Source organism: Panthera onca, chromosome B3 (genome assembly GCF_046562875.1).
Source record: "Panthera onca isolate mPanOnc1 chromosome B3, mPanOnc1 haplotype 2, whole genome shotgun sequence".
NCBI lineage: Eukaryota > Metazoa > Chordata > Mammalia > Carnivora > Felidae > Panthera > Panthera onca.
This window is the reverse complement of record NC_138344.1, coordinates 134,030,977-134,175,155: the sequence shown is the minus strand read 5'-3', so window position 1 is coordinate 134,175,155 and position 144,179 is coordinate 134,030,977. Positions and strand designations below refer to the sequence as shown.

General features: G+C 40.2%; 1 protein-coding gene and 1 pseudogene across 2 annotated transcripts; one reads left to right on the top strand and one right to left on the bottom strand.

Annotated features, from left to right (window-relative positions):
* The first annotated feature begins 24,435 nt into the window (after positions 1-24,435).
* Positions 24,436-131,771, top strand: CATSPERB (catsper channel auxiliary subunit beta). Of its 2 annotated transcripts, XM_078447901.2 has the most exons (27): positions 24,436-24,607; positions 28,276-28,354; positions 31,387-31,475; positions 33,919-34,059; positions 38,418-38,478; positions 49,571-49,666; positions 54,245-54,394; positions 59,321-59,416; positions 59,554-59,672; positions 61,339-61,371; positions 65,612-65,678; positions 65,949-65,995; positions 66,624-66,776; positions 68,317-68,469; positions 75,709-75,853; positions 88,348-88,502; positions 90,905-91,059; positions 102,393-102,583; positions 104,550-104,888; positions 109,973-110,112; positions 112,668-112,865; positions 113,692-113,802; positions 117,585-117,695; positions 119,054-119,189; positions 120,711-120,811; positions 121,495-121,569; positions 131,363-131,771. In XM_078447901.2, exons 2-27 carry the CDS (start codon positions 28,276-28,278, stop codon positions 131,564-131,566), a joined length of 3,345 nt encoding a protein of 1,114 aa, XP_078304027.2. In that variant the 5' UTR covers positions 24,436-24,607; the 3' UTR covers positions 131,567-131,771. The 2 variants fall into 2 exon arrangements, with proteins under 2 accessions (XP_078304027.2, XP_078304028.2); XM_078447902.2 differs by lacking the exon at positions 112,668-112,865.
* On the bottom strand, positions 46,459-47,470 carry LOC144616488 (pyruvate dehydrogenase (acetyl-transferring) kinase isozyme 3, mitochondrial pseudogene; annotated as a pseudogene).
* Positions 131,772-144,179: the final 12,408 nt, after the last annotated feature.

The following is a 144,179-nucleotide window of genomic DNA, read 5'->3' as shown; positions in this document are numbered from 1 at the left end:
GTTTCAGCTTGCTGCTAAATTATAATCCCCTTTGATGGCGCCTCCCAGACACAGGTCCTCTGAAGTGCAGCTTTACGAATTCCCCTCACATTTTGGTAATATTTAAACGTATGTCCAAAGTCTCTAGGATTGTAATTTCTGTTTTATTAGTAGCGTTTGAAGTATTTGACACGGTTGATTACTCCCCACTTACAAAAACACTTTTCTTCATTTTTGAGAAACTTTTTTTTTTCCCCCATGTATTCCTGCATTAGTGGGAGTAGCTGTAAGCACTTTATGAGATAGGAAGGAAAATATGGCTCTGTCATCCACAGGGTAAGGAAATTCGACGGGGTTTGTATTGTGCTTGTTTGAGAGCCTTCCTAGCGCAAGGAGGGGAAGAGAAATTGATCAATGCAGAATTCCTCTCTGGCTTGTCAACAAACATCTCCAGTCGTCATCGTCCTCGTGGGAAGCTGCATCCCAAGAATATGGCATTTTGAGATTTGGATGACTGGAGCTCACATCATACAGCTCCAATAATGATCTGTTTCCCAAAGATAACAGGGAAAACGTTATGAAACACCTGACTTGTCTTTGTGTGCTTCTCACAGTCCAGCAAGATTTCCATTTTTATTACCAGGTCATTTGAAAGTGCTCAAAGTGTACTTTTGATACCATTTGTCATCTCAGTTTACTTATCTGGAAGTGACAGTGTTCTGCTGTTTTTCCTTCCTCTGCCTGAGGAAGAAAATGATGAGAAACAGGTTTGTCACTCCAAGTATGGTGTAGAGCTGTTTTGAAAGAAATTAGTCTTATATTGGTATCATGTTTTCAAGATTGACTGAAATTCCTTTACTGTTACAGTAATTCTCTGCAAGTTTCAGAAGTAGAGTTTCCTTATTATGAGAACATTAATTCATAATATAAAACTCTAAATTTTATATTTGAAAAATATAAATTAGTGGGTTGCCCGGGTGGCTCAGTCGGTTAAGCATCTGACTTTGAAAGCTCAGGTCGTGATCTCACAGTTTATGAGTTTGAGCCCCACGTCAGGCTCTGTGCTGACAGCTCAGAGCCTGGAGCCTGCTTTGGATTCTGTGTCTCCTCTCTCTGCCCATCCCCTGCTCATGCTGTGTGTGTGTGTGTGTCTCTCTCTCTCTCAAAAATAAATAAACTTTAAAATATATAAAAAATTGGTTTATATGTTCATAAATTTTAAAGAAAGACTCCTTCAGTCAATGCTGCCTTTCCCGCTTCTGTGGGGTGGTGGTACTGAAAGTTATCTGCGAGCGATTTATCTTCTGCATTATTAACCCACATGGCAGGTTGTCACCATCCACTTGGCATATTACCACGGTGTTTGCTAGAGAAGTTACAGGTTCTTACAGCTACAGCTGCTGAGGAGTGTGCTAACTCTAAGGTTAACCTTTATGCTTGCTGTCTTTAGGATATGGCCACAATGACAGGAACCATCAATAATGTTTTTGGAGGGGAGGAGAGTTACTATAGTGTACTTACAAAACACAGCTGAAAGTTTACGTTTATGGAAAGGACTGTTACCTGCTAAGATTCCAAAGAATTTTGTCATGGAGGTGGGGTAAAAATGAGGAAACAGTTACTTAGCTCCCAAGCATGGAGAAAAAACATCGCTTGTCACCAAGCTTATTGGTTTTAAGTGTAATCGTTCCATTTGAAGAGGTTCATGTCCATAAGAAAAGAAAATGTTAAATTATACACACATGAGAAATAGTTTATCTTATATAGATAAGTGACTTTCAAATTAACCAAAGTATACTGAGCGTCTATCATATGTGGGATCCAGAGAAGTCTGTATCTCTATTTTTTTTTCAGTTTTACAATTAAAGCTATTTGCCAGTCATTTAAAATATTTAATTTTTAACTTATTCAGCATGTGTTTATATGCTGCCTCCCATACATGTCTAGGGGAATGAGGTGGGAAGGCTCAGCTGTGTTTTGTGTAACAGAAGGATCATTAATGGTTGGAGAGCTTCCAAATTGAATCTGACTCAAGTTAAATAGCAACAGTTAATAATAACCAAGAGAGATTAGTTACATGCCAGAAGTCTCTTGAAATAGGCTGTCCTGGGAAAAAGAGAAGTAATTTGATAATATGTAAATCCCATCTTCTTTGGGAATGCTTATTTCTCATTTTCTCAGGACACAGTATAAGAGACAGACTCTGATCACATCTCAGTTCCTGGTATCGTTAGCTCAGATCTTGGGCTGTATATGTGGGTGCCTCATCTACAGTCTTGCCCCTTGGGGCCGTGCTCATGGTGCTTTCCATTGCCTTCCTCTTTCTTCTCCACCTCACTACCCAATTCTAGGTGTTGTGAGAGTCTCAGAACCACTTTTTCTAGGAAACCTTCTGTATTAGGGTTCTCTGGAGAAACAGAATCAATGGGGTATATCTATATCTATATGTATGTATATGTATACACACATATATCCCATATGTATAATTCCTTATTATATATAAGGAATATATAAGGAGTATATTACTCTATATTGTATGTATAATATATAATACGGAATTAGCTCACAGGTCTGCAGTGTAGGCTGGCAGGCTCAAGACCCGGGAGAGCAGATGGTGCAGTTTTGGTCCAAAGACCAGTGGGCAGAGATCCAGGAGAGCCAGTGCTACAGATGAAGTCCAAAGGCAGTATGCTGGAGAATTCTCTCTTGCTCTGGGAGGCTGATCTTTTCATTCTATTCAGGCCTTCGGTTGATTGGATGAAACGCACCCACATTACAGAGGGCAATCCTCTTTACCAAAATGCACCAATTTAAATGTTAACCTCAAGGAAAACACCTTCCATGTTGACCCATAAAATCCGCCGTTACACCTTGCCTCTTCTCAGGCTAGCCCCAGTTTGGGCGGGGGCCCTGGATGCCTGAATTAATGTTGTCAGTGCTGTGCTTGTGCTTTTGAAGAAACCCTTAGCAATAGCTTATTTTATAAAGTTAAGAAATTGTAGCGTTTATGGTTTGAAGTTATACTGAATGTTCTAGATGTGATCTCACTGGCTCATAGCACTTGCCACAAGATTATTCTCTTCTGTGGTCTGGCTGCTATACTTCTGTTAATGTGACCCAAGGTTTTATTCATTTTACCCCATTTTATCACTGTTTGAATTTGTGATTAAACCACTAGTTCTCTTTCTCTATATGAACTGTTGTTAGGCCAGTTTGCTTCCTCTCCTTCCTGTCCTGTTTTTCAGTACTTGATGGCATTTAACATTAAGTATACATTTCACATTATAATTCCTATTTTAAAATATTATTATTTAGCCCATCTGGTTGATTTTAGAACCATGGAACCATAGAGGCAAAATGAACATTTTTGTAGCAAAAAACTGGGATCCAAAGTCAATGTTGCATAGATTTTTTTAGCTAATTAGTGCCAAAGCTAAATCAAGGATACATATTTACTGGCGTCTAGTCTAGTGATTCAACAGACATCAAGTACCTGTTATATCTCCAGGTAATGTGTTAAATTTTGGTTAATGTGCTATATTTTGGTTAAAATAATTTTAGAATATATAACAACTTTATAACATAAGTCACTGTCCATTTTAGTTATAGAGAAGGAAATAATGAGGGATCAGTTTTTATTCAAGCCTATGTCTTTGTATAATTCAAAATTCAATCGTTTTGTTATATCTTTGCCTTAGTTGTTAAAATTCTTTTCTTTTTCTTGTTTTCTTTTTATTTATTTATTTTGAGAGAGAGAGAAAGAGAGAGAGAGAACGAGCAGGGGAGGGGCAGAGAGAGGGAGAGACAGAATCCCAAGCAGGCTCCGCACTGTCAGTGAGGAGCCCGATGCGGGGCTTGAACTCATGAACCATGAGATCATGATCTGAGCTGAGATCAAGACTCAGGCACTTAACTGATTGACCCAGGTGCCCCTGTTGTTAAAATTCTTAAAGCATCCAAGGTAGACCTGTTGCTCTACTGTCTGTTACAAGGAGCTGTTTACTTTAATAAGCATGCTTTAGGTATCATTTACTTAACAATAATTTAATCAAATAGAGATCTACCTAGTTGAATTACATTACTTCCCTTCTCTGTCCTTTATTTTTAAAAAACTTTAAGTAGACTGCATGCCCAGCTTGAGGCTTGAATACATGACCCTGAGATCAAGAGCTACATACTCTACTGACTGAGCCAGCCAAGGACACCCCGCCCCCCACCCTGTCTCTTCTTTTTCAATAATGAAATGAGGCTATTTGGATATGATTGGACAGGAGACATACCTTACCATGACGTTGTGCTTTGCCTTTTTGTTTCCACATCAAATAAGGGTTGACATCTCAAACTGTGAAGAAGTCAAGAGAAACTTGTTTTCAGGTTTATTACTGTTTCTTAAATACTACAAGTGGCAGCAAAATAGCCTTCATTTGAATCAGTACCCTCAGTCGCCCCACACTTTGAAGAATAAGTGCATTTTACTTAAACGTATTGGAGAATTTGAAGTTGAATCTCAATAAGTGTTACTTCCTTTCTCTTTGGTTGTACACAGTGTCCCCAAGAGATGAAAGGCATAACATGGATTTCTTAAAAATGCCATTTAGGTTTTTTTTTTTTTAAATGTTTATTCATTTTTGAGAGACAGAGTGCGAGTGGGGGAGGGGCAGAGAGAGAGGGAGACACAGAATCGGAAGCAGGCTGCACGCTCTGAGCTGTCAGCACAGGGCCTGACACGGGGCTCAAACTCATGAACCATGAGATCATGACCTGAGCCAAAGTCAGACACTTAACCAACTGAGCCACCCGGGCGCCCCTAGGTTTTTTTAATTTTGCATTTAGTAACTGTAAGCAGTGTGAACACAGCTTAAAATGTTTGCTTTTCTTCTGACTAAAACATGGGCAGTTGTATTATTGAGAGCAAATGCTCAGCTTTGAGATCTTAGATCTGAAAAGTCAAAACTGTATTTCTGTTAAACATGTTTTGGTTTAATGATTGACAGCAGGTAGTTGAAGTGCCATGTGGTGTGAGTTGTGGTAGTTAGTATCCAGGTCCTTCTCCTAATAAGAGGATTTACCAAAGAACCAGAGAGAGGACAATATGCCTCTCTTTGCCCAGTTCCTGCTGAGTCAGACTTGGATGAAGTATGGGGTACAGGCCGTCCATCTCTGGAGCCAGATGAAAACTTTGGGCCTTCATTCCAATTGTCACCCTACCTTTCAACTGGTAGCCACTAGTCTTTGATTAAAAAAAAATTTGTTAAGCCCCTTAGAAGGTTTTCTGATGCACATTCCAATCTATCATTATCAAAGATGAGAGGGAATTCATTATGTCAGACCTACCTCAAAAACTATAAGTTTGGTTTTAAATCACTTTCAAAGAAATCAATAATCCAGGAATGAATGTTTTCATTTTAGCCTACCTATTATGGTTACCAGAACAGGGCGCCTATCTGATAATGAAACTGAGAAACTTTTTCATTCCTGGAATTTCCTGTTGGGAGTGTAGAGTTTTCTAAGCAATATGTACCACTGGCTAGTTACACAATATGTTGGATTTTACTGCCAGCTCTTTGTTTAAAAAGGGCGTGAGAGGTTTGGCCCAACAGGAATGTGAAGTCAAAGTTAACTATGACGTCATCTTACTGCTTGTCACTTGAATGAACCGGATTCATAAGTAAATACATATATATTAAAATTTTTTTATCAGCTCTGATGAATCAGTTATAAAATAATTAGCTTTCCCTAGTACTTCCCTGCATATGATTTGGGGAAACTTTTTCTTTTTCACTCCAGGAACATGTTGAGAGGGGGAAAAAAACGTGGCCCCAAAGTCGCATCCACAGGTTAATGGACATGTAAGGGAGGTTTCTTTGGTGATTGTAGCAGAGAGGAATGTGCACTCATAGAGTATTTACATCCCCAGACGTGGCTGGAAGTTGATTCTTCATGGTCCTGTCCAACTTGCTGAGCTTCAGGCCCCTATTCTCCTGTCTCTATGTGCACAGGTGCTTTGTCTGCCACAAAACATTTCAAGTTCTGTTTAGAATAAGAATCTTACACAGAAAAGTGTCTACAGTCTGTGCTGCTTTTAGAGGTGTATTTAGAGACCATGCTATAGAGTCTCCTTCAATAACACATCGCCTCATTTAATAATTGTAACCGTCAGGAATTCCTTAGGTTAATACCTAACTTATCTCTATAAGACAGGGTTTCTCAACCCCGGCACTACTGATATTTTGGACTGGAGAATTCTTCTTCTTTTTTTTTTTTTTTAAGTTTATTTATTTATTTTGAGAGAGAGAGAGCAGAGAGAGAGAGGGGGAGAGAGAAAATACCAAGCAGGCTCCACATCGTCAGCACAGAGCCTGATGCGGGTCTGGAGCCCTATGTGGGTCTCGATCCCATGAACTATGAAATCATGACCTCTGAGTCATGCCCTCTGAGTCTGTTGCTCTACTGACTGAACCACCCAGGTGCCCCTGAGCTGGAGAGTTCTATGTTGGGGGTAGGTGGGACTTGGGGGGCTGACCCATACATTGTAGGATGTTTAGGAGTGCCTCTGGTCTCCATTCCCTAGATATGCCCCTGCCCCAGTTAGGACAACTGGACATGTCTCCAAACATTACCAAGTGTTCCCCGGGGGGGGGGGGGGGGGGGCGGGCGGGGAGGGGGAGAATTTCCCCTGGTTAAGAGCCACTGTCCCGAGGCAAAATAGAATGTTAGAGAAAAGATCTTAGCAATTATCCAGCTCTTATTTTCTCATTTTCCATATGGCTATGATTTACTTAAGATCTCATGACTCCTTAGTCCCAGAGATGACTGGGGTTTCCTGACTTTGCAGTATCTTTTCCTACCATACCCTCCTTCCTTGGTTTGGGTTTAAGATATTCTGACGCCCTGCTTATGGGCTTGTCCAACCACATGGCTTCTGTTAGGGCATAACCACCATTTAGTAACCTGTTCCATACAGTGTGCACAAAATCTGTAGTTACCCTTAAGTATCCTCTTGTACACATTGTTTTAGTTTTTTTCCTCTCAAGCAGCAACCCTGAAACGTGGATTTACAAGTGGTTTATTAGCAAGCGTTCTCAGGAAAACTTGGTAGAGCAGTGGGGAAGGGGACAGGGAACAGAAGGAAAGCAAATGAGGATACAATAGCAGACAGACTTCCAAGGAGGTAGTTTCAGCTCAGTCTGACAGAGCTCTGAAGAGAGTGGATATAGATCTTATCTCAGAATTTTCCAGATCAGGCACAAAAGACCTGGAGTATCTACACTTCCCTCCCCATCAGTCATTGTTTAAGGTGGAGTTTCTTAATCTGGACACCGTTGCCATTTTGGGGCTAGTTCTTTGTTCTTTGTTGCGGGAGTCTGTCCTGTGCACTCTGGGTGTTCAGCGGCTTCCCTGGCTCCTGCCTGCTCGATGCCAGTGATCTCCCAAGCCCTCCCCCGCCAGTAATCACAACCAAAAATGCCTCTAGACATTTTCACCCCGGAGGTCAAAATCCCCCCCAGTTGAGAACCACCGGTTTAACGGTTGCCCCTGGGGAGGTCTGAGTTCCCAGGAACTTCACGTGATCAGACAAAGACACAGGTGGAGGCTGTGGGGTGGGGGGTGGGGGGGAGCACAGCAGGAGCCAGCGTGCCGGAGAGGTTAGTGAGTCCCAGTGGGTGTGCGTACAGCACTGACATCTCCAGTTACACGTATATGAACTCCGTAAATTTCTCCTCCGCTGCAGGAGCAGTAGGAAGGATCTGATACGAAGGCCCCGTTTTCCTTTAAGGGCACATACTGGAGTGACTCCGACAGGTGTGAGTGGCCTCGCAGCAGGTGCCGGGTCAGCAGTACTAGGATCACCCTGCCATGGCCAGCACACACCCGAGCTGCTCCTCCACCTGGGCTCATCTTAATCTCTGTGGAGTTGCTTTGATCAGAAATATGATCTGAGAAAGAGTGCGATAACTTGGAACCATTCCTGCAAGGTTAGGGTTTCTGGCTTTTGTTTGCTGCACCATCACACAAAATCACCATGTTTTGGCTGTAATCTTGGACCTATTTTCTTATTTCCCTTCCTCCTGGTCATCTATTCATTTCTTCAGCAAGTGTTTCTTGAGTGCCTAATACATGCCCAGTACTTTGCTAGGAATACAAGAGGAGACAAAAGACATATGGTCCCTGCTTTCAGTCTGGTAGAGGGGAAAGATAGGAAATAAGTTGTGGTTCCAAGAGCAGGCTTGTCTGAAGATGGCCATGAGGCCTCACTCTTGGTTTTCTAGCCAATGAGAACTGGGGGCTCCTCTTCTCCCGGTAGGAGGGCTGTGCACAATTCTTACGGAGCTGGTGGCTTTGTCTTCCCCGTGGAAGTGATTGCAACTTTGCAGGGAAGCTGGCTGCCATAGTCCGACTGCCTGGCACCAGGTGGTTTGCTCATTCCTCTAATGTGAAGGCTCTATAAACAGGGGCTCATTGTCTTCCTATGAGAAGCAAAGCACAGTAGTATGGCGGTTCCTGTAGGAAGAGGGTAAGATACTCATATCTTCTAAACACTGAGAAAGTTAATCCTGTGAAGACCTAGGGGAAGAACCTTCTAGGCAGAATATGGAAAATTTTTGAGGTGGAGAAGAGCTTGATATGTTTGAGGAATTCGAAGAAGGCCAATTTGGGTGCACAGAGCATGGTGATTGAGGGAGGGAAGGAAGGAAGAGGCATGAAACAAAGGTGGAGTTCAAAATACAGGTGGAATCCGGTCATAATAAACGGCCTCATTGGCCATGGTTAGGAAATCAAGTGGAAAGTGGAAAGGGGTGGAGAGAGAACTGAGATCAACTTTGGAGGCACAATCAGCTGGACTAGTTGGCCAACAGGATGGAAAGGAGAGAGGGAGAGTCCAGGATGATTCCTGAACATTTGACCCATGCTGCTAGAGGTGCTAAGACCAGGGTGGGGGGAAAATGCTGGGAGGAGCAGGTTTGTAGGACAGGATGCAAACTGCCATTTTTGTTATGTCATGTTTAAAATGTGAACCATCTGTGTAGAGATCGAAGTGGGCAGCTGAATACATACCAGTTAGAAGTTCAGAGACAAGGTATAGGCTAGAAATGTAAATTTGGGGGTCATCAGCATACATGTGATATTCCCGACCAGGTTTGCCAAAGGAATGAGTGCAGACAGAGAGGAGTACCAGGGACTAGTACTGAGGTTCTCCAGTATGGAGAGGACACAGAGATGAGGAGGAACCAGGAAAAGATACTCAGATGACGGGCTATCTCCAGTGCCTTTGGTTAACGTAAAAAACATTACAACTGGGCGTTGGAAGGAGAAAAGGAACACCACGAACCATTCTTTCTGTTCAGTCTTGGAACCACAAGGAAAGTTCTAGATCATGAACACCTCCTTGGGTGATAGAATTGTACATGTTATCCAGTTATATAGGGTCATCCAAATGATGCAGAAAATGATTCTGTTTTTCAACATTTTCATAGAAATGAAAATACAACGTTTGAGAATTCTCAGAAACCTTCCCCATGCCTTCAGGATGAGTTTTGCACTTCTCCTATGTACCCATCACACATATCCTTATCACCACATTGATATGCAGGATGGTAAGATGGGAAGAACCATCATGAGTTCACATGCTGTTCCTTCTGCCCTCCGCACCCACCCTGTAAGTGTACGACTCTGAATACCAAAGGCCCTTCTCAGCTTTTAGTTTGGGTGTCATCTTAAGAGGTATTCCCTCAAGGGAACATGACCCCTATGCCCTATTCTCTATTATAGCCTATAACTACTCATGATCTCTTATTAATGTATTCAATCCTTTGCTAATTTTTGTCTGTCTCCTCCACTGGGTTATAAATTCCATGAATGCAAAGACATGGCAGGCAGTATGCTATCCCAGTCTGCACATACGTAATAAATATTTTTTGAATGAATGAGTAGCGATTATGAAAATTTTTTGAAAATTAACAATAAGCAGTGATGTAAAGAGTTCCTTTTCCTTTCTCTTGCTACACAAATGTCTGTATCTTACCATTCGTAATTTTTTTTCACTATTACTTTTTGGTATCTAGGTATGTAACAATGCCTGCCCCCACACCCAACTTTTCTCCATTTCTGTTAATTTCTTGAGCTTTACACTATGTCTGCCTACTCTTCTGAGTACCGCTATGTGTGCTTTTCACCACCTGTAGGTCTGTGCTTACTCTTCACCTTTTAAAATAATCTTGCCCTTTAATAACCATATTCTTCCAGCCTCCTTCTTGCCTGACCTCAGCTTGCTGCTTTGTTTGTACTTCTGGTGCTTACGTCCAACCTGTCCACCTTATTCCGTATCACTGGCTCCATATCGGCTTCCGGTTTACAGGTACATTTCTGGGCCTATGCTCTTGTTGGGAGCCCCCAGGCATCGCACTGATTTGAAGACCTTAGGGAGGGGGACTTGAGAGCTGGGCCCCGCAGTGACTGGTGATGGGATAATCAGCTGTTACTTGGCTGGTATGCCTGTGCTCTTCCACAGATAATTTACCCCTGCTTTTCTTGGAGGCATAAGACTTTGGCACAAACAGAAGGATTTGCCCTGGAACTTCTCCACTCTATGGATGTCTGCCTAAGGTTTTTCATTTTCAGAGGGCTTCAGCTGTGATTTTTCCAATAAGATCTCTTGCTTGAATTATGTTTCTGCCTCAGTACAATCTTAGTTATTTAAAAAATCTTAAATAAAACAATCTGCCTTAGTTATGGTCTTATCCTGTTGGTTTTTACTTTTTACCATAATGGTCTGATACTATTTTTAAAGTTTCTGCCTGTAGTAGACATTGTCAAATACGTGGTGTTGCCCAGAACCCTCTGTTCCTGTGTTTGGGGTGTCCTTACGTAGGAGTCTTGGTGTGAAATGGAACCCAAATCCCACATAGTTGGTATCTCAGCCTTCACCTTGGGCCCATGCATATGACCTAGGTGTGATCAGTCAGGCACATGGACTTTGAAACCGGAGCCTGTGTGGATAAGAAGCAGGGCAGTGGTGAATCTCAGCAACATCCAGTTTTAGAGGAAGTACCTTGTGTCCAGTTCCAGTGAAGGTTGTGTGGTAAACAGTAGGTGGTCAGTGGTTTGGGCTGTAGCTACAGCCATGTGCTCATGGATTCTTCTATGGCATGATATTTGTCTGTGATCTTGGCTCCTGTGAGCCTTTCCAGCAATTATGCAGGGCCAACAATGTCCTTTCAATTGACTCCTATTTAGAAATCAGCCATAGTTACATCTAAGAATTCTACCTATTTTCTTTACTGATTTCTCTTTATATCATTCCTTCTTGTACCTCTGATCATCTTTCTGGGGTCCTTTTCTTTCTTGAAGTGCATACTTTAAATTTTTTTAATGTTTATTTTTGAGAGACAGAGAACAGAGCTTGAGCAGGGGAAGGGCAGACAGAGAGGGAGACACAGAATCTGAAGCAGTCCAGGCTCTGAGCTGTCAGCACAGAGCCCGACACAGAGCTCAAAGTCACGAACCACAAGATCATGACATGAGCCAAAGTTGGATGCTCAACGGACTGAGCCACCTAGGTGCCCCATGAAGTGCATACTTTAAAAGTTCCCTTAGTGTGGAGTTCCTGATGGTACAATTGACTTGAGCAATACAGGAATTGGGGGCACTGATCCACTGTGCAGTTGGAAGTTTGTGTATAACTTTTACCTCCCCCACAACTTAACTACTAATAGCCTACTGCTGGAACGGATGCCTAACTGATAATATAAACAGTTGAATAACATACATTTTGTATGTTTGTATGTATTCTATACCATATTCTTAGTAAGTTAGAGAAAAGAAATGTTACCAAGAAAATTATAAGAGAAAAAACATTTATAATATTGTACTGTATAAAAAGAATCCCCATAGGGGCGCCTGGGTTACTCAGTCAGTTAAGCGTCTGACTTCAGCTCAGGTCATGATCTCGTGGTTCTTGAGTTCAAACCCCACATCGGGCTCTGTGCTGACAGCTCAGAGCCTGGAGCCTGCTTCACATTCTGTGTTTCCCTTTCTCTCTGCCCCTTCCCCACTTGTGCGCGTGCTCTCTCTCTGTCTCAAAAATAAGTATTAAAAAAAAAAAGAAAGAATCCCTGTATAGGTGGACCTGTGCAATTTAAACCCATATTGTTCAATGTCAACCGTTAAGTGCTGTTTTTATCTACAAATGACTATTTTGCTCTCATCCTTGAAAGATAGTTTTTCTGGGTATTTTTCTCAACACTTTGAAGGTATTTTTCTGTGGGGGGCCGGGCCCCGGTGCCAGGCTGAGACCGGGTCGAGCAATGTTCCCTGTTGACTTAGCCAACCCGGTGGTTCCCCCTCCCATTCCCCCACTCTCAAGGGCATACAAAAGCCTTGTCAAGGCTGAGAAAGTTAATTCCTGAAGCCTGTGGTCTGCAGGTGTTGACAGTAATGCTACCTCCCTTTTTCTACCCCGAGTCAGATAGAAACAAACACGGGAATTGTGTTTTGCTAGCAATCTTATCAACAAGGTCTTGTTGTGACCCGTCTAGAAAATGCACAAGAAACACAGAACTAAATGTTTTGGTTGGCAGCGATTATGTGAAACCTGTTTATTCTTAGAATGGCCCGACCCATAAGAGTCTGGATATAAAAGGTTGTGTACAGCAACAATAAAGCCGTCACTTGGGCCATCAGCCCAGGGGACCCTCCTGTTCCCAAACTTTCTCTTCTCTTTTTTTTCTTGCATTCCCCTACCCTCAGGACCCTGACCTCGGTGTTTGTCGTGCCGGTCGCGACATTTTTCCATGGCCTCCTGGCCTTAATTATCACTAAAAAAAGTCAGTTGTCTTTCTAATGGTTTCTTTGTAGGTGGTCTCTTTTTTCACCTCCTTTTGCATTCTTCTTTTTAAGAACTGAAGATCAAACTGAGAAGGTCTAGAAATTACTAGAAATCTATTTCCCAGAAAATTTCCTAATAGTCATCCTGTTTTAGTCTGAATATCAACTCTAAGAGCCAAAAAATCCTTCCCCATCTATAAAATTGGTTCAGTTTTTCTTTCACTGTGATTCTGTCGCTTCTTCTCCCTCATACCTTCTTTGAATTCCATTTTTTAGGGTTTATTGTAACCCTCAGAAGTTTTACACTACCACCACTGTCCCACATAGCTGCTGACTCTCCATCAAGCCCTTCCCCTCTCTTAGAGTCTAGATTTAAAATCAGTAAGCAAAAATTATGGAAACAGTCCAAGTGTCCATCATCTGATGAGCGGGTAAAGAAGATGTGGTATATATACACAATGGAATATTACTCAGCTATAAAAAGAGAATGAAATCTTGCCATTTTTAGTGATACAGATGGAGCTAGAGAGTATAATGCTAAGTGAAGTAACTCCATCAGAGAAAGACAAATACCATATGATTTCACTCCTACGTGAAATTTAAGAAACAAAAAACAGATGACCAAAGGAAAAACAAATAGAGAAAGAGACAAAAGTTCAGATCTCTTCACTATAGAGAACAAACTTCTGGTTACCAGAATGGAGGTGAGTTAGGGGGATGGGTTAAATAGGAGATGGGGATTAAGGAGGGCACTTGTGATGAGCATGGGACGTTGTATGGAAGTGTTGAATTACTATTTGTACACCTGAAACTAATGTTACACTTTATGTTAACTGACTGGAATTTAAATAAGAAATTAAAAAATAATAAAATAGAATCAGTAGGTGAGGATGTAATGAACTGAGGTAAACCGAGCCCATCCAAGTTGAATGATGTTACCAGATCAGCAACTGTAGAATCAAACAAGCATAAGTTGTTGAAGGCTAACCAAAGCATCGTGCTCGATAAAGAAGCACTCCCATTCAATCAGGAATGACATAAGGATGAATTCATCATAACTATCTTTGTTCTCAAGGTATTGGCCATTGCAATTAGGCTGAAGTAGAAATAAATGGTAAAAAACAAACATTTTGGTTTTTTTAATGTTCATTTATTTTGAGAGAGAGAGAGAGAGAGAGAGAGAGAGAGAGAGAATCCCAAGCAAACTCCACACTGTCAGCACAGAGCCTAAAGTGAGGCTTGAACTTACAAACTGTGAGATCATGACCTGAGCCAAAAGCAAGAGTTGGATGCTTAACTGACTGAGCCACCCAGGCTCCCCACAAGAAACATTTTAAAAGGAAAGAGATTAAACCAATATTTGCAGACCCTGGGATTCAACTGAAAGGCTAAATGGTGGGATGATTCAGTAAGGTCACCAAGACAAAAAGCATATAAATAGAAATTTATATATTCAAACAACAACCAGTTAGAAGTAACGATGGAAGAAATGATCCCACTGCATAGATTTGAAAAAGATAAAAAGAAAGGTATAGACTTAGCATGAAACATGAAGAATCTTTCTGAAAAAAATTGTAAGACACCATGGCAAGAACAACAGCAAAAAAAAGACATTTAGGTAGGACAATTTAATGTCTTCATAGTATTCTCCTTCAGTCAGTCCGACTGACATCAACAGGATATTTTGGTTTTTGTTTTTTGTTTGGACTAACTGATTCCAGAAATCACATGGACAAAGAAGTAACAATTACCAGGAAAATTTTGAAAGGAGAAAATTAATGAAAGGGTACTAACTATACTAAAAATAACATATTCTACAGTACTAATAAACTACTGGCACATGAATGAATCAGTAATTCAAAGGAACAGACTAGAAGACCCAGAAACAGACCTGAAGATACGCAGCAATTAAATGAAAGTCTCATTTCAAAACAGTGGAGAAGAAAGGATTATTCAGTAAATTGTGTTGGGACAACTGAGTAGCCATCTGAAAAGAAAAAAAAAAAAGTTGGATCTCTACTGCAGAGATTATACCAAAATGATTTCCAGATGAATCAAAGAAGTCACATTAAAAAAAATGAAACCATGAATTACCAGAAGATAAACAAGAAAATCCACTTATTTAACTACAGAAAGAAAGGAAGGAAGGAAGGAAGGAAGGAAGGAAGGAAGGAAGAGAAAGAAAGAAAGAAAGAAAGAAAGAAAGAAAGAAAGAAAAAGAAAGAAAGAAAGGAAAGAAAAAAGGGAAATCGCATAACCATAAAAAGAAGTCTAATGAGAAAGGACACAAGGTGGGGCTATTTTGTAATTTACCTCATCGACAAAGGGCTAATTCCCTTAACATATAAAATCATTAAGAAAAAAAATCAACAGTCCAGAAAAAAATGGGTAAAACCTAGGACAGTTAAGAAAAAAAAGGCAGAATTTAATATGAGAAGTGCGAATGCAGTGACAATACGATATTTTCCGCAGCATGACGGCGCTTGGTTGGTGAGGAGGTGGAGACACCGTGTTCGTGCTGGGCTGGAGCCTGTTTCCACAACAGCTGTGATGGGCAGTTGGGAGACAGCAAAGTTCTAGGAGCACTTTTCCTTTAACTCAGCAATTTCACTCTCAGAAATTTATCTCAGAGCTATATTCACATATGTGTGAAATGACATATGGACAGGAATATTCTTTTGTAAGTTTTTAAATTTATTTTGAGAGAGAGAGAGAGTATAAGCAGGGGAGGGACAGGGAGAGACGGAGAGAGAGAATCCCAAGCAGGCTCTGAGTCATCAGCACAGAGCCCAACACGGGGCTAGAACTCACAAATTGCAAGATCATAACCTGAATTGAAACCAAGAGTCAAACCCTTAACTGACTGAGCCACCCAGGCGCTCCAGGAATATTCTTTGTAACTGAAAAAAGATTGGAAATGAGCGACATGTCTATCAACGGTGGCTGTTTATATAAAGTATGGGACACGCGCGCAATAGAGTAAGAGGCAGTCACTAGGAAAAAATGGGACAGCTACAAGGAAAGAGCTCCAAGATTTAATATATATATTAAAAAGTAACACAGATAACAATGACCACAGGAATAAGAATCCAGGGAATCTGACTTTAGGGTTCCTAGTCTTTACTAATATATATTGTCCCCAGTGGGGAGGAGAATGTTTACTCTTTTTTTAAAAATTTCTTTTAATGTTTATTTATTTTTGAGAGAGACAGAGCTCGAGAGGGGAAGGGCCAGAGAGAGAGGGAGACACAGAATCCTAAGCAGGCTGCACAGAGCCCGATGTGGGGCTCGAACTCACAAACTGTGAGATCATGACCTGAGCTGAAGTCGGACGCTTAACTGACTGAGCCACCCAGGTGCCCCGAGAATGTTCACTCTTTAAAAGCTGCCCAAATGTTCACTTTCTTTTATTTGAAGACACACAAACATGTGGTAACAAAGTAGTACTGAAACACTGATGACAAAAAGGACAATCTCAGGCTCAGTCAGTTCTTGTCTTAGCCCTCCTTTCCAGGGGCATCATCTTTAACAGTGTGTGTGTCCTTCCGATGATTACCCCACACAGCCTTATAAAATATGCTAATCCTTCTATTTCTTGATTTGCCAAAGTATGCTTTGTCAGTGAGTTCAGTTTAAATGGTGGAACCAATAAATAGCATTTACTACGACTGTATCATAGTCCAACCAGAGAAGCAGAATGAGTAGGAGATTATATCTAGCTATCCAGCTATCCAGGTATCAATCTAGCTATCTACATATCTATGTGTAAATAGACATACATACCTATGTGTCCATACACACACACTAGTTTGTTTGCTGTTTTATGAAAGATAAGAGTAATGTGCCTATAATATCGGCAAGCTGTCTTCTGATCATACTTTATACTCCCTTCCTTCCTTCCTTCCTTCCTTCCTTCCTTCCTTCCTTCCTTCCTTCCTTCCTTCCTTTCCAGCAGGAGTCCTCTGTCATCCTTTTCCAGTCTAGACTGTGCACCTCCACGCTTGCTGCCCGCTCATCATCCCAGGACCTACCTTTCACTATTCTTCTGGATTACTCCAATTCTTTCTGGATCCCATGTCTTTTGTTTTGCTCGAGTACGTCTGCAAGCAACTTCTAAGAATGACACATGGGATATACATTTCTAAGTCCTCACTGTATCTGTTAGATACTGCATTAGAAATAGACTCGCCACATAATCAAAAAGGAATTTATTTGAAGGATAATTGGGTGCTCACAGACTCCAGGAGACTCAGCCTTAGAAAAAGATAAAGGTCAGGCAGGTCCAGGGAAGGTCACAGCAAAAAGTTCTCATCTATATTGCTTGCAACCTACCTCAAGAATGGACTCCCATTGTCAGTCTTGTTCTGCTCTGATTCCCAGTCCAGGAAAGGAGCACTTGTTTTTTCTGGTGCGTGGGTCACATGCTTGCCACTTGGCTATGAAAAGGTGAATCTTGATCAGTGGTGCCATTGGACTACACGGAGAGGTTGAGTCCCCAAAAGTGAAAAAACAAAAACTGTTATTAACAAAGAGTGGTGGAATAGATGTTGAACGAAATGTGTTCATTAAACTCTGCTTGAGTAAAATGTCTTTTTTAAAGTTTATTTATTTATTTAGTTTGATAGAGAGAGAGAGAGAGAGAGTGAGCAGGGGAGAGGCAAAGAAAGAGGGAGACAGAGAATGCCAAGCAGGGTCCATGCTGTCAGCATAGAGCCCAATGGCAGGGCTCGAACTCACAAACTGTGAGATCATGACCTGAGCTGAAACCAAGAGTCAGACTCTTGACCAACTGAACCACCCAGGCTCCCCAAGTAAAAACGTCTTGAAATGTCTTTATTCTGTTCTCATGCTTTCTTATGTGATGGGTTATAGAATTCTAGGTTGAAAAATCATTTATTTTTTCTGTAGGACCTTGAAGGCATTGTTCTGTTTCTTCTATCATCCAGTACTGTTGATAGGACTTATGTCAGCGTGATTCTTATCCTTTTAGTGGGAATTTCTCTCAAGGTTTTTAAATAAAAACTCCAATGGCTGACAAAAATCCAACTGCCTCTGGAGATGCTTTCTTGGGGCCATCTTGTTAAACCACCCAATTGTCAGGCGACTCTAAGGAAGCATAAACAGTTATTGGTGTCAAAGGATGCTGTGATCTTTGGATTTGAATTTCAACCAACCCTTCACATCTCTCTAAAAGGGCCCAGTAATAGAACAGAAGTCGATGAGAGACCAGCATGCACTCAGAGTCCAGATTCTTATCTAATGCAGATTAAGTTCAAGTATGCCAGATTCTTCCTCCACCTTCAGTCTCCATGATGCGCTCACCAGGGATTGCCCCAACTGGATGGCAGGCGGCTGGCTGAGGACCACCTGAGTCTCCAGCCAGAGGCAGGTGTGAGCTAGGCTGGAGGGGAGCCAAGGGTGGGACGGGCTGGGGCAGGGAGGAGGAAGCAGGGGCTGCTCTCCAGAAGTTTATAAGCGTCTTTATCCTTGTTCTGAAATTTCATCAACTGGGATCAGATATGAGCCTGATTTCATTTCTCACGTTGACATTTCAGTCTGTATACTTGTGTCTTTGTTTTGCTTCGAGAAGGTGTTGAATTTTCTTTGCCCATTGTCTATATTAATACTTTTTCTCCAATGATTTTACCATTTAAAAAAATTCCTCTTGTTCTCTTGATAGTTTTCATCCCTCTTCTCTATGACCCTGATGATAGTTGTGATCAAAACTGTTTTCCCCTGGACACCTTGAGACTTACCTTTATTTCTGAGATTATTTTGTCTTTTTCTTCCATTTCCTGAGTTTGGTCAACTCTGACTTCACATCTTCCTGGTTTTTTCTCTGTTTCTATTCTTGGTTATTTCAAACTTATTATTCAAGGTAATTTTTGTTTTAATGTGCAGATTCTTATTTTAACACTTTAATTCAGATTAGAGGGTTCTGTTAAAGTTTCCTCTCCTTTGTACTTCTTGTTTGTTGCTTTGGGCAGGGAGAATCTTTTCTTTTTTTAATTTTTTTAACATTCATTTATTTTTGAGAGACAGAGAGAGACAGAGCATGAGTCAGGGAGGGGCAGAGAGAGGGAGACACAGAATCTGAAGCAGGCTCCAGGCTCTGAGCTGTCAGCACAGAGCCCAACGCGGGGCTTGAACTCACAAACTGCGAAATGGTGACCTGAGCTGCAGTCGAATGCTTAGCCGACTGAGCCCCGCAGGCGTCCCTGAGAATATTTTCATCTGCTGAAATGTTTCACTTCTCATGATCTGTCTTCTAATAGCTTTGTCTGATGTTCCCGCCACTTTGTGTTCATTTTCAAACATATTTTATCTGGACAAGCCTCAAGGAGGGGGCGGAAGTTGACTGTCTAGCTAGGTTTCTGAATTCAAAAGCACCTTCTGTTGCTTTAGTGAAGTTCGTTTGCGAAGTAGATGCAAACTTTTTGAGGTAGAGTCAGTGTGTTTTCCAATTTTGTGGTTCTCGTCTATCTCTGTAAGACCTTCAATTTCTACGGCTTTCTTTTTTCTCTTCACCATCTAACATCTGTGAGATTCCTCCACCTTCCACGGCATCTTACCTCTTCTTCAGAATGCTGCTCTCCTAAAGCTGCATGAGAACTTTCAAGCCAGTGCTCTAACCTGCCAGTTCTCAAAGCTGGTCTTTGTATGTCCTCTCTTAGGTGGGGGATTCCATAAGAGAGATTCTCTGTCTTCCACCTCTGCAAACTCTTGCTGTTCTCTCTTCTTTTCTTTACAGTCTCTCCCTGACCTATATGTGACATAGACTCTGGAGTCGGTTCTTCTGGTTCTAGAAATTGCTTTCTCTACTTATATGCAAATTGAAAGTGTTATTAATCTCTGTTTCCTAGTTGCTCTAGGATTGTTTTATTGATTCCTCTTATTTGTGTGACTTTTAGGGAGAATATATGGGGAAATTCAACTGTAAGTAGCCACCATTTACCTTCCATAATGTTTTGTACCTATCAGTTTGTTCATTTGTTTGTTTTGTACAGGTTTTATTTTTACGTAATCTCTACACCTAACATGGGGCTTGAATTTCCAACCCCAAGATCCAGAGTCACATGGTCTACTGACTGAGCCAGCCAGGTGCCCCTTCATTTATTTTTAAGAAGTCTCCCCTAGCCCCCAGATTATGGTTTAAACATACCATTTCTCAGTAAAAGGAATCACAATTCCGTACAGAAATGACTGATTGCCTGCCTGGGACAGGAAATGTATAAGGTGAGCCTGGAATATCTTGTCCTATAAGGAAGGAAAGAAGGAAGGAAGCTATCAGAGATCACTAGAGTCATTTCAAGAAGACCAGAGGCAACTTTCAGACAACACCTGCCCAAAATTGCACACTTTCAGCAACAATGAGGATAATAACTAATGGATAGAAACACTCAAATATTTGAATAGAAACCTATTGGGGTGCCTGGGTGGCTCAGTCAGTTGAGTGTCCGACTTTGGCTCACTCAGGTCATGATCTCACAGTTAGTGGGTTTGAGCCCCATGTCAGGCTCTGTGCTGACAGCTCAGAGCCTGGAGCCTGCTTCGGATTCTGTGTCTCCCTCTTTCTCTGCCCCTCCCCTGCTTGTACTCTGTGTGTCGCTTTCTCTCTCAAAAAATAAACATTAAAAATTTTTTTAAATCTAAAAAATAAATAGAAACCTATGAGTTCATAACGATACTAAAAAACAAACCTTATTGGTTGCTTCTATGAGGATTCTAGAGAATCAAGTCACTATTTTCAAACTGGTAAGTGAAAGAACGAAGCATTTATTTTGCCTTTACTTAGGAACTATACTCTGAGTAACCAGATAACTGTTGAAGAAAAGTTGATCTTTATAAACGTATTCCAACAAATAAATGAAGAATAAATGATAAAATATCACCATATTGCAGCCTCTAATGAATTTAACAGGTGTAGGAAAGAAATGACAGCTGCTATGTCATGAAAAGAGAGACAACCAGACTTTATGTGCCTCCTGTTGAAAGTATCTAAAAACACCTATGAAGTGTTTCTGCCAAAAAAATTAAACCTGATTCTGACCAAGCCTCTAAATCAACTTAACAATTTACAGGACAAATGAGATAGACTTAATGGTAGAAAAAGATACCATGGTGATGCCATCAGCAAAATCCAGACTGTGAGAGACACATTAGCAGTAGCGAGTTCTTCATCTAATAAGTTGCAAGGAGAAAGAGAAAAAAATGATAGGGGAGAGGTAGGGAAGTTACCTGTAGATTAAAAAACTTCAAGGATAATGGCTAAAATGAACAACTCAGGAAACAACAGATGTTGGTGAGGATGCAGAGAAAGGGGAATCCTCTTACACTGTTGGTGGGAATGCAATCTGGTGCAGCCAGTCTGGAAAACAGTATGGATGTTCCTCCAAAAGTTAAAAATACAACTATCCTATGATCCAGCAATTGCACTACTAAGTGTTTATCCAAAGCATACAAAAATACTGATTTGAAGGGACACATTCCCTGATGTTTATAAGCAACATTATCAACAATAGCCAAATTATGGAAAGAGCCCAAATGTTCATGGACTGATGAATAGATAAAGAAGATAGATATAGATATATACACACACACATGATGGAATATTGCTCAGCCATAAAAAATAATGAAATCTTGCCATTTGCAGTGACGTCAATGGACTAGACAGTATTATGCTAAGTGAAATAAGTCAGAGAAAGACAAATACCATACGATTTCACTCAATGTGGATTTTAAGAAACAAAACAGATGAATATGGTGGGGGGGAGGTGGAAAGAGAGAGGCAAACCAGAAAACAGACTCTTAACTCTACAGAACAAACCGAGGGTTGCTGGTGGAAGGCAGGTGGGTGGGCAGATGGGTTAAATGGGTGATGGGTACTAAGGTGGGCACTTGAGATGAGCATTGAGTATTGTCTGGAAACGATGAATCATAAATTCTCCTGTAGCTAATATTGCGCTGTATGTTAACCAACTGGAATTCAAATAAGAACTTGAAAACGGAAAAAAAACCTTCAAAGCTATATCAATTAATTGCAAAGTATGAACCTCATTGGATTTTTATTCATACAAAGTATAACCCATTTTAAGCACGAGACAGCTGGGAAATAGGTACTATCACTGGATAGACATTCCAGGACTCATCCTTAGCTTTAGGCATGAAATGGTATCATGGCTTTAATTAAAAAGTAATTTTCCCTAAGGAATATATACTGAACTATATATGGATGTTTAAGATATCTTCAGGATAATCCTGGAGAAGAAAAATGAATGGGTAGGTGTATCGATGAAACAGGACTAAAGCTAGGTGATGGATGCAAAGAGGCTAATAATACCATTCTTCCTGCTTTTTCTAATGTTTGAAATATCCCATAATAAAACATTTTTTAAAACTGGGAGAGAACCGTTAATCTGGGGTGATCAAAATGCCCTTGTTATTTTATTCTTTGAACTTTCTGAGTCTTTAGAAGTTTTCTTATATAGAAAGTATGAGCAAAGTATGTCTCTGATTGGAATGGACTTTGAAACCATGAAGCAATGGAAATGACCAGAAAGGAAAATACAGATAAATTCGATTGCATCACATTTGAATTACTGTCCATCGAAGCTCATCATAAACAAAATTGTGACAAATTGGGTTTAATATTCACAGTAAATATTGCAAGGGACTGTTTTACCATTTCACAAGCAAAACACTAAAATTCCAGTAGGACATGGTCAAGAAGTCTTCTAATTTATAGAAGAAAAAATGGCTAATAAGCATATTGTAAATTTTCAGCTGCACCAATACTAAAACAAGAAAAACGGTGAGATACTTTTTTTGGCTTATTATAGACTGTATCTCATTCTCAGTGCTGCATTTTCTGGAAAGCAATTTGCCAACATGTATCAGGAGTCTTCAACATATTCATAGCCTAAGAAAACCTTTCAAATGTTGGGACAGATTTTTGTTTAAGACTGTTTATTACCACATTATTCATAACAGGAAAACACTGAAAGCAGCTGAATGTCTTACGTTTAAATAATTTGCATGTAGTTACTTTAAATATGTAATTGTGAAAACTGCTGAAAAAACACTTGAATTATGCGAGAAAATAATCAGAATAACAATGACTGAAAGCTATATACAGAAGGATCCTACATGAAATGTATAAATGTGTAGGGAAAAGACTGACTAAATTTGTCAGAATGTTAGCAGTGGTTCTATCTGACCATTGGTTTATAGGTAAATTTCCCTATCCCTGATTATATTTTTCAAGTTTTGCATTATGAGCACTTTTATAGTCAGAAAAAAATCCCCTCGCCCCCCCCCCCAAAAAAAAAGTCAAAGTCATTCATCTGTCTTTCAATTAGCCCCTTCCCTGGTTCTCAACCCTCCTAACTGGATATCCAGTTCCTGACTTGTGTTCCAGGGGGAAGAACATCTCTCATTGCACTGTTAACAGAGAAATGATCTGCCATGGGAGTTCTTTGTTCCTCATTTGCATCAAAGTTAATTCATCAGTAACTCTGACTGAAGCAGATCCTTGTCTTCTAGGGGAAGGAAAACACTACTCAAATTGGGAGGAAGCATCACATGGGGGCAAATGAAGAAGGGAAACAAAGGTGTTGCTGGGGGAAAAGAGGGCCATGTCACCTGCTGCTTCATAATTTTCTTGAGAGCCCTCAGTGTGCGCCTTCAACACTGCTCAGGCATTCCTATTTTGATGCAGTGTGGGCAAGCAGCAACCACAGTGTTGCCACAGAGACTGAAAATACAAAACCCTCGTCACCTTCCGTAGTCAGAAACCAGCAGCAAAAAGGAGTCCCAGGTTTCTGATAACTAACTTCTTGTTACAGAAGAAACGTTTTGTTGAGTTCTCCTCGTTATTTCAGATTGAGGAGTAACTTTCTTCTTTAGGTCAGTGGGAAAGGTAAGAGAAAGGTGTTTCTTACACAGGCTCTTCCAGGAATAGATTAAACTAGCGGGTTCTACCTGGCCATGGAAAAGGATGTCTGAAGGAGAGCATGAGTGTAAAACAGGTTTTATTATCCTTATTAAAAAAATGGCTAGTCCTGGTGACCATTCATGACTTGTCAGGATACTTAGTAAATCAGAGAGGTTCAGTCTGGGCTCAGTAGCCAAAGGCACCCTAAGTGGATATAATCAGCAAGACCAAGGCCATTCACAGAACCATGAGTCTGGAGAACAGCTTGGTATCTCACTTGGTTTTGCTGATTCCCAGGCATACACAGCTCATTCCCATCTTTGTGCTTTGTGTATTTATTTATCTTGTTTACCCCATCAACAAGGTTGTCTCTCCTCTTCTAAAAGTCCCGATATTTCTTTAAGACATAATTATGAAGCTCTCTTTGACAGATTTTCTTCTCTTAAACCTCACTGTATGTAGTTAGCATTTCCTTTTAGCATTCATGCTTTTGCCCAGGCACTCAGTAGTCCCACGATGATTTGCGGACTTTGAGAATGGTCATTTGTAGGTTTCTGAACCTTCCTGGATGGAACATGGTAGGTTTGGTGAAACTCCCCCTCTTAAAATTTTTAAAGAAGATCACCTTTGGTTCTCTGAAAGAGGCAGTTAATTGGAAATTCTAACTGCCTAGCCTTTAGATTTTCCAAGCCCACTTCTGTACTTGGTAGCAGCTGATTGGCTGTTACTAAAGTTAAGTGGACCATTAAACCAGTAAACTGAAAATTTGGACCCGAGTCTTCTTTCTGAGCCTGAATGGAAGAAAGCTTGGGAAAACACAACAAAGAAAGGGGCAAGTGATCAGGCATCTACTCTTAGGAAGCAGTCACGGTAAGAAATAGTAAAATGAGAGCCCTACTATTGTTCACACTGATAACGTCATCACTCTTCTATAACGGAGTGACTTAAAAGGAATCAGATGGTGGGAAATGCAACTTCATTCTTTAGGACAATTCCCAGCGTTTATTTGGTGCCGGAGAACAGAAAATACCCAGCTTTGTGACTCACATGTGACCATTAGATAAAGCTCATAATAGTTAGACGGGATTGAAAACTGGAGGTAATTTAACGGCTGAAAGAGTGAGTCAGGAGTGGGATGAAGACAAAGAAATTGCTTCCGGACGTCAAGACACGGATTCAGAGCTGGTGTTTATCCATGGTGTAGCCTGGGTAAAGCAGCTGCTGAAAGCCTGAAGTGCATCATTCATTCAGTTCTCACAACAACCCTGCGAAGTGGCTGTTATACCTGGTTTACTGAATTGAAGGAGTGAAGTAGCTTTCCAAAGATCAGACATCCCAAACGGGCAGAGCCGATCTGAAGTCAACGTCAGTGCTTTTTCTGTAGCCGTAAGATGGTGGTCGAGAGGAGGTAGGACTACATTGAAGAAAGTTGTAATGCTGAAGAAGGAGGAAAGGAGACTAATGAACGTATGGAACAGAATCTCGGTGGGCACATGTAGCAGTTTCAGTAAGAGGTCAGATCTAATCATGTACTTAATAGCTTTCTGTTTTTAAATTCTCGTTTTGTGGCGTCTCTGTGTGCTGACTAAATCTTTTGAATCAGGAGGTCTTGGTTCTATGCCCAACATGTTACTAGCTAGTAATGGGCTTTAGACATGTAACTTCGTGTCTCATATATTAACTCTAAAATACATTCCATCTCTAAGTGTAAAAAAGAATAAATATGGGCTGAATTACTAGCACAAGGGAACATGCAGCCACTAGCAAAGTCACAGAGGGCCCAGAGGTCCTTCCTCAGCTGTCTCTCTCTTCAGTTATGCTCTCTTGGCTTTCCTTTCCTTAATGAAAGCACTTAAAAGCCTTTCAAAGTAGGTTTTTAGTTCTTTGGTCAAAGATAGATACAACCAAATCCACTCAAATGAAATTAGAGAACTTTTTATATTTATTTGAGAGAACTGAACTGGGACAAGTCTGAGGATAACGTAATAACAGCATCTGTCTGGAGCCCCGGGGCATAATAGATTTCAGTCAGTTTTTTAAGGAGGAGAAGAACTAATGGGTTCTGGTACTGGTGTTATGTCATTTAATGTGAATATTGAGCAAAATAATACAAGATTTTCCTGGCAAAGGCACTATTTTCTTTTTCTTTTCTTTTTTTTTTTTTTTTGTTTATTTTTTTTGAGAGAGCAAGAGAGAGAGAGAGAGAGAGCGGGAGGGGCAGAGGGAGAGGGAGAGGGAGAATCCCAAGCAATCTCCATGCTGTCAGTGTAGAGGCTGACACGGGGCTCAAACCCACGAACTGTGAGATCATGATCTGAGCCGAAACCAAGAGTGAGCCGCTGAAATGATGGAGCCGCCCAGGTGACCCTAAGGCACTATTTTCAAAGTGACTGTGATGACTTCTCCATTTAATGTTAAATTCATTCCTACACCACAAATGTAATGGCACATAGCACCATGCTGATACAGTTTCACCATGCTGAATAACTTTTCAGGGTTGTGTGAATTAGGCAACTGACTGTCCTAGATGCACTACATGATTAAAAAAAAATAATGTTCATAAGGAGTCAATATGTAGTTTAAGAGACAATCGGTGTGTGTCTTATATAAATGGTACATCTGTGGTTTTTAATCTGTGCTGCACTTCAAAACTGTGATCTACTGTTTTTGAATGCAACCTTGAGCTCCACCTCTGCAGGGTTTCTTCTGTGATTAAATTGATTACGGGGCGCCTGGGTGGTTCAGTTGGTTAAGTGTCTGACTTTGGCTCAGGTCATGATCTCACAGTCCGTGAGTTCGAGCTCCACATCGGGCTCTATGGTGACAGCTCAGAGCCTGGAGCTTGCTTCGGATTCTGTGTCTCCCTCTCTCTCTCTCTGCCCCTCCCCTGCTTGCTCTGTCTGTCTCAAAAATAAATGAATATTTAAAATTTTTAAAAAAGATTACAATTGTAAGCAAATTCAGAGCAACTGACTATCTGAAAAGATTTTCTTTGGCTGGAGGTGAGCTGCACTAAAACTTAACAACAAAATGTTTCTGGACAAAAAGAGTGAGAGAAGAGAAACAGAAGGACACTAATTCATCTGTTTTGTGTCAGTTTGTGAAAACAAGTTGTTTTCTCAGATGACCAAAAAAAAAAAAAAAAAAACCACTTAAAAAAACCCACAGTTCTCCCCAACCATGTGATAAAGATGATGAATTTAAAAATCCGATGAATGTTTGAATGTTAAATTGTTGATTAAATGTATTGAATCAAGCAAACCAATTTTAAGGGAGGAAAAACATCAGTGAAATTTAATTTACTCAGCAGATGTCAGGAGCCACACAGGATCTGGATTATGCTTTACCTGCGTCTGGCAAGTCAATCTGTTACTGTTTCTTGGATGCTGGCAAAAGACACAAGACTCCTAGGTCAGAGACAAAGGACTTCATCACTAACAGCAAAAGCAGTAGCCAGAGTGTCAGCATGATGTTCACTCCCAGTCTCCATGCCCCCCAAATCCCATGGAGTAGATATCCATCATGGAAGCTTCATTAGCATACTAAGGCTACAGTAACAAAATGCCACAGACTAGTTGGCTTAAACAATAGAAGTGACTCACACTTCTGAAGGCTTAATGTCTAAGTTCAAGGTGTTAGCTGGGCTGGTTCCTTCTGAGGGCCAAGAAGGAAGGATCTGTTCCAGGCTTCTCTCCTTGGTCATCTTTTCCCTGGGTCTTCACATCATCTTCCCTTTGTGCATATCTGTGTCCAAATTGCCTCTTCTTATAAGGACACTAGTCACACTGGATCAGGGCCCACCCTAATGATTTCACTTTAACTTAATCACTCTTGTATAAAGACCCTATCTCCAGCCACAACTGCATTCTGAAGCGCTGGGGGTTAGGGCTTCAACATATAAGTTTTTAGGGGACACATTTCAGCCCGTCAACAGATGCTTGCTTACACACATAGCGGGGTGTATTACAGGAGGAGAACACCGAGCCTGGGAGATTCACCATGGAAACAAGCCTGCTCTTGCCCAAGGGGGATGTTACCTTGTTCCTCAAGGATTCTTGCCACAAACACGACTCTGAGAAAAGGCCTGGGTAAAGAGGGGCCAGGGCTTTGCGGTGTTGGCACACGGGGGCGGGGGGACATACAGGGATGCTCAGGGCTCGTGTGCATTCTCTCTCTCAAGAGCAGTGCAGTCAAAATATCAGATAAGGTACAGCTCTGCCTTCTCAGAGTCTTTATCAAGTCAGGCTCTGTTTTATACAGCTGTAGAATTGATCACACCTCTCCAACAGTTATCTACATTGAAGAAAAACCAGAGCCCCAGCTCTTTAGTTTGTGGTAATTATAAATATCTTTAATACCAATAAGGAAGTAAATGTAGAGCTTAGTCAACTGTTAACATTGTTTTGTCACATAAAGGGAAATATTTTTAACTTAAAAGGAATAGATGATTTCTTTACTATGTAGTTGTTTATAGAAAAAGGAACTAAAAAGTACGTTCAGAGCAACTGAATAGAAATAATTCTCATTTCTTTCGATAGATGGAATTGCCACTTTTATATATTATAATTTTACTTTTGACCATATTTGACCTTTCATCAGGAATAATATATAATAAAGGTAAGTTTCAGACTGTCTTACTCTCTATTTTCTCGTAGGAGTTTTCCTTTCCATCCCTTCCTCGTTAACAGTTAAAATAGTTTCTTGGTACTTCTCTTTACCTTACCTCTCAGTTTTTTTCAGGTATTATTTGTTGTACTCTTGTCTAGCGATTTCTAATAATGTTGTGAATCTATTGTTATTAAGTTGTGTACATAGAGACCTTTATTATAGTGTTTCATCATTTATAAGTCATAGAATATTAAAGTTTGAGGAGCACTTTATTTTATTTTTTTAATTAAAAAAATTTTTTTTAACGTTTATTTATTTTTGAGACAGAGAGAGACAGAGCATGAACGGGGGAGGGGCAGAGAGAGAGGGAGACACAGAATCGGAAGCAGGCTCCAGGCTCTGAGCCATCAGCCCAGAGCCCAACGCGGGGCTCGAACTCACGGACGGCAAGATTGTGACCTGAGCTGAAGTCGGACCCTTAACCGACTGACCTACCCAGGCACCCCTATTTTTTTAATTAAAAACATTTTTTTAAGTTTATTTATTTATTCTGAGAGAGAGAGAGAGAGAGAGAGAGAGAGAGAGAGAGAACGAGCAGGGGAGGGACAGAGAGAAAGAGAGAATCCCAAGCAGGCTCTGCACTAACAGTGTGTAGCCTGATGCAGGGCTTGAACTCATGAAGCGGTGAGATGACCTGAGCCAAGATAAGAGTCGGACGCTTAACCAACTGAGCTATCCAGGCGCCCCTAAGGAGCATTTTATATTTGAAAAATTGTTCATTATTTAAATAGATTTTTTTCATTCTTCCTACATGAATGGTTACCTGTGGTATGAATTATAAACTGCATCATAAAGCGAACAGATTGAGACTGAAGATTATTTTCTGAAACTAATACATGGATTAAATCACTCAATAGGACTTTTATGGTGGAAATGCTTTGTAAAAGGAATGAAACAATCCACCTCCACTTGTGCAGATTGTTTAGATTCTCTAACATTTTGGACTGGATCTGCTAGAACGTAGTAGATGCTTGATTCAAAAAAAAAAAAAAAAAAATTGTTGACCAAACAATGAAGAGGGGGATTCAGTCTGTCTTCTGTTCACAGGTTTGTTGCAGAATTGCTTGAGTTCTAGGATGACCCAGTACCAGTTCCTAGGTTCTTCTGAAGAATATGTAACACACATATGGGTATACTCTAAGACTGGAGAGTCACAGGCCAACTTATAAGATTTCAGAGAAGGGAGAGTTGACTTCCATCTGAGTCGGGGGTGGTCAGGGAAGGCTTTGAACAAAAGAGAGAAATCAATCCAGGCCCCCAAAATGAGTAATCTCTATCTATGCATGCATGGGGAAGAGTATTTTACAAAGACAACATCAGGGTAAGTGATGGTAAAGTCATGGAGGTAGGTAATCATATAATGTGAGGGGAGAAGTGTGTAGTTTCGTTTGGCTAGAATGAAGGGTTAGAAAAAGTAAAATACTTTGGAAAGGTAGGAAACCGGCTCATGTCAACGAGATACTGGAATGCCAAGCTGGGATTTGGGGCTTTAGTCTAAATTCCTTGTGATGGAGATTGTCAGAATGGATAAAAACACATGATCCAACTCTGCTGTCTACAAGAGATTCACTTTATTATTATTTTTTTCAATATATGAAATTTATTGTCAAATTGGTTTCCATACAACACCCAGTGCTCATCCCAACAGGTGCCCTCCTCGATACCCATCACCCACCCTCCCCTCCCCCCCACCCCCCATCAACCCTCAATTTGTTCTCAGTTTTTAAGAGTCTCTTATGCTTTGGCTCTCTCCCACTCTAACCTCTTTTTTTTTTTCCTTCCCCTCCTCCATGGGTTTCTGTTAAGTTTCTCAGGATCCACATAAGAGTGAAAACATACGGTATCTATCTTTCAAAGAGATTCACTTTAGATCAAGATAAAGAGAAGGGATCTTCCTCCCACCCCTGCCCTTTTGGGGGAGGAGTCACCTATCTGTGGCTCTCTATTAAAATACAAATTCTGCCTTCTGTCCCTTTTCTGTACTCCCCAAAGACTTGAAGAGTCAAGAACTATTTAATATTTACATGGCAGATTTTCCAGCTTTGTTTTATTGTTGATCTTTACTTTTGTACCATTGTGGCTGGAAAATATACTTGGTATGATTTCAGTCTTACTAGATTTGTAGTATGTGTGATGTCTCTTTTAGTGTGATTTAACCAGGGGATTCTTCTGTGTGTACTTGGGGATAATGTGTATTCTATTTTTCTTGGATTGAATGTTATATATAATACTGTGTTATATATATATATATATATATATATATATATATATATATATATATATAATACTGTGTTATATATATATATTATATATATATATAATACTGTGTTATATATATATATATATATATAATACTGTGTTATATATATATAACATATATATAACATATGTGCATGTGTATATATATATTATATATTCTGAAGAGTGCTTCAAGTTATATATATATGCATGTGTGTGTGTGTACATATATGTTTTTTTTTGTTTTTTTTTTTAAATTTTTTTTCAACGTTTTTTATTTATTTTTGGGACAGAGAGAGACAGAGCATGAACGGGGGAGGGTCAGAGAGAGAGGGAGACACAGAATCAGAAGCAGGCTCCAGGCTCTGAGCCATCAGCCCAGAGCCCGACGCGGGGCTCGAACTCACGGACCGCGAGATCGCGACCTGGCTGAAGTCGGACGCTTAACCGACTGCGCCACCCAGGCGCCCCATATATGTTTTTTTATGTATTCTGAAGAATGCTTCAAGTAAAAAGTGTTCTTGTTGATTTTGCATCTGGATAATGAAATTTGTTGAAAATTTTAAAAATTAAAAAAAAAAAAAAAAAAACCAACCCTGGTTTTTGGCCACTTCTGAATTTAAAATATACAACTATAATTCTTACCCCCTTAAAATTATTTTGTCAGTTTAAAAAATATGATTCTTTTCATGGAAATCCTTCTATCAGCGACCTAAAGTATGTGTATTCTTGTTGTTATTTAGGTGATATAGAGAAACACTTTGCTTGTGCCAGTGAAGGGATCCCCCCAAAGAATGAAATAATCAAGCTGTACCTTTCTTCCAATGACTTGGTAAGATCCATTAATAATATGTGACAACCTCTCACATTCTTTTTATCTCCACGTGTAAAACCACTAACTGTACTTTTTCAAATACCTTCTACTATGTTCAGACTTGGGGAGGTAAAATTCTACGTAAATAATAATCTTTTCTATTCCATTCCATTTGTATCAAGTGAAATATTGCATTTAGCCATTGAACATCCTGGGTTGATTTTCTTTTTCTTTTTTTTAAGATACCTTCTCCTTCCCTTTTTATTTTATTTTTTTAAGTTTATTTTGAGAGAGGGAGAGAGAGAGAGAGAGAGAGAGAAAACATGAGCAGGGGAGGGGCAGAGAGAGAGAGAGAGAGAGAGAGAGAGAGAGAGACATTCTCAAGCAGACTCTGCACCATTGGCACAGAGCCCAACTCGGGACTTGAACTCATGAACTGTTAGATCACAAGCTGACCCAAAATCAAAAGCTGGATGCTTAGCTGACTGAATGGCTCCCTCCTTCCCTTTTTAAAAGGTGGGCTGTAATGATTTTTATTTTTTATAGATCTGATTTGTTCTTTTGAAGTTTGACAGATACAGCCTGTTAGAGAAATTTACTTCACATGACCTAGAGAAAGAATCTTTCTCTTTTAGAACAAGTACCACATTGCAGATGTCATTTGGGGTAAGGGATCACTTGATTTCTTCATTTCATATAATGGCATTTAAACACACACACACATCAAAATAAGATAGCCATGCAGCAAATGCTAACAAAAACCTAAGTTAAGAAAAAATGTACAGATTGTTTGAAAGTCTATGATAAATATAACACCCCACAAGGACAAATACATTTTTCCCAAAGTCTTTTTTGACTTAGTTCCCAGTTCTTTCCTGATATGCCAGACATATATTTAAGTCTTTTATTCACAACTGTTGCGAAGGGCATGCCCCTTGAGTCAAAAATGCCTTTCCTCTTTGTGATTACTTATGGGGCAAAAAATGGATGTTAGAGGAAGAAAAACCTTCAGAGCTGGGGTCAAATCTTGGAGTTATACACAGACATACATGGTCTGTCATGCCCTGGAGCAGGTTACCTAACCCCTCTAATCCCTAGTTTTGTCCTCTTAAAAAGGAACTTAATTATCACCTACTTTTTAGAGAGTTGTCATATAGTAGTTCTAGAATATATTAGTAGAAGTAAAACCTAACATTTATAAAATGTTTGTATGTGTCAGGCATTTTTCAAAGCGTGTTATGTTCATTACGACCTTTAATCTTCTGTAAGATGAGTACTGAAGATAAGTAGAGGAGTACTGGACCTACCCTCTTAGGTTCTGTACCTGGGGCCTGTAAAATAAATGGACAAAAGACAGATTAACAGGAGAAAAACCCAGACTTTACTGACACATGCAGTATGTATAGCCACAGGAGAACTCAGTGGTGAGTAATTCAAAAGGGTGGTTAGAATTTGGGGCTTATATGCCATCTTAACAAAGGGCAATAACTTGTAAATCAGTGACAAGACAGGGAAAAGGTGTTTGTCTTCATCTGTCTTCCAATCTCCATTAGAACCTAAGTTCCTTGAGAGCAGGGCTTTTTGTCTGTTTTGAGCAGTTCTGCTTCCCCAGCCCCTACAACACTGCCTGATCTGTGGTAAGAGCTCAGAAAACGTTTTTGGGATGAATATGTTTCCCTATTTTGTAGATAGGGAAACTGAAACTCAGGCAACTTGCCCAAAGTGGTCTTAACTATTAGGAGAACTAAATGAGGTGAAGTTGTTAGCATCTATCTTGTGTTGGTTTTCATTTGTGATTGCTGCATTTTCTTTTTTTTTTTTTTATGTTATTTTACTTATTTTTGAGAGAGAGAGAGCAGGGGAGGGGCAGAGAGAAAGGGGGACAATAGGATCCGAAGTGGGCTCCATGCTGACAGCAGAGAGCCTGATGCGGGGCTCGAACTCACAAACTGTGAGATCATGGCCTGAGCTGAAGTCAGATGCTTAACTGACTGAGCCACCCAGTGCCCCAGTTGCTGCATTTTCATACACCTTCTCAAAACTGAGAAACAGCAATAAAAATACACTAAAATGAGTTTTCCTTTATACATTTGCTCCTTGTAAAATTTAAGCACAAAATAATGATTTTAATAAAACAGGGATTTCTACATGTGATGGGCATGTGGCTTTGATTCTATATTTATTAAATGTAATAACTTTATGTCCATTCTTTTTACAGAAAAGATTACCATATGGTTGAGGTTTCAACCTATTATGACACTAGTATGATAGGTTACTAAGTTCTAGAAGTGTGCTTTTTCAAAATAGATTTTTTTTTCCTGGTTAGAGACGAAAATTACTACAGATAGATGTCTTTAGCAGCATAGACGATTCATAGATTACCTCTCCTTTTTAAATTAATGTAAGAGATGCTTCTCGCCATCAAATTGTCATTACTTTCCACCCCTTCTCTTTCCTACAGAAAATCCAGTGTTTTTTACTATCTGAAAGTGGGCATACTTCGCAGGAATTTCTAGGTGTGTTCACATCAGGAGGACTCGCTCCCAGCTTGGAAATTATAAATAGTACATATACAGGCATCTTCCACTTTAACTTAACTTTGGTAATGACACTTTATTTTATTCTTTATATTATTAATGAGAAGCATACTCTCTCTTGTAGGATGTGTTTTTTTAAATAGCTAGCCCATAAGATCACATTTATATATGTTTTAAACCTAACAGTACAGTGTTACATGTTTTGCTTTAAACAATTTTTAAGAAATTAAAGAAAAAATACATTTTTTTTTTTACTATTTACCTATGTATTAATGATTTCCACCACTCTTCATTTTTTTTGCAGAGATATAAGTTTGGGCTATTTTTTCAGCCCAAAGAATTATTAACATTTCTTTTCTTTAATGTTTTATTTTATTTTATTAATTTTTTCAGAGAAAATGGTTTATTCCTTGTCTCATTCAAAATATTCATGCCAGCACTTTCCTTTGGGTAGCAAATAAATTTGTAAATTCTGGACATCCCTTCCCACATCATTACAAATATATTTGAAGTGTTTATTTATTTTTTTAATTTTTTAAAATTTAAATCCAAGTTAGTTAACATATAGTGTAATGATGATTTCAGGAATAGAATTTAGTGATTTATCACTTACATATAACATCCAGTTCTCCTCCCAACAAGTGCCCTTCTTTTTTTTTTATTAAATTTTTTTTAATGTTTATTTTATTTTTTTTTTTTTTGAGAGAGAAAGAGTACGAGCAGGGGACGGGCAGAGAGAGAGGGAGACACAGAATCCGAAGCAGGTTTCAGGCCCTGAGCTGTCAGGACAGAGCCTGAGGTGGGGCTCAAACTCACGAACTGCGAGATCATGACCTGAGCTGAAGTCGGATGCTCAACTGACTGAGCCACCCAGGCACCCCATAAAAAGTGCCCTCCCTAATTCCCATCACCCATTTAGCCCCTCCCTGCACCCAACACCCCACCAGCAACCCTCAGTTTGTTCTCTGTAATTAAAAGTCTCTTATGGTTTGTCTCCCTCTCTGTTTTTATCTTATTTTTGCTTCCCTTCTTCTATATTCATCTATTTTGTTTCTTAAATTCCACATATGAGTGAAATCATATGATAGCTGTCTTTCTCTGACTGATTTATTTTGCCTAGCATAACACATTCTAGTTGCATCCATATTATTGCAAATGGCAAGATTTCATTCTTTTTTTATTGCTAACTAATATTCCATCGGGTCTGTATACAACATCTTCTTTACCCATTCATCAGTCATGGGCATTTGGGCTCTTTCCATAATTTGGCTATTGTCAATTGTGCTGCTATAAACATTGGGGTGCACGTGCCCCTTTGAATCAGCATTTTGTTGCCTTTGGATAAATACCTAGTAGTGCAATTGCTGGGTCGTAGGGTAGTGGCTGCACCAGTTTGCATTCCCACCAGCCGTGCAAAAGGGTTCTCCTTCTCTGCATCCTTGCCAATATCTGTTGTTTCCTGAGTTGTTAATTTTAGCCACTCTGACCGGCATGAGGTGGTATCTCATTGTGGTTTTGATTTGTGTTTCCCTGATGATGAGTGATGTGTGTGTCAGCCATCTGGATGTCTTCTTTGCAAAAGTATCTATTCATGTCTTCTGCTTGTCTCTTCACTAGATTATTTGCTTTTGGGGGAGTTGAGGTATCATTTCTTACAGTACAGGTCTATGGGCAGTGAATTCTCTGGGAGTTTCATCCCCTTGAAAATGTCTTCATTCCCCCTCATTTTTTCGGGGATAACAACTTTATTAAGATATAATTGCATACCATACAATTCACCTATTTAAAGTGCACAGTTACATGGTGTGTAGTATGTTCAGAGAGTGTGCAAAAATCACTACTGTCTAATTTTATAACATCTTCATCACCACAGAAGGACAGCCCATCCCTGTGAACTCCCCAGCACATCCTCTGCTCTTCAGATGCAGGTAACCACTAAACTACACCCATCTGTTGTAGATTTGCTTCTTCTGAACATCTCATGTAAACGAAATCATACAACACTTAGTTCTTTGTGACTGGCTTCTGTCATTTAGTGTAACGTCTCCAAGCTTCATCCATGTGGTAGGATGTGTCCTACTTCATTTCTTTCTTAACTTAAATTCAAGTTAGTTAACAAACAGTGTAGTCTTGGCTTCAGGGTAGAACCTAGTGGTTCATCTCTTACATATGACACCCAGTGCTCATCCAGAAAAGTGTCTTCCTTAATGCCCATCACCCATTTGACCCACCCCCTCACCCACCTCCCCTCCAGCAACCCTCAGTTTGTTCTCTGTATTTAAGAGTCTCTTATGGTTGTCCTCCCTCTCTGTTTTTATCTTATTTTTCCTTCCCTTTCCCTATGTTCCACTGTTGAGTTTCTCAAATTCCACATAGGAGTGACATCATATGATAGTTATCTTTTTCTGACTGACTTATTTCGCTTAGCATAATACCCTCTAGTTCCATCCACGTTGTTGCAAATGGCAAGATCTCATTCTTTTTCATCGCCCAGTAGTATTCCGTTGTGTGTGTGTGTGTATGTATGTATGTATATATATATGTATATATGTATATGTATATGTATGTGTATGTGTATGTGTATATATGTATATGTATGTATATATATGTATATATGTGTGTGTGTATATATATATATATATATATATATATATATATATATATACCACATCTTCTTTATTTGTCCCCTATATGTAATGTGTCATTTTTCTCTGGATGCTTTTAAGATTTTCTCTTTGTATTGACTCTGATTGGGTTTCTATGGGCTTCTTGGATTATAAATTTACCAAATTTGTGAAGTCTTCAGCTACTATTTCTCTGAAAAAATATGTTCTGCTCCTTTGTCTGTTTTCTTCATGAGATTCTAATTATGTGCATTATCTCACGGATATCTAAGGCTCTGTTCATTTTTCTCTAATCATTTCCCCCCTTTTTCAGAATGGATAATTTTAACTGCTGTATCTCTAAGTTTACTGATTCTTTCTTTTATCATCTCCAATCTGCTCATCTACTAAATATTTTATTTCAGTTATTATACTTTGCAGCCTCATTATTTTCATCTGGTCTTATTGTTATATTTTTCACTCATGTGCTAGGATTCCCTATCCATTCTCTCACTAGGACATTTTCTTTAAGCCTATGTACATTAAAAAAATTTTATGTTAGAGAGACAGCACTGGCAGGGGAGAGAGGCAGAGAGAGAGAAAAAGAGAAAGAGAGAGAGAGAGAATCTTAAGCAGGCTTTATGCTCAGTGCGTAGCATGACATGAGACTCGATCCCACACCCGGGGTCATGACCTGAGGCAAAATCAAGAATTGGATGCTTAACTGACTTAGCCACTCAGGCACTTCTAGCCTATGTACATATTAGTAATAGCTGCTTTGAAGTCTTCATCTACTCTCTTGACTCACTCTGGGTCAGTTTGTCATCTAACTTTTTTTTTTTTTTTACCAGTTAGATGTTTCTGTTTCTTTTCATGTCTTGTTATTTTGGTTGAAACTGGACATTTAAGATAATAAGCTGTAGCAGCTCTGGATTCTGTTATGTTCTTATGAGAATTTTCTGGGCTCTTTTGTTGTTGTTGTAGTGTAAAAGGTTCTTTCTTGTCTGGACACAAACTGTAAACTGTCTTAGCTATGGTTTTAGCAGCTGCTATCTTTGCTCAGGTTTTAAGCTTCCATGGCTGACTTTTTAAAAATGTTATTTAATGTTTATTTATTTTTGAGAGAGAGAGAGGAACACAGTGTGAGCTAGGGAGGGGCAGAGAGAGAGGGAGACACAGAATCTGAAGCAGGCTCCAGGCTCTGAGCTGCCAGCACAGAGCCCCGACATGGGGCTCGAACCCATGAACCGTGAGATCATGACCTGGGCCGAAGTTGGATGCTTAACTGACTAAGCCACCCAGATTCCCCAGGGCTGATTATTTTAACCAGGACTTCATGAGTCTCCTCTGCACTTGTCTTGCCCCAGGGCGCAAGAAGAGTTTATATTTAACTCTTAGCTCACCACTCTTGCAGTTCCCTTGTTCATGGGATTTTCCTTTTCAATTTCCCAGTTCTCTTTTAACACCAAGTTCTGTCCTCTGACACATCAAGCCAGTAATGCCCCAGTTTTGTGCTACCTGAGCGTGGTTGCATGGTATTCCACTTTATGGCTATACTATTTTACATCCCTATTAAGATTTTAGTTATTTCCAATCTATACTATTACAAGTAATGCCAAAAAATATCCTTGGATATATTTTATTTCACACATATGTGAGTATAATGTAGGAGAATTCCTAACAGTGAAATTGCTGGGTAAAAGGTATATGCATTAGATGCTCTTGTTTAATTTCATTTTTAAAGATAAGGTTGAATATGCTAAATAAGTGTGGCCACGAACATTGTAAAACACTGTGTTCTGATGTCTTCTTTATTCAAGTTCAGTGATCGACTTTACTGGTTGATTGAAATTCCCAGAGAAAACATTACGAAAAATACAGGTAAGAGTGATCTGAATTAATTCTTTTACTCATGGGTCTAGATTGCCAAATTTAGCAAATAAAAAATTATTTATTGTATTAAAAATTATTTGCTATTCCATATGATGTCTCATGTAGTATTTCAGACATACTTACTAAAAATTATTGTACTTTATCTAAAATTAAAATTTAACCTGGGTTCCTGTATTTTATCTGGCAATTCTATTATAGATAGATTGGTTTGACACACATAACATTTATATTGTTCTTCATTTAAATAAATTCATTTTCTAGAACTCAAAAACTATAGCATCAAGAAATTCATGTGCCAATAGGTTACCTTAAAATAGACTGCAATATGTAATGAATTATTCACTATGGAGTCTTCTATTAAATGTTACATGGCAGCATAAATAGCTTTATATCCTACTGCAAATACTCAGATGGAAAAGGAGGAAAGTAAAATATCAGGAGTTATAAGTATTGAGCTGGTGGACTGAGCTAGTAGATCTTGAGGCATGAGATACATTTAATGAGATAGATTAAAAATGATGGAGGGTAAATTGTTTTAATATGGTAGGGGAAAGAAGCAGAAACCAACTTGGCTTCACTGAAGGAAAAATAAAACATTTGCTTTTGTCATGGAACCAAATAAAAATGCAACCAGGTTACAGGAAGGAATTAGTACTAATAAATGGACAGTCATCAAGACCCCATAGACTGCTTTCCTCCTATTTCTCTTTTCTATATTTTCTGTAAATCTACATTTGTTTCTCTCTCTCTCTCTCTCTCTCTCTCTCTCTCTCTCCCTCTGCAGACTATCTTCCTAAACATGCCTCATTGCTAGTCAATTTTTTAAGTATATATTTCTTAGGGACCAACCCAATTCCAAATTCCCAGAGGGGTATCTTTAATCAACAAGTGTTGTTCCAGCATCCACCTGTGTATCAATCAAATAGTCATGAGGGACCAGGACAATGGGAATCCTATAGGCCAACCCCTTTAGGTACAGGAGTAATTAAAGGACATATGAAATTGTGTGTCCTTCGGAGTAAAAGTGAGGGTTCATCAGATAAATGATAGAAAAGATTCCAAATAGGAAAGTGTCAAAGCAAAAGTCTGTAAAAGAAGTCCCAGTGCTGTAATACCTGATATGGTTCATATCGACATTTTTATCCTTTATTCATCTCAATTTTTTCCAAACTAATCTATTGAAAGCTTGGTGGGTTTTTTTTTTGTTTTTCAAGGAATTCATCCAGAAAATCATTCTTTCTTTCTTTCTTTCTTTCTTTCTTTCTTTCTTTCTTTCTTTCTTTCTTTCTTTCTTTCTCTAACTTCACTCTCATCAGTATAAGGATGGATCATTCTAGCTCCTTGGCATAATATTGATATTACTTTGAGACCTGAAAAAGTGAAGATCACTCATTATTTTTGCTTCTTCTATTTACAAACTTTAGTTTCAGAAATGCAGTGATTCTAGGGTGACCCAGAGAGGAACAAAGGCGAGCTGAGAGCTTGAGTATTTTATGGAAGGACACCAAATGAGCTCTGCCACAACTCCCAGGACCGAGTAAAAGAAATATATTTGAGTGCATAATTTAATAGGAGAGGATGGTCTAATTAGTAATATGCTAGAAATTGGGAAAAAAAGTATTCAGGAGAAAGGAGATCATACTTTCTCATTCATTAATCTCTTCCTTAATCGTATCTTATTTCCTGTCCTGCCATGAATTGGAGTATTACGTAAACATAACATCTTGGGAAGGGTAGTTGAGGTCACATCAACCACCAAGGTAGCAAAAACAGTCATCATAGTAATGGTGGAGCTGGCAGGTAACATTGATTGAATCCTTGTATTTCATCACTACTGTAAACACTCTACTTATATTAACTCATTTATCCCTATATGGTAGGTCCCGTTATGATGTCCATTTTCAAATGATTTAACTGAGGCCCATGGAGCCGTAGGGAGATGTAGTGATAGCTAGAGAGTGCTGGAGGCAGCCTGAAGTTTGAACAGCGTATAACTATTGAAAGTCAAAAGAGTTGCTCTTTGATTTACACTTCATAATTTGTCCATCTTTTCCCTTTGAAAATGAGGTATAATTTACATTCAGTAATACGTACCCTCTTTAGCGTCTAGGTCTAGAAGTCCACACAAATGTATACAGTTGTGTAATCACTACAATCAAGATGCAGAACTGATCCATGACCCAATAAAATTACCCCACCTGTAGTGACCTCTCCCTGTTGCCCAAACCCCAGCAACCACAGATCTGTTTACCCTTCCTATCATTTTGCCTATTCTAGAGTCGTAAAAATGGAATCACGGAATATGTAGCCTTTTGAATCTGGCTTCCTTCACTCAGCGTAATTCATTTGGGATTCATCTGTGTTGCAATTTCTTCCATTTCCTTACTGGATAGGATTCCATTGTATGGATGTACCATAGTTAATTTTATTGAAGGGCATTTGTATTTTTCCAGTTTGGGGCAATTTTGGGAAGAGCTACTACAAGCATTCTCATACAAGTTCTCTTATGAACATAAACTTTTATTACACTTAGCTAATATCGACTAGTAGGATCACTGTGTTACGTGGCAAATGTAAGTTGAACTTTATAAGAAATTGTCAAACTGTTTTCCAAAGTAGCTGTATCATTTTACATTCTCACCAGCAGGTTATCTGACTCCATATGTAAGAGCGTGTGTGTGTGTGTATAATTTTATCCATTCTAATAGGTGTGTAGTGGCATTTAATAATAGTTTTAATTTGCATTTCCCTAATAATAATGACATTGAACATTTTTTGTGCTTATATTGCTATTTGAATTACCTATGCAGATCTTTTGCAAGTTTGTTATATATTTTGGATACAAATCCCTTACCAGATATATGACTTACAAATACTTTTTCCCAGGCTGTAGCTTATATTTTTCATCTCTTAAGAATATCTCTTAGGTCACCTGGGTGGCTCAGTTGGTTGAACATCCAACTTGATTTTGTCTTAGGTTGTGATCCTAGGATCATGGGATACAGCCCCACATCAGGCTCCCCACTGAGTATAGAGCCTGTTTGAGATTCTCTCTCTCTCTCTCTCTCTCTCTCTCTCTCTCTCTCTCTCTGCCCTTCTCTCCCCCACTCATGCTCACTCACTCTCTCGCTCAAAAAATATATATATATATATACACATACATATATATCTTTAAGATATATTATGTATATATACATATCTTTAAGATATATTAAATATCAGAGTTTTTAATTTTGGTAAAGTCTAATTTATCAGTTTTTTATTTTATGGATTGCACTTTTGGCATCACAGCTAAGTCAAATTCACAAAGATGTTCTCCTATGTTTACTTCTAGAGGCTTATGGTTCCAGGTTTTGTACTGAGGTCTATAACTCAATTTGAGCTAATTTTTGTATGTTATATGGACTGAGGTTAATGGTGGGGGAATATGGATATCCAGTTATTCTGGCACCACTGTTGTAAAAACTCTTTGTCTCCATTGTATTACTATTTCTGGGTTCCCTGTCTTTTCACAAATACCAATTGTCTCGATTACTTCCGCTTTATAAATAATAAGCTTATAACAAGTAATATTAATCCTTCAACTTTGATCTTCTTTTTCAAAATTGTTTTGGTTAGTATACTTCTTTTATCTTTATAAATTTTAGAGTAAACTTATTTAGTTCTATTTGAAAACTCCTGTGGTTTTAAAATTTTGGATAGCATTAAATCTATAGAGAGAATTGACATCTTACCAGTGGACACTGTATACGCTGTATCCATGAACACTGTATACCTCTCCATTTATTTATATCCTCTTTGAACTACTTCATCAGGGCTTTGTGGTTTTCAGCATAGAGATCTTACACATTAAAAAAATTATAACTAAATATTTCATGGCTTTGGTATAAGTGGTTATTTTTATTTTATTTTATTATTTTTTAAATATGAAATTTATTGTCAAATTGGTTTCCATACAACACCCAGTGCTCATCCCAACAGGTGCCCTCCTCAATGCCCATCACCCTAAGGGGTTATTTTTAATATTTGAATTTCCAACTGTTGACTGCTGCTATGTAGAAATATGATTGATTTTGTAGACTGACCAAGTGCCTTGCAATCTTGTTAAAGTCACTTATTGGATCAAGTAGCCTTTTGTATATTCTTTGATTTTTCTATGTGGAAAAAGAGATATAATTTTATTTCTTCCTTTCTAATATGTATTCATTTTATTTCTTTTTCTTTCCTTATTGTAAAGGCAGGACCTCCAGGACCATGTTGAATAAGAATGGTAAAAGGACATCTAGGCATTGTTTCCAACTTTAGGAGGGAAACATTCAATATCTCAACATTATGTATTATGTTAGGTATTTTGTAGATACCCTTTATCATGTTAAGGAAGTTCTCTTCTTAATTTGCTGCATTTTTGTGGTGAATTGGTGTTGCATTTTGTTAATGCTCTTCTGCATCTGTTGAGAAAATAAGGATTTTCTTGTTTAGTATGTTGATATGATAGATTTCCTTGATTCATTTTTGAATTTTGCACTAGCCTTGTAATCCTAGGATAAACAACTCTTGGTCATGATGTATTATCCTTTTTCTATATTGTTGGACTCATTTGGCTAGTAGGTTCTTGTGGTTATCAGTCTAGAGTTTTATTTTCTCCTAATGTCTTCATCTCCATTTGGTAGCCAATAAAGCTATCACTATAAAATGAATTGCTTTGTTGTTGTGGATGCTGCTGATGAACGCCAGGGTGGTGCTCAACTTTAAGTGAAAAAGGTCAGACAATGCAAGGCTTTGGGGAAGAGTCCAGGTAGCCCAGCACAGCTGGTAACATTCAGGAGTTTTTATGGAGCCTCAGATGCTTTAGAGTCTTTATCACCCTGGGGAATGTCTTCATGAGGCCCTGCAGGATCAAGCTTTTTGGCTCTTGAGCCCCAGATATGGAACTAGAAACACACCCGCCCAGATGCTGTGTCTCCATCCCTCCATTCCTGATGACTTCAAGAATGTTTTTGACTGGGAAACCACTGACCTTCCCAGAAAGCCCAAGCTCATGGTGGGTTGGAAAATATTTTCCAAGAGGCACAAGGTTTCCTAGCCACATTATTCTTCTTTCAAAGATATTTTCACTTTGGTCTCTGAATTAAAATGCTTTCTACTTAAGGATTTTCAGAAGGCTTAACTAAGGGGCTGTGATACCATTGCATTCCCCATAGATAAAAGAACCTGTCTAAATCATTTTATTGCATTGGAAGTCAAACTTTCACTAGAAACCTGTTTCTGGATATTTCTTGGTTTATTTTATTTTATTTTTTTCTTGGTTTATTTTTAATAGTTGCCCTTTTGGTTCAAATTATACAGATTTTTAAAAATCCTTTTTATCCAGGAATCTGGGCAGAAAGGTTGGCTTTTAAGTTTTGATGCATGCTCTTTATTGGACAGCGTTTATGAATAGTGAACAGGTTCATTGTTGCTGGGTCAGACAGCAGTGCTGGGACCAGCAAGGGGCCCTGTGTCCAAATCCCCCCACCCCTCCCTCTCCGGATGGGCTCTGCTTGGCAACTTGGTGCAGCTGAGGTCATCTCCTGGACTTTAAGGGTGAAGATTCCCATGGAAACAGATGTAGAACAGTCAAGTCAGCAGGGGCAGGTGAGATTGCCAAGAAATTCCGCCTGGTCTTGAAGCCCTCTGTTAAATAAAGTAACTTTGGGGGCTATTGGTTGTAAAATTACCATAGCAATGGTGATACTATAACCAAGTTCTGAAAGCTTGGGTTTCTGGGTCTTCTTTTCAAGAGGGTGACTTCAAGGTTGAAAAAACACGCGCCTCATTCTAGAAACACGACACTTTGCATAGAAGTTTCTTTGAAAGGGAGTCCTGGTTTAATTGCCAAAATGAAATGCAGGTGGTCACTGCCTGAAATCCCACAGTGCTGTGTGTTTGTTTGTTGGGGTTTTTGAAATCTCGGCCTGCAGGTAAACCTGGTGGGAAGGAAAAGTAAGTACATAGGCTGTTAGAACAAAATAACACTGAACATAAAGCTGACTTCTAAAAACAGAAATAAACAAATACATACACACATAAAATGAGGAAGAGTCTCTCCGATATTATGGAAGGAATTTTGTAGTATTGATACTCTCTTTTCATTAAATGTTTGGTGAGCTTCTCCAGGCCAGTGAAGATATCTGGGTCTGGAGTTTTCTTTGTGAGAAAGCTTTTAACCACAAATTCAGTTTCCTTAATAGATGTGGGAACATTCGCATCTTCTAGTTTTTCTCAAGTGTGTTTTGGCAGTTTGCATCTTTGTAGGAACTTTTCCGTTTCATCTACATTTTTGAATTTATGACACAGCGAGTAGAATAGACAGTCCCCAGTGAGGTTCCCTATTTCACCTCTAATATGAGTTATTTGCACCTTTTTTTCTTCTTGATTAGTCTGGCAGTTTCCTCAATTTTATAGACCCTTGCAAATAAACATCTTTTGATTTCACTGATTGAGAATATTAGTTTTTTGGGGGTTTTGTTTTGTTTTGTTGATTTTTTTTGGCCTTCATTTCATTGAACCTCACTCTTTATCTTATTCTTCTATTTGCTTTTGGTTTAATTTGCCCCCTTTTCCCTAGTTTCTTAATTTGGGAACCTGTAGATTAGGGGTCGGCAAACTACACTTTTGGCCCGTAGCCTGTGTTTGTACACAAAGTTTTATTGGTACACAGCCGTGTTCATCAATTTATGTGTTTGCTGGGGCTGCTTTTGTATTACCATGCCACAGTTAGTGTTGTGACAGAGACCATATGGCCCACGAAGCCCAAAATATTTACTATTTGACTCTGTATAAGGCCTTGACTGTCTTTCAACCCGAGCTTCAGATCATTGATTTGAGGTATTTCTTTTATCCAGTATAAATATTTTACTGCTATATATTTCTCTCTAGCACTGCTTTCGCTGCGTCTCGTAAATTTCGATGTGGTGTGTTTTCATTTTCTCTGTTAGAAATACTTTCTCATTTGCCCTCCTGCTTTCTCTTTGACCTGTGATTATTTAGAAGTACATTGTAAGATGTCCACATACTTGGAGATTTTCCAGATATCTTTCTGTTATCTATTTTTTCCAGATTAATTCTGTGTTCTGAGAACATATTTCATATGATAATTTGTTAAGATGTCCGGTATGGCTCGTCTGGGGAATCTTGCACGCACACGTGAAAAAAATCTTCTGCTATTCTCAGCTGGAATGCTCTATAAATGTTGGTTAGGTCAGTTGGTTTGATAGCATTCAGCTTTTCTATATTCGTACTGATTTTTGTCAGTTACTGAGAGAGGAGTTTTGAAATATCCAAGTATAATTGTGGATTTTTGGATTTCTTTTTTCAGTTTTATCAGCCTTTGATTCATGTACTTTGAAGCTCTTGTTAAGCATGTACACATTTGGAGTTGTTGCAGCTTTTTAGCGAATTGATCCCTTTATCATATGCATTGCTGCTCTTTATTCCTGATATTACCTTGATCTGAAATCGTCTTTGTCAGGTATTGATACAGCCACTACAGCTGTCTGTGAATTAGTATTTGCATAATATATCTTTCTTTTTTTCATTCTCTTGCCTATTTTTCCCAAGGCAACCATTAGAACTCATTGACCAACAGAATGAAAGCACACAAATGAATTTTAAAATAAAATCAAGGCGTCAGTAAATAAGATCAAACACAAAAGTATTGATGCCTCCCGCCGAGAATCCAATCAGATGGAGGAAGGCAGAAATTTAAATCAGAGAGCAGAGCATGTGAGGAGGGAATTAACCATAGCGCAACAAGATAGGATGAAAAATTGCTCAGGTTACTAGTGTAACGGAGGAACTGGAGCTGTAGGAAGGACTCCATGGAAAACAACCAGCTAGTCTGGCAAAAATAAACATTCAAGCACTGGAATAGCTATGGTGCTATCCCATAGCTATCCCATAGTGATGGGATACCATCGCCTTGGTCACTTATCTAGTGGACACATCTTCTTTACCCAAAGTAACTAGAGTTTTAACAGCCGGATATCCCTCTTTTCTATAACTCTTAATGCAGTTCTACTGTTGTTCTCACTGAATTCTTGAATAGCATGTGAGACCGATGTGAGGGCACATCAACGACCTGACTAGGTTTGTGTGGAGCTTTGTCATTGAACCTCTTCGACTTCCAGTTCTGGATTTACCAGCTAACCCTGCATTGCATGGCTTCTTGGCTGTTTCATATACATCTTTCACTACATTAACCACATTGCAGGTGGGATTAATATTTCCTGTGTGTTTAGGATGAGCGGGATTAGTATTACCACCAGAAGCGTGTACTGGTTAATAAACATGTGGGAAGAGATGCAGTTGCTATAAATCCAACCTAATTGGATTTATAATAGATAATAATTGGATGTTACTGTTAATAAAGAATTAAATCCAGAGGCGCCTGGGTGGCTCAATCGGTTAAGCATCCAACTTCCGCTCAGGTCATGATCTCGCAGTTCCTGAGTTCCAGCCCCATGCAGGGCTCTGTGCTGACAGCTCAGAGGCTGGAGCCTGCTTCCAACTCTAGGTCTTCCTTTTTCTCTGCCTCTCCTCTGCTCTTGCGCTGCCTCTCTCTCTCTCTCTGCCTCTCTCTCTCTCAAAAATAAATAAACATTTACAAAAAATTTTTAAAAAAGAATTAAATCCACGCTTTTCCTTATATTCAATCACTCCATGTGCCATTATAGGAACCATACCATTTCTGTCTTTAGTCAGAACTTGTAAAGAGTTATCCAAGACGTGGGGATCCCCAGGGCTCTTCATATTTTAAAAGTCAAAGATGGTTATGAACATACCAACTCTGAACCAATCCCACGGAGGGCCAGTTAAGTCATCCATCCAAAGATTGACTTCTCTGGGTCAGCCAGTCACGTGGGAAGCTCCTTTTGTAGAAACATACATGATGTTTTCTCACACCATTATCTTTCTCAAAGTCCAGGAATTGCTCGATGGAAAATAGTGACAGCAAGAAGCACAAATATCATCTGATCTATTTGGGCACACTAGCTACTTCAGCAGCCACTGCACAGACCCAACTAGATGCCTGGGTGTACATGAAAACCCATTCAGCTGTCATTTGGGTCAGGCATGTTTTTCACGAGTGCACCCTGGTTTTAGCCTCAGCCTTGGCCCATGTCACAAGAGCTCCCAGGCTGAGTTCACCACCCATGGCTTCCCCATCAATGCTTTTATATTTATATTTTTATATATACTTTTATATTTAAAGTGGATCTCTTATAGATAGCATATTCAGTCTTGATTTTTACATCTTGTCTGGAAATCTTTTGACTGGTATTTTTAGATCATTTACATTTAATGTAATTGTTGATATGGTTGTTTTGAAATTTATCATCAGGGTATTTTCTATTCCTTCTGTTTTCTTTTTTCTCTCATGAACCAGTGAATTTTAATATTAGTTACTTAATAGTTAATTTAATAACTAATACTTAATATTAGTTATTAATTTCATCCACTACAACAGAATCATAAGCCCTATCCCCAGCTAAATCTGCCCCTACCACCCCCCTTTAAAAGATAAGCCCCTGGGATCTGGGCCCCAGTGGGGTAAGTGTCCCTCATGTGAGAGAAGTTGTAATTCTGAAGAAAATGACCACCAGAGTAGGAAGAGCTTTTAGCCCAAAGGGAAGCCGGAGGGCACAAGTCCAGCCACCCTCAGGGACCAGGAGCCTGTCCCAGGCAGACAGAAATTTTTGCGTGGGATGAGGCTCTGTGCTGAGCCTGAGGTACTGGTGAATGGACTTGCCAGTGAGAACAGAAACTCAATAGTGAAAGCCACAGGGGGGAAGAAGTGGCCAGCATTCGTGTTGCCATTGTGTGACTCTGCCCCTCACCCCACAGGAGGAGGGGGCGGGTGTCTGTGGTGGCCAGACCCTGAGCTCGTGAGTGGATCAGCAGCCAGGAACGGAACCAAGAAAGGGTCGGCGGGCAGGAAACGGGGAAACAGGATGTGCAGACCACCAGCCTGGGGAAAGTACACTGTGTGAGGCAGAAAGTTCTATCCCTGCCCCTTCACACTCCCTCCACGCTGACAATGTGGAGCCTGATGTGGGGCTCAAACCCATGAACCATGAGATCATGACCTGAGCCAAAGTCAGACACTTAATTGACTGAGCCACCCAGACACCCCTCTTCTGTTCTACTTTTCTTTCTCTGTCTTCATTTATATTAATTATGTTTTATTCTATTTATCTCTACTATCGACTTATTATTTATACCTTAAATTATTTTTTTGTGTGTTGGCCCTAGGGGTTACACTATATATATATATATATATATATATATATATATATATACACACACACACATATATATATACACATAAAGAATATATATATATTCTTTATGTGTATATATATATGTGTGTGTGTATATATGTATATATACATGTACATATGTACATATACATATGTATATACACATATACATACATATATATACATATATATGTATTATATATATACATTATATATATACACGTGTGTGTGTGTGTATATATAAAGTTTATTTTGAGAAAGAGCAAACTGGGGAGGGACAGAGAGAAAGAGGGAGAGAGAGAATCCCAAGCAGGCTCAGCACTGTCTGTGCAGAGCCCGACGCGGGGCTCAAACCCACAAACTGTGAGGTCATGACCTGAGCCAAAGTTGGATGCTTAACCAACCGAGCCACCCAGGTGCCCCTACACTATATATTTTAATTAATCATGGTCTGCTTTAAAATAATAGTATACCACTTCACATGAAGTGCCATCATTTGCTTTTTACCAAGCCACAACAGCTCTTATAGAAAAATTATGATCTAAAATATTATCTGGATTTATGGTTGTGGTAGTAAGACCACTTCATAATTCTTTTTTTTAATTTATTTAATCATCAAAATGTCTGTAGGAAAAGCATGGGAAACCTTATATTTAAATGCAGTCAAAGCGATTGGGAAATGAGTAATAATGTTGTTGGTCATGTGTATATAGCCTTAAATTTCACCAACTTGGCACACACAAAAAATAGCTAATTATTTGCCTTTTGTTTTCAAACAGATATTGCAGCTGTAGAAGAATGGTTAGTAAGGATCACATTACAACACGGATTACATATTTATACCACTGAAGGAACACTATTGGATAATGTCCGAGGTAAATGCCAACAGATAAAAGTAAAATGGAATTCATAATATTCTTTCAACAAATGTTGTAACTTACTATATGCCAGACTCCGTGCTAAGTTCTAGCGATAAAAAAGAGAGAGAGATGATCATTACCCTTGAGGGGCTCCCATTCTGATGAGGAAAACAAATAATTAAATACACCTCTAATGGTTAATAGAGGTCTGCAAAGAGCGCTATAGAAATATGGAAATATATCTTTTTTCTACAATCATATGGAGGTCATGATAAATAATGGCTTTATAAAGTTAGTTTTTGCACATTCTATGAACATGTTACAAAAGATACTGTTCATTGCATTTCGGTTTCCTTTATGATGACCATCAGCAAAAATATTTGCTCATTCTTTGTAGGAACATTTACATTTTTTCATGAAAAATTGGTTCTTTTAAGGTTATGAACACTGAGTGATATAATTGTCTAGGCTTCTCTTTTCCAATTGTCTGACTTATAGTCCAATTTTTGATCATCCATAGCATTAAATTGTATTTTTTTAAGTCCTCATTCCTGGATCTTGTATTTATCTCTACTTTCCTCGCCTTCCCTTTTTTTTTAAATTTAAATTGCGGTTATTTAACATACAGTGTAATATTAGTTTCAGATGCTTTTTACTTTTATTCTTTTACTCCCACTCTGATAATGGTGCTATGTAGAATGCAGAGTAAAGATAAATAAATAATACATCTTATGGAAAGTAGTAGCTTTAGGAAAGTGGGTAGCTTTAAGAAAAGTAATGATGTCCCACCCAACCTTATGTCAATTAAAATCTGACCTCTAAGGGTGCCTGGATAACTCAGTGGATTGAGCATCTGACTCTTGATTTTGGCTCAGGTCATGATCTCGTGGTTCATGGGTTCAAGCCCCACTTCAGGTTCTGTGATTACAGTGCAGAGCCTTCTTGGGATTCTTTCTCTCTTCCTCTCTCTCTGCCTCTCCCCCCCACCCCAAATAAATAAATAAACAAACATAAAATAAAATAAAATCTGAGCTCTAGAAGTGGAGCCAGCCATCTGTAATTAAAAAAAAAAAAAAATCCCCCCAGGTGATTCTGATGTGCAGAGGATTGAGAACTGGTCTAGAACAAAGGTTGCATGTGTGCAAAAGACAGATCTATTTAATGTAGCATTATTTGTAATAGAAATGAGAAACAACTTAAATGTCCATCAATAGGGGAAAAGACAGAGACCTGTAGAATTTTCTGTTAAAATGAAAGAAATAGACCCATATATATCATCAAGAACAGAACTCAAAAGCATTGAATGAAAATTCAAGTTTCAGAATAGAATAGGAGAACATTTACTCAAAATTTAGAAAACACATAACAATGCTATGTACCATTCATGGGTACATATATATTGTAGTAAAAATGTAAAAACATGGGATTAGAATTATACACAGCAATTTCATGATAGTGGTTGCATTTGGGGAAAATTTGGAAATGGGGCCACAAAGGGAGCAGAGATATCTTCAATCATTCTATATTGTTTTATTTCTTTAACCAAAACTAAAATACCTGAAAAATGACAAAATGGTGTGCTTTATTATTTTGTCATAGCGTCCAGGTTTTTTTTTTTTTAATGTTTATTTATTTTTGATACAGAGAGAGACAGAGCATGAATGGGGGAGGGTCAGAGAGAGGGAGACACAGAATTTGAAACAGGCTCCAGGCTCTGAGCTGTCAGCACGGAGCCCGACGCGGGGCTCGAACTCACGGACCGCGAGATCATGACCTGAGCCGAAGTCGGCCGCTTAACCGACTGAGCCACCCAGGCGCCCCGCGTCCAGGTTTTTAAAAAATAGTCAATTATTGGGGCGCCTGGGTGGCTCAGTCGGTTAAGCGTCTGACTTCAGCTCAGGTCATGATCTCGTGGTTCTTGAGTTTGGGCCCCGCGTCGGGCTCCGTGCTGACAGTTCAGAGCCTGGAGCCTGCTTCAGATTCTGTGTCTCCCTCTCTCTCTGCCCCTCCCCCACTGACGCTCTGTCTCTCAAAAATAATAAACATTAAAAAAAATTTTTTAATAGTTATTCAATAGCAATCGCAAGCCTTTGAGATGGATATTTTGAAGTCCTGTGCTAGCTACCTTTAAGTACTGAAGTAACAGTCCATAATTATTTCAGTTTTCAAAATATTTTTGAAATCTGAATCACAACACATTGAAATGCACCCAGGTTATTATCTACTGCATTTAAATGTTAGCGTACACTTCATTTAGAATGTATAGAGGTAACGTGGTAGCAAAGAGTTCTACAAATGAGTTGATCTTAAAGGTTCCAGATGCAGAAATGAGATTCATGTGTTTGAGGAAGGGAAAGGAGGCCTGTGATGTGGAAGCAGAGTAAACGACAGGCAGAGTGGCTTATAATACGTTTGGAGAGGCCAGCAGGGAGCATGGTAATAAGTGCAGGTGTTATTCTAAGGAAGAGCCTTTGGAGCGTTTGAAGCTGCAGAGGGATACATTCTGACTCATGCTTTCTAAGTGGGTCACCTTGGCTGCTGTGTGAAGACACTCAGAGAAGGATGGCAAGAAGGGCATAGAGGAGATTGGCTGACAGCTGTTGCCCTGGTCCACCCAGGAGATGGTCCGGGGCACATGGGCCGGGGGGTGGAGATGGTGAGAAATAAGAATCTTGAGAATGTGTTTCGGAAGTAGAGCTGGTAGGAGTTCCTTCCTGGTGGACGAGGGATAAGGCAGACAGGAATCAGAATGAATCCTAGATTTCTTATTGAGCAATCAAATGGGTGATGGTCTCATTGACTGAATTGCTGGAGACATGGGGAGAAAGTATTGAGAAGGGGCAATTAAGGGTTAAAGTTAGGGCTAGAGTAGGAACTCTTTATTCACTACTAACTCCAAATCCACCCCCTAGACCCCTCTACTAACACTGTTCCTAATCACAATCCCTGGTTCCCTTTCATAAGGGTCCCTTTTCTGTCTCCTCCTTGACTTCTCAATAGTAGTCAAGACTTATAACCACTCCCTCATTCTTAAAACATTTAAAATACAGTATCTGACTCTAGGGAGCTTGTACATCGAGGTGTTTTCATTTTGATGTGATCATGTCCCAGCAACAAGGTCCAGTCTCTCTGTCCTGTAAGATCTGGTTATTAATTGCCTGCACGGACATGCTGTCACCCTGGAGAGTCAGCTGCCATACCCCAAATGCCTTTGAGTTTCAGAGTGAATAACATTGGTTTATAAGTTCTATCTCTTTCTGTTCTAAGCTACACTGTATCAACCCAGATGGAAATCTACCTCCATTTCTTGCTTTTGCAGGAAGTGGAAAATGTATCACTTAAAGTCTTTGGGCTTTGCCGCAGATTTGGGGGAAATGGTAAAGATCTACATTGTAGAAATGTAAACAGCTAAAGAATCAATTATTAGATATCTCCTTATTTTATTATTTTAATGTTTTTTTTTTCATTTTTGACAGAGAGAGACAGAGCATGAGCAGGGGAGGGGCAGAGAGAGAGGGAGATACAGAATCCGAAGCAGGCTCCAGGCTCTGAGCTGTCAGCACAGAGCCCAACATGGGGCTTGAACCTACCACTAGATCATGACCTGAGCCAAAGTCGGACACTCAACCGACTGAGCCACCCAGGCGCCCCTAGATACTTCTTTTTAGACATCCCTTGGCTGTTTTTGAAATTCAGACAGCAGTATTCTGTCAAATTACCCTGGCTTGCTTTTTGTACTCCCTTTTCTCGTTTTTCAGAGGAAAAAAAAATTCCCCTATTTTCTTATCATTAAAATTTGACTTCATCCAGGCCCAATGCTTTGCATATCCAAGAATAGATTGCCAGGTTGAGGGGTGGAACCTGTACCCCTCTCATTGGTTTTTCCTTGTAATCCCAGCCCAGCTTCTGTGTCTCTTCCGGAAATCCCCCAGTGTCTCAGTCCCTACTGATACCTTTCCCCATCTACTGGTATTCTGGATTTATTCCCATTGTTCTGTATCTGCTGCCGTTTCTGTGGAATCGGAGGAAGAGAACAAAAAGTAAATGTGTGGTGTGGGCTTTTGAAGCAGGAGCTGTTCTCCATCGTAGGTGTCCTATGACCCAGCAATTCCATTTGTAGGGAGAGATCCTGTGGCCAGTCCTCGTCCCCAGAGGTGACCAAAGCAGTGTCTGCCATCCCACACGTTCTTCTGCAGTGTGACTGTGCCAGGCCCCCATGAAGGGCACTTAGCCTTCATTCCTTCTACTCTGGAAAATAAGAATCAACCTTTTTTTTTTTTTTTTTTTTTTTTTTTTAGCTGATGAAGGGTGAGGTAATACACCCGCTTTTTGGAAAATGAAATAGGCCCTCTACATAGTGCTTTAAAAATCCTTAAACGGGGCACTTGTGATGAGCACCAGGTGTTGTGTGTAGGTGTTGAATTGCTAAATTCTACACCTGAAACTAATATTACCCTGTTTGTTAACTAATTGGAATTTAAATAAAAACTTGGGGGAAATTAAAAATAAAAAAAACCTTTAAAGAAAAGCAGTAACATCCCCTATTCAAGCCTGCAGCCACGATTTATAAACACCTAAATTTGATTTCCACAGAACCTATTCTTCAGGGGGATCTCGGGGCCATAATGACAAAAAATGATATCAGCAAAGTGTATCAGCACGTGATAGACCTCAAAGTGGCAAAATGCCCCTGTGCTAACGATGTAGCGTTACTTGGCTTCATTCTGAATGAAACCTACAACGGTAAGTCCGTGGCTGTGTTGAAAGTTGGGTGTGGGTTTTGTGTTTTGTAACAGCAGTGTTTAACTGGCAGTACGAGTTAGACTCAACGGAGTCAAAACGTCTCCTAAAACTACCTGCGAATTTACTCTCTGTCACTTCCCCTTGTCAACTTGCAAGTGTGATCAACTACTTTTACTCTGTGACTTTTGGTCATGTTCATCGTGACTGTAGTGTCTCTCCTAATGTCACTTATCCCCTGATTTCTATTAATATGTTATTTCCTCTCAGAGGTGACTCCTTGTGTAAATGGGAATCATGTTCTAAGGCATCATAACATTACTTCATTTATTACGTAGGTGCCTTTAGATTCCTACTGTAGTATTTAAAAGCATCCTACTCTGTTTCAACTTTTTTTTTAATGTTTATTTTTGAGAGAGAGAGAGCGAGAGAGAATGAGTGGGGAAGGGGCCAGAAGGAGAGGGAGACAAAGAATCCGAAGCAGGCTCTGAGCTGTCAGCACAGACCCCAACGTGGGGCTTGAACTCACGAGCTGTGAGATCATGACATGAACTGAAGTCGGACACTTAACCGACTGAGCCACCCAGGCACCCCATCATTTCAACTTCTAATGTATTATGATAGTTGTTTTTCCTAGATCATCGGTAACCTTCTAGTCCCCAAACCCAATGAATGAAAAGGAAAATTAAAGAATTAAAAGAAACAAAATATTATTACTCACAAATAATATGGGCACCCTAAAATCCAAACTAAAATCCTAGAATCCAACTCACCATCCATATGGATGACCGACGTAATACTCAACGGCCAGACCTCGTTTCCTGCAATGATCTTCCCCCATCGCACTTCTGTGGCCATATTCTGGACCTCATCATCTCCCCTAATGTTCTTACCTGTGGAGTCTCTACCATGAGCAACTCACACTGTCCACGCCCCCTCCCCTCACGTTCTTCTAGTGCTCCTACTCCGGCGCTCCTTTGATTTCACTGAGTGTCTTGTCCCTACCACCTTCTCCACTTCCCAACACCCTTGGTTTTCTCTCTCCCCTCCCCCATAATTTGCATAGCCCACCCTTACAGATCCTTCTGTAGCTTCCCTGCCCTGCTCTGTCTTCCATTCCCCGAGCAGTGCCAACTCCGGTTAAAACCACCTCTAGTCCTGCCCTGAGACAGCGGAATGTTGCTAGAGAAGACACTGCACGCCAGTCTCCCTTTCGCATTCCACCGACCGCTCTCACTTTAAATTCCCGATCACAAGTCTCAAGTGGGCCCTCAGCACCACCCAGAAACCCTGTCCCTCTTCGCTGGTATGTTTATTTTCCGATTCCGCCAAGTGGCCTTATCTCACACCTCTTCCCACACCTCAAACCCTCCACGTCACCCCCTTCCCCTTCCCACTCTCAGCTGTGCCTTTATCTAATATTTCATATAGAAAACCAAGATCGACCACAAGGCACTCCTTCGTCGTTGCACCTGCAAACCTGCCGTTCTACCCGCATTGGTGCTTGTGAGCCTTGCCTTCTCGCCTGTTGCATTGCGAGAAGCATCTCTGCCCAGACTCCATCTGTCGGAGGCCACCACCCCCAACCCTTGTGTTCTGGATCCCGTTCCCTGCGACCATCCGAAGCACCTTGCTCCTGCTGCCTCTCTGCTGCAAATGCCACCCTTCCCTCTGCATCGTTTGCTCTCTCTCCTCGCTGGATTGGGTCCATTGGTGTACAGACAAACCTTCCTTTGTTTGGGAGCATCCTAGCTGTTTTTCTGTTCTCCTTCAAAGCAAAATTTGGGCAAAGAACTTATTGTAGATGGTGCTCCGTTGTCCCACCTCCCGCTTTGTCTTCATTCCACTAGAGATGAGAGATGAGTGTTTGGTGCCCGCCAGTCTTGTGAAACGTTTCTTCCCAAGACCATTCCTGATTTCCATATTGTCAGTTCCAGCCATCCGTTCTTCTTCTTTTTTTTTAATGTTTTTTATTTTTACTTTTTTACATTTATTTATTTTTGAGAAACAGAGTGAGACAAAGCGTGAGCGGAGGAGGGGCAGAGAGAGAAGGAGACACAGAATCCAAAGTAGGCTCCAGGCTCTGAGCTGTCAGCACAGAGCCCGACGCGGGGCTCGAACCACAAACTGTGAGATCATGACCCGAGCCAAAGTCGGACGCTCAACCGACTGAGCCACCTAGGTGCCCCGATGTTTATTTATTTATGAGCGAGAAAGAGAGCACAAGCACAGAGCTTGACACGGGGTTCAAACTCACGAGCCGTGAGATCATGGCCTGAGCTGAAGCCGGACACTTAACCAACTGAGCTACCCAGGCGTCCCCAGCCGCCGGTTCTTTATCCTCATTCTACTTTCCTTCCCAGCAGCACTGGACACAGCTGGCCACTCTATCTTCAAAACACTTTATCCTCTTGGCTTTCTTGGTATCACCTTTGATTGCTTTTATCTGACCACATTGGTCATTCCTTAGTTTTCCAGACAGACTCCTCTTTGGTGTGTCCCCTCAAGTAGTTGTTAAACTCAGGGCTTTGTCCTTGACTCTCCTTCCTTAGGGAGCCACGTCTCTCTCTTTGAAAAACTTAACCCAGTCCTATGGTTTAAGTGCCATCTCCAGGCCAGTGATTCTCAAACCTATATTTCTGGTGCTGAGCGCTCCGTGGAGACCAAACTCCTCTATGCAATTGTCTATAGTTTACATTTCCTCCTGATGTCTCCTGAGCATCTCAAATACAGTAACTCTGATCCAGAACTCTTGACTCATCTCCCTCTGAAATCTGTTCTTCTCCAGTATTCCTTATCCCAATTCATATGGAGTTGCTCCAAGCTAAAGTCTAGAACACATTCTTGACTGCCCTTAACCCTCATGACATTCCAGGATGGTGCCGTACCCAGTGTGTATCCCCAGTGTGACCGCTTCTTTCCTCTGCTAAAGTCTTAAGTCAACGTTGGTTTTCCACGAGACTAATTCATAGCTTCTTAAGTGGTCTCCCTATTTGTATTCTTGCCCCAGTACAACCCATCTTCCATACAGCCACCAGAGTGTGGTCTTCTCAAGTATAAACCAAATCACATCACTTCCCTGCCTCAGACATGCAGCGGCTTCCCTTATGGCCAGTAGAATAGAATCCAAACTCTTCACAGTGGTCCATATCAGCTTCTGTAACCCTGGGGTACAGTCGTGGTGGTTTGTTATACAGAGTGGCTTTGTAACTTAATTTGAGCCTCAAAGTATTAACCAGAACAAGACATTTGTTTTCCTACTTACCCCTCTATTGAATATTTCTAAACTTTGCAGGGCCCTGGTCATGTGATATCATACTGGACACCAATGATCATCCCTACTTAGAATATAGGATAGTGTTATCTGTGGAACGAGACTTAGAGCTCAGAATGGCAACACACGTCATTAGCTTTTTCTCTCTCTGGAAAAAGTATATGGTGACAACACTTCCTGCTACAGCTTTCCCTACACAGGAAACAGCTGAGAGTGGAAATATACACTTCACCACATGAGTGGTCCTACATTCGTCTTTGGGAAACAGAGCACATGCATTAGATCATCAACCGTCTTCAGGCTCTCCCACCACCCTCAATAATTATGCCTGTTGACTAGATTTCAGGTTAATATTCCACATTTAAAGCAAAAGACTCTCAACACTCCTAGGTATGGCCAAAGAAAAGTGAGATCAAAGTATTTGCGTTGTGTTCTGTCTTCTTTCACGAGGTTCTCATGAGGCGTAAGCAAATACTTTTTCTATTTTTTTAAAAATCACAAATAGTAAAGTAAATCAAACATAGTTTCTTCCTCTTGGAATTGTAACTTCCTTCTTGGAGTTTTAAAACTATTGACTAAGATTGTATTTCTGAACTAGGAATGTACTTATGCTTACAAAAGTACCATCAGGGAAGAAAAAACCCTCTTCCTCTACTCTCTTATGTCTAGTGAATGAGGGCTGTGAATTAAATTAACAAAGGCAGATTATCAGGAAAAAAAAGGCACACATTTTAAATTAATATTTACATTCACAGGAGCACCTGGGTGGCTCAGTCGGTTAAGCGACCGACTTTGGCTCAGGTCATGATCTCGCGGTTCACAAGTTTGAGCCCCGTGTTGGGAGTCTGTGCTGACAACTCAGAGCCTGGAGCCTGCTTCAGATTCTGTTGTCTCCCTCTCTTTCTTCCCCTCCCCCCTCACACTCTGTCTGTCTGTCTGTCTCTTTCTCTCTCTCTTTCTCAAAAATAAACATTAAAAAATATTTACATCCACAGAATTAACTTAAAAGCAGTGAAGCTCAAATAAGTGGTTAAACTTGGGGGCATATATACCATTTTAACAAAAGAAAGAAGGTTGGGCTTCAGGGGATGATAAAGTATGGGGAAGTGACTAGGAAAGATGTGAGGGGATTAATGAAAGAGAAGGGCTGTTCTGGTAAAGTATGTTTATGCAAACTTAGCATAGACTTCTCTTCCATCTTTGGTGAGAAGAGAGCTCTTCTCTTCCTGGCACAGGGGTGGGGAGGCATGTGTCCCAAAGAGAAAGTCATGCTCTGCTTATAGCCAGGTAAGGGGAGGGCAGAGATCTCTTCCTGAATCTGTTGATTCTCAGTTGCCTTCAGCTCAAAGGAATCCTTAACCAGAGTGGCATGTTTTGGGGGGGATGTATTCTGATCCCCTTCGATATAAAACAGAATCCTTAAAATTTAAATCAGACAGTTGGCTAAAATCCTATGTTAACCTGAAGTCGCTTCATCTTTCCAATGCTTAGGAAGTGAGATTCTAGCCGAGGGGAGGTGAGTTGAGGCAGGGCAGAGATTGGTTTGGAAGGTGGGGCAGATGTCAGTTCTGGCTGCGGCAGTCTGGGAACCATAGAAGTGGGTTACTCTCTTTGTAATGTTATCTAAACTGAATCTTCCTTTTTTCTCCTGTTAGGTATTTACATAGGCCTCAGTTTTTCTGGATTTTGGAATTACAGTGATACCACGTGGTATAACCTGACAGATACGATCTATTCCCAAGTTGGAGAAGGTAATTCCTCTAATGGTGACTTCATCTTCAGGATCCCATATATAGCAATACTTGATCAGTATGAATGAAATGAAATGTCTGTGCTGAGGAGCTCACCTTTTCCTTCCTTTTTAACCTGGTGTGATTTCTCCCCTTAGAACACACAAAGCTTTCAGTGGTGGATATGGTTTTAACCAATCACTTTTTAGTTATCCTCACCTCTCTGGGTCTTTTTGTAAGTGGAGATCTCCGTTATCCATCATCCTCTGTCTTAACGGTATGTGAATTGATTTAAATACATTCCTAGTTCGGGGCTCCTGGGTGGCTCAGTCGGTTGAGCGTCCGACTTCGGCTCAGATCATGATCTTGCGGTTTGTGAGTTCGAGCCCCACGTTGGGCTCTGTGCTGACAGCTCGGAGCCTGGAGCCTGCTTCGGATTCTGTGTCTCCTCCTCTCTCTGCCCCTCCCCTGCTCATGCTCTGTCTCTTAATAATAAATAAACGTTAAAAATAAATAAATAAATACATCCCTAGTTCAGAAATACAATCGTAGTCATTAATTTAAAAACTGTAAGAGGAAAATTAAAAATTCCAAGTGGAAGAAACTATGTTTAATTTACTTTACCATTTGTGACTTAAAAAAAAAAATAGAAGTATTTGCTAATGCCTCATGAGAACCTCCAAGAGGAAGAAACTATGTTTGATTTACTTTAATGTTTGTGATTTAAAAAAAAATAGAAAAAATATTTGCTAATGCCTCATGAGAACCTAGTAAAAGAAGATATAACACACTCCAAATACTTTGATCTCACCTTTTATCTACATAAAGTAGACATACTTGATACTTGAGCTATGTGTGGTGTGTCTTAGAATTTAAATGCTTCTTCCTTTTAGAAAATGTAAAAGCAGAATACAATGGCTTTTTCCCTTGCCTCATAGTGTTGACCATATCCTTTGGAAATGGTGCTAATTTTATTGCCACACAAGTTTATGTTTTAAACATACACATATAGATTATTTATCTATTTATAGCTATGTATGTTCCCCAAATACTTTATGGTAATTTATACAGCTAAATATAGTATTACAAATGAACATAAGTCAAAAAGTTAGCACTGGGATCGAGTGGAGGGGCATATACATTTTGGTGAGGATACACAATACATATACCATGAAATTCTCAAACATGTCAATAAACATCTCTCAAAAACTACCACAACAGAAATAAGAGCAGTGACAGGGATTTTGAAACAGTGGAAAAAAAGATGAGAGAGTATAGAAGGGGTGATTGCTTTGGTTGAGAAGCAGGTATTTCTTACATGTGGGGATTATGAATATGCACAGCCTTCCCTCCTTCCTCACCATTTCTGAGGAAGTACCATTTGTTGCTGAAACCACCGACAGATCTGACCTTTTATGTGCTTACCGTGGAATTGTTGAAGTGGAGACTTGAAGAAGCCGGGCACAGTGACTTAACAGTCCAAAACATGAAGGATTGGGCACAGGTTGTACAGTGAGGGCTGGCCCTGGGTGAGGCAGGAGAAACAGGGGACCGTGGAGGAAATAATATGTTAAGGGATTTCCTAATCCCAGTGGGTGGCAGATTTAGTACCTTTCTGTACCCTTCTAAACTCTTCCGTTTAAATCATTACGTGATTTAAAAAACAAAAACAAAAACAAAAAACTCAGATCCTTTCTGTAATTAAGTCCAAGTACAAATAAATCAATAAAACAGTGAAACAAAGCAAAGACCAGAGAGGAAATCTCCAGGATATTATTTAAACTATGTTAGAGGCTGGTTTTAATGGGTGACACTCCTAACTGCTGGGATACAAAAAGGGTCATTTCCTTTAGTATAATTCAAATTGCTGTGTTTTGTTATGCCTCCTGATACGCAAGCAAAAATTAAAGTGTTGTTGTTGTGTTTTTTTTTTTTTCTTGCAGTTTTCAAGGGCAGACTTTTGTGGTTTCGAAAGGGTAAGAGCTTAAATTTTCCAGGGGTTGGTTAGAAGAGGAGTGTTTCCTTGATGACCCGAGGGATGAGGCACAAGATTAAGAATTCACAACACAGATCATTCCTGTTACTATGACATTATTTCCAGTTTGAACTTAAAGAAACTTACTTCCAGCAGACATTAAGCAATGATCTCCTTCCCTTTCAAAGGAAGAAGTGTATCTGCTTGTTTCATTGTTCATTGGCCTCCCCTCCCCCACTTCTTCCCCTGTTCTCTCCAGAACTGTTGTGGTTGTTCAGGTGTATTCTGCACAAGGGCACCCCCTTGAAAAGAGAGTTGGGGCTGAAATTTGGCTAACACTTTTCTCCCCAGTCCATCTACCCCCGCCCCCCCTTGTGGGTCTCTGCCTGCCTGGAGAAAGGGGCACTTCCAATTTTCACAAAAGTGCCATTTAAGCCAGCCACAGCTCCGCTGCTGGCCTGTTAAGGGTGGGGTGGGGAAGGGATTCCATCTGTCTTTTCTTTCCTCTGTTATTACAAAGTCAAGTTTTGTGATTCAAGTAGGTCATTCCCATCAACATAAGCATGCTTGAGTTTGGAGCCCACCACAAAATTATGAGGATTCCTAGCCTATTGCCATGGCCCGTCCCCCTTCCATCCTCATGCAGGCCTGTGGGCACACACCCAGCTGTGCACACACACACACACACACACACACACACACACACACACTCACTCGTTCTCACCATCTAGAAGGAAGGAGCACTTATGGCTCAGGACGCAAATGCAACAGATTCCTGCCACACTAACTGGAGGAAATGTAAAGCAGAGACCCAGGAAGGTCCGATGGGCAACACTGATGTACATTAGAAAGAACAGGGTGAAGTACCTGCCAAAATAGAATTCCGTACCCGGCACAACTCTGTCACTCAAGAACGAGCCGGAAGGAAAGAAAGTTGCACAGATAAGACATTAGCGGAGCTTGCTACCCAGAAACCCCCACGAAGGAGTGGAATACCAGAAATAGTGACAGACCTAAAACGTATGCTCTAAACTCTAACAGAGGAAGGAACTTCGTCTGTGAGCTCCACTCTGGGATCCGCGTCCAGCATGGTGCCTGCCACAAAGTAGGCACTTAGTAAATATTTGTTCAAAGAATGGAATTGGCGTAAAAAAAATGTACAGTTCCAAATTTTGTGTTTAATACTTGGGCGGAACCAAAACTCCAGATACTACAAGGAGGAAGGGAGATGATTTTCAGCGGATGACCAGCCTATTGTGAGACCCTCGTTTGGTGGGAGAATCAACATGGGGAATCATTTTGGAATTTGATAGAAAAACGTATTCAGTTCAACACAAACCATACAGTTTAAGGGATAATTACCTGAAAAGAAAAGGAAATATGGCCACCAGAAGAAGGGAAGAAGATTAAGGACTAATCCATCGGTTCCCACAAAAAGCAAGAAAGGAGGAAAATAGGTGCAAAGATAGAAGAATGGAAAACCAACCATGAAGTGAGATGTTAGAAATCAATCCAAATATGTCAGCTAAAATTGAATCATACAAGAAGCAATAAAATAAAGAGACAGAGGGGACTATACCCTGAGCTCTTCTTACCCCTCGGCTCCCACTAACTTTCATCTCCGGTCCACCTGGCTGTCAACTCAGCAGTGTTGGGGATGCTGGACAGCTGGACTCAAAGCCCGAGCTTTGAGGAACCCCTCAGGCTTTGGGGAACCCCACTGAGGAGACCTGGCATGTCTTTCCTCTCATGGGTCAGGTGAGAACAAGGCATTTGGCGACCTGCAGGTAGAGGGCTAGAAGGTGGAGGCTCCTGGAGAGTGCTTGGCTTGCAGAAATCCAGGAATCCAGAAATGCAGAAATCCAGAGAAGGTTTCAGTCAACCTTGTGAGAGTGGCTGGCCTCCTGGAGAAAAAAAGCCCAGTGGGAAGGCTGTTTTCTCCCCGTGCCTGAGGTGAGCAGGGTGAAGGAGATGGAAGCAGAGAAGCTTCTTTCTGGTTCTGAGGTGAGGGGGAATGGCAGCCCAGAGGTGGAGAGACCACTTGGCCTTCTGTTACTTCACAGTCTGAGATGCTTCCCAAACCAGACTTGAGTGCTCCCTTCAAAATACGTCTAAGCCAGCTCAGCAGGCAGAGAGCACAAAAGATCGTTAGAATCAGACCATACAGCAGAGTTGCTGATGGAGAAGGTGATAAATGAAGAAGAACAACAAAATGAATCGACTCATTTAACAAGTATCCAATGAGCGTCTGTTCTATGGCTGCTGTTCTTGGCACTGAGATATTAGTGAGAAGAAAAGACCACCAGCATCTATTAGCTTAGAGTTTCAAGTGCCACATGAAAGTACTCTCTGGGATAAATACCACACTGCAATTAAAAAATAGGATGAGTTGGGGCACCTGTGTGGCTCCATTGGTTAAGCATCCGACTCTTGATTTTTGGCTCAAGTCATTAACTCACGGTTGGTGAGTTCAAGCCCCACCTTGGGCTCTGCACTGACAGCATGGAGCCTGCTTGGCATTCTCCCTCCCTCTGTCTCTGCTCCTTCTCTGCTTGTGCTCTCTCTCAAAATAAATCAGTAAACATTGTTTTTTGTAATGGAATAAATTGAGGGATAGAAGAGCCACTGTTGAGGTGCAGATAAGCAGTGCTGAAGATGAAGAGGAAGAAACTTCTCAAACCACGGAAGATGGGTAAAAATCACGGGGCAAAGATAGGCCTTTGAGGATAACCCAAGTCTAAGAGGTGAGAGAAGTTTGGGGAGGAATAAAAAAGGAACAGATAGAAGACAGGCAACAATAACACAAATAGCAGAAGAAAATTACACCAAGATTAAGAAAGATCCAAGGCTATCTATTGAAAAAACCCACTATATCCTGGAAGAATTGAAAAAGATGTATGCTTGGGCATATCCTAATAATATTTCCGAATTTGACGATTAAGGGGAAAATACTACAACTTTCCAAACAGAAGAAACAAAAGCAAAATATACTTCACTGGCATTAGAGTTCACTTATACAGCAGTAGAAGCTGGAAAAGAGTAAAATACACATCTACAGACTCAAGACAGAGGGACCAAAATCCAAAAATCCTTTTTCCAGTCAGGAGATTATTCATCTTTCCAATTAAGAAAGAATTTGGAAAGTGTATCACCCAGTTATTCCAGCTAAGGAAAATACTCAGGAGAGAACTTTAACAGAATAAACCAATGAGCACAGATGTTGGGGAGATAAAGAGAACAGGAAACAGTGATGAGCAGTGCTTAGCTGTTTCTCTCGTTTTACCTAATACCTATGTTTTCTGTCTGTGTAAATCAAAACGGAGTGCTTGACGAAGATCTTGAAACAGAGAGAACATGTTGCAAGGGAAATTAGAATTTTCAACATCTAAAAATGACTATTTTCAAACAGTAATACATTCCCATAATTAAAAACCAAAACAGTTACATAAAGATCTACATTAAAAAGTCCCACTTGCTCCTTTGTATATACTCTCCCTGCTTCTTCCTGTCCCCTACATCTTTTAGATTTTCAGTGACATACATTTATTTATTTACTTATTTATTTATTTAGTTTATTGAAAGATTTAAGTTTTTTTTTTTAATTTTTTTTTTTTAATTTTTTTTTTTTTAACGTTTATTTATTTTTGAGACAGAGAGAGACAGAGCATGAACGGGGGAGGGGCAGAGAGAGAGGGAGACACAGAATTGGAAGCAGGCTCCAGGCTCTGAGCCATCAGCCCAGAGCCTGACGCGGGGCTCGAACTCGCGGACCGCGAGATCGTGACCCGAGCTGAAGTCGGACGCTTAACCGACTGAGCCACCCAGGCGCCCCGAAAGATTTAAGTTTTAAGTAATCTCTACCCCCAGTGTGGGGCTCGACCTTAACAACCGAGAGAGCAAAAGTCCCACACTCTACCAGCTGAGCCAGCCAGGTGCCCCCTCAGTGACTTTTAAATGTAAATTTAAATAATTATGAATACAAACTCTCCTCACTTGCTCCCACTATATCCTAAATACGAACATATCTGTTGTTTTCACTTAGCAACATGTCAGGGGGGGAAATGCCCTATTATAATTCTTGTTTCTTGCCCAACCATTTCCTTTGTTGACATAGAATTTTTCTCCATGTATTTGGCTCACACTCCTAAACTATCAAACCTTAGAAGTTTTCATTAGGTTTTTCTCTTTTTATATCTTAAGTCTCCCTATTGCCTAAATGATATTTTTCTTCTTTTATGTAGGTTGACTATGTCAAAGGAAAATTGTGGTATAATGAAAAATGTTTTGCCAACAGAGAACACTTTGAAGGTAAACTGAGAAGAGATATTAACAGGCCTTTTTCAACATAGATGGCGTATAAAGATGAAATAAAATGACATAAGATAAAAATAGAATGAAATAGAAAAGTAGGTTTATTTTATATAAGTTAATGGCCTAAAACTGAGGGGGGAGGGAAATTAAATCTGAAAGAGGCAGGCCCTGTTAGGAGTGAAAAAAAACATTGTAGTTGAATGTACTTAATGATACATTTAAAACTGTAGATGCTGCTTTTAATTTCTGTACCTTTGTATTTTATAGTTGATTATGTTACAATCACCTTTGAGAGAAACAGGACCCTGAGTGAGGTATGTTCTTAAATATTTTAAAAGGTAAGAAAGTTCAGGGGTGCCTGGGTGGCTCAGTCGGTTGGGTGTCCAACTTCGGCTCAGGTCATGATCTCACGGTTCGTGGGTTTGAGCCCCGCATCGGGCTCTGTGCTAACAGCTCGGAGCCTGGAGCCTGTTTCAGATTCTGTGTCTCCCTCTCTCTCTGCCCCGCCCCCACCTGTGCTTTGTCTCTCTATCAAAAATAAATAAAATGTAAAAAAAAAAAAGGTAAGGAATTTTATTTCTTGGATTATTTCATGGATTGTTATTAATCTAAAAAAAAAATGGCAGTTCTACAGACTGAAGGACTTCATCCCTCTTCGTGCACAGTTGTGTTTCTACTTGGGTTTAACGGTACTTACCTAGCTACGTTAAATCCGGAACTACACAGTAGTTCTCGAAAAACAATTCATGCCAGAAAGAGAGGCTTCGCAGTGTTTTCTGGACTCCCCTCCCCCCGGAAGAGAAGCACAGACAGCAAAGATTTATCACTATTATTTGTGGTTGATCAGGAGAACACAGTGGCTCACTAGTGTATCTGCTTAAGAGAACTAATTAGAACTTATATTTTAAAAATGGCATTAACTTTTCCTTTCTCTTTTTGTAGTCAAGCTCTTGTTTTTACAGCAAAGAACCACTCCGTCAATGGTTACCTTGCTTACCTCACATTTTAAAAGGAAGGAAAACTATCGCTTCAACTCTGGTAACGTTTCTTGTTGACCAAGAGCACAGTGCTGGAGTCTACCTCTTCTCCAACCAGGTAAGCGTTACGGCCCCGGGAGGTTACTCTTGATGACACAACAGTGAAAATTTACCCTTGCAAATTTATCTCCAAGTTCTTGTTATCTTTGGCAGTAGGAGTGGCTATAATTAACCACCACAAAATTATTTATGGTTGATAATATAGTTTAAGGCACGTTAGGGATTTCTTGCCTCTGCTTTACCGTTCAGTTTGATGAAAACAGAAAATACGATGGTGTCTGCATAGTGATTCTTTACTTCTTCTCCAGGAGAATATAAGCTGAGCTTGGTCTATATAAGGTTAAGGTTCCATAAATTGATTCGTTTAAATGAACAAAAACTGGGGCGCCTGGGTGGCTCAGTCGGTTAAGTGTCTGACCTCAGCGCAGGTCATGATCTTGTGGTTCATGAGTTCGAGCCCCATGTCGGGCTCTGAGCTGGTAGCTCAGAGCCTGGAGCCTGCTTTGGATTCTGGGTCTCCCTCTCTCTCTGCCTCTTCCCCCACTCTCTCTCTCTCTCAAAAATAAATAAACAGTAAAAAAAATAAATAAAATGAGCAAAAAATGGGACTAGCCCTACCCTTATAATTTTAGTGGAGAAAAAATAATTTTCTTCTACCCTCTTAAGTTCAGTTCTTGAGGCCCTGCAAATTAAACTGATAAAAGACAGATAACAGGAGAAAACAATCGATTTACGCATGCGGTGTACATACATGTGGTTGAAAATCAGTGATGAGAAACTCAAAAAGGTGGTTCAAATTTGGGGATTATATACCATCTTAATAGTTTAAGGGGGCAGGTGAGAAAGGTGCTTAAGGGAAAACAACTGAAAAGATAACGGCTAACAGGAGAACAAACAGGAGATAAGAAAGTTTGTGATAATGTTTGCTCATACAGGTTTGAATGGTTTTCCCATCTCCTCAGGGCCATAAAACTCCTCTGGAGGAGGGATTTGGGGTGGGCTTTATTTGGTTCTCCCTTCTGGAAGTAGATCTGCTCTGAAGAGGAATTAATGATAGTTTTATTTCCCAGAAGTTGCTGCTTTTAGTCAGAGAAGGGAAGGCTTTTTTTTCTGCATCTGTTGAATCTTAAATGTCTACAGCTTAACGATGATCTCTATACCACAGTGGCATATCTTGGGGTACACTTTCTGACCCCCTTCAACGCCACGATCCAAGTAGAGTTGTAAGGTGACCCAGGCATCCACGCTTTTAAAAGGTAGGGTGCCATGACAGTTGTAAGCATGGGCGTTGGAATCGGTCTATTTGAGCAATAGCTCTATAATAAACTTCCCCATGCCATTTATTATAGAAGCTTGGACAAATTATTTAATCTTCTAAACCTCATGCTCAACATCTATAAAATGGGCATATGAGGCAGTGAGAAGCAGAGCAAAGACATATTGATGGTTGCCACTCCTTCCAGTTCTCTTCTGTGCTAATGGATGTGTCCCTGTCTTAATCAAAATCCAAGTAACAGGAAACACAAAAAACTGTAACATCGTCTAGTAATATAAATGGTAAAATTCTTATGATTTGTTCATGCTTAATCTATTTCTAGAAAACCACCACTGTCTCTGTGAGCACCCTAAAAAATAACAAACCAGGATTAAAACCAAAATTTCCACTTTTCGTATTTCCTTCATCATTCTCTTCTCCTGTTGGAATGGTATTCCATCCGCGAAGCCATTTTCTGTATGCTTATGGTGATCAGGTGAGTACACATGACATTTCACGCTCTAGGGTAGGTGTAAATCATTCTCTTGTTCTATGCCGAGTGGTTATATGTCAAGTAAAAAACAGCATCGTTCTGATGATCAGGGAGATAGAAGGCCCAATGAAGAGAAATGAGAGCAGAGGAATTAGGAGAGTGAATACAACAAACAAATCCTTTGCAAAGTTTTGCTGAAAAGTAGAGCAGTAAAATGCAGCAATGGTAGCAGGAGGAGGGGACGTCAAGAGAAGAGGGAGAGGGGCACCTGGGTGGCTCAGTTGGTTAAGCGTCCAACTTGGGCTCAGGTCATGATGTCACGGTTTGTAGGTTCGACCCCCACCCCCCGCCCCCAACCTGTCAGGCTCTATGCTGACAGCCCTGAGGCTGAAGCCTGCTTCAGATTCTTTGTCTCCCTCCCTCCGCCCCTCCCCCACTTTTGCTCTGTCTCTGTCTCTCAACAATAAACATTAAAAAAAATTTAAAAAGAGAGAGAAGAGGAAGAGACAGAAGGAATTAGGCTATGCAGATGGGAATTATTCAGTAGAGAGGGAAAGACTGGTGATACGGGTGAGAGAGGGAAAAGTTGCTGGAGCGACATGTCTAAATACACTACCAGGAAGAAGGGAGGGCTTTTGGATTCCAGAGCCGGTAAGTGGGTAGATGTGGTAATGGAAGGGGGTGGAAATTTATCTTTTATTTTCTCCACAAAAACCAAAGTTATTGTTTGAGCATGAGGGTGGAGGAGCGTTGGGGGTTTGAGGAAAGAGACAACAGAGAGAGATAGTTGCCTACGAGAGCGGGAGAGTGGATTGACGGATGAGAGAAGGCAGGACAATTGCTTGGGCTTTGTGCTCATGGATTCCAAGTGCGACCAGTTCAGCATTATTGTATGTTCTTCTCTGTGGCCAGTTGTGGGGGTCCACACCCATCGGAGAAGACAGAGAGTTGCATTTAACCACAGTTGGAGTTTTATCAAGAGGTGATTAGGAAGTAAAAGAGTGTACAGAAGGAAATGCAGTGAGACAAAAAAAAAAATTAAGAATTCAAAGGCATGAGTAAGAAAATGTAAACAAACTATTTACTTGCAGAAGATCTGATTGCCTATGTTGAACACTTAAAAGGTACATACACATTATTAAAAAGAGGAAAAGAGTTAAACAGTGGAAGGGAAAGTCAGCTTCATTTCTGCTCATGATCAGCAAATTTGAAAGCGTAATTTTTTAAAGTTTATTTATTTTGAAAGAGAGTGAGCATGAGCAGGGAAGGGGCAGAGAGAGAGACAGAGAGAGAGAGAGAGAAAGAGAGAGAGAGAGAGAGAGAGAGAGAGAGAGAGAGAATACCAAGTAGGCTCCACACTGTTAGCACAGGGGTAGATGCAGGGCTCAAACTCACAAACCATGAGATCATGACCTGAGCCGAAATCCAGAGTTGGACGCTTAACTGCACTGAGCCACCCAGGCACCCCTGAAAGCATAATTTTTAAGACCTTATTTACAACAGCAAAAACAAAACAAAGCAAAACGACACACACACAAATTTTAAAGTATGTGAGAATAAATCTAAGAAAAGATTTCTGAGACTTATATGTAGAAAATTATAAGCTTTATTGAAGGACGTTTAAAACTTTAAGAAGAAACAGATAAAAACATACTTGTAAATAGGAAAACTTATAGTATCATTTCTTCCTTAAATTAATCTGTAGATCTAATACAACTTTAATTAAAATCTCAAGTCTTGTTGTGGAGTTTAAGTTAATTCTAAAGCATGTATAGTGTATGTCAACTCTACCTCAGTATAAAAAAATTTTTTTAAATAAAGCCCCCCAAAAAAGTATATATGGAAAAACGAAAGACCAAGAATAACCAAGACACTTCTTTTTTTTTTATTTTTTGAGTTTATTTATTTATTTTGAGAGCAAGAGAGAGCCCGAGCAGGGGAAGGGCGTGGGGGGAGGGGGGAGAGGGAGAGAGAGAGAGAGAGAGAGAGAGAAAATCCCAAGCAGGCTCTGCACTGTCAGGACAGAGCCTGATGTGGGACTTGATCCCATGAACCATGAAATCATGACCTGAGCCCAAATCAAGAGTCAAACACTTAACCAACTGAGCCACCCAGGCACCCAAGACGCATCTAAAGAAGAATAAAGATGAGGGATTTGTACTACCAGATATTAACACTTTTTTAAAAAGTTTTCATAATTATAATGTGTTTTGACCCAGGAACAGACCAACTGACCAATGGAATGAAAGAGAAAGCAAATAGACCCATCCATATCTAGAATGTTGATCGAGGCTAAAAATAGCATCACAGCTGAGGGGAAAATAAAAGATTGCTTAAAATAGGGTGGGAAGCATTGGTTACATATGGAAAATGTTGCAACATACATCAAGTCCAACTCCTGATGGATTAATAATTTAAATATAAAAACTTTTACAGGAAAATATAAGTAAATGCCTTTCTGAAATCAGGATAGGGAAAGCATCTTAAAACAAGACATAAAAAAACCAGTGACCATTAAAAAAGATAGCATCACTTCCATTAAAAAGAATTCTGGTTCTGCAAGACGGCAGAGTTAGAATCTTTGGGCCCTTGTTCTCCCGTAGACACAGTGAGTTAGCTACAAAATACAGATCAGAGTGTCTTTGCAAGAACTCTAGAGACCAGTTGATTAGCTACAACACCAGACCAACATAAAACCAAAAAGGGATTCTACCCCTTTTGGGTAGGAAAATTTGCCCATCTGTGCCCCACCCCCAACCACCTTAGCATGGCACAACCAGGAGGAAACCTCCCACACAAGGGAGCTGCCCTTGGGATAAAAACAAAAGAGTGGACCTTGCATCCAACATTCTGGCTTGTCTGAGGGAGGCTCAAGGGACTGGTTTCAGTCTTGCCTAACCCAGAGCACTGATGGAACTGGCGGAATTTTTTGGAAACTGCTGTAAAGGAGGTGGAGTAGCATGGGCAAGATGGCGGAGCAGGAGGCATCAGACATCCGTTTCCCCCCAGAGACACCAATATAACAATATACAGACCACAATGCCTTTGAAAGAACTCCAGAATCCATTTGAGAAGCTACAGCATCCAGACCAACCTAAAGCCCAAGAGATTCCAACAAAAGGGATAGGAAGACTTACGGCATTTTCCATATCCATCCATGACTCTCCTTCTATTTGACTTAATGCAGCACCACTTGGAGAAAGCCTCCCCCTCCGGGGATCCTCCCTCAGGATGGAAACAAAATAATTAACTGTGTGTCCAACATTCTGGCCAGACTGGGGAATCTGTGTCACCTAACTCAGAGCACTGATGGAACTGGCAGCCTTGTTCGGAAACTGTTGAAAACAGATATGACCTCTGCAGCACTTTAAAGCTGCAGTTCTACAGGCACATGCCAGGAGCAGCAAGAGCTTATGGGTGTCTGGAAGGAGAGGGATAAACTGCTTAGGCAACTTGAAACAACTAAAAACACAGCACAAGCCAGAGAAAACACATCCTTGGAAGAGATTGCAGAAGTCCTAGAGCCTCTAGCTGGTCTAATTGGTAAAGGTCTGCGTGAAGCCAGTCCATAAACAGTGGGAGAAGCGGTTGTGTAATCAAATGCCCAAGTCTCAAAACAATAGCATCACAAGGCATGCAAAGAAACAGGGAAACATGGCCCAATCAAAGGAACAGAATAAAACCCCAGGAAATGACCGTAAAGAAATGCAGACTTATGAGCTGCCTGACAAAGAATTTTAAACAACTGCCATAAAGATGTTCAACGAACTAGAAGTGAGCATGGCTAGACAACTAAAAGAAATAAAGAAAATAATGAACTAATGGAGAATATCAAAAATAGATAGGAGCTATAAAAAAGGTCAAACAGAAGTTCTAGAGCTGCAGCATACAATAACTGAGCTGAAATACTAGAGGAGTGGACGTTAGACTTATTATTTGAAATCATCAAGTCAGAGAAGCGAAAAGCAAAAAAGAATGAAGAAAAGTGAAGAGAGTCTCAGAGACTTACAAGGACTATCAAACAGACCTATCTATGCACTATGGGAATTACAGAAGGAGAAGAAAGAGAGGAAGAACTTATTTAAAGAAGTAATGACTGGAATTTTCCAAAGCTGAGGAAAGAAATGGATGTATAAATTAAAGAAGCTTAAAGAATTCCAATCAGGATAAATCCAAAGAGACCAACACTGAGACATAATCGAAATGTCAGAAGTCAACAAAGAATCTTGAAAGCAATGAGAAAAAAGTTCCATTATATACATTGGAACTTCTGTAAGATTATCAGTGGATTTCTCAGCAGAATCCTTGCAAGCCAGAAGTGAGTGGGATAATACATTCAAAGTGCTGAGAGAAAAAAAAATGTCAATCAAGAATACTACATTTGGCAAACTGTCATTCAAAATTGAAGGAGAAATTAAGATTTTCCAGGCAAACTAAAGATGAGGGAGTTCATTACAACTAGACCTGTCAGGAAGGAAGGAAGGAAGGAAGGAAGGAAGGAAGGAAGGAAGGAAAAGAGGGAAAGAAATTACTGAAGAGCCTCCTTCAAGGTGAAAATAGAGGATTCTAGATAACAGCAAGAAGTCACATGAAAATTTAAAAGTTTTCCAATAATGTAAATACATGGACAAATTTAGTACTTGCACTGTAATTTTGGTGCATAAATTCACTTTTAATTCTCATATAGAATTTAAATGAGAAAATCATTTTTTAAAATTATAATCCTATGTTAATAAATATATAAAAAGATGTAATTTGTGACATCATTGACATCAAGTGGGAAGGCAGTGCTATGTAAGAGGAGCTTTTGCCCACAATGAAGTTAAGTTTTTATCAGATTTAAAAGAATGCTATAACTTTAAGATGTTATAGTGCAATGGTTACCACAAAGAAAAAAATGTATAGGATATATGCACAAGAAAATAAGGGAATCAAAGAATGTCACTACAGATAATCAGTGAAATGCTAAAGAAAGCAGTAAGAGAGGAAAAGAGGAGGAACAGAAGCTACAAGACGCACAAAAACACAAACCAAATGGCAATAGTAAGTCCTTCCGTATCAGTAATTACTTTAGGTGTAAATGGATTAAATTCCCCAGTCAAAAGACAAACATAAGCTGAATCTATAAAAACAAAAAACATTGAGAAAAACTCTCAGGATGCAACCATGTTCTGTCTACAAGAAATTCACTTTAGATCTAAGCACACCCATAACCTGAAGGTAAAAGGATTGAAAAAAATATTCCATCAAATAGTTACCAAAAGAGAGCAGGGTTGGCTGTACTAATACCATACAAAATAAACCGTTAGTCAAAAAGTGTTGGAAGAGACAAAGAAGGACATTATATAAGAATAAAAGTTCAATTCACCAAGAAGATCTAACAATTATAAATATTTATGCCCCAAGCCATCAGAGCTCCTAAATATAATGAAGCAAACTTTAAAAGAATTGAAGGGAAAAACAGCAGTGTAACAGTAGGAGCCTTCAATACCCCGCTTTCAATAATGGATAGAAAAACCGGACAGAAGATAAGTAAGAACACAGAAGACTTGAACCACACTGTAGACCAATTAGACCTAACAGACATAATCAGATGACTCCACTTGACAACAGCAGAATATAAATGCTTCTCAAAAGACACCAGAGAATTCTTTAGGACAGAACATAAGCAAGGCCACAAAAAAGTCTCAACACATGTAAAGTGACTGAAATTATACAGTGTTTTTTTCTGATCATAATGGAACAAAACCAGAAATCTATAGTAGAAAGAAAACTGGAAAATCCACAAGTATATGGGAATTAAAACAACACGTTTGTAAACAACCAGTGAGTCATAGATGTAGTCAGAAGGAAAATTAGAAAATATCTTAAGAAAATTAAAATGAAGGAGCACCTGGGTGGTGGTTAAGCATCCGACTTCGGCTCAGGTCATGACCTTTTGGTTCGTGAGTTCAAGCCCCACGTCGGGCTCTGTGCTGACAGCTCAGAGCCTGGAGCCTCCTTCAGATTCTCTCTCTCTCTCTCTCTCTCTCTCTCTCTCTCTCCCTGCCTCTCTCTCACTAGAACTCTCTCTCTCTCAAAAATAAATAAAAACATCTTAAAAAATGTTAAAATGAAAATGAAAACAAAACACACCAAATTTATGGGACGCCCAATAGCAATACTAACAGGAAAGATTATAGCTACAAACACACACATTAATAAGGAAGAAAAATCTCAAATCAACAACCTGACTTTACACCTTAGGGAACTATAAAAAAGAACAAATCAAACCCAAAGTCAATAGATGGAAGGAAATAATAAAAATTAGAACAGAGATAAAGGCAATAGAGAATACAAAAATAATAGGAAAAATCAACAAAACTAAGAGTTGGTTCTTTGAAAGTTGAAAGGCCAACAAAATTGATCAACGCTTAGCTATATTAACTAAGAAAAAAAGGGAGGAGTCTGGGAAGGGATAGAGGAGACCATAGAGGTATAAAAGGAAAATTATTTGGACGGTGGTCAAAGAGACTTCAGCTGCATTTATAACGTGTTAAATTTAAGAAAAGCCCATTTGCAGGTATAACTTGTCATTAAAATTCATTTTTAAAAAGAACTTTAAAAACCTGAAATCTTCATGTGAATAAGACTTAGGCTATTAAAAAAGGTAGCAGGCAGGATTCATCCAATACAGGATCTGATTTATCTTCAAGCAACCCGTAACTGAAAGATGAGGGGATAGAGACACTCACGTGCTATGGTGGAGTGTACGTGAGGATTTACCAAGGTCCCAGGACACACTCTTGCAAGTGTCCGGGGCCTCTTCCACACAAAACACGTTCACATCCAGATCGGCTGGATGCCTGGAACGTGAAAGTCTCATGTCAGTATGAGGTGAGCTCGCTCCTTCCTGTCCAAGTACACCCAACATTTCATCCTTTTAGAATCAAAGGGACCCCACTTGGGAGATGACGGGATACCTTCATTTTCTTACGCATTCACCACGCACACCGTGTAGACCTGTGACTCGGCCACGTACACTGTCATCCAGGCCCTAGGAAAGAACCAGAGCGTTGATGAAGTGGGGAAGGAGTCTGTACGGGCGTGCGTGCACGCACGCGTGCGTGCGATGGATGCGTGGGGACATGGGGAAGGCCATGCTGTAGGACTCCGCTTACCTAGGAAGATAAGGCTGATAGGCGAATGCTGACGGTCAGATGGCAGCCTCTCCAGTGAGCTCTTATCTTTTTATTTCCTCAGGTATGGTTTTCGGTCGACGGCGGCAACACTTTCGAATTTTTAGCGGACTTTCACGATGATATCATAGAGAACACTTACCATAGTTTTTATACTTCAGATATTACTTTCGTCTCCCAAAGTGGAAATGTTTACTTGACGAAAGCGGGTGAGGAATTCACTTTTATTGGCGTAAGCACTACATGTGAGTCAGGGATTAGAAGATACGTGAAAAAATTCTGCCATTTTAATCAACTAATCTTAAGGTCTCAAACCTGTTAGGGGTGACGGATTTTTAAAAAATATTTTTATTGTGGCAAAATACACATAGCATGAAGTTGACCATGTTGCTCACTTTTAAAGTGTACAGTTTGACGGTATTAAGTACATTCAAAACGATCTGCCAGCAGCATCGTCCATCTCCAGGACTCTTTCCATCTTATAAAACTAACACTCTGTATCCCTTAAAAAATAAATCCTAATTTCCCCCTGCCCCCCAGCCCAGCAACTCCCATTCTGCTTTCTGTGTCTATGATTTTGACTACTCCAGGCCCCTCATATAAGTGGAATCTTCCAGTGTTTGCCCTTTTGTGTTTCACTTAGTATAATGTCTTCAAGATTCATCCGTGTTGTAGCAGGTGTCAGAATTTTCTTCATTTGTCAGACTAAATAACATTCCACTGTATGTATATACCACATTTTGCCTATCTATTCATCCCATCAAGGGACCTTTGTGTTGCTTCCATGTTTTAGCTATTTTGAATAGCACTGCTATGAGCATAGGTATACAAATATCTCTTTGAAACCCTGCTTTCAATTCTTTTGGGTGTCCGCCCAGAAGTGGACTTGCTGAATCATATGGTAATTCTATTTTTAAGTTTTTGAGAAATTGCAATTCTCTTTTCCATAGTAGCTATGCCATTTTACGTTCCCACCGCCAGCATAAAAGAGTTCTAATTCCTCTGCATCCTTGTCAACACTTGTTATCTTCTGTTGTTGTTGTTGTTGTTGTTGTTGTTGTTGATAGTGGTCATTCTAATGGGTATAAGGTAGTATCTCATAGTTTTGATTTGCATTTTCCTAATGATTGATCATCTTTTCTTGTTCTTATTGGCCATTTACGTATCTTCTTGGGAGAAATTTCTATTAAAGTCCTTTGCCAATTTATTAATCAGATTACTTGTTTTTTATTGCTGAGTTGTAGAAGTTCTCCATATATTCTGGATATTAATCCCTTGTGAAACATTTGCAAACATTTTTTCCCATTCTGTGGGTTGCCCTTAGTCTCCTTGGTTATGTTAATTCCTAAGGATTTTATTCTTTTTTTTATGATATTATAAATGGAATTTTTTTCCTAATTCCCTTTTCTGATTATTCATTGTTAGTATATTGAAATACAACTGATTTTTATGTATTGATTTTATGTTGTGCTACTTTGCTGAATTTGTTTATTATAACTTTTTTTGGTAGAATTGTTGGGGGTTCAACATATAGGATCATATCACTGTGAACAGAGATCATTTTACTTCTTCCTTTGTGATTTAGATGCTTTGTATTTTTTTTTTTTTTCTGGCCTAATTGTTCTGGCTAGAACTTCTAGTACTGTATTGAATAGAAGTGGTGAAAGCAGACATTCTTGTCTCATTCCTGATCTTAGAAGAAGAGCTTTCAGTCTTTCACTATTGAGTATAATGTCACTGTGGATTTCTCATAAATGGCTTTTATTATATTGAGATAATCTTTTATTCCTAGTCTAAGTGTTTTTATCATGAAAAGATTGGAACACAGATCCCAATATTTGGAGGACAGGGATCTTTTTACCCACCCTGGCTCCTATAAACTGCCCCAGGAATATGTGCACAGCTGCCTGCCAGGTGGCTTGAGTAGAGGATGGGTAAATACTGCCAAAGGCTGACATTAACCATAATTTACCATCCAAGCCTTACTCCGGAAGTTGCAAGCCTTCAATAGACTCCAGAATTCCAAAGTAATTACATCAGATATACTCTGCCAGTGCAATTGTTGTCGGCAGACAGATTCCTGGGACTTCCTACTCTACAGTCTTCCCAGAATCCTCCAGGGGGTGATAGAGTTTTAGGATCTACTAAAGTAGGACCCTATGAACAGCCCTAAAGAGGGGGATCCTGGAACATCATGCTAAGCTCTCATTTACAATTTCTGTGATGTTTTACTTTCTCAATAGACAATAATATACTCCCACTTACTGAACTACATTTGTGCTTAGCACAAATGCTTAGCGTTTAACATTCACAGCGTCCCAGCTGACGTAGGTAATGTTAGCCTACTTTTTCAAATTGATGCAACTAAAATCACATGATTTGTAAGAGGTGGCATTGTATAAATGGTATATGACTCTCGATCTACTTTAATTTTGTGATTTTGTTGACCAAGCTCACATAGCTCCTCTCAGTTTATTGTGCAGCAAAAGAAACAGTTATGGACAGATGCCCAATCTTTTCCAAATCAGTTGAATTTTGTTAACCAGTCTTGGAGCCTAGAATGATAAAGGAACATGGTTCTCTGTTCAGGTCTACATCTCTATGATCTGCATTCTCATTTTATTTTGTTATTCAATTACTAGGTCTTTGAGATCTTGTTTTGTTGAATCTATTTACTTATTAAGGTCTTTTGATGCAAAATATGAGGGATATTTTACCTTATCTTGAGACAGGCTTCGTCTCCACTGGATTCTTTATATCTTTTAAATGCTATAGTACCTTCCTTCTCTGCGTTTTCATTCCTCTTCCCCTCTGCTCTTCCCCACCTCCCTCTTTTCCCCTTTTCCCTCACTATGTCTTCTCCTCCTTCTATCTCCGATCCTCCTTTCTTTCTCTCTAATTCATCACAAAAGTGTGTAGCACCGGTCAGATCTTCTGTTTGCTCTAATATAATGTAGGTGAGTTATTCTTGAAACCTGTTTGCTTCACCTCATCAAGGTAGCACTTGAACTTGTTCTGCTAGGACAGTGCCTTGGAAGGTGGTAAACCTGGCTACACTCAAGAGGGTTTGATTTTTTCCTTTGAGAACCATCTCATCCATTGTCAACTTCTCTCTTGTTAGGAGAATATTCCTGAGAGTCCTCAGGATTTTGTTGATTTATCTTCCTTCTCTCAAGATTACCTAAAAGGGCTGGGTGTAGAGTGGTGTGACCTGTTACATCAGAATTTTCTTTCTTCCCTTAGCACTTTCTTTTGTATGTTTTGACATATCGTTCTTTTCCCTATTTTGATTGTTGCTGGTGGTTTTGTTTTTGTCTGTTACTTATTTTTGTGGCAAAATATACCTAGCACAAAATTTAGCATTTTAACCATGTTAAATGAGCCATATTCATCAATGAACTGACATCAAGTACATTCACGTTGTTGGGCACCATCAATACCGTCCATCTCCTGCCAGATCTCTTCCATCTTCCCGAACTAAAATCCTGTACCCACTAAACAGTAACTCCCCATTTTTCCTTCCCTCGAGCCTCAGGCCACTACCTTTGTCCCTGTGAATTTGACTACTCTAGGGACCTCAGATAAGTGGAATCATACACTTTTTGTCCTTTTGTGACTGGCTTATTTCTCTTGTCTTCAGGTCTTTTTTTTTTTTTTTTTTTTAATGTTTATTTTCGAGAGAGAGACAGCGCAAGTAGGGGGGGAGCAGAGAGAGAGGGAGACACAGAATCCGAAGCAGGCTCCAGGCTCTGAGCTGTCAGCATAGAGCCTGATGTGGGGCTCGAACTCATGAACTGCGAGATCATGACCCGAGCTGAAGTCAGATGCTCAACCAACTGAGCCACCCAGGTGCCCCATCGGCTTTTTTTTTTTTAATATTTATTTTTGAATGAGAGAGAGAGAGCACGCGCACAAGCGAGGGAGGGGCATAGAGAGGGAAGACAGAGGATCCAGAGCAGGCTCTGCGCTGACAGAAGCAAGACTGATATGGGGCTCGAACTTACAAACCCAGAGATCCTGACCTGAGCCGGAGCTGGGCAGTCAACCAACTGAGCCACGCAGGCACCCCCATGTCTTGAGGTTTTTACTCATGTTCTAGCAGGTTATTAGTACTTTATTCCTCTTTATGATCGAATAATATTCCATTTTATGGATATGGCACATTTTGTTTATTAGGACATTTGAGTTGATGGACATTTGATGTTTAAACACTTTTTAGCTCTTATGAATCATGCTTTTATGAACATTTATGTTCAAATTTTTGTGTAGAAACATGCTTTCAGTTTCCTTGGGTACGTGTGTAGGAGTCTAATAGCTGGGTCATACGGTAACTCTGTGTTTACAGTTTGAGGAGATGCCAAACTCTGTACTGTTTCACATTCCCACCAGCAATGCGTGAGATTTATTTTTCCACACCCACACCCACACTTATTATTTATTGTCTGTCTTCTTTATTTTAATTACTTGAGTGAGAAAATGTATCTCATTGTGGTTTTGATTTGCGTTTCACTAGTGACTAATGATGTTAAGCAGCTTTCCATGTTTTTGGCGGCCATTTGTACGTCTTTGGAGAAATGTCTGATCAAATCCTTTACCCATCTTAAAGTTGGGTTAATTGTCTTTTTATTGTTGAGTCGTAAGAGAACTTTATATATTTTGGATATTTGTCCCTTAACAGATACATGATTTGGATGCGTTTTCTCTCATTCTGGGTTATCTTTTTGACTTGTTGATGGTGCCTTTGGTTCACAAACATTTTTAATTTTGATGAAGTTCAATTTGTCTATTTTTCCTTTTGTTGTTTGCACTTTAGGTGTCATCTCTAAGGAAACAACCACTGCCTAATCCGAGGTCATAAAGATTTACTCCCATGTTTTCTTTAAAGGGGATTATAGTTTTCATACATACGTTTTGGTCCGTTTTGTTAGGTGTTCATAAGACGATGAAGCTATCCATTGAATAAAAAATAAAACTGAAATTCAATCAATAACTTCATAGGCAAGGAGATTTGCCTTCAGAAATACAGTCTTCCCAAACAGTGCTCCAGTGGCACTTTTGTAGATTATTGGGTAAATTTGGAATTGGGGCTAAACTTAGAGATAACTGATCAGGTCTAACCACAGTGAGAAAAACATTGATTATTCCCAAGATAAGAGTGAGGCTGGATTCACTGTTGTTGTTTGTTTTTAACAAGTCAGCATTCTTTACTGTTTAGTTTCACACCAGTTTCTTCTGGTCTCTGATATGATGTTAAGCAATAAGCCTTCTGAAGCTTTCTGCTATAACTTCAAAAAGCAAGGTTTCTTCGACCTCAGTATTGTGTCCTCAATGAACACCACCAGAATTCAGGGCCACCATCATAGAATCTCCGTATTGGTTCATCCTTACTCAACGATGGAGAGACCACAGAATTCTGATTCTGTTTCTCCAGGACTGCACCACTGCGTTTATGTATTCTATATCCAATTTTTTTCAGCTCATTTTTAAACTTTTATTCAATTTCTGTTGGTATCAGGTTCATCTTCTTGGTGTATTTGCTGCTATATTCGTTGAGACAGCAGTTGTGACATAGCATTTCAGAATCTAATGATCAGCCATCACAGGATTATGAAATAAATGAAAATGGCTATGAGTAGTATTAGGAGGGGTTGGAAAGTAGAGTGGGATGTGGAATACTTCCAGTATTCCAGAAAGCTCCCTCACGCTACTTTCCCATCAGTATACCTTTAAGGGTTGCCCTTATTCTGACTTCTAATACCATAGATTAGTTTTATCTGATTTTGAACTTCACATAAATACAATTATGCATATATATTTTTTTCCTCAGTCAACATTATGACCGTGATATTCCTCCACACTGATGCAGCAATTTGTTCTTTTTCACCACTGTGTAGTCTTCCACTGTCTGAATACCATATCTCTTCCACTTCTAGTAGTTATGTGAATTGTTTCCATTGGGTGCTGATTATAAATAGAGAAGCCGTGAACATTTTCGTATTAGTCTTTTTCTGGACAGAGCTTTCGTTTCTGTTTGGCATATACCTAGGAATAGAATTGCTGCACCGTAAAGTGTATGTTTATTTGGCTTTTTGTGGAAAAAAACGTTAAGTACTATCAACGTTTCTCCAAAGTAATTGCATCAATCTATTGTCCCATGAGCAACATGGAGGAATTCTCGTTGCTCCTCCTCCTCCCCAGCACTCAGGTTGTTAGTCTTTTAAATAGGAAGCCATTGTGATCAGTATGTAACCATATCTGCTGAAGATTTGCTTTGCATGAGTAATAATGTTTAGCACATTTTCGTATGTTCACTGACCAATTTTTATATATTTTTGGTAAGTTATCTCAAGCCTCTTTGTAATCTAGTTTTATTGGAATGACCTTTTTGATTGATTGCTCTGAATTTTTAACGTATTATGGACATGAGTCCTCTTTCAGAAATATGACTTGCAAACATCTTTTTCCAACCAATGGCTTGTCTTTTCTCTTCTCTTTTTTATTTTATTTTGTATTTTTTTAATGTTTATTTATTTTTGAGACAGAGCATGAGTGGGGGAGACACAGAATCCAAAGCAGGCTCCAGGCTCTGAGCTGTCAGCACAGAGTCCGACACGGGGCTCAAACCCACGAACTGCGAGATCGTGACCTGAGCCGAAGTCGGACACTTAACCAACTGAGCCACCCAGGCACCCCTCTGTTCTCTTTATGGTGTCCTGTGAGGGGCAAAATTATTGGTTTTTAAAAGTTCAGCTTATCGGGGCACCTGGGTGGCTCAGTCAGTTAAGCATCCAACTGTGGCACAGGTCATGATCTCAGGGTTCATAAGTTCGAGCCCCGTGTTAGGCTCTGTGCTGACAGCTTGGAGCCTGGAGCCTGCTTCAGATTCTGTGTCTCCCTCTCTCTCTGTCCTTCCCCCGCTCATGCTCTCTCTCAAAAATAAACATGAAAAAAAAATTTTTTAAGTTCAGCTTATCCATCTTTTCTTGTATGGCAAGTACTTGTTCTTATATCCTGTTTGAGAAATCTTTGCCTATCCCAAAGTTATGAAGATCCTTTCCTGTTTCCTTCTAGCAGATTGTCCTAGGTTGGTTGTATAGGTCTACGTGACCTTTCTCTTTTCGTGTGCGGTATGAAGTGAGGTTCTTTTCTCCCCATAAAGCTGTCAGGTTTTCTACTATGGCCTTCAGCTGAATACTCAAGGTCATGAGTTGTTATTGTTGTTTGTAAGCTCTTTGGTATATCCATAAAGTCGTACCACACTACCGTCTTCGTGAAAATCTTTGAAAAAATCTTTGTAGTTGTCATCGTTGTTAGGTACAGCAACCGCATTTGATCATTTAAAGCGCAGCCGTCCACAGACACGCCATCCCCTGCCACTGCAGTAATACTTTGAGTAACTGTGATGCCCTTGCTTGCTGTGGATTGCCAGCGTCACGATAACTACCAGGCATAGAGGTCATCTGTGCATTCCTTGAATATGTGAGCGACTCCGTCCCAGAATCCAGCCTGGATATTCTATTTTCCGTGGACATTTCTAGTAAAAATACTGTGCCACTTCTAGTCCTGGCAGCAAATATAATTCCACTCGAGTGTTTCACCTGAAGAGCCTTTATAAGGAGACGATTTTCAGAGCAGTGGACAGAGCTAAAGGAACCAACAATGACACTGAAGTACCCAGAGATTAGCAATGGGAGAAAACCATTACAGTCCTCGGATTTAAGAGGCAATGCAAATTGGGGCGCCTGTTAAGCATCCGACTCTTGATTTCAACTCAGGTCATAAGATTGAGCCCCACAATGGGCTCTGCACTGACACCGGGGAACCTGCTTGGGATTCTCTCTCTCCCTCTCTCTCTGCCCCTCCCCGACCTGCGTGTGTGTGTGCACACTTGATCTCTCTCTCCCTCTCTCTCTCAAAATAAACAAACATTTTGGGGCGCCTGGATGGCTCAGTCAGTGAAGCATCCGACTTCAATTCAGGTCATGATCTCACAACTGGTGAGTTTGAGCCCCATGTCAGGCTACACGCTGACAGCTCAGAGCCTGGAGCCTGCTTCGGATTCTGTGTCTCCCACTCTCTCTGCCCCTCCCCCACTCACGCTATTTCTCTCTCTCTCAAAAATAAATAAACATTTAAATAAATAAACATTTTAAAACAGAGGTAATGCAAATAAATAGATTATAGATAGACAGATAGATAGTAGATAGGTAATAACATCACCCAAGCCCAGTCAAAGCTGGGATGGAAGAGGGGCTGTCCTATAAGAGGAATAGTGTTGGAGGCTCAAAGCTACTGCCAGAACTGTATCACTAAAGTAGGGAGAAAGGCAGGGAAAAACTACCTAGACTTTTCTCTCCTTCCCTTGTTCTTCTCTCCTGCTAGTGCCAAACCCAATCAGAAGCCTTCTGGAAACAGAGCACAAGTATTGCAGTTTGTAGAGGTCAGCCTTCCAGTGTAGCAAACAGGGAAGAGGAAGTCTAAGGATGGATCTGGAGGAAAAGGCAAACAGAGAATCAACAGCACATATTATGAAATAAAAATTGAAATAGGCTAAATAAGATTACTTTGCAAGCAGTAAAAATAACACCTAAGAAAATGGAACTAAATTGTCAATATAAATGATGAACTATGACAAAGTATAGATAGAAACTAAAGAAACATGTCTTGGGAATGCAAGCTGGTGCAGCCACTCTGGAAAACAGTATGGAGGTTCCTCAAAAAACTAAAAATAGAACTACCCTACGACCCAGCAATTGCACTACTAGGCATTTATCCAAGGGATACAGGTGTGCTGTTTCGAAGGGACACAGGCACCCCATGTTTATAGCAGCACTATCAACAATAGCCAAAGCATGGAAAGAGCCCAAATGTCCATCGATGGATGAATGGATAAAAAAGATGTGGTATATATATACAGCAGAGTATTACTCGGCAATCAAAAAGAAGGAAGTCTTGCCATTTGCAACTACGTGGATGGAGCTGGTGGGTATTATGATAAATGAAATTAGTCAGAGAAAGACAAAAATCATATGACCTCACTCACAAGATGACTTTAAGAGACAAAACAGATGAACTTAAGGGAAAGGAAACAAAAATACTATAAAAACAGGGAGGGGAACAAAACAGAAAAGACTCAAAAATATGGAGAACAAACTGAGGGTTACTGGAGGGATTGTGGGAGGAGGGATGGGCTAAATGGGTAAGGGGCACTAAGGAATCTACTCCTGAAATCATTGTTGCACTAGATGCTAACTCATTTGGATGTAAATTTTTAAAAATAAAATAAATAAATAAATAAATAAAATAAATAAAGAAAGAAACATGTCTACATGGAATAAAAAAAAATAAGTGGAAAGAATCTAAAATGATAAATACAAATGCTTGAGAAACAAAGTTGTAGGAATTTCCAGTGAAGAACGGAGGCGGGGTCTCTGTTTCTCTATTATCTACAGTTCCTGGCACGTCCCCTCCGATACGAGTGGACAGATGGGTGAATGAATAAATACTGAAAATAGAAAACAATACAGGAAACCAAAAGTGACAATAAGATTTTTTTAACTAAAAGCAAAACACTTCTGAATTATTTGAAATAGAAAATGTAAATCAACTTTAAAGGCACAGAAAAATCAAGTCAGCCTTGGATTTTTTTCTGCTGCCACGATGAAAGGCACATATTCTTCTACAGAACTTTCAGAGAAAAATAATATTACCTAAGAATTTGGAGCCAACTAACTTCACCAGTAATTCACATGCAAAGCCAACAGAAGAATGTTGTAAAACCTATGTTGAGTCAAAGCTGGGGTTCATTGATCATAAGATGACTTTGTTCTGTTACCACAAAGAAAAACTTCCAATTAAACCTTAACACCCTGTTTTAACAGTGTTCCTGAGTGATGCTTGGATTACTGTGACATTATTGCCTTACTTGGTATGTGATAGGGTAATCGTTTTGAGTGGTATTTCACTAGCAAAAGATAATGTAATGTCATCTCCTGTGGGATTCTTCCTTCCTTTTTTTTTTTTTTTAAAGAATTTCTTTAGTGTTTACTTATTTTTGAGAGAGACAGAGACAGAGTCCAAGTGGGGGAGGGGCAGAGAGGGAGACACAGAATCCGAAGCAGATTCCACGCTCCAGCACCGGATGCGGGGCTCAAACGCATGGCCCACGAGGTCATGACCTGAGCCAAAGTCGGAGGCTTAACCGACTGAGCCACCCAGGTGCCCCGGATTCTTTCTTTCTTAGGTTCTATAAAACGCTTGGTGTCGTACAAGAAAATGTGACATTGTGGTGATTCTTCCAGTGTCACTTACTGATAAATATATACCCTGCTTTGTTTTCTTCTCTTACTGCGCCCATAACAATTTTGTTTCAGTGCCAAATTATAATGTAATATTATTGAAGGCATCTTAAGCATCGGTAAAATTCAACAATATTATACCAGTGTTTCAGGAAACTTGAAGTGATGGGCAATATAAAAAGCTGGCACAAAGTACATGCCTGTGTGGCCAAATGACCACTGTACTTTGAGTGCCACCTGGTGGGAAATGATTGTAAGACATGACAATTACGAAAGTGATCTCAATCAAAATGTTAAAATGTGAAGAAAGTGTATCTTATGTTTATAGATGAAATATGGCCTAGTGAACCTTAGCAACTGTAATATTTAATTTTGTGTCAACTTGGTTGGGCTAAGGGGTGCCCATATTTTTTAAAATTATTTTTTAAATTCTTTATTTTTGAGAGAGAGAGACAGAGACAGAGACAGAGACAGAGAGGAGACACAGCATCCAAAGCAGGCTCCAGGCTCTGAGCTGTCAGCACAGAGCCTGAAGCAGGACTTGAACTCCCCAACTGTGAGATCATGACCTGAGCTGAAGTCGGACACTTAACCAACTAAGCCACCCAGGCACGCCAAGGAGTGCCCAGATTAAACTATGTCTGAATACGACTGTGAGGGTGTTTCTGGAGGAGATTAGCATTTGAACCAGCAGGCTCTATAAAGCAGACTGTCCTACCCAGTGTGGGTGGGTGGGCCTCATCCAATCCATTGGAGGCCTGAGTGGAACCAAAGGGTGAAGGAAAATGGAATCCCCTCCTTTGCTTCCTGCCTGCCTGTGAACTGGGACGTAAGCCGTCTCCTGTCCTTGGCCTGGGACTTAAACTAGGGGCCTTTCTGGTTTTCAGTCCTCATGTCTTTGTCTTCTGACTGGGAGTTATGCCATCTGATCCCCTGGTTCTCAGGCCCTTGCTTCTGTAGCTTACAGCCGATCACAGCCGTTCTCAGCCTCCATAATTGCATGAGCTAATTCCTCACAGTAAACCTCTGCCCATATCCACTTGTGCGGGGCGACAGAGGTGGAATTGGCGAGTAAAGGTTGGCTTCTATATGCATCTTGAAGCTAGAGTCAGTAGGATTTGCTGATGGCCTCGATACAGGCTGTGAGAGGAAGAGGAGAATTAAGAATGACACCACGGGAGGTGCCTGGGTGGCTCAGTTGATTAAGCGTCCGACTTCGGCTCAGGTCTTGATCTTGCAGTTCGTGAGTTCAAGCCCCGCATCAGGCTCTGTGCTGACAGCCCAGAGCCTGGAGCCTGCTTCAGGTTCTGTGTCTCCCTCTCTCTCTGCCCCTCCCCTGCTCGCACTCTGTCTCTCTGTGTCTCTCAATAATAAATACATGTGAAACAAAAAAAGAAAGAATGACACCACAGTTTTGGATTGAGCAAAAGGAAAACTGCAGTTGGTATTATGGAGAGGAGGAAGGCTGAGGGTGGAGGAGTTTGCCTGGGGGTTGGGAGTCCAGTCTGGGATGAGTTTGGTTTGAGATGCCTGACCGCCATGGATCTGGAACTGTCAGTAGGTGGCCAGATATACAAATCTGGAGTTCAGGGAAGAGAATGGGATGAGAGGTTTACATTTGGGAATCATCTGCATAAAGATGGATTTAGTGGCACCTGGGTGGCTCGGTCAATTAAGTGTCCCACTCTTGATCTCAGCTCAGGTCTTGATCTCAAGTTCTACGCCCCATGTTGGGCTACGTGCTGGGTGTGAAGCCTACTTAAAAAAAAAAAAAAAAAAAAAAAAAGGATTTAAACTCCTAAAACTGGATGAGATCTCCAGAGATAGAGAAGAGATCTAAAAATTGAGCCCTGGGGCATTCCAACATTCAGGGATTGTGGGAGGCAGCTCTCTCTCTCTCTCTCTCTCTCTGGACCAGTGTCTGTTCGGTCAGGTGAATGCTTTGCTACTACCAGATTACTGCCAGGACTGCCCATCATGTTTCTCTAAAGGCACGAGAGAAACACAGGACACCAAATTTGGTTCAACCTATTCATCGTAGGATAGCTAATGACTCCCCGGTCTCTGCAGATAATTCTCCTGGCATCAGGAAGAGGAACCACCACTAGGGGGAGCTCACTTCTCTTCCTCCAGATCTCTCCTGTGACCCTCACTCTGGCCTTCACCTACTTCAGGGAACAGGTTCCGTAATGAAATGGAGCCCCGAAAGGACTTTTGAGGGACTTAACCAAGACCAACATGTATTTTGCTAATTGTGGAGTCTCAAAGCCTTACTTCCACCCCTTAGTTTAAGTGAAGGGTTTTTTAGTTTTTTGGGGGTTTTTTGTTTTTTACAAGGTATGGTATTAAAACGTCTCTAGTTGTATTATATCGACATCAAGAGACTTCTGTTTCTTTCCTCGTAGGATTAAGAAGATATAGTAAAATCGGATCTATTGATGACAATATCTTCACATTATACTATGACCACATGGGTTTCATACATAAACTGACGCCAGACCATTTTGAAGCTGGTGGGTCATTTGCAGCCTTTGGAAATTCTAAAGGTATTTTTGGACAGGTTAGTGATATAATGCATTGAAACTGTTCACCTTGCTTTAAGAATACATATACCACATTCCACACACGGAATTGTGGGAAAACAGGAAGGTATTTTCCTTGGGACAAACTCGGATTAATGCACTTTGCTCTGTTTGACTATAGGAAAAGCCTCCAGATAGCAGAGAACATCTCCAAAACCTTCTTCCCAGTCCCTTTCAGGGTTCTATAGATTTAACTCCACCCAGACTATCTTCAGAGCAACATGACCAGATATTCTAAGCTTATTACTTAGACCTATTACTTCCAACCCAGGGTCACGATAGGTTTGGTTTTCTACCTCCCAAGAAATATGAGCAAGAAATATGAGTTCCATTTTTCCCAGTGGTTTACCTTTCCTCTTTCATATTAACCCTGCCCCTTCATTTTTTTTTCCTTTTCTGATACTAATATAGGACTTCCTCACAGGTGACAGTGCAAAGAGTTGTTCTAATAATTTTAATGTATAATGTGCCACTTGTGATGGTGCATGTGCCTAAGAACTCATCACTGGGCACACGGTCATGAAATGAACTTTCCTGAGTGTATCAGCAAAGAACAAGGTTTTTGTGTTCACTGGGGCTTAACAAAACCTTCCCTTCGGCCTAAAGGAAATGGAATAAAGGCTGACTCTGGTTTTAACAGATCACTGCAAACTACCAGGCCAAGACTGGGGCCGAAAGGTTGTTGTCTTTGCTTTCCCTGTCCGAGATATTCCTAGAGAGGGTGGCGGGAACTTCCCTGTGACTGTAAAATGCCGCCATATGACTTTCTGTGCAGTTGCCAGTCTGCCGTGTGGGCTCTGCATAGACACAAATCAAATGACATGAGGGGAGGGTGGAACTTGCCAAAAAAGCAGATTCCACAGTTTTTCACTAACTTCACAATTTGTAGGAAATGTCTTAGTTCTCTTATGTGAAAGTTTACATTCTTAAAATCAAAAGCCAATAAATAGGGGTGTTTTTTTTTTTTTTTTTTTTAACTCACCTCTCTCCCCCAGACAAGCTGTGCGTGCATCCTCCCGGGGTAAAAATCACCACTGGCTTTTTCGTGGCTCTATGTCCCGAGCACTGCTCTGCTCTCTTAAATCTTTGTAACAGCTACTTATCCTCATTTTACTGATGAGCAAAATGAGGCAAAGCAAGGCTGAATAATCTACCCCAAATCACACACACCACTGACTTTTACCCAGACAGCAGGTCCCAGGCCCAGCGTGTTGCCTTTCATTGAACTTGTACACACTTTTCATAAGGTGGTCTTGTCACTCCCAGGCTAGAATGGCATTAGGAATTCTAAAATTGTTTTTAATCTTTATTTGTTTTTTTGAGAGGGAGAGTTGGGGAGGGGAAGACAGAGAGAGAGGGAGACACAGAATGTGAAGCAGGCTCCAGGCTCCTAGCCATCAGGACAGAACCTGATGTAGGGCTTGAACTCACAAACTTCAAGATGACCTGAGCCACAGTCAGATGCTTAACTGACTGAGCCACCCAGGCACCCTGTGGTGTTTGGAATTCTAAAGCACTCTCAGCCTTTCGAGAGCCCTTAAGACACTGATTCTGTCTCATGTCTATTCTCCTGGCATCTGTTTCCCACTCTCTCCCCTCTTCAGTGGGTTCCCAAGTTTAAGACACTAGGGGGACAAGACATGACAGAAAATGGGTCTTGGAGGCACTGTTGAATGGCCACACCCCCAACCAGTCTGCACTACCTACCACCCCCACTCCCCATGTCATAACAACGAGGTCAAACCACAACACCCCCTTCGGGATGGTCCTCAAAGTTCCCCAAGCTGAACAGGATCAGGATCAGAGTAGAGTGTGTTGGAAAGACACTACGGGTCAGAAATTGGGGCAGTGGTGCTGGCGTGGACTATAGGGAAAGGCTTGTGAAACAGAAGAAATGAGAAAGGCTATAGCACAGGAGCGGGGGGGTTGTGGGGTCACTGGCAGCCGTGGGGTCACTGGCATGCAGCGGTGGGAACAGCGGCTTTCAAGTGAGGAGCTGTATGCCACAGCCCCTTCCTGTAAAAAAACAAAAACAAAAAACAACTCCAGTAAGAACCGAGCTCCAAAATCTGCCCCTCCAGACCCCTCGCACACAATGGAAGACATGCCTCGGTGCATTCTTCCACTCCAGCTCCTGCCAAGGTCACAGGAATCCCAAACTGAATCTTACTCCCCAGAATTTGCCTCCGCACCAGGAGAAGATATTATCCCTCACATACGCGTGGATATTCAAACAGAACATGTTGAAATATTACTCCTACTGATGAACAAAAACAGTCCTGTTTTGACCTGAACTGGAAACAAATCTCATATTTGCATTTTGCCCTAATTGAAGTATAAAGTAGTTTAGATGCACTGTTTTCTTTTTTTCCTACTCCAGCCTCCTGACATGGGCTTCGAAACTGCACTCGCGCCACAGTTTATCACTTTAAAAGAAGTGGTTTTTTTTGCGTACGTCCCCACAAACGAACCTCAGGAAAGTAGATACACCAAGAAATTCAGCAACATCCACTTGGGAAAAGTGATACACTCCAGGTAGGGACTGATTTGCCTCACATGTATTTAGATTTCACACTGGTTTCTAAACGCTAAATTCCGAGCCGACGTTTTTGAGTCGTGTTCTCAGCTGTACCAGATAGAGTATATCTTTTTCCGATACCTCAGAAGCCCACATACGTTGGTAGATTCCAAGGTGCCTTGACTGATGCCCCAAGTTCAGAAACACGATTGATCACGTCAGCACCTTCAGTATCAAAGATTTCGTCTTTGAGTAATCAAAGATGTCCTGGGCTACACTGGATACTGCTTGTCTATACTGCTCACTTACAGGGCATTTCTCACATGTACTAAGGACAGACACATCTAGCAAAGCGAAGGTCATCTTGCACAAAATACCGCACAGCAGGGTATGTGGTATTCTCAGCCACGCTTACTTCTAAGATAACAGCAAGAGCCCAGGACCTTTAAAACTACCTTTAGGGCTAAAAACCGTCTTTGAAGACCACTATGAATTTTACAACCCCGAAAATCTAACAACCAGAAAAGGAACAATTTCAGATGACCAGAAGAAACTCACCCTACTCCAAACAGGTGTCTCCACCAGATTGAAATCTGTTTACTATATTTGTATCGGGATATCGGTTTGCACCTTGTCGCGTAGCCAACAACTTCATGTGCCGTGGGGCAGCTCACGCAGAGATGGAGGTAAAGACTGAAATTGGATAGGATGGAACAAATGCTGGTAGCAGTCCCCCTATCCCACACAAGGATGGTAGAACTTTCTGTGTCTAAGAAAAGTACCTGGGATTTTGTGTGTGTGACATTTCCAAGCCACTTAGTCTTTTTTTTTTTTTTAATGTGTGTGTGTGTGTGTGTGTGTGTGTGCATGTGTGTGTGTTTAGAGAGAGAGAGAGTGCAAGAGCATGAGCAGGGGAGGGGCAGAGAGGAGAGGGAGACACAGAACCCGAAGCAGGCTCCAGGCTCTGAGCTGTCAGCACAGAGCCAGACGCGGGGCTCAAACTCATGGACTGCGAGATCATGACCTGAGCCGAAGTCGGACGCTTAACCAGCTGAGCCACCCAGGTGCCCACCACTCAGTTTACATAGGCACGTCCTTGTAGAAAACATACAGAATCACTTTTTAAAAGACTAACATATGATTAATATAATCTCAATGTTAATATTAGTGTTTTATATCCTAATAATTTTAAAAAGCATATGATCCTCTTAAGGATCCAAATACAAGTTTCCCCTCACTCTCCAAAAGTAGAGTGTTCCTGTGAAACTTTTTGGAAGCCAAACTGGCGTAAAGACGCAATTACTCTTAATTTTTATGGAAAAATTTCTGAGCATTCCCAGACCCCAAAAATAACCTCCATTAGGCTTTTTCTGATGCCTTACGACATATCTTGCTAACGGATGCACAAAATGAATGGAGATAAACCACAGCTGCTCGCACAGGTCAACCCTCTGGCATCTTGGTGCAGAGAATGCTGCGTGCAGCTCGAGGGGGAGGAGTTCGGCGGGACCTTCTTGCTGCTGGGGATGTGCGCTGCCCCTATGAGGGCTCAGCTCACTGCAAAACCAAAGCTGGATTCTGTTTTCACTTTTTGTCTCTTCTCGTGGAAGTGGGCATCCTCTTGGGATTTCTTTCAGTTAGGGAAAACAAGGGCTAATGTTGGTCTTTCCTAAAGGTGGAGCGGCACAAGGTGAACTCTGGAAAAGTGAGGGTGCCTGTGTTTAAAAATCAGAACAGCACATTCTGGGGTCAGATTCTAACTTTGCTCTACTGGTGCGGAAACGAGGGAATGGGCATCTCCAAGGCAGGAAATGGGAGAAAAGAGCCAGGGTCAGAGAACTAGAAGAAAGCCAAACTTCAGCTGGACTGGTCAAGGATTTGGGACCCAAGGTTCCAAAGTTAGCAATCGGCCAAGGCAGATTCTAGGTATTCAGGGGCTGGAGCAGAGTGAGCCCTTCATTCATTTTCCCACAAACAATTGCTTAAAACCTACTATGTGCAAGGCACTCTGGATACCATAGAGCAGCGAAGATGACATTCGAACCCACGCACATCTTGAACTCACGCCATTGACAGCAGAAGAGCATGGGCCATCAAGAGAGTGTTTTCCTGAGGGTTGAGCCCTTATTGGAGGATGTTGGAAGGTTGCTCGGGGGCGGTGATGCTTATGATGGGAACAGAAGAATGCGGATGAAGAGAGGGGTGGGGGGAAGCTTCCAGACTGAGAGGACAACACGTAGAAGGCCCCCAGGCCAATGGGAACATGGTGTGTGTTTGAGAAACCAAAGGAAAACCAGAGTGACTTCAGTGTTGTGAAAGGAGGAGAAAAGTCATTCAAGACCGTGGAGCCAGGTTGGGTGGGGCCTTCTGAGTCCCTCGGGGATGGGGTTGGGGAGTTAGATGTCATTCCAGGTGAAGGAGAGGCATTGAAGGCTTCTAATTATGTGAGTAACTGGATAGATAGATGTGAAATTTGCTCACTGAATAAGCTGGAGAGGCCACCTTTAATTTTCCTCCTACTGTCCTTCAAGCCCCTCCATGGACTTCCCTCCATTCTATCTCTAGATGAATATCAGGCAAGTCCCATAACTTTTCTCTTCGAGGGCAGGTGAATATTTCCTTGGTCTAAAAATGTCTAAGTCAGTCTAAGAATCACATGACTCTCTTCTTGTCCAGTGTTTTAGGAGAGGTCAAATTCTTACCCATTTTAAATTTGTTTCCCAGCCCCTGTTTGGGCCTGACCTGGACTGGGGAGCTGGGGGAGGTGGGGTATTGCTCATTCTTACTATTTTTCAGCTTCTAGTATCTTCTTCCCTTGAAGCTTATGGTGTCTAGCCCTTCCAGAGTTCGGGGGAGAGAAAGCAGGTGAAATAAAGGGGGAAGAGGCCCTCCTGATGGAGACCTCCAGAGTCCTTTGGAAGGGACAAGGCCACTACTCCACCTGTCCACCCTGCTGGTTCCCTCGACCCCTTGGGCAATCCCCCTGGGAAGGTCTCCTTTCTTCCCCACCCCAACACTAGGCCTGGTCCCCCAGAGATCAGCAGCATCTTGATTTCTGCGTGAACATTGACATAATTTTTTTCTTTATGGCTTTAACATGTACCCATGCATCAAAACATACTATTTAGTTTTGCTAAATGTATTATTCTTCTGTGACTTGCCTTTTCCATACAGCGATAGGCTTTTTAAATTCCTCGGTATTGATGCATCTGTAATTCACTCACATTAATACACCACGATCTATTTGGCAACTCTCCTGTGTTTTCGTGTAATAGTCTTAGTTTGGCTTTTCATTTTTAAGTGTTTGGTCTATCTAGCACCAATGTGTGTCATGTGAAGTAGGAACTGATTTCTTTCTTTTTTTATATGTATAACCAGCCATCTGTAGAAGTCACTCTTTCCCCCCGCTGATGTGGGCTCCCCCCACCCTGCAACATGTGATGAGTCCATGTGTGAGGGAGTCTGTTTCTGTCTCTCTTCTGCTTCACTGGAGTATTCATGTTCCCTTTGTCACAGTGACTAAAACTCTGTGTAACAACCCCTCCTGGTTTTTCTTGGCCTTTGTTCTTGCTTTAAAATTTTTTTTCTAATGTTTATTTATTTTTGAGAGACAGAGAGTGAGTAGGGAAGGGACAGAGAGAGAAAGGGAGACACAGAATTCAAAGCAGGCATTAGGCTCTGAGCTGTCAGCACAGAGCCCAACACGGGGCTTGAACCCACGAACCGCGAGATCATGACCTGAGCCAAAGTCGGACGCCTAAGCAACTGAGCCACCCATGTGCCCCGTCCTTGCATTTAAATGTTACGTTCAGCTTGTCAGGTTCCATTAAGGGAGGGGGAAAAAAAACACCAAAAAACAATAATCTGTTATAGAAATTACCTCTTGCAGCCAAATTCTGCCTGGTATCTGAGATTCAATCTTGGGTGGAAATTTCCAGCTCTTCTCCTCACAGTGAGATAATGCTTTAAAAAAATTTTTTTAATGTTTATTTATTTTTGAGAAAGAGCATGTGCAAGCAGGGGAGGGGCAGAGAGAGAGGGAGACACAGAATCCCAAGCAGGCTCTGTGCTGTCAGTGCAGAGCCCGATGTGGGGCTTGAACTCACAGACCACAAGACTGACCCAAAGTCAGATGCTTAACCAACTGAGCCATCCAGGCGCCCCAAGAGACATTCATTTTATGGACAACCAATGTGACACTGGATAAGAATGCAAAAAGAACAGTCTAGTCTTTTCACTAAAAGGTGCTAAGACAGCGGCCTGAGCTGAAATCAAGAGTTGGATGCTTGACCACCTGTACCACCCAGGCACCCCTAGATAATTCTACTAGAACTATAGACACAAGACAGCTTCCTGACCCTCTATAATGGGTCGAGTGCTATTATTTTATACTTCTCTCATCCTGATGTGTCTTTGCCTGTGCCCCATGGCTTTTGCTTCCTGTCTCCCAGTAGCTTCAAGCTTTTGCTACATAGGGGGACAGAGGGAGGGGAGGTGGGAGGGAAGCAGGGCTTCAGTGCCAGCACCCTCCAACCACCCCTCCCAGCACTGATCACTTCTTTGGAGGCCAGTGTGCAAAAGTGGTTAATATCTTGCTTCCCATGGCTTGAAATTTTTGCTTCCTATGAAAGAAAGTTTAAGAAAGTGGGTGATGCTTGATGCCTGTTTCCTCCCATCCTCCATGCTGCCTGGACCACCACCAGGGGGTCTCTCTGGTCTATTGCCCTGCCCCTGTCTTTCTCATGAGCCTCTGGGAAAGCCCATGGGAAGGAAGTAACTTGTGAGTTCAAAGGGGACACCCCTTTGAAAGGTACCCTAGCTTCTCCAAACTCATAATGCAAGCATATACTCGGGCTTCCATTTTTTTTTTTTTTTTTTTAACAATTTTAGCCAATTCTTACTTGCTTGTGTTGTGGCCAACACTGGGTCTCTCCCTCCCAGGCTCTTCTATTGGTAAGTCTCTTCCTGTGTTCAGACTCTCCTTGGAATGGCTTATTCCCCTGGATTTAATGTTAGTTGGTCATGTTAGTTGGTGACCTTAGTTCTCTAATGGACTTATGGAGAGTGATGACTTTGTGCTTTATTTCCTTTGTTTTCTTGTTGGATTGATCTTTCTTCCTCTAAAGCAAAATCAGAAGTCTTATAACTAGGGGTGCCTGGGTGACTCAGTTGATTGTGTGTCTGACTCTTGATTTCAGCTCAGGTCATGATCTCACAGGTTTGTGGGATCGAGCCCCACACTGGGTTCTGCTCTGAGTATGGAGCCTGCTTAAGATTCTCTTTCTAACTCTGCCCCCTCCCCTGCTCACATACTCCTTCCCTCCCTTTCTCTCGCTCTCTCTCAAAAAAAAAAAAAAAAAAAAAAAAAAAACCCACTGATTTCTTACCTCTCCCAGAACAGTAGAGCTTAATTACCCCCAACAGCAAACCCTAGACACTTGAGTAAAAGAGACTCGAGTGGAGAAGGGGAGAAACAGCTTTAAGTCAAAGTGTCTGCCTGGCCATTGGTCATTGACTTCAGAGGCAACGAGGGTCATTTTTTCTCATTAAGAAACTTCACTCTTTTTTTAAATTTTTTTAATGTTTTATTTATTTTCAAGACAGAGAGAGACAGAGCATGAGCGGGGATGGGGCAGAGAGAGAGGGAGACACAGAATCCGAAGCAGGATCCAGGCTCTGAGCTGTCAGCACAGAATCTAACGCAGGGCTCGAACTCATAGACCGTGAGATCATGACCTGAGCCGAAGTCAGAAGCTCAACCGACTGAGCCACATGGGAGCCCCTAAGAAACTTTACTCTTTAGAGAAGTTTTGGGTCCATAGCAAAACTGAACAGGAAGTGCAGAGTTCTCATACATCCACCCTCCGTACCCACATACACAATCTTCCCCACTGTCAATGTCTTGCACTATGGTGGTACACTTATTACCTACATTGACGTACCATCAGCACCCAAAGTCCATAGTTTATATTATGGTTCACTCTCAGTGTTCTATATTCTGTGGGTTTTGACAAATGTATGACATGGACCCACCTTATAGTACCATACAGAGGAGTTTCACTGCCTTAAAAATCCCCTGTGCTCTGCCTATTCATCCCTCGCTCCCAGATAACCCCTAGCAATCACTGGTCTCTTCTCTGTCTTCATAGTCTCGTCTTTCCCAGAACGTCATACAGTTGGAGTCATTACAGTATGTTGGAATCATAAAATATACAGCCTTTTCTGGTTGGTTTCTTTCACCTAGTAAAAGGCATTTAACTTTCCTTTGTGTCTCTCCATGCCTTGAGAGCTCATTTCTTCCTAGTGGTGAATAATATCCCATTGTCTGGATGCACCACAGTTTATTTATCCACTCACCTGCTGAAGGACATCTTGGTTGCTTCTAAGTTTTTGGCAATTATGAACAATAGCTCTTATAAACATCCTTGTTTAGATTTTTGTGTGAGCTTAAGTTTTCAACTCACTTGGATCAATACCAAGAAATGTGATTGCTGGATCACGTGGTAAGAATATGCTTAGTTTTATAAGTAGCTGCCAAACTGTCTTCCAAAGTGTCAGTACCATTCGGCATTGCCCCCAGCAATGAATGAGAGTTCCTGTTGCTCCGTGTTGTTGCAGGCATTCAGTGTTGTCACTGTTTTGTATATTGGCCATTCTAATAGGTGTGGTGGTATCTCAACATTGTTTTAATTTGGATTTCCTGATGATGTATGATGTGGAGCGTCTTTTCATATGCTTATCTGCCATCTGTATATCTTCTTTGGTGAGGTGTCTGTTCAGTTCATTTGCCCATTTTTAAATTGGGTTGATTTTTTTTATTACTGAGTTTTAAGAGTTCTTTATATTGTAGGGGATCAGAATATGCCACCCCAAAATATTCCAGTTTGGCGTGAGGATTGTTTTCAGCTGACGACAATTGAGAAGAAGCAGATACAAGAAAAAAAAAAATCTCTGACTTTAAACCCAAGTTGCCCCTTTAATGAAATGCACGTAAGGACACTGTGACTCGTAGGGATAGGCATTTCAAGGCATCACACAACTGATAAATGAAAGAGCTTTTATTTCTCCTCTGGTCTTCTAACGAAGAGCATAGATTTTTATCATTTTCCTGAATTCTCATCTTACAAAAAGAAAAAAGAACAAAGAAAAACAGTGAAGCAATTAAGCTCGTGCGTGTGCGCACAAACACACAAAGAAAAAAAAATCTCTGCCCTCTCCCTCCCCACCAGGAAAGGCAAGATGATTCCTAATCTCCAGAGACTCTTTTAAGCCCAGAGGCCAGAGTGGAATCTACATAACCAATCTTACTAAACAAGACTTCTCTTTCCTTAGTTTCCCTCAGAGGCATATTTACTTTTCCAGTTTGGCACTCCTGAAAGCCTAAACCCCTTTTCCTTTGCCTTGTCACTTTTCAGAGAATTTACTGTTCTTTGTTAAAATGCTTTGTAAGCCTCAGGTTCTAACCACCCCTTTGAGTTCCTCATCACTGAAGTTTCTCTAGTGTATAAACATGACACACAGGTTAATAAACTCTATTTGTTGGACGCCCAGGTAACTCAGTTAGTTAAGCATCCAACTCTTGGTTTCAGCTCAGGTCATGTTCTCACAGTTTGTGAAGCCCCTCGGCGGGGTCCGTGCTCACAGTGCAGAGCCTGCTTGGGATTCTCTCTCTCTCTCTCTCTCTCTCTCTCTCTCTCTCTCTCTCTCTCTTTCTCTCTCTCTCTGCCCCTCCCCCCCTTGCTTTCTATCCCTCTCTAAATAAATAAATAGATAGATAGATAAATAAATAAATAAACATTAGAAAAATAAACTCTATTTGTTTTCTTCTTGTAATCTGTCTTTTGTCAGTTTAATTTCCAGGCCCTCAGGTTCAGAATTTAGGGTGGTAGAGGAAAAAAAAAAAAAGAAAAAAAGGCTTTTTTCCTTCTCTACAGTTCATTTTGGGTAACAGTCCTTTATCAGGTGTGTCTTCTGCAATATTTTCCCCCGGTCTGTGGTTTGTCTTCTAATTCTCTTGACAGTGTCTTTCACAGAACAGATGTTTTTAATTTTAATAAAGTATGGCTTATCAATGTTTTCTTTCATGGATCATAACTTCAGTGTTATATCTAAAAAGTCATCCCCATACCCAAGGTCATGTAGATTTTTCTCCTATGTTAATCTTGTATGAGTTCTATGGTTTTGCATTTTATATTTAAGTCTGTGATCCATTTCAAGTTAATTTTTGTGAAGAGTGTAAAGTCTGTGTCTAGATTTTTTTTTCTTTTGCATGTGGATGTTTCAAGTTAACATTTTTTAAATGGATTTTTTTCCTTGACTGTAAAGGACTTGCTCCTTGCAAATTTCTTAGGAGTCAGATAAACATGAAGAAGCAAATTAGGATCACAACTGTAAACATTTTGATGAGTTAGCAATTAATCCTTTTAAATATGCATTTTTAATTTTTTGCTTACCATTTTTCACCTTGCTTCTTTCATTTATTCTTTGTTTCTTTTCTTCCAAGATTTTATTTAAATTCAAGTTAGTTAACATCCAGTGTAGTACTGTTTTCAGGAATAGAATTTAGTGATTCATCGCTTACAGACAATACCCAGTGCTCATCACAACAAGTGCTCCTTAATGCCCATCACCCATCTAGCCCATCTCCCCACCCACCTCCCTCCATCAACCGTCAGTTGGGTCTCTACTGTTAAGAGTGTCTTATGGTTTGCCGCCCTCTCTGTTTTTATCTTATTTTATTTTTCCTTCCCTTCCCATATGTTCACCTGTTTTGTTTCTTAAGTTCCACGTACGAGTGAAATCACTCTGATGGACTTGTTTCATTTAGCATAATACACTCTAGCTCCATCCATGCTGTTGCAAATGGCAAGATTTTATTCTTTTTGATGACTAACAGTTCACTGTATATGTATCCATATATCTATATCTATGTGTCTGTATCTACATCTATATCTGTATCATATCTTCTTTATCCATTCATCAGCTTTTGGACATTTGGGCTCTTTCCATCATTTGGCTATTGTTGATAATGCTGCTATAAACACTGGGGTGCCTGTATCCCTTTGCATCTGTATTTTTGTGTCCTTTAGATAAATACCTAGTAGTGTAATTGCTGGGTCATAGAGTAGTTCTATCTCTAACTTTCTGAGGAACCTCAACTGTTTTCCAGAGTGGCTGTACCAGTTTGCATTCCCATCAACAGTGCAAGAGTGTTCCCCTTTCTCCACATCCTTGCCAACATCTGTTGTTTCCTGAGTTGTTCATTTTAACCACTCCGCCTGATGTGAGGTGGTATCTCATTGTGGTTTTGATTTGTATTTCCCTGGTAATGAGTGATGTTGAGCATTTTTTTCATGTGTGTGTTAGCCACCTGGATGTCTTCTTTGGAAAAGTGTCTATTCATGTCTTCTGCCCATTTCTTAACTGGATTTGGCGGGGGGGTGGGGGGGTGGGTGTTGAGTTTGGTAAGTTCTTTATAGATTTTGGATACTAGCCCTTTATCCAATATGTCATTTGCAAATACTTTCTCCCATACCGTAGTCTGCCTTTTAGTTTTGTTGATTGTTGCCTTCTCTGTGCACATGGTTTTTATCTTCATGAAGTCCCAGTAGTTCATTTTTGCTTTTGTTTCCCTTGCCTCCGGAGATGTGTATAGTAAGAAGTTGCTGTGGCTGAGGTCAAAGAAGTTGCTGCCTGTGTTCTTCTGTAGGATTTTGATGGTTTCCTGTCTTACATTTAGGTCTTTCAACCATTTTGAATTTATGTTGTATATGGTGTACCAAAGTGATATAGTTTCATTCTTCTGCATGTCGCTGTCCTGTTTTCCCAACACCATTTGTTGAAGAGACTGTCTTTTTTCCACTGGATATTCTTTCCTGTTTTGTCAAAGATGAGTTGACCATACAGTTGTGGGTCCACTTCTCGGTCCTCTACTCTGTTCAATTGATCTATGTATCTGTTTTTGTGCCAGTACCATACTCTTGATGATTACAGCTTTGTAATACAGCTTGACGTTTGGAATTGTGATGACTCCCACTTTGCTTTTCTTTTTCAACATTAGTTTGGCTATTTGGAGTCTTTTGTGGTTCCATACAAATTTTAGGATTGTTCTATCTCTGAAAAAATGCTGGTGTTATTTTGATAGAGGTTGCATTGAATGTGTAGACTGCTTTGGTTGTATAGACATTTTAACAATATTTGTTCTTCTGATCTGAAAGACTACACCAAAAAAATTGCTAGAATGATACATGAATTCAACCAAGTCGTAGGATATAAAAATCAACGTACAGAAATCTGTTGCATTTCTATGCACCAATAATGAAGCAGCGGAAAGAGAAATCATGGAATCAATCCCATTTATAATTGCACCAAAAGCAGTAAGATACCAAGGAATAAACCTGACCAAAGAAGTAAAAGATCTATACTCTGAAAACTTTAAAACACTTATGAAAGAAATCAAGGACACAAAGAAACGGAAAAACATTCCACGCTCACGGATCACATTACTTCTTTCATTTAGACATTAGAACATGACCACTTTCCTTATATAAGGAAAAACACTTTCTAAATATGATTTTAATAGTTACAGCTATTCTAACTAGATCATGTATTATCATTTACTTAATTCTCTGATTGTTGGTATTTCTTATTTCTAACTTTCATCATAATGCCATGATGAACATCTTTGTGTGGAAAGCTTTTTTTCTTTTTATGCGTTTCAAGTTATTGCCTTAGGATAGAGCCCTGTCAGTAGACTTATGGAATCATAGAGGGGAAATAATGATAGAGCCCTTCATGCACAATGTCAGTCTGCTTTCTGGGAAGCTTGTACTAATTTACAAACCATCAGTAGTGGATGAGTGCCTATCTCCACTCAATTCTTGCCACTCCTGAACCCTGTCATTTAAAAATCTTTGCTGGGGCCCCTGGGTGGCTCAGACAGTTAAGCTTCCGACTTTAGCTCAGGTCATGATCTCCCGGTTTGTGAGTTCGAGGCCCACGCGGGGCTCTGTGCTGACAGCTCGGAGCCTGGAGCCTGCTTTGGATTCTATGTCTTCTCCTGTCTCTGCCCCTCCCCCGCTCATGCTCTGTGTCTCTCTGTCTCTCAATAATAAATAAACATTAACTAAATAAATAATAAAAATCTTTGCTGATCTCTGATGGGTGAAAAACTGTATCTAGTTGCAGTAGTTGAGATTTCATTGATTGCTAGTGAGGTTGAATAAATGATAATCAAATACTCATTTGTTAGCCATTTTTGATATATTTCTAAACCATATTTTCACAAACTTTCTCATTTAAACCACTGTTTTATCCAGATGGGTTTGATATTTGTTGCTTTGGTCTTTAGGAAAACTGGAACAGCTTATATAAGAGAGATACTACAACATAACCTTACCGAAGGATTTTTGTCCTCTATTATTGTGGAAGTGATAGACCCTTTTGGAATAGAAGAAGTGAACGAGAGCTCTTGTTTGTCTAGTTCCCTTTCCATTACTCAAACTGGCAATGTCACCTATAAACTTACTCTTCAACCGCAAAGTAAGTGTAATAATATAGCACATCTCTGATAGCTTAAAAAAAAAAAGATGAAGAATGATCTTTTTAGGAGGATGGTTCATGCTTACTTATAAAACAGTATATTTCAAAATTTTGTCCAGTTGACAATCTGCTGAAGTCTACATACTTAGGTTCCTGGAGGAAGTTTTGGTTTCTAATATAACAAACCCTAACTATAACTTCATTAATATTTCACCGATACTAGTGCCTGTCTTTTATGCCTGTAATGTTATTGATTTCATCATAAGCAGTATTCAGGAGAAGTAAAACAAACAAACAAACAAACAAACAAAAAAACGGAAATCCAAAAAAAAAAATTGTTCATGTAGATTTTGCCCTACATACTAAAATAATTTTAAATCACTGTTATGTAGGGTAATTCTTTTCAAAGGATTATACGTGATAGATACACAGCCAAAGTTAGTATAGTTTACTGTAAGGATTTGGATTTTATTGTGAGTCAATGGGGGAGCCATTGGAGGGTTTCATGCAGAAAGTAACATGACTGGACTTAGATTTTAACATGTTCACTTTGGTTCCTGTGTTGAGAATATACTGCGTAGGTGATGGAGAGAGGTTAAGAAGGAAAGGACAAGAGAAATCAGTTTCGAAGTTGAAGTAATCAGGTGAGAGATTATATTAAATTGAAGATGCCTATTACTCATCCAAGTGGGGAAATGAGGTTCACATTTAGGAAGACAAACGTGGAGTTCAGGAAAGGCATCTGGACTGGAGAGAGAAATTTGAGCCATCAGTACATGTATGATAGTTGATGCTATGCGACCAGATGACGTCGCCCGCAAGATGAGTGTAAATACGGAAAGAAAAGGCCTAAGATGCAATCCCTAACATTCCGACAAGGCAGGAAAGGAGACTGGATGGTCTGCTCAAAGAAGAACTAAGAGAAACTGTCTCTCAGAAGCCAGGTGAGGAAGGTCTTTCAAGAAGGAGGTCAGGTCAGAAGAGGAAGGAAAACTGACCAGCAGATCTGTATGAAAGTTACTGACAAAAGCTTTTGTTGGGTGGAGTAGTATAGATGAAAGTCTGGTTGGATTAGATTCTAAACATTAGGGAAGGAGAGGAATTGAAGACAGTGAATGCAGGCAACTGTCCCGAGGAATTTTTTATAAGGGGAGGAGAGAGATTATGTGGCAGTTGAAAGAAAGCTGGGAAAGGATTTTTGTTGGTTTGTTTTAAGTGGGAGAAATTAGAGCATGTGTTCATGGTAAAGAGAGCTATGAGGGTCTCTTCTGACTGCTTTATTTTTTCAGAATGAGGAGAATATTGGTGGTGGTGGTATGTTTCATGACCTATCAAAGACATTTGATTGTGATGACTCCCCTTCCTTGAACCAGCCTTCTTTTGGCTCCCTGCACATCCTCTCTGATGGATTTTCTCCACTGATTTCTTCTTTATCTGCTTGGTGAAATCTTTCTCCCTTTCCATTCCTTATATGGTGGTGTTCCTCACGGTCCTTCCCTAAAGTCTAGTTTCTTTTAAATCTTCATGCTTTTTCTGAACAATTACTCATCTACTCAGCAAATATTTGTTGAACACCTTCTATGTAATAGGCACACCTTTAGGTACTGGGGAATCACTGGCTATGTTATCCTTCTCTTGTGAAGATTCTAAATTATTAAGGTTCTTGGCATTTCTATAGTAATCAGCTTTTTTGTCACTACTTAGCCCTATGTGGGTATTTTTTTTTTCTGATAAGGATTTTATAGAACTAGTTTCATAATAAAGTTAAAGTATAGGTTTGTGCTTGACATATTTGTGATATACTTTCTACAAAATAATTTGGATTCTGACCTCAAAATCTGGCCAGCGTGTTCTCTGGTTAAGACCATAGTTTAAAAACTCAAATTGTGTTTTCATCAGTTACATCCACCAGTGTGCTTGGAGAACATTTGCTATTTTATTTTATAATAAATGATTCCTGTTTTAGCCTCAGGTACCATTTCTTCATTTCAAGATCTGGATGTGGAGAAGACCGTGGTGATTCCTGGTTACAGCAGTTTCATGATCATAAGCATTTTAGATGATAAGAATGCTTTGGCTATTGCTACCATGCCTGCAAAAGTACTCAGCAATATGACCGTCCCCAAAGACTCCTGGTTCCTATACAACTTTGGGCACAGGAATGGACGAATGTGGAAAATATATGCAAAACCATGTAATTACTGGTTTCAACAACATGATGATTCCCTATCCCTCAATGTCCTGAAATACATTGATCTGGGGAAGTCTCATACTTTAAAAGTTAAGGTCATACCTAATACAAAAGGTAAGCTTATTTGTATTGGGAAACATCAAAAGGAAATGTTGTTGTTTTTCTGGAATATATACTCTTTGATATTATTTCCTTTATCTTTGGCTTATGTAGTAACTGGCATTCTGCTAATCACAGTATGAGCTGCTAATGACTGAATGCTTACTGTGTGAGAGGCTCTGTACTAAATTATTTTTGTGTATTTTTACTACTTACAACAATTCTAAAAGGCTAGATTTTAATTCTCATTTACAAATGAGGAAAGTGAGTTAAGTTCCCAGCCCAAATTTACACAGGATTTTAGTTTAGATTTTTGCTGTCCTCTGAAAAGAAAATCTTTTAGTTACTTTGGTGTTGTTGTAATTATTTCAAGTATTTATTTTAAGCCCCCCAAAAGGCTTTTAAAATAGAATTCTATACTTTTCCCTATTTTTCCATGACATTTATTTATTATAAAAGTAATATTAAACTTCCTAAAGATGATGGAGAAATGGCATACTAGAAAAATAAAATAAAAATTTTAGTAAGAAGCTGAGCTAGAAAGAGAGGAGGAAAGATGGAAGGAAGGGAGCAAAAGAGAAAAAAATCTTGTCACCAGAAATGAAGAGGGAACTCAAAGCCAAATAAATTAGCTACTTTGTGGCTCCCTGAAGGATGTGAGACTCAGATATAGGCCATATAGACAGAGGGATGGATTTTAATGCCCAAGCATTAGCAGAATATGCTTTGTGGTAGGAGGTTGGAACCAAGACCATTAAGTAAAGCTAAGAGCTTAAATCATGAAGAGGGGATTAGGAAAACTTTACCAACAAACCAAAGAGGGAGCTCGGGAGGTTATCGTCTCCACAAGACTCAAAGTGGAAAAAAAGGATCTCCTGTAAAAACCCCAACTCCTTAAAAACCCCAAACTCCAAGACTGTATAATCCCCAGAGACTACACACCAGTTGCAGGAATCCCAAGCTGAGAAATAATTATAAGACCTGGGCTCCAAACATAGGCAAGCTTCGTAGGAATACTTTCATAACCCAGGGAACATAGACTTCCATGGAAAAATCAATATCCATTGAACATGAATTGAGGAAAAGAATCTTGTTTTATTTTCTTAATGTTTATCTTATTATTTATTTTGAGAGGGAGAGAGAATGTGCAGGAGAGGGGCAGAGAGAGGAGGAGAGAAAGAATTCCAAGCAGGCTCCATGTTTAGCATGGAGCCTGATGCAGGACTCGATCCCACAACCGTGAGATCATGACCTGAACCACTTAACCCACCCAGGCGTCCCAAGGACAAGAATTTTAAAACATGTAAGAAAATGACCTAAATATAAAAGTCTGCAGGCTCTCTCCAAGAACTTGATATTTAGTCTCTAAGAAGTTGAGATAATAGAAAAATCAGACACAATAAAACAAGTACATGTAAAACCCTCGAAGAGACAAAAGAAGACCTGAACCATGATGAAAGGACAAAACGCTACTTTTAAAAGGGCTCATTTTGAAAAGCAGAACCAAATACAATTTATACAAATGAAAATTACAGCCTTCGAAAAAAATGGAGGATATCTATTTCTGTTTCAATCAATATTGTGGACTTAAATTTTGTGGAAAGCTTCCTCTTGAAACCCTTAGAATCCTCTCATTGATTATATGACTCATTGTCCATATTTCCTTCAAGTAATTTTAGAGTTTTAATTTTATAGTTTTAACTTTCCAAGTCTTTAATTGATCTAGATTTTGCTTTGGTATATCGTAGGTGGTTAGCCAGTTGTTCGAACATCCCTTCTTGAACAGTGTGTCCTTTCTTAACTGATTTCAAATACAACTTTATCTTGTAAACAATTTACCTATCACTTGGACCATTCTGGGTATTTAAAACTCTGTTCCTTTGTTATCTCTTTGTATTCGGGCACAAATCCTACAGCGTTCTAATTATTGCAGCTTTAAAATATACCAAATTTGTTGTTGAATTATATAGTTTTACTTGTTCAGTTTGATGGAAGCCAATAGTAATCAGCAAATCAACTCAATTGCCTCTTTGTGAAGAAAAGCCTAGTGCATGCTATACAAAGTGTGGGTGTCTTGACGAGCCACATCAGCAGCATCTGGGTACTTGTACGAAGTACAGAGTCTTTTGTGGTTCCACACAAATTTTAGGGTTTTTTGTTCTATTTCTGTGAAAACCCCTATTTTCTCAAATGCTTTTTCTGCATTTATTGAGATGATCAAAGATTTTACCCTTCATTCTGTTAATGTCATACATCACATTAAAGTCCCTGAATAGTAAAGCAGTCTTTGGAAGAACAAAGCTAGGGGGCACCTGGGTGACTCGGTTAAGTGTCTGACTCTTTCGGCTCAGGTCATGATCTCACGGTTTATGGGTTCAAGCCCCATATCGGGCTCTTTACTGACAGCGCGGAGAATGCTTGGGACTCTCTCTCTCTCTCTCTCTCTCTCTCTCTCTCTGCCCTTCCCTTGCTCTCTCTCTCTCTCAAAATAAATAACAAACAATTTTTTAAAAAAAGAAAGAACAAAGCTGGAGGCATCACACTCCATGATTTCAAACTACATTACAACACTATATTAATCAAAACATATGGTCCTGGCATAAAAGCAGACACATAGGCCAATGGAGAAGAATAGAAAGCCCAGAAATAAACCCATACATATATGGTTAACTAATCTTTGACAAGGGAGGCAAGAACACACAGTGGGATCTATCCTCTGATAGATCCAGTGTTGGGAAAACTTGATCATCATATCCAAAAGAATGAAACTGGTCCCCTATCTTATACCCCTCACAAAAATTAATGAAATGGAATAAAGACTTAAATGTTAAGATCTGAAGCCATAAAACTCCAGAAGAAAAGATAGGGTGAGAGATCCTTGACATTGGTCTTGGCAATGACTTGGATATGACACAAAATTCAAAGGCAGCAAAAACAGCGGTAAACAAGTGGGACTACATCAAACCGAAAAGCTTCTGCACAGCAAAAGAAACCATAAGCAAAATGAAAAGACAACCTACAGAGTGGGTGAAAATATTTGCAAACCATATGTGCAATAAGGGGTTGGGTAATACTTACAATACATAAGGAACCCATACAACTCAATAGCAAAAACAAACAAAACCCTACAAATAATGCAATTTAAAAAATAGGCAAAGAACCTGAATAGACATTTTTCAAGGAAGACATATGAATGACCAACAGATAACGTGAAAAGGTGCTCACCATCACAAATCATTAGGAAAATGCAAATCAAAACCACAGTGAGATATCACCTCACACCTGTTAGAATGACTAGTATCATAACGCCAAGAGCTAGCAAGGACTGCTGAAGATACGGAGAAAAGGGAACCCTCATGCACTGTTGGTGGGAATGTAAACTGGAACAGACACTATGGAAAACAGTATGGGAGTTCCTAAAAAATTAGAAATAGAACTATGATATGATCCAGCATCGCACTTCTGGGTGTCTATCTGAAGGAGATGTAATCAGTATCTCAAAGAGATATCTGCAGTCCCATATTCATTGTGGCATTACAATAGGCAAGATACGGAAACAACCTGAGTGTCGGTCGATGGATGAATGGATAAAGAAAACATGATGTGTGTGTGTGTGTGTGTGTGTGTGTGTGTGTGTGTGTGTGTGATGAATATGGACGATATGCTAAGTGAAATCAGCCACATAGGGATAGACAAGTGCTGTGTTATCTCAGGTGTGGAGTCTAATTTTTAAAAAGTCTAACTCACAGAAATTGAGAGTAGAATGCTGGTTGCCAGGGGTTCAGGAGTAAAAAGAAATGGACAGATGTCAGTAGATACTTCTCACTGTAAAGTGAGTCATCGTAAAGTGAGTAAGTTCTGGGGATGTAATACATGACATGGTGACTATAGTTAATAGTACTGCATTATATCCTTGAAATTTTCTAAGAGAGTAGATCTCATATGTTCTCACCACACACACAAAGTAACTGTGAGGTGGTGGGTGTGTAATTAACTTACTGTGATGATCATTTGACAGTGTCTATGTATACACACACACACACACACACACACACACACATATACATGAAATCATCATATACGCTTTAAATATATCCAGTTTTCTTTGTCAGTTATACGTCAATAAAGCTGAGGGGGGTGTGGAGCTTCAGTGCCCTCCACAGACCCCGCTAAATCAGAATCTGCGTGTTAACAGAATACCCGATGATAGTTTAGGAAGCACTGGCCAGATCGCTTTGGTTTAAGGGAAACTGTTGCAGATGAAACTTCAGGCTAATCATTTCCTACTTCTCAGCCCTTTCTGATTAGTAAGGATGGAAGTTAGACTACTTGCTCTGCCAAATCTCTTTTTCTATTAAATTTCTCAGTATGGAGTGATTGCAAGGCAGAGACCGGCCTGACGATGTGCCGCGTTAACTGCCTAGTTTTGTCTTGGCAACGGTGGCCGACAGCTCTTTTAACTGAGCATGTATCCTTCAGTTTCTTCCCTGAGCCATCCAGTTCAGTGTGACCGGTACTGTCCAAGTGACCTTTCCATGCATTTGAGAACTTGGCTGAAGAACGAGAAGTGGAGGGGAGCAATATTTCTTTGAGAAAATATTTGCAAAGTTGAATTTTTCTAAGAACGATCAAAGTTAACTCTACATAAATTCCTAACTATATTTGTGGCCATTATGCATCCTTCATAACGGACTCTGCAGATGTTCTAGAATCCTGATTAGCCAGTCATTATGAAATTGTTTAAAATTTTCATGATTATGCAGCCCTTGGGTTGCTCAGTTGGTTAAGCGTCCAACTTTTGATTTCGGCTCAGGTCACGACCTCGCAGTTCATGAGTTAGAGCCTCACATGGGGCTCTGCGCTGACAGTGCAGAGCCTGCTTGGGATTCATTCTCTCTCTCTCTCTCAATAAATATTTTAAAAAGTAAAAAATAAATTTTTCATGATTTAATTTTTTCTTTTTTATTAATTTCCAGAAGAATTTTACCTGGAGAGATAGATATAAATGTAGATACCCATAGTTAGTAGATACCCTTAGTATAGTTGACACCCAATGATATAATTTTAACTAATTTTAACCTTTGGCCTTGTTTCCATAGGTGTTCGAACACTTGAAATACCACTACTGAATGTCATTGTTGGAAACCCAAATTTGTTAGAAGTTAAAACTGAAGGCTCTTTCGATGATACTGATAGTTACGTAATGAAAATTTCTGCAGCTAGCAAAGCTTTACGTCAAGTAAGATTTTAGTTACAAAAAAAATCTATTAATTATGGAAAACTTAGAGTATAAACTAAGAGAAAGAAGAGAAAATCAAACATAACCCTATCTACCAAGAATGACTAAGCACTTTTAACATTTGGGAATTAACCAAAGGCATCGTAGCATTACAGAACAGAGGTTGAATGAGTTTTGGAGAAGACTGGCTGGTATAGATCTTCTGGTACAGTCTGTGAACTTGGGAAGGTCACTTTACCATGGCTCAGTATCCTCATCTAGAAAATGGAGATGGTAATGATAATACCTACCTCATAGGGTTGCTTTTGAGAATTAAATGTGATAATTCAAGTAGGACATCTAAAACAATGTCTAGGGGCACCTGGGTGGCTCAGTCAGTTGGGCGTCAGACTTCTATTCATGACCTCGTGGTTCACAAATTTGAGCCCCACATTGGGCTCTGTGCTGACAGCTCAGAGCCTGGAGCCTGCTTCGGATTCTGTGTCTCCCTCTCTCTCTCTGCCTGTCTCTCTCTCTCTCTGTCTCTCAGAAATAAACATTAAAAAAATTTTTTTTAAATAATGTCTGGCATGTAGAAAATCCTCAGTCACTATAAACGAACCGTATTTTTCTTTTCTTTTTTTCCCTAAAACTGGGAGAGCTTTGTACATACACTTTGAACATTTTGCCCCTTCCATTTAACTATATGGTTTAATCCTTTTGAGTTACTAAATATTTTTCTACATATTTCAAAGTTGTTTTTATCATGAAGATTTTTGGATGCAGAAACAAGTAGAATTTCCATGTACTTAATACTCAAACATAGTCGAGACATTGCTACTTTTGTTTTATCATCACCCCTTCCCCCCACTCTTTGGATTTTGGTTTATCGTCTGAGATATTTCAGAATTAAAGCAAACATCATGCCATTTCACTTCTTACATGATTCAATACACATGTATAAAAAATGTGACTATCTCTCACGTAACTATTATCATGCCATTGTTTTTCCTAAAACTTTTTAAACAATTTTTTGGCATCCTATAAAACCTAGTCCATAATCAAATTTCCCCAATTTTCTTAAAAATATTTTTAGAATTGTTTTGTTTGAATTTGGATCCAAACAAGATTCACACAGCACGTGATTATTTTTCTCTGAAGTGTCTTTTGTTTGAAGGTAGGTACCAGTCCATTTTCTTCCCTTGTCATTGAATCGTAGAAATCAGATCAGTTGTGTTATAGAATGTCCAACATTTTGGATTTTTTTTGTTTGCTTCCTTGTCTCTTATTTAACTTGCATGTCTCCCAACCCTAACCATATTCTCTTTAATGGTAGAACAAACCGTGTTTAGATTCTGGTCCAATGTATTTTGGTAAAACTTTTTAAAAATACATCGTGTTTAATGGGTACAGAGTACAGGGACAGAGGTACAGTCTACAACATCACTACAGTTATTAGTATTTCTAGATTTTTAAAATTCCAAAAAGACTTTAAAATTTCAAACGGAATATAGCTAATTTTGTTGAATATTCAACAAAATGTGTTCAAACACACATATTGTGCATAAATTCCTACTAAAAACATATCTTTGTGAGCTATAGCAATTGCTACATGTATATCTTCTTTTCAAAATGAATACCAGTGGAAGTTATTTTATTCACATCATCCAAGCAAATCTCCAGATGTTCATGAGTGAAGGGGGGGAAGCATCATCAGTCTGAGTAGGGTGTAATAATGGAGTTTATTTCATAAGCTTTCTCATTTCCAGTGTTGCCCACAGCTGTTAGATTGCAATGTACTTCTTCCTAGAAAAGAAAGTGTTTTCTGTTATGATTTATCCTCAAACAATCTTTATGGTCAAACATATCTCTCTATTTCTATTTTCACTCATTTCTTTTCAGATATTCTTAAATTTTTTTAATGTTTATTATTTTTGAGAGAGAGACCACGAGCAGGGAGGGGCAGAGAGAGAAAGAGATGGAGACACAGAATCTGAAACAGGCTCCAGGCTCTGAGCTGTCCTCACAGAGCCCAATGAGAGGCTCAAATTCACAAACAGTGAGATTATGACCTGAGCCCCAGTCGGACATTGAACGGACTGACCACCCAGGCGCCCCTCTCTTTGTATATTCTTTCATTGGTCACCGTGTTAGTTTACTTGGGTTGTCATAACAAAATACCACAGACTGGGAGTCTTAAACCACAGAAATTCATTTTCTCATGGGTGTGGGGGCTGGAATTCCCAGATCAAGATGTCAGCAGGGTTGGTTTCTTCTGAGGCCTCACGCCCTGGCTTGTAGACGGCCGTCTTTTCCTCGCGTCTTTACACTGTCTCACCTCTGCGTGTGTCTGTGTTCAAATTTCCTCTTGTTATAAAGACAGCCATTATATCAAATTAGGGTGCACCCTGATGATCTCAGTTTAACTTAATCCTCTCTGTGAAGGCCCTGTCTCTAAATAACAGCCACGTTCTGAGACAGTGGGAGTTAGGGCTTCAACATACAAATTTTGAGTGAACACACTTGAGCCTGTAACAGTTACTTTAAGTGATCTTCATTTACTTGGATATTTCCAGGGTTCAACCTCATTGGCATTAGTTGTCTGGGGAGCATCTACTGAGTGCTTTGTCACAACGGTCGTGCCAACATTGAAAAACAGCTGTAGTTATCTCAAATCCATGCATCATATTCCGAGTAAACCTATCCCACTGGAAGACTGGACTAGTGGCATTCACAAAGACAGTCAGGGGTTCAATATGATCAAAACTTTGCCGGTAAGAAACCCAAGCACATTGTCGTAAGGGTGCCCATGACATACTACTTTTGTGTGATTGGCTGGCCATCGTGTCTTAACGTTTCTTTCCTAAGATACTCAAAACACTGGTTATTTTTCAAACTTCTTGTCATTTTGAGGATGTGATTATTATTTATTTCTAAAATATAAGAACTTCCTGAAATAACGATTTTTCTTGGTAACTCAGTGCCACCATTTTAAAAATCACTTTATGCTATATTACGGTGGCATAATCTCGGGGATTTTGTAATATACAGTGATTTGTCAGTATGTTGACCTGTCCCGGGCTGATAGTTTACTGGTTCCATTGTGATGTAGTTACAGTTTTAATTTGTGCCTTGTCAGTATCTGTGACACCTTAAAAAAAAATATATATATATATTATATATATATAATATATATATATAATTATTATTCTTTGCTAACTATTACTTTTAATTTTCTCTGTGACAAAAAAGCAAATAACCAAACTTGCAGGTTTATTTACTAAAGACATCACTAAGACTTTTTATAAAGTGTTGAAACTTTATTGCATTTGCTTCATGGTGGCTATTTTATCTACTAACATTTTTTTCGCTTATTTACAAGTTGCAAACAGTTCTATTACCATGGGTTGAGGTTGTCGAAATTCCAGAAGAATAAGGTGTAAGGAGTGCAGGGGAAGTAGAAATGGACTCTAATACCTGGAACTAAAAATTAAAAAAAAAAAATTGCTTTGAATGTTTTTATGGAAAAGTAAGGTTTTTAAGTTAAAGACTTAGTAAATAACAATGAATTACCTGTTTTCTTTGCTTGGTCACTTACAGGTCAACTACCGGCCTCCATCTAATATGGGGATTGCCATTCCCCTCACAGATAATTTTTACCATGCAGACCCTAGCAAACCCATACCGAGAAATCTATTTCCTAAGTCAAAGGTAAATAATTTTTCACATTTAAACCAGTACTTATTTGAATTCGAGAACTCATTCAGCGAAATTACAGATGGCCCTAGCTGCAGGGATTAAATGAGAAGGTGTATTCTAAACAATGTTCTACCTGCCCTGATGTGTCAACACTGTTATTATTACTACGACTCCTGCCCTCTTCCTCTTCCTCCTCCTTTAGCCCCATCTCCTCTCACTGCTATTTCTAGAAGTGGTTTTGGAGCCAAGATGTCTAAGTGGACCCCTTTCTCCTGACTGTTCCCTGGTTCCCATCTGGATTTCCAAGGGGATACGTGGCGTGAGAGTATCTTTTCTCAAAGGAAAGGAGCCCCAGGCCCATTTCATGTCCAGCTTAGTGAAGTGAAGGGTTGTCCTTGAGGAAAGAAGACTGTTTGATCCAACACAGGCACATTTAAAGTGCTGCCAAGGTTCTTCCTAGAGAACAACCACACTCTCTGGAGTGTGGACTGAACACGGTGGGAAGAACAGAGAGAAACCAATAGGTTCCGAGGAAGAGTACGTGATGGGCAACGCACCTACCTGCCTGTAGACGTGCACAGACATCCACATCCATTCCATATCCGCACGCACTGTGTATGTGCACGCACACGTACACAAAGACATAAAATGGTTCTTTCTCTTGTTCAGAACTCTCTCTTGTCACCCCATGTCATTGGGAGTAAAAGCCAAATTCTCACAGCGGTCTATCAGGTCCTTCATGATTTGGCCTTGGCATTGCGTCTGACCTGATTTCCCCCAGGGTTAATCTGCTCTAGCCACACTGGCCTCCACATGGTTCTTCAGATATGCCAGACATATTTCTAACTCAGGGCCTTTGCAGCTGAAAAAATTCCTGTCTGGAATGCTCTTCTGCCAGAGAGCACACGGCACACTCTGTCACTGTCCTCAGGTCTTTGCTTCAATGACACCATCATTGTGAGGCCTGCCTTGACCACTCTATTTAGAATTGGAAACTCCACTTCCGTTGTTACCCACTCCTTGTCCCCCTTCTCTCCCTTATTGCTCTTCGTTGCACTTATTATAATTTTACGGATTTTGCTCATTTGTTTTAGTTATCATGATTCATAAAAAGATAAGCTGGATAAGTCAGGGTTGTTGCTGTTGATTTGAAATCTTCTCCTCTGCTGCCTCTTTAGTACCCAGAACAGTGCCAGATGTAAAGAGTGCTTTAAGACTGTTGGACAAACTAATAATACACATTTGTGCAAATATTATTACACACATAATACAGGGGGAGGTTGACTTTTGGTTGAATCTTGCATTTGGGTGTAAGAAGCTCCATTCTAGGCAACTGAGTTCTGCTTTGATTCCCCTTTTTTTTCCCCAAAGATAAACCCTGTTGTGTCACTAGAACCAAGCTTCCACTACTGAAATATGATTTTACTACACTTACATGGAAATCCTTAATTTGTTTGGATTTTCAAGATTCTCTTGGGAGTTCAATAGTAAATGTATCTAATTTACAGCTAAGTCAGTAATTTTTTAGTGTACTTTTTATGCAGTCGACACATGTTAATTTCAACATTTCTAGTGCTATCAGCTACTGTACAAACAGATGTTCTCTGAGGATACAGCAACAAACAAGATAAACAGATACCTTTATACATCTTTCCTGTAATGGGGGAGGATAGGAGTTAAACAAAAAAGTTGTACAAATTAAATACTGTTTCTGTATGTATGGCCGTGCATAACCCGAAGCAGAATTATCTAGGCATATTTCTGCAGTGCAGCTTTCTCAATTGTCCCTCGCAGCTACTGAATCAGAAACTGTGGGTGCAGTCCTGAAATTTGCATTAAAAAAACCTCTCCTAATTAATCCTTACTTCCCTTAAATTTAAGACAGCCAAGTAGTAGAAATAGACACAAAACACACAAGATGACTGTGGATCAGGGGCATATAATCTAGTCCAAGGGAGTCAGACTGAAAGAGGAGTAGGGGTAAGCCAACAAAGGAAGAGCAAGGCAGGGTGTAGAAGAGGGTAAGGGAGAGACAGAGAGCATCCCAGGAGAGGAGGTGTTGTCACAAGGGCAGTCATGGCAAAGAGCTCCATGAGTCAGGAGAACCGGGAGGCATGGAGCGCAGTGAGCGTGTCTGTGTAAAACAGAGAATACACATTCCGTCCAGTCTGCGTGGAACATTCATACAAAGTGATGGCTTATTTTGTGATAAAGTCTTAATGAATTCCAAAAAGGCTTAATATGGTCCGCATTCTATAACTGTAATTCAAATTAAAGAAATGCAAAACAATGCAAAAAGAAAATAGTACGTGCAGACACACATATATCTTTAATTCACTCACCCCTAAATCTGTCTAGTGTGACTTGTGAAAAATCCTAAGTAAAATATTACCAGCAAGTCAAATGCAGGAATACACTAACACTGTAGTGTATCAGGAGACTGTAGAGTTTCTCCAGTGTGAGCAAGTTTGAGCGTAGGAAAACATTAAAATAACTTACTGTATAAATGGATCGAAGTAAAACTAATCTCAACAGAAGCCATAAAACATATTTGATACAATGTAACATTCATTTCTGAATAAGTTTATGTAAACCAGAAATAGAAGTGATACCACCCAATGCAATAAAATCGGTGAGAAGTCCTTAGCAAAAATATTAAAATTCAATATTAAAGCATGAATGCTTCAATGCTTCTATTTTATTTTGTTCTGTAGGGTCAACCTAAGCCAACACAACAAAAAATAAATAAAGTGTAAATATTGATAAGAGACAAAACTCACCATTTCCACATATAATTACTTACTTAGAAATATGGAAGAAACCACTGGCGAACTATTAAAATGAATAATAATTATCACTAATGTAGTCCAATGGATATCAGATCACAAAGAAAAATCAGTAATGTTCCTATATATCTGTACTAATTAATTGGAAGTAATAATGAAAAACAACCCACACTTCATCTGCATACAATAAAAGATGTAGAATTTAATCTAAAATTATGTGTAAGGCAGGTATGAAAAACATTGTATGATTTAGGTGAAGCACATAAAAAACACCTAATAAATTGAGAGAAGTCTCATGTTCTTGATGGGAAGGTTCACCATTAAAAGCTCAGTTCTCTCCAGGGTAATTGCACTGCATTCAGTGCAAATACAATCAAAACCCACCAGGGTATGTTTGAGGGAACACGGTGGGCTTATTCTAAAGTTCATAGTGAAAAGAAAATTTGTATTAATAAATAATCTGAAGGGGCTCCTGGGTGGCTCAGTCGGGTAAATGTCCAACTGCAGCTCTGGTCATGACCTTGTCGTTCGCGGGTTCAAGCCCCGCGTCGGGCTCTGTGCTGTCAGCTCAGAGCCTGGACCCTGCTTTGGATTCTGTGTCTCCCTCTCTCTTTGCCCCTTCCTCACTCATGCTTGCTCTCTCTCTCTCCCTCTCTTTCTCTCTCTCCAAAATAAACATTAAAAATAAAATAATAATAATAAATAATCTGAAGAACAGAAAATGAATGGATTTGTCTTCCTCTATATAAAAAGTAATTAAAATAATATAGTATTACTCAAAGTAAGCAGATAGAAGGAAGTAGTAAAGATTAGAGTGGAGGTGAATAAAAAAGAGAATTGAAGAAAAGTGGAGAGAATCAACTTTTACTTCATTATTAATGGATATTTTTGCCCTATTAACTTCTCAGGGATTTTATGCATTCAGGGAACAAATATTTATTGAACATTTACTCAGTTGGCAGAAAGCCTGCCATAAAAAAAGCAAGTCAACCTGTATTCTATTTGCAGAAATCTGGTAAATTCAAACAGTGTGCTAATGCGTCTACTCGGGAAGAGTGTAATTGCACAAATGATCAGAAATTTTCACATGCTGTTGCTTTCTCAGACTGCAGAGAAAAGGTAAGATAATGTTTAATTACCCGAAGACAAAATACCTTCATATCAATAAAGATTTTGAAATGTGCAGTTTGATTAAACATGAGTGTTAAGACAAAGAAACGTCTCATTATGACACAGAATTAAATAGGACACAGAGCTAGAAAGATCTGGATTTAAATGTGCCTAAGCCAGTTAATTAACCACTCTATAAAATAGAAGAATACCCGCCCTACCCCGTCCATTTCACAAGATTCTTATGAAGATACGCACACAGGCACGTATCTCTATGAAAACAATTTGTGACCTGTCCTACACTACACTAGATTATGATGAACATTGATTCACTAAAAAAAAAATGTGTATATGGGTGTCAGTGCTGGGAATATGGGAGATCAAGTCCTTGTAATCAAGGAGTTCGGTCTGGTAGCAGCCACCAAAATAGAAGACAGTATAGTATATTGGTTAAGAGAAGGGGTTCTGTGTCAAATGTTTTATTCTGTTAGCCTTAAGACATCCAAGAGTGTATCAAATGGATATTGATGTTTGCAGTAGGTGAGTTAAATGTCCACTTAGTATAGCTTTCAAGTAGATCTATTTCAAGGCCTTGTAAGACTATATAATAGCATTATAGACTCTCCATCTCTGTCTTCTATCTATCTATCTATCTATAGCATTATATTAAGTGATTTGATTTTTATAAAATCTTTTATATAAAGATAAAATCACTGAATACCATGTTGGGCATAGAGTTAGCATTCAGTGAATTGAGAGGAGTGTCATATATACCCCTGCAACTCTCCCCTCACTGAATTACAATGTATCTCCCCTCACTGAATTACAATGTATCTCTTGAACATTTGCTGACTGCCAAACGCTGCTCTACGCATTCTTCGTGATTCGTCTCCAATTCAAGGCACCGACAAGCCAGATAATTTGCCAAAGATCACCTTGCTAATACATGAAAGAGTTAGATTTCAGCTCTGACTCCAGAGCCTGAGCTTAAAGAGTGTGGTTGAAAGATCATGGCTGGCTGGGAGAGAGGTGTGAGAGAGGTGGCCAAGAGCCACTTCATGCAGTGCCGTTTGAGGTGCGGGTTAGCCAAAAAGGTTTGAATACCATCATAGAAAATTTCTGAAAAAGACCAATAGAAAGTCATGAATTTTGTTAGCACAATGTTTGTGTATTACTTTTGGAGTTCACGTTAATTCTGCTGTAAGACACCGTGTTTTTCATGCCCTGAGAAAGCAGAAACCCTGAGAGGCACATGTCCCTTAGAATGGCCAAGCTCTTGGAGAATGTATCTATTCACTCTTTACCAGGAAATGAAATTAGTTCTGAATTGTCCAAATTGACGTTCATTCTCGGAATTTGCATTTTAGGTTCCTCGTTTTAAGTTTCCAGTTACACAATATCCAATTTCTTTGGAAATTTACAGTGAGGATGGACATATCCCAGTGGAAATGCCGTATCTAGTTACCGTGACTGAAGTGAACAGGAGGGAAAATTGGAACCTAAGTAGGATTTGCTTTCTTCTATAATTATTTTGTCTTATAAGTAATGTTGTTATTACCTAGGTAAGCGGCTTATAAAACCAGTTTACAACAACCAATAGTTCTTTGGAAAAGAATTTGAGTCCGTTGGCAACTTGCGGTTTACTGTCCTCCTTGTCTCCCACGTATTTCATTATTACTTTCGGTGCCCTGGATTTCGTGGCATAACAGCATTTTTGAAGAATTTGAACTGTAAAACATTTGAAAGCCATTTTGTAGATGAGTAGCAAAAACGATTGATTGAATTTGTGCTACACGTTGGTCTAGTGTCTCTTTCGAATGGTTTCGTGTTACAGAGAAGGTTCTAAAAGGTGTGGCCAGATAGCCTATAGAATCTACTCTCTAATATGAGCAAAGTTTTTTCAAAATTCTATGGTAAAATAATTTAAGAGATGCAGAAATTTTTTTAAACAAGAAAAATCAGGGGCACCTGGCTGGCTTAGTCAGTAGGGCACGCAACTCTTGATCCCAGGGTTGTAAGTTTGAGCCCCATGTTGGGTGTAGAGATTACTTGAAAGTAAAATTGTAAAAAAATAAAATTAAATTAAAATTAAATTTACCACAATTCAATGTTACCTCGAATATACAACTTTTTCCTGCACATTTTGTTTATAAATACTTTAAGGCAATCTCCCACTCGATCAGTAAGTAGACAGACAAATAGATTGATAGATAGAATTAAATGAAATTTTGATCAGTTATTAATGTTACCAAATATCCAGACACTGGGTGTTCTGTGAGTCTTACTCTGCCCAGTATATGCATTCTTGAAATGAAAAATCTAGCAAAGAAAACTACTATTTCACTTTACTAACATCCCCATTTTCTGTGGTATGCTGGAGCCTAATGTTGCCAGCTTTTGAGTATCAATTGTTAAATATTCAAGCGTTTTGTGTACTGGTTGTTAAGCCATTAGTAGAGAGATTAGCCATGGTGAGGCTATTTATACCATGGAAATTGGCAAATGCTGCTATCAAAGCTTTCTCCTCCCTTAGATCCCATGTACCATTATACCACTGCAATTTCTAATCCCCACACCATATATCTGGTTTTAGAAAGAATTACAAGAAAAGCAAGAACACCTGATCGTTTCTTTTAGAAAAGATTTAAGTGATCCTATTGTGAAAGTTTTCTGCCACCTTATCGAAAATCATTTACCAACCACTAAGGTTGCATTATCTCATTGCCAAAGATATAAAGTATGTACAGGTTAGAACTTGTCATAAGCATGGGGTTGGAAGAAAAGGGCAGCCTGAATGAAGTGGTCAAAGGGCTTGTCCTTCTTGACAATGTCCTTGAGAAGATGCATTGTTGGCCTCATTTCCCTAAGTACATTTTCTATAAAGTCAAACAGAACTGAAAGTCTGGGATAACTTAGCCATGTTACAGAGTAAATTCCTTCATTGTACCTTGATGTATGTAGTAAATTTTATGCAAAATGTGAAAACAGCATAATGTGCTTAAAATATACCTCATGTACTTTTAGAACACAGTGTACCAGAGAATGTAAAAAAATTGAAAGATTACTTAGAACCACGTCTTGATGCTCCAGTGTATAATCCTTTAGGCCTCAACTTAAGTATAAAGGTGAGTTGACAGCATTTTTGTTTTTCCTGTTTTGAGTTCACAAAGAACATGTGTCTAAACTAAGCTTGGTTTACGTTTTAAAGTATAGCTGTCCATCAGTAGCAGAAACCGTATCTTTAAGATACATGGAAAAGTGTTTATTTTTCCTCCATTTCTCTTAACATTGGTATTTCAAAAGGTATCTGAAAGTAAAATTGAACACTTTACTAGTTTTTGAGCTGATAGGCAAAACTAATAGGTTATTTTTCAAGGTAGAGCAGAAACGTTATTTCCAAAATTTAGGAGGTAAATGAGTTTTCTTGTGTGTACTTTTGGATGTATACAGGTACGTCTTCATAGCCGCCCATAAGAACACATGAAATTGATATAATCTAGGTAATTATAAAAGTCAGTAACAATTAGTGAACGTATCAAAACCATGAATATGATGATTAACCCAAATTGCTCATCAAGTCCATGTTAGGTTTTGTGTCTCTGTTTCTTCATTCTAAAAAGAAGTATCACCTATTTGTCCTTCTCCCTCCGTTCTAATTTTGATACATGAAGTAGATGTGCAAGAGCCTTAGGAAGGGGATCGGATTTTTCTATGCATCATCTGTAGGGAAAGTGGCCACGGTGTGTATTTTAGCTTGAAGGAATATACGTGTCCATGCTGCTAATGACCAGGTGTGTTTTTTCCACAGGGCTCTGAACTTTTTCACTTCAGAGTGTCTGTTGTTCCGGGCGTCACTTTTTGCAACTTAGTTGAAGAATTTCAGGTATAGTAAATGCACAAGGTACTGATGGGATGATGGCTGGGGAAGTAACATGACAAATGTCAGTGCAAGAGACACTAAAGAGAAACAAAACAAACAGCATAATTTGTGTGATGCACAAGGCTTGGAGACCAGAGATCCTGAAGAATGGGGATGACATTGTCAGTAATGGTGAAGGCAGAGTGCGTGACAGGTATAGGACCCAGCAATGCTGGGAAAATTTTAATAAGTGCTTGTATTTGTTTTTATTCTCTCTCCATCTTCCATATTTAACTCAGTTTTCAGACTTTTACCGCACTTCCTCTCACGGCATCTCCCCAGAGGAACACAGGTCTATAACACTCAAGTTTCCATTATGATCTTCCCTTTGATTATCATTGTTGTGATGATAGTCTTAATAGCCTAAAGCTGTCAGGATCCAAAAGTATTTGGAACCAAAATCAGTGCCCCTTAGGGGGCAGGGAATGAGAATTTGAATTAATTGATTAATGACTCATTCATTATCGAATAGTGATACCACATTATCAAAAATAAAATCTCTCTCTCTCTCTCCCTCTTTCCCCACCCCTCTCCTTTTTTTTTTCAATATATGAAATTTATTGTCAAATTGGTTTCCATACAACACCCAGTGCTCATCCCAAAAGGTGCCCTCCTCAATACCCATCACCCACCCTGCCCTCCCTCCCACCCCCCATCAACCCTCAGTTTGTTCTCAGTTTTTAAGAGTCTCTTATGCTTTGGCTCTCTCCCACTCTAACCTCTTTTTTTTTTTTTTTCCTTCCCCTCCCCCATGGGTTTCTGTTAAGTTTCTCAGGATCCACATAAGAGTGAAAACATATGGTATCTGTCTTTCTCTGTATGGCTTATTTCATTTATTTATTTTTTATTTTTTTTTAATTTTCTTTTTAACGTTTTATTTATTTTTGAGACAGAGAGAGACAGAGCATGAACAGGGGAGGGGCAGAGAGAGAGGGAGACACAGAATCAGAAGCAGGCTCCAGGCTCCGAGCCATCAGCCCAGAGCCCGACGCGGGGCTCGAACTCACGGACCGCGAGATCGTGACCTGAGCTGAAGTCGGACGCTTAACCGACTGAGCCACCCAGGCGCCCCTAATGGCTTATTTCATTTAGCATCACACTCTCCAGTTTCATCCACGTTGCTACAAAGGGCCATATTTTGTTCTTTCTCATTGCCATGTAGTACTCCATTGTGTATATAAACCACAATTTCTTTATCCATTCATCAGTCGATGGACATTTAGGCTCTTTCCATAATTTGGCTATTGTTGAGAGTGCTGCTATAAACATTGGGGTGCAAGTGCCCCTATGCATCAGTACTCCTGTATCCCTTGGGTAAATTCCTAGCAGTGCTATTGCTGAGTCATAGGGTAGATCTATTTTTAAATTTTTGAGGAAGCTCCACACTGTCTTCCAGAATGGCTGCATCAATTTGCATTCCCACCAACAGTGCAAGAGGGTTCCCGTTTCTCCACATCCTCTCCAGCATCTGTAGTCTCCTGATTTGTTCATTTTGGCCACTCTGACTGGCGTGAGGTGATATCTGAGTGTGGTTTTGATTTGTATTTCCCTGATAAGGAGTGACGTTGAGCATCTTTTCATGTGCCTGTTGGCCATCCGGATGTCTTCTTTAGAGAAGTGTCTATTCATGTTTTCTGCCCATTTCTTCACTGGGTTATTTGTTTTTCGGGTGTGGAGTTTGGTGAGCTCTTTATAGATTTTGGATGCTAGCCCTTTGTCTGATATGTCATTTGCGAATATCTTTTCCCATTCCGTTGGTTGCCTTTTAGTTTTGTTGGTTGTTTCCTTTGCTGTGCAGAAGCTTTTTATCTTCCTAAGGTCCCAGTAATTCATTTTTGCTTTTAATTTCTTGCCTTTGGGGATGTGTCGAGTAAGAGATTGCTACGGCTGAGGTCAGAGAGGTCTTTTCCTGCTTTCTCCTCTAGGGTTTTGATGGTTTCCTGTCTCACATTCAGGTCCTTTATCCATTTTGAGTTTATTTTTGTGAATGGTGTGAGAAAGTGGTCTAGTTTCAACCTTCTGCATGTTGCTGTCCAGTTCTCCCAGCACCATTTGTTAAAGAGACTGTCTTTTTTCCATTGGATGTTCTTTCCTGCTTTGTCAAAGATGAGTTGGCCATACGTTTTTGGGTCTAGTTCTGGGGTTTCTATTCTATTCCATTGGTCTATGTGTCTGTTTTTGTGCCAATACCATGCTGTCTTGATGATGACAGCTTTGTAGTAGAGGCTAAAGTCTGGGATTGTGATGCCTCCTGCTTTGGTCTTCTTCTTCAAAATTACTTTGGCTATTCGGGGCCTGTTGTGGTTCCATATGAATTTTAGGGTTGCTTGTTCTAGTTTTGAGAAGAATACTGGTGCAATTTTGATTGGGATTGCATTGAATGTGTAGATAGCTTTGGGTAGTATTGACATTTTGACAATATTTATTCTTCCAATCCATGAGCAGGGAATGTCTTTCCATTTCTTTATATCTTCTTCAATTACCTTCATAAGCTTTCTATAGTTTTCCCTCTCCTTTTTCTATCCTGACCCTGCCCTAAGGCTAGCCCCAGTAATGAGTCCACACTGCTGCAGATGTATGTTAACTGACTATAATTTAAATAAAACCTTAAGAACTCAAATAAAATAAAATTGGCAAAAATACAGTAATTCAAAACAAAAAAATAGAAGCATAGCAAAGGCTTCAAAATAAAAATGCAATATACACACCACCTAAGTTCTAGAGTAACCCCTGAGCAACATAGAAACCAGGAACACATGCTAGCATAGCAAAGGTTTTGAGAACTAAACTGACAATGGAGCCACCACAGAAAGTAAAGCAGAACCTGGGGTCTGAACTCGACCAGTGTGTCCAAATACTAAAACAAACAAAACACCCAACAGGGGCACCTGGGTGTCTCAGTTGGTTAAGCGGCTGACTCTTGGTTTTGGCTCAGGTCATGATCTCACTTGTGAGTTCAAGCCCCGCATCAGACTCCGTTGACAGTGCAGAGGCTGCTTAAGATTCTCTTTCTCCCTCTTTCTCTGCCCCTCCCCGTTCACGCTGTCTCTGTCTCTCGAAATAAATAAATGAACTTAAAAAAACACTTTCCAAAGAATTTTTAACAGGACTCAGAGTCTCACAACATAACTATATGTTTTTAATATTTATTTTGAGAGAGAGAGAGACAGACAGACAGAGCACAAACAGGGGAGGGGCAGAAAGAGGGAAAAACACAGAATCTGAAGTAGGCTCCAGGCTCTGAGCTGTTAGCACAGAGCCCGACGCGGGGTTCAAACCCACAAACCATGAGACCATGACCTGAGCTGAAGTCAGCTGCTTAAGCGACCAAGCCACCCAGTTGTCTCCCACAACATAAATATCTTAAATGTCCAGGATAAAATCTAAAATTACTCACTATGCCAATAACTAAGAAAATATAATCCTCAAAAGACAATCAGCACTGGACAGCAAAATAAAATAATTACACGTTATTATTTTTTTAAGTTTATTTATTTATTTTTGAGAGAGAGAGGGAGAGAGGGAGGGGCAGAGAGAGAGGGAGAGGGAGAATCCAAAGCAATCTCCATGCTGTCAGCATAGAGCCTGACGTGGGGCTCAAACCCATGAACTGTGAGATCACGATCTGAGCCAACACCAAGAGTCAGATGCTTAACTGACTGAGCTACCCAGGCGCCCCCAGACAGATGTTTTAAACCAGCCATGATAACCAGCTCCCATGGGGTAAAGGTAAACACTTGAAATGGCTGAAAAGGGAATGGAAGAAATTCTCAGTAGAGAAATGGAAGCTGTAAAAAAGAACCACATGGAAATTTTAGAACTGAAAAAATACAGTATTTAAAACTTAAAAATCACTTGATAGACTCAGTAGCAGAACAAATATGGCAGAGAAAAAAAAATCAGTGAATTTGAAAATAAATCAGTAGAAATCCACCCTGAAGAAAAAAGACTTCACAAAGAATGGCCTCCTTTCTGCCCATGAACGCCACTGAGGAAGCATCGTGAAAGTCTCCCTCCCACCGCCATCATGTCTAAGTCGGAGTCTCCCAAAAAGCCTGAGCAGCTGTGGAAGCTTTTCATCGGAGCTTTGAAACAACCAATGAGAGTCTGAAGAGCCATTTTGAGCAATGGGGAACGCTCACAGACTCTGTAGGGATGAGAGCTCCCAACACCAGGTGCTCCAGAGGCTTTGGGTTTGTCACGTGAGCCACTGTGGAAGTCGTGGATGCAGCCATGAATGCAGGGCCGCACAAGATGGGCGGAAGTGTTGTGGAACCAAGAGGGCGGTCTCCAGGGAAGATTCTCAAAGACCTGGTGCCCACTTACCTCTCAAAAAGATTTGTGTCGGTGGCCTTGAAGAAGACACTGAAGAACATCATCTAAGAGATTCCTTCGAACAGTATGGGGAAATGGAAGTGATTGAAATCATGACGGACCGAGGCAGTGGCAAAAAGAGAGGCTTTCCTTTTGTCCCGTTTGATGACCATGACTCTGTAGACCAGATCGTCATTCAAAAATACCATGTTGTGAGTGCGAAGTAAGGAGAGCCCTATCTGAGCAACGGACAGCGAGTGCTTCATCTGGCCAAAGAGATCCAAGTGGTTCCAGAAACTTTGGTGGCGGTCGTGGAGGTGGTTTTGGTGGGATGACAACTTAGGTGTTGACAGATTTGTGCGCTCAGCCACGCACAGTATGGCAGGGCCTAGCTGCTACAGAGAAGACCTGTTTTAGACCATACTCATGTGTATGGGCCAAAAACTTGAGGCCTGTGTTTGTGATTAATTATATCACAGGTTCTTTTATTTTCGGTTCTGTGGAAAGTGTACAGCATCCCAACAAAGGGTTTTTATGTCGATTTTGTTTTTTGCACCCATGCTGTTGATTGCTAAATGTAATAGTCTGATCATGATGCTGAATAAATGTGTCTTTAAAAAAAAAAAAAAAAAAAGAATGGCCTCGGGAACCTATGTGATGACATCAAAAGGTGTGACCTTTATGTCACCAGAGTCAGTGAAGGATGGGAAAAAGGGATTGATGCAGGAAAAGAAGAAAGAGGAGAAGTGGGGGGAGGGGAGGAGGGGGGAGGAGGAGGAGGAGGAGGAGGAGGAGGAGGAGGAGGAGGAGAATGAAGAGAAATAAAGTCTGAAAATGTCCCAAATTTGGTGGAGACATAAATTTATATATTCAAGAAGCTTAATGAATCCAGACCAAAAGAGATCCTGTCTAAACACATCATAATCAAACTACTAAAAATCAAAGACAAAGAAAAAAAATCTTGAAAGCAGCCAAAAAAACAAACAAACAAACAGAAAACATGTAAGTGGACAATAATTTGAATTACTGCTGATTTTTTTCTCGGAAACCTTAGAAGCTAGAAGAAAGTTGTCCAACATCTTTAACGTACGGGGGACAGGGGTAGTTTGGGAAGCAAGGGGGGCCAATCCAGAATTCTATATCTAGTCCTTCAGGAATGAAAGAAATACAAAAGCATTCCCAGATGAAGGAAAATTAGGATAAACCACTGTCAGCAGAAACTCTCTTAAAAAAAAAAAATGTATAAAGAAGTTCTTCAGGCTGGAAAGAAATGTCAACAGAAGGAAAGAAAGCTTCAGGAATGAAAGAGGGACCAAAAAAAAAATGAATGAAAGAAAAGAGGGGGGTGCCTGGGTGTCTCAGTTAAGCGTCCAACTTCAGCTGAGGTCACGATCTCACGGTTTGTGGGTTCGAGCCCCACATTGGGCTCTGTGCTGACAGCTTGGAGCCTGGAGCCTGCTTCAGATTCTGTCTCCCTCTCTCTCTGCCTCTCCCCCACTCACACTCTGTCTCTCTCTCTTTCTCACTCAAAAAATAAACATTAAAAAATTTTTTTTTTAAGAATCAGAGGAAATGATTGCATAGTTGATAAAAAGAATCAGGGCACCTTGGTGGCTCTGTTGCTTAAGTGTCCGATTCTTGATTTGGGCTCAGGTCATGATCGTAGGGTTGTGGCATTGAGCCCTGTATCAGGCTCTGTCGTGAGTGTAGAGCCTGCTTAGGATTCTCTCTCTTTCCCTCTGCCCCTCCCCTGCTTGTGTTCTCTCTCTCTTTCTCCCTCTCCCTCTCAAAATAAAATAAAGAGAATCATTAAGAAATAGAAAAAAAGAGCGTAAAATTTCTTGGGACTGTTGAAACCTGCTTTTCAAATATCCCGAAGCATGGGGCGCCTGGGTGGCGCAGTCGGTTAAGTGTCCGACTTCAGCCAGGTCACGATCTCGCGGTCCGTGAGTTCGAGCCCCGCGTCAGGCTCTGGGCTGATGGCTCGGAGCCTGGAGCCTGCTTCCGATTCTGTGTCTCCCTCTCTCTCTGCCCCTCCCCCGTTCATGCTCTGTCTCTCTCTGTCCCAAAAATAAATAAAAAAAAAAAAAAAAAAAAAAAAAAAAAAACGTTGAAAAAAAACAAATATCCCGAAGCAACGGATTTTTGTGCACCATAAAGGACATTATTGGGAGAACTGAAAAAATCTGAACATCTGTAGATTAGATAACAGCATTGTCTCAGTGTTAATTCCTTGATTTCGGTAATTACAATGTGGCCATTTAAGTGAATTCTTTGTGTTTAAGAAATGCAAATTGAAGTATTTTGGCAGTAAAGAGACATTGTGTCCAGAATATACTCCTTTATGATTCTGGGGCTTAACCTTTTTTGAGACATGGTGTGGAATATTTGGATAGTCAAAGAAGATTGGAAGGGAAACATTTGAGGAAAAACTGTTTTCAAGAACTTTAGAGGAGGCGGTTTTGCTGGAGAATACAGAATTCAGAGGTGATACAGGTGCCTAGTCTCAAAAAATAATGGATGGCTTAACTGAACAAGTGAAACTTTTATAGTGTCTGGCGAGGTGACTCAAATTTTATTTTAGGTAAAAATGGGTAAGGAAGGGATTCTGGGTAGAGGGAACAGCAGCCTCAAAGACAGATAAGGGAACGTATAAAACTTACCTCTTGAGTAGCTTATAGACATTTGGATGGACCTCAAGGTTATGTATAAGAACATGGGTAGGTTAGGGTCAAATTGTGGGAGACCTCAAATGTCGTAAAGAGAGCTTTAGAACATTCCTATTAGCAATAAGAAGATATTAAACATTTTCGAAGAAAGGTGTTTGGGGATGGACACGAGGTCTATAGGAGCCCAGTCAGAGTCAGAGTGAATCAAGGTTTACAGCAGCCCAGTCAGAGTGAATCACAGGATTTTTGTTCCAAGCGCTGGGACATGTATTTGCTCTTTCTTGATGATATTGAACAAAAAACTTGTAGCCCCAGGAGCTGCTGCTGTCACCCATGAGGGCTGTGGGGACTGAGAGGGGAGATACCCAACACCGAGGAAGCGGAACAGAAAGATGGAAACAAACCCCAAACGGACTATGATTACAGTAACTTGTATCCTCTGGCTCTAACTTCTGCATAGAAAAGAAAATTCACTTTTGCAATTACAGGTAGCGTATAAACTGTCTCTCTCGTTGGCCACAAACATATTAGATCTCTCTTTTTTTTTTTTTTGAATGGAAAATTGAGGGTTCTTTTTTTTCTAAGTTTATTCCGTGAGAGAGAAAGCACACGAGACCATGAGCTGTGTAGCAGCAGAGAGAGAGAGAGGGAGAGGGAGAATCCCAAGCAGGCTCCATGCTGTCAGCACAGAGCCCAACCCAGGGCTCTATCCCATGAACCATGACATGACAATCTGAACCAAAATCAAGAGTCAGACGCCCAACCAAGGCACGCAGGCACCCCAGATTAGATCTTTCTTAACAAAGCTAATTATCCAAACTCTTCTGATGGTCCAGCTTAAAAGGAAGATTTTGGTTTTTAATTTTTTTTAATGTTTATTTATTTTTGAGACAGAGAGAGACAGAGCATGAGCAGGGGAGGGGCAGAGAGAGAGGGAGACACAGAATCCGAGGCAGGCTCCAGGCTCCGGGCCATCAGCACAGAGCCCAACATGGGGCTCAAACTCATCAACCGCGAGATCATGACCTGAGCTGAAGTCGGACGCTCAACCGACTGAGCCACCCAGGCGCCCCTAAAAGGAAGATTTTTGTTTTCTTACAGTACCGTTTGGAAGACCACAAGTAGAATATCCATTCAGCATCTAACATTTTCTACCAAATTCCCAATAATTCCAGTACCAACTGAACACATACCATTGGCTCTAAAGTACAACAGGAGATGGTTAGGCCAGCTGATCCATTATTGCAAGGATAAGTATCTGCCCGGATGGGAAAGAATGGTTTCTCGCTGCTCTCCACACCACTCAGCCGGGTCCACCTTTTAAATTCTGCAGCTTACAACATCCCACTTCCAGTAACAGTTCCCTATGGTCAAAATTCTTTTGGTTGCAAATAAAGCAACTTCACTTAAAAAAAATAAGTGTTTTATGGACAGATTGGTGTCCTACCAAGATGAATCTGGCGATGTTATTATGTCAACCTGGATTGACAGGGTGGAAAGGAGGCTAAGTGGTTGGTTTGTATAAGGTGAGTCGATAGAGCTCACAATAGCAGGCTCGAAAATGGAATGGAATAAGTGGAAAATAAATAAATAAATAAGAAGGGCGCCTGGGTGGCTCAGTCGGTTAGGCAGCCGACTTCGGCTCAGGTCATGATCTCGAGGTCTGTGAGTTCGAGCCCCATGTCGGGCTCTGTGCTGACAGCTCAGAGCCTGGAGCCTGTTTCAGATTCTGTGTCTCCCTCTCTCTGACCCTCCCCTGTTCATGCTCTGTCTCTCCCTGTCTCAAAAATAAATAAAACATTAAAAAAAAAAAAAGGAATGGAATAAGTGAAGCTGAGAGAAATTGTAAAAGAATTGACGGCATACGAGGGCTGTTTCTAAGGAAAGGCATACCTCCTTAGGTCACTAGGAGGGATGGTGGTAGTAACTTTAATTTGAGCTATATCCTAAAACAGCGTATTGATCCTTTTTCTTATCCTTGGCATTTTCCCACATTTGCCACTGTCTTACTTCCACTCATCCCTTCTTTACCTCAAAATATGATCTTGCTTCCTGCCTCACAGACAAAACCCAAGTCACCAGGCTCAAACCACCTCACTCTCTGTCCCCACTTCTACATTTAACATAAACGGTGCCCATTCTTGACTCAAGTCCCAGAGAAGATGCCTCTGTGTCTCTCTGTTAACAATCCTGTCTCTCTTCTAGGAACTTATTTTTATTAGTTATCCATTCAGGTGTAGGAAGCATTTTGAATATACAGAAGTTTCCCTATGTTAACACCTAGAGGATTTTCTAAAGAGATGATGGCTTGAAAGAGCACATACTGATTCCCCCTCCTGGGAATGCCCATTCTTCTTCTCCTCTTCTGTGGACCCAATTATTCTTCAAGATCCAGCTCAGGAAGCTCCATCCCTAGTCACCCTAGGCAGTTAGTCATTCCCTACCTGTTTTCCCAAAGCACGCTGTCCATTCCTCTATAACTGAACACAGAACTTTTCCCCGCCGTATCCTGCCTACCGCCGCCATTAAAGACCAATGATAAAGGTATAGGATGGTAAATAAAATTCTTATCCTGTATTGTGTGCAAATCATTTCTTGCCAGATTGTCAAGTGACTGTCTCTGGGCTTTGTGGATGCCAAATATCTGCATGTAGCCGAGCAGAAGCTTGCTAAATTGGTTAATAATACCTCTGCTGTTGGGGAAATCATATGAAGTTCAGTGTTTCGAATGACTAGATTCAGAAAGCTAATGGACTTTGCTTTTTCCATTGCAGATTTATGTTGATGAAGTACCATTGCCATTTCCGGGACACACACTTATTGCTGTGGCCACAGCTGTAGTGCTGGGGGCATTGATTTTTATAACATTTATGCTTCAAATACGTAACATCCACCCAGGTGATATGTTCCAAAACTTTATGACAACAAACAAAGTGAACTTATCAAATCTCAGCATCAATCAGCTGCCTTATAGATGAAAATCTGAATAGTGAACAAACAATAATCACAATTCTCTCTTTATTTCCTGTTTTTATTAGACAATTCCTAGAACAATATGTTTAAATATGAATATAAAAATGAGATAAAATGCTATTACCATTCAACTCATTATAACTCAAATTGCTATTTGTCAGTGTGTTTACCATTCTGTGTTCCTATTTTAAATACATGAAAAATTACTTACTTATTTATTTATTTATTTAATTTAATCCTTACACCCAATGTAAGGCTCAAGCTCACAACCCCAAGATCAAGAGTCACATGCTCTTCTGCCTGAGCCAGCCAGGTGCCCCTACATATACAGAAAGTTTCTTTTTTTATTTTTTAGCATTTATTCATTTTTTAAGAGACAGAGACAGACAGAGCACTAGTGGGGTAGGGGCAGAAAGAGAGGGAAACACAGAATCCGAAGTAGGCTCCAGGCTCTGATCTGTCAGCACAGAGCCTGATGCGGGGCTCGAACTCACAGACCATGAGATCATGACCTGAGCCAAAGTCGGACACTCAACCGATTGAGCCACCCAGGTGCCCCCCCAAATTTCTTATGTTAACCCTTACATAGAAGATTTTCCTTGAGGTTTTTAGAAAACTGTAAAATGACAACCATCTCTGTGTGGGATGAGTTTTCTCTATGTTTTAGCTTTTATTGACCGGAGCCCATTCTGTGGAATCAGAATGCCTGTGCCTTGCTCTGTTCACAAAAGAGTATAAGCAGAACGCAGTCCTGCCAGGGAAAGGCAGGTGCGGAGGAGACCCATCCGCAGGTGTACTGTCAGAACCTCCTAGGAATTAAAGATGAAGCCATTTGAAGCAACTTCAAAACCAGACGGTAGTACCTAAAAAGAGGGAGATGCGACCCTCATTATGGGGGTGTTGGAAGAACACTGTGTGTGCAAGGTATTGGTTTACAAACCCACGTGCAGATATCCAAGAGATGTACCTCTGCATGCTCTCTCAGAGCACCTGCTCCCAAATAGTCAGAAGATGGCCAATACATTCTGAGATCAGGCTACACTCTCTTGGAAAAGCTCAGGAGAGGCAGCACACTGCTCTGACAACGTAAGGAAAAGGTAAACATCTGGTTCAGGAGAGCCCAGCTCTGAGAGCTATAAACTGTGGCCGTGCCTGTATATCGGGAAAGGTCTCTTGAGGTGGCAGTGAGCAAAGTGGCTCCAAGGATCAGACTCAGGAGCCAGGCATCCAGGATTACCACTTCCTGGATTTGTGACCTGGGCAAGTTACTTCCTTGTGTCTGAGTTTCTTCACCTGTAAAAAGGAAGTAGTCTTAATACTCACCTGATAGTAGATAATTAATAGGCAGGTTATTGTGAGGGCCGAATGAATAGTTGCATGTAAAGTACTTAGAACAGCGCCTGGCTCCATGAATACTATAATTGTTAGCTGTTGCTGTTTGGTGGTGCATAATAGAGAGTGATCGTGTCTAATTGTAATAAAAAGGGAAATTTATTGGAAGAATACTATAGAAAGATAATCCGAGCAAAATCTGGACAATCGATTCTTGTCATGGGCAAGAATGAGAACGTTCTGGGGACCTAGGAAACAAGAGTTTTTCAACTCTTCAGAGCATCCATTGGGCCAAAGGTCTAGAGATAAAACATGGCACCGTGGTTAAAAGTGTAAGTTCCAGAGTCTAACAGCCTGGTTTTTTTTTCTTTTAATAAATGTTTACAAATTTTAGAATAGTTTTAGATTTATAGGAAAGTTGTGAAGATAGTATGGAGGGTTCCCATATAACCCACACTCAGTTGCCACTGATATTAACATCGTATGGCCTGGTTTTTATCTCCCTCCATCACTTACTAGCCATATGGCCATTGGTAAGTTATTTAACCTAAGATTCTATACTATGGTCTATAGATGCACACGTGTGTCTTCCTGTACATTCAAAGATGCTCCTGCTAAGATAATCCAACTATTGTACATGCACCCACAAATTCATTCACCTCTTCCCCCAAAAAAGACAATTCAAAGTCTATCTGCTATCAATTTCTCTTAGTTTCTTCTTGAAAAGGGGGGAAATGGTGATAATTACAATGCTTTCACAGAAAACAAGAAATGTGAATAGAGTTTATGACCCTTGTTTCTGTAACACATACTAAAGCTGATATTAGATTCCTCTCCACTCTACATTCCATGTGCTTCCTTGCCTTTGAACCTCAGCAGCTCAGCTGACTAGGATCCTTTGCCCAAGAGAAGGAACTATCTTCATTTCCAGAGGGTCTGAGCCTTTGGTAAACCTACCCTTTGGTTATCGGGTGTCTGTTACTTTCCGTTGGTCATTATCCTTGGGTATTTTTGGTAATAAACCTTTGTGGCCCAGGATCCACCCAGGTTAATGTTGGTCCTCATTGTGTTACAGCATCTCTACTTTTCCTCAGTAAGATCAATTATTCTCCCTCTGCCTGTTTTCCTAATATACTAGGAACCAAAAAATGCTACATGGCAGTCTTGGTTTCCAAGTCAGTGGAATCAATATCGTGTTCACTGCTGGAAGCATTTCTACACTAGCTGGAGAGACCACTTGATTGTCAGAGCCCAAAGTTCAGGGCGCAGAAAGCAAAATCTCAGGAGTATTTTATTAAGTGAAATATTAAAAAGAACCGTTCATTCTCCATCCTTGTTTCCCAAATGAATGTGTTATAGCTATAAGGAATAACCCTGTTTACTGGGAATTATGGCATAGAACATACATTTTATCCAACCAGGGAAATTGCCAGTGTCCAAGGGGCCATTGTGCACGGACTTTCAGTAGACTTTCTCCTTATCATAAGATCACCTATTTCTGGGTGACAGAGTAACAATAATGCAGTGAATTCCAGAACATCAACCCATTGCTTCACTTGTTTTTGTGCAGTTGAGGATAAGGTCACAGGCAAATCGTGAGGGGCTGAAACTAATAAAGTCGCGAAGTACTGAAAAGAATATCATGTCTCCCCATTCGTAACTAAAAAAAAAAAAAATTTGACCTAATACAAAACTTCAATGTATGTGGAAACGAGAATAACCTGTTTCTAGATTTTCCGATTGGAAAATTCTGAATACGTTCAACAGGGCTTTACTATTCTCATGGCGGGGGCGGGGGGTGCAGGGATTGCCCCATTCCTCGTGTTGGTATAGAAAGTGGCAGGGATGGAAGAACACCATGGCAGCATATGAGGCATTCAAAACAAATGGGCAGGCACAATTACTGTGTAGTAAAGATGAACGTCTTTTTCAAGAGCAAAAGGCAGCATGCTTACTGCCTGTTATCAAAGAGTCAAGTTCCCTAAGTTCAGGGTTCCTTTCACATAACATAACTCGTTACATGGGTAGATGTCACCCCACCCTCTTTGTGTTACCCTGAGACTCAGGTGAAAAATGTGGTGCCCAAACGCTGATAATCTGGCTAATGCTATTGCTGAAGGTGATAAACAGTCCTTTGTTCTGTCCCGGGAGTCTTGTCCCAGCACCCAGAACTACCTTGTAAGTTTGCAAGTGGGAGAAAACCTCAGAGCCTTCAAAGTGATTGACACAAACAGGACTTAAATTTGTTCGTAGGTTTGCTAGATCATGAGAATAGAGTAACCAGATCTGTACTGCAGCCTGTATTGGGCTAGACGCCACTCAAAGCTGTCCACTTTCTGAACCAAAATGAATTAGAGCAGAATATTCTAAACATTATGTGTTATGTGCTGCCTCACGTTTCCCACATGACCTACCAGGCGCTGTTTGCCCTCCTTAGTGGTGGGGATGGGAGGTGCCCTCGCCTGCCCTTTACTTTGGATTGAGAGGCCCCCACAGGCTCCAGAATACTGAATTAGCCCAGACTTTGCCAAAGTGTATTCTTGTTGAGTTTGATTTTCTTCTCCATCACACATGTATCCCATCAAGATATCTTAAGAACTTGCTTCTACATGCTTCTCAGGGCCATGAAACATAATATTCTATAGCCTAGTGAGGCGGTCCACTCACTCCCCACTAGCCCGGGGAGCAGAGTCAAAGGGGGCAGAACAGTAAAGGTATGTTGCTGCCCTGCCAGGGGGAAGGCCTGCACTCGAAATAGAGCAATATTCCAAGTACCAGGCCCTTCACTGGTTGTCTCTGTACCGTGATTACTGTGCCTGCTCTGCTGTCATTGTAATGACCATGCAGGACATGGTCATCTAGCACCTCCCGTCTCCACCAATACCAGGATCCAGCTCTCACTGCAGCACCACCCACCCCCATCCAATCCTACTATACAATATGGCGGGTAAGAGCTTGGGCTCCAGAGTAGGAACATCTAGGTGGGAATGCTGTCTTTGCCACTTTCTAGCTGCGTCCTCTTGAGGAAACTATTTCTGTGTCTTGGTTTCTTTGTCGGTGTGATAATGTTACTTACCTCATCGCATTATTTGGGAATTAAAGGAGATAATACACAAAGTGTATTAGAACAGAGCCTGGCACCTAGGAAGTGCTGTGGACGTGTTAGCTACCCAAAGAGAAGGTCAGGGAGCATGCCTTGAAAGATTCAAATACTTTCCTTATCAATCCACTCCTAATGACACCAAAAAGAAAAAAAAAAAAAAAAAAAAAGGGAGAGAGACTTCCAGGTGTCATCAGTCTGAATTCCTCTCCACGGGCCAGGCGCTCTATGGCACCTGACATAATGCAGATAGTGGGTCAGATCTGCATTAGTTCATCCAGTCCCTTAGAAGCCCAGCTAGCAGCCTCAGCTAGCATACTGACTACATTATCGCTGTGACAATAAATTGAGAATAATCAGTACTATATTCTTCAGTCTTTGGTCGAACATCTCCAAACTCTTGGCCCGTAAACATTTCCCTAGAGTTTTGACAATAAAATCAGCACATTTCTATACCTGCAATTCTGTGATGTAACTCTTCTGTTGAACACCATCCTATTTATTTTGAGTCAGAACCCAGCATTCAGTAAAGAGTTGGGCACAAAAAAGATTTTGAGATTCAGCCTACAAGAGAGGCCCATCTGGAAGCCACAAAGGTTTCACCGAAGGAAGAATTTAGACAGTATTTGGTTGGCTGAGCATATTGGATTCTAAAGGAGCAGCGACCCTCACACCTCAGCTCTCCGTGGTTCATGGCAACAAACATGTATTTCTTGCTCACTGGTCTGTGGATAGGCTGTGGTGCTTCGCCTCGAAGCAGGTCTGCCCTGCATATCTGTGGTTCTGGAACACAGGCTAAAGGGCAAGGGCCAACCTGCCAGCTCTTCTCACAGCACAGGACCAGACACAAGAGACCAGCCAACCCATCTAAACTACTTAAAACAAGAAGTACGCATTATGTTTGCTCACATTCTGTTAGCCAGATCAAACCACGTGGCCAAGCCCAACAAGACAGGCATGTCCATTACTTTCATTCTAAACATCAAGTTTTAAGATCCCTCTCTTATCTGATTGCTGCTTTTATCTATTGCTGTGCAACCAACTCCACAGTTTCGTGACTTAAAACAATAACCATTACATTTGCTCAAGATGGTGTCGTCTGAACTGGACTTAGTTGAATTGTTGTGCTGGTCTTGCCAGTGATGATGTCTGAGCTGCTTTCTCTCTCCGTGGAGTCTCAGGGCCTCTCCTTTTCAAGAGACCTGTCCACATGGCCTCTCTTTGTGGATCCTCTACCAGGATAGCCAGACCTCTTTTGTGGCAGCCCGGGGCTCCTAAAGATGCAAAAGGAGAAGCTTGGGCCACCTACTGGCACAACATCATCCATGTTCTGTTGGCTAAAGAAAGTCACCAGGCTAGCCCAGATTCAAGGGAAGAGGCCTATGCCCGATCATGAATACTGAGAGATGAGGTTTTTTGAAGGCCACCAATGAAACAGACCACCAGAAACCACCCTCCTTAGCAAGTCTAGGCTCCTTCATGTGCTGGGAGTGAAACATCTAAGATGGCTTCCTAACTCACATGCCTGGCTCTTCAGGTGGCCTGGCCAAAACAGCTAGAAGCTGGCCAGGCACCTGCCTCTCCACATGGCCTAGCTCCATGGAGCTAGCTTAGGCTTACTCACACCCTTGTGGAGTCGTGGTAGTTGGATTTCTTGCATGGCAGCTGGCTTTCCCCCAGAATACAAAAGCAGGAGCTACCAGATTTTCTTCAATACTTGGACTTCAAAGTCTCACAAGGTCACTTCTGCTTCATTTTAATGGTCAAGGTAGTCCCATGGCCAACCCAGATTCAAAGGGAGGAGGAATAGACTCCACCTCTTTTGTGTGGCAACACGGCATGGCCAAGAGCCTGTGGGTCTGGTGGGATTGTTGCAGTCGTCTTTGGAAATATAAGATGCCATTTTGATGTTCATCAAAGAAATATACCTGGTCTCTGAACGCAACTGGAAATCCCTAAACTCATTTCTGAACCAGGTTTTCATCACCTCAGCTTTTGACCATGTGTAATGAGAGCTTCATTCAGAAGGGTCACAAAGCAGTCTGGCCAAGACTATCTTACATATACCACTACTTTTGGGATAGTCTCTCTGTACTGTCAGAAGCAACCATCCATTCCTCTTTCAGTAAGTCAGCGAGTATCAGGGCACCTGGGTGGCACAGTCAGTTAAGCGTCCGACTTTGGCTCAGGTCATGATCTCATGGCTCATGGGTTCCAACCCCACGTTGGGCTCTGTGCTGAGAGCTCAGAGCCTGGAGTCTGCTTCAGATGCTGTGTCTCCCTCTCTCTCTGCCCCTCCCCTGTTTGCACTTTGTCTCTCTCTCAAAAATAAATAAACATTAAACAAATTTTTAAAAATTTTAAAAAGCAAGTCAGCTAATATCTATCCTGCTCCCCACACACCCCCATCTCATGTCACACCCAGGGGACTCAGGACCCTGCACTGACCCAGGCAGCTTCAGGTTACAGCAGCAGGGGGTTCCTGGTGAGACGTTTTCACACACTGCTGTTGTGTGACTAAGCTCCCACACATCGAGCCACACACAACTACAACTTCTATCTCAGGTCTCCAATTCAAGTAAAAAATCCTTGGCAGGAATCAGGCTAAAGGAGTCTCAATGAGATGGTTATCCCAAGATCAACCAGCTGTGGTCACGTGATAGGGACATGAAACTCAGCCTAGCCCTTCTGTTCACTGGGGTCATCCCAAAAAGACAAAAATTATTATTACATAACTTTGTCTCATTTGATATATTTTGTCTGGAACTCAAACTTGCGGAATTTTATTTTGATTTCTCCTCTTTTTTTTTTAAGTTTAGAGAAACATGTATTTATATGCAAGTTAAATTCATCCTTTTTGGTATACAGCTCTAAGAATTTTGACAAATGTATGTGAACATTCATGTAAACACAATCACAATCAAGTTCTAGGGCGCCTGGGTGGGCTTGCTGTTGTCAGCACCGGGCCTGCCTCTGTTTCCCTCTCTCTCTGCCCCTCCCCCGCTCAGGCACGGTCTCTCAAAAATAAATGGTAAAAAAAAAAAAAAGAGAGAGATCCAGAACTTTCCCATCACTCCAAAAAATTTTCTCCTGACCTTTTTTAGATAACACCTCTCCCACTCTTACTGCCTGGGAGCTGTGGGTCTGTTTTTGGCTCTACAGTTTTTTCTTTTCCAGAATGTCATATAAGTGGAATCATCTGGTATATAACCTTATAAGTTTGGCTTCTTTCTCATAGCAGAATGCAGTTGGAATTTGTCTATATTGTGTATATCACTACTTTGTTTCTTTTTATTTCGGAGTGGCATTCTATTGTATGGATGAACCACAGTTTGTTAAACTGTTTACCAATGAGAGCATATTTTGGTCGATTCTAGTTCTTGGCAAATAGGAATAAATGTGCAACGAACATTTATGGGCTCTATCTCACAACCCTGATATCATGACCTGAGCCAAAATCAAGAGACAGACACTTAACTGACTCTGCCACCCAGATGCCCCCAGAGGAATTGAAATCTTAACCATACTGAGTGATTCACCTCCTGAATGTGCTACCTCTCTCCACTTACTTATATCTTCCTTCATTTCTCTTATCGGCCTTTTGTAGTTTTCAGCATATAGGACTTGCACACAATTTAAGAGACTAAGTATATCATGGTTTTGGTGCCATTGTAAAAGGTACTATTGTTTTAGTTTCAATTTCTATTCTCTATGAGAAGAAGAAATATATATAAACCAATCAAAAAATATACAGGATCCATATGCTGACAATTATAAACAATGATGAAATAAGTCAAAGAAGATCTAAGTAAACAGAAGAGATATAGTGTGTTAAATCTATGAATTAAAAACAATATTGTTAAGATGTCAGCTCTCCCCAATTTGATCAGCAGGTTAAATGCAGTTCCAATCATAACTCCACAAATTTTTTATAGATATAGACAAGCTGATTCTAAAATTTATATGGAAAGGCAAAGGAACTAGATTAGCCAGAACGATTCTAACAAGAAGGACAAATTTGGATGTTCTTGCTGTCGGATTCCAAGACTTGCTATGATTCTACAGTCATTGAAGGAAGGTGGTGTTGGGGAAAAGATAGATATATCAATTAAGGGAACAGAATGGAAAGCCTTTCCAGTAAATGGTGCTCGGACAACTAGATGTCCATATGCAAAAAAATCAACCTCAACACATACTCCCAAACTTACACAAAAATTAACTCAAAATTATCATAGAAAAAAACTTCTGGAAAAAAAACGTAGGAGAAAATTTGCATGACCTTGAGTCTGCTGATGAGTTTTTAGATACGATACAAATGCACCATCTATAAAGAAATAAATAATGACCCGTGCTTTTGGAAATTAGTAACTATTGCACCGCAAAAGACATTATTAAGAAAATGAAAAGACAAACCAGACTGGAAGAAAATATTTGCAAGTCACATATCCAGTGAATGCAGAGGGGTGTCTGGGTGGCTTAGTGGGTTAAGCATCCAGCTCTTGGTTTCAGCTTAGGTCATGATCTCACGGTTTTTGAGTTCAAGCCCTGCATCAGGCTCTGTGCTGGCAGCGTGGAGCTTGCTTGGAATTCTCTCTCTCCCTCTCTCTCTGCCCCTCCCCTGCTCTCTTTCTCTTTCTCTCTCTCAAAATAAATAAACTTAAAAAAAAAACTTGTATGCAGAATACATAAAGAACTCTTTAAACAAGAAGAAAATGAGCAGCCTCTAAAATGGGCAAAAGATCAGAATAGACACTTGCCAGAAGAAGTTATACATATGGCAAATAAACATTAATAGAATGTGGTGGTTGTGGGGCACGTGAGTGGCTCAGCTGGTTAAGCATCTGACTCTTAATTTTGGCTCAGGTCATGATCTCACTGTTCGTGAGTTTGAGCCCAGTATCAGGGTCTGTGATGACGAGTGCAGAGTCCTCTTGGGATTGTCTCTCTTTCCTTTTCTCTCTTCTCTCCACTCGTGCTCACATGTTCACTTGCTCTCCTTCTCAAAATAAAGAAATAAACATTAAACAAACAAACAAAAAAAGAATTTGGCAGTTGAGCGGCAGAGGAGGAAGCACCGTGATGATGTCAAATACTGGTGTGGTTGCAAAGTCATGGTAACTCTTAATCATTGCTGGTGGGAATGCAGAACAGTACAGCCACTTTGGAAAACAATTTGTTAGTTTTACTAAAGGTAAACATACACATACCCTTTGACCCATTAATCCCACTCCTAGAAATTAATCCAAGTAAATTGAAGGCTTGTGTTCACACAAAACCTGAATGTAAATGTTTAACTCAGCCTTATTCATGATTCCCAAAAGTGGATTCAACCAAGCTATCCTTCAGCTGGTATACAGATAAACAACCTGTTTAGAGAATGCTATTCACTGATAAAAAGGAATAGACTGAGTTTTATTTGTTTTTTTAGAGAGAGAGAGAGAGAGAGAGCATGAGCAGTGGAGAGGGGCAGAGGGACAGAGAGAGAGAATCTTAATCAGGCTCCACACTCTGCATGGATCCCGACACAGGGTTTGATCCCACCACCTGGGATCATGACCTGAGCCAAAATCAAGAGCCATATATATGCTCAACTGACAGAGCCACCCAGGTGCCCCCGAAGGAAAGGACTGTTAATCGGGGTGCCAAGGTGGCTCAGCGAATTAAGCGTCCAACTCTGGATTTTGGTTTAGGTCATGATCTCATGGTTCCTTGGGTTTGAGTCCCGCATCCAGCTCTGCACTGACAGTGCAGAACCTGCTGGGGATTCTCTCTCTCCTTCTTGCTTTGCTCCTCCCCCCCTCAAAATAAATAAGTAAACTTGAAAAAAAAAAAAAAAAGGAATGGACTGTTAATTGATGCAACAACATAGAGGAATCTTACATGTATTTGGCTAAGTAAAAGAACCCAGACCCAAAAGACTATATTGGCACTTTCATATGATCCTACTTCCACAACATTCTGGAAAAGGCAAAACTATGGGAGCAGAAAACAGATTGGTGGCTGCCAGACATTGGGGGAAGTTGGAGAGGTAGACCACAAAGGGGTCATAGTTGGATTTGTTTAGCATCGTGGAACTGTCTATGGTCCTGTTGTGGTGGATGCATGACTCTACATTTATCAAAATTCTTGGAAATGTATATACCACGAAGAGTGAAGTTGACTCTATGCCATTAAAAAAAAAAAATCATCCAGGAGGTTGAGACATCTCAGAATGGAATGCACTTTGTAACAAATGAATCTAACTGTATTGCAAATGTCTGATATGACCTTAATGAAATGGGTGAAGGAAAAGGAGGTGACCTGAGTAATTTGGGAAAAGAAGCGTCTTGACTAGATACTGTAAGGCTAAAGACAACATGAACAGGAGGTACTGTACTTTAGTTGTTAAATTTGTTTCTTAAAGGGGTGCAGATTGGAAATTCTGAAACTACTTAATGCATACTCTAGGGTGGAACAAATAAGTAAATAAAGTGTAGACTATAGGCTCCAGGTTTCTCACTGTGAGAGAAAGAAATTGCGAAGAAATAAAGGAGGAGCCCCTGGTTGGCTCAATCCATTAAGCCTCTGACTCTCGATTTCAGCGCTGGTCATGATCTCAGGGTTGGTGAGATCGAGCCCCGTGCTGGGCTGCGTGCTGGGCATGAGGCCTGCTTAAGATTCTCTCTCTTCTCTCCCTCTGCCCCTGCCCCATTCATGTTCTCTCTCCAAAAAAATAAAAATAAAAAATAAAAACAAAGAAGCAAAGGGAGAGAAGCTAGAATGAGCCCTGTGATGCTAAAGTGAGAGACACTAGTATAAACTCAGGTTTTTTTCTTTTAATTTCATTTAGTTTGAATTCCAAGATAGTTAACATACCGTGTTATATTAGTTTCAGGTGTACAACATAGTGATTCAACAATTTTATACGTACATACTCTGTGCTCATCATGATATGTGTGCGCTTCACCCCCTCACCTGTTTCCCCCATCCCCCACCCACCACCCCTCTGGTAACCATCAGTTTGTTCTCTATAGTTAAGAGTCTGATTCTTGGGGGCACCTGGGTGGCTCAGTCGGTTAACCCACCAGACTCTTGATTTCAGCTCAGGTCATGATCTCACGGTTTGTGCATTTAAGCCCCACATCGGGCTCTGCACTGACAGTGTGGAGCCTGCTTGGGATTCTCTCTCCCCACCCCTCCCCCACTCTTTTTCTCTCAAAATAAATAAACTTTAAAAAATTAAAAAAAGAAAAAAAATCCATATTACTACTAGCTATAGACAACTAGTTTTAACATATGCAGTATGTGCGTATATGCATTTGACTTAAATGGTATTATGGTGCAAATCTCATTCTGTTTCTTTATCGCTCAAGATTTTGTTTGGACTAGTCTGTTGCTTCTAACTGGTGCATAAGAATTCGTATTTTAAATGTGCATTTACCACGTTCTAGGTATCCATTCCCTAATGATCAAACCTAGATTTGCCTCCAACTTTGCAATCCATAAACACCACCACAGCAAGCACCCCATTATATGCCACCTTAAGGGCAGAGGGGGTATCTGTCCCACCCCCAGACACACACATCTAGACGCTGATTGTGCTTTGCTGAGTCAACGGGAATTTGCATTCTTAATCCACTATGTACCTCCAAATGATTATTTCTAGAATGTCCTAACCAGTTTCTACTTGCATCAAAACTTCCAGAGTTCCCCTGTACCCTAACACTCAGTAGCGTACATCTATTTTATTTTTGTCCTTCTGGTGTAACATAGTTTTAAAATGTATTTGCCAGATTACTAATAGGTTTGAGCACCTCTTCATATAGCTGCTAGCCATTCAGTCTTCTCGCTCTGTTCACTGCCTTTTAGTGTACTTTGATCAATTTTCTGTTGAGTATCATTATTTTCTCTGCGATTTGCTTGAGCAGATATCGAGTGGTTTTCACGACTTTGATCATAATCAACAGGAAGAATATATTTAATACTATAACCAATGCATATATATTATCTATAATATATATCATATTAGTATATGTAAAGATTATATATGAATATATTAATTATAATATATATTGATTATATGAACAATATATAATTGTATATTAAGTCTATGTAAGTAATTTTGATTAATTATATGTTACTATGCATTAATATAGATGTATATGTAAATATTATATTTTTCATACACACTATGTATATATATGTAT

Excerpts from the sequence above, each read along its gene's own strand:
- CATSPERB (XM_078447901.2), top strand. The coding sequence starts at position 28,276 with ATGGAATTGCCACTTTTATATATTATAATTTTACTTTTGACCATATTT. Across the intron at positions 54,395-59,320 it reads TCTGAATGAAACCTACAACG|GTATTTACATAGGCCTCAGT; the intron begins GTAAGTCCGTGG and ends TTCTCCTGTTAG. Across the intron at positions 102,584-104,549 it reads ACTTACTCTTCAACCGCAAA|CCTCAGGTACCATTTCTTCA; the intron begins GTAAGTGTAATA and ends TTCCTGTTTTAG.